General features: G+C 37.7%; 1 long non-coding RNA gene across 1 annotated transcript; it reads left to right on the top strand.

The window, feature by feature from the left end:
* The first annotated feature begins 8,198 nt into the window (after positions 1–8,198).
* Positions 8,199–87,067, top strand: LOC139078292 (uncharacterized). The gene is made up of 3 exons (XR_011531220.1): positions 8,199–8,497; positions 82,850–83,154; positions 84,019–87,067. It is a non-coding gene; the product is annotated as an uncharacterized lncRNA (long non-coding RNA).
* The last annotated feature ends 57,112 nt before the right edge of the window (positions 87,068–144,179 follow it).

The following is a 144,179-nucleotide window of genomic DNA, read 5'->3' on the forward strand; positions in this document are numbered from 1 at the left end:
GTTCTTTATATATTTTGGATATTAGCTCCTTATCAGATCACCCTTGATTGTTTAGTAAATTATCATTCAGTAAAAACTCAAGAGGATTTACACAAAGAATTAGAGAAAAACAATATCAACTGCTAACATCTCTTCTTTGGAACTTTTTTCTCCAGTGACATAAAGTATAAGGATAAGAAAGTCATTTTATTAGGCCTTTCAATCCCTCCATGTTAGATGTGGCTAAGGATGATTCTTCCACAGTGTCCCTTCCTCTCAATCTCATTCTCTGCCTTTTCTCTGTTCGGCTTATTATATTTCCATCACTGTTACGGGCACTTATTTTCATTTGTCATTTTTGTTTTGGAAACTGTAAAAGTTAATCACAAGTTCAGATTATTGAGGAAAGGGAGCTTGTATTTTTAATAATTTCTATTGTTTGAGGAAATTAATTAACTAGATAAATTATAGTTAAATTGCAGTATTTGTGACTTTTTCAATTCACCAGAGAAATATGTGTGTGGTTCCTAGACAGGACTGGAACTGCTAAAACTGCAGTAAGAGATAATCCTTCACACTAGAAGTGCTGGACCACAATATTCGTTACATCCCATATTAAGCTGTTTCTAAATGATCAGTGACCACTTTTGACAGAAGTGAGCAGATTAGGTATAAATGTCTACGATCCTGTCATGGGTAAGCATAATGATGTTATAATCAAATGTCACCCATGTCAGTGTACATGATTTGCAACAGTGTTCTTTCTTGACATGAACATACCTCAGGTCAGTTAAGAAAACAGATGTTGACTTCCGACGTCAATTATATCTTTGCCATATACTTGATGCCTGTGATCTTGGACAATTTATTTGTCTGTGCCTTAGTATGCCAGTCATTAGCATCAGGATAATTATTCCTTCTTCTTAAGATAGCTATGGCTATTAATGTAAGACACGTTTTAGCATAGGTATACAACCATTATATATATCGAAGAATAGTTTATTGAACAAATGCTAAATTTCAGGTTTTAATCTCACAATATTTTATTGTTTGTGTGCATTTTCTAATATATATTTTAATCTACATATTTTCTTAATAAACCTTGGATAATCTCAAAATATACGCTAAGTTAAATTATATATAATATTTTTTCCTATTGTTTAAATGAAATGCTTATCAGTGAATTTCAAATTCAAGAGCCTGAACAATTAAGCAAATTAGCAGTTGGAAAGATAGAAATTGAGCAAAAGAGTGAACTTCATGAAAACGGAAAGCCTGAAAAAATTGTCTTCCTAGAGAGCCAATCAGAGAATGCCAGAAGAAGCCACAGGCCTTCCTCCGAAGACTTCACAAATTTGCTTAAAAGCTATGGCTACCCTTTAAGAGAGTTGACACTTGACATTTTCCCAGGTTAAAAGTAATTTGGGTAATAAAGCTGTAGGGAAATTGAACTTGCCAGCATGTTAAATGCATTTGTCTCTCTGAATATAATAAACTATGCTGGTGGAATGGATGATAATCACAGGCACATTTTTCTAATTTATCAGTAAGGTATTTAAACTTTTTTTTTAACTTTTATTTACTTCCTCTATTTGTTACCAAGTGTCAGATTTAAAACTTTATATGAAATAAGATAAATATCTCTATAATATCTTTTGCTAGAGATCCAGGATTATGGAGTGACAGTATTTTGTAGCCATTTCAATTTAAAATGTGACGTTTTAAATTTAAATGTTTTGCTGCCATAGATTTATTCAAAATCTTCCACCACTTATGATTAGATATAATGTGATATATTTTGTTAAATAACACCTTTTGTCTAAGTCATAGTTTTAATTCACATGTGGAGGTCAGGCACTTAAAGGTCAGATATATGAAGTAAGGTTACCATTTTGGAAAGCGCATCTATTTTGTCTTAACAGTAAGGAAAATGTATGTACTATGGGCTTCATGGGAGGAATAAGAAGTGTGCTCATTGAGTACCACACATACTCAAAGTGTTTTACATGTATGAATTCATTTAATCCTCACAATAATCCTACGTGGAAAGTACTATTATTATGATTATCCCCATTTTAATGAATGAGCAAACTGAGGCACAGAGGGGTTAAGTAACTTGCCTAAGTTCATACAGCCAGTGAGTTGCAGATTTGGGATTCAAATCCAGGATGTTGGCACCAGAATAAGACCCTTTACCCTTAAGCTGTATTCCCTTACAATTTGCACATCTCCCATATACAGCATGAAGGGACTTGAGCTCTATCTTTAGTATATTATTTTTAAAAATGGAAGCAAACATTGTAAACGGTTGAGACATTAATCTGAGTGGAGGATAAATGGGTGCTTGATATGCTATTTTCTTCCATGATCTACTGTTGGAAATCTTCCATAAAAAAATGTTGAGAAACAGAATCAAATTTCCTGTGCTGTGAGGCAGATGTGGACTTGTCCACCAGCAAGGCAGGACCTGAGCATGGCCAGCTTCCTGGCTTTATCAGCTCAATAGGACAGCATTGCTTCCTGTTATCAGCTCACACGCATTCGTCATTAATAAGGTGTCATAGTTTGCAATTATTGTGCTTAGAGAGGAAGTCAAATGCAACACGGAATAAAAGAGACTCGAGAAGCCTTAGAAGCATATCCTTTGAGATGCCCAGGGTCTCTACATTTCGCGAATACCCCAGAGATGGATTGCTGAGTACACATTTCTATAAGTTCCACTCTAGTTGTTAATGAGATGACACCTTTTGCAAATCTACTCCTTCATGTTGGCTCCATATTCCACATCTTGGCATAGATAGGTAATAACCCTTCTCATGCTTAATATCTTAATAAAAGAGAAATAAAATAAACCCAGAAGATTTTCCAGGAAAATCATGACAAAAATCAGATCTTTAGATGCTGTATCCTCCCTCTGAATAGCTAACATAAAAGTAGTTTTGAAATAAAAGTGAAGCTGATATTTAGCATACAAAACATGAAAATTTGACTTTTGGCATGAAGAAGAGTTTTGTTTCTGATAGCATTTTTCTGTTTAATGTAAGATAAATACTGTATGAACATGAATTATCTGCTATATAAATTTATGTGTATATGATATTAAACTGGATTTGTTATGACCTTAGCTGACAAAACAAACAATTCTGTTGTGAATAAGCCTTAACTAAATGGAAACTGAAAACCCATTAAAGTGAATGTTTTAGAAGAATTACAAATTCAAGCTTCTGAAGAGTACTTAACATTCAGGGTTTTAAAACAGCATTTCTCAAATGTGTTCAACAAATAACTCTCCAGATCGCACCATCTTTGTAACACCTCTCTCCAGTCTGTTTTCCCTTTTACTCTGCCATTTACAAATTAAGAAAATGTTAGGCTTTTTCATTTAGTGACCCAATTTTGCCACTGACTTATTTGATTGACTTTAAGCCAGTTTTTAACATCTTTGTTCTTTAATTTCTTAATCTCTCAGATGATGGTACTGTACTCTAAAGTCTAAAGGCTCATTCAGTGCTACACCCCTACGATTCTGGATATTTTTGGACCAGGAGAGCTTTTCTTGCAGCCACCTATGCTGTAGTTATCACAAAGTTAGCCATAGTCACTTGTTCTGTCTCTAAGGAGAAATCATGTTCGCTGTGGAGTGGATATCTGTGTTTTTATTATTATTATTTTATTTATTTTTTATCTGCCCAGCATCCATTTCCCCTTTAATAACAGCATCCCAATTGATTTTCCACTGAGAAACAACCTCTCTCCAACTTAATCTGTGTGATTTGATGGGTGGAGGTGGGCACAGGAATGAGCTTTGGAATACAAGCCTTGGTTTATCATTGCATGCCATTTACAGCCGGGACCCACCCCCCAGACAACGAAACTTGAATCGAGAATGTTTGTTGCAAATCTAGGGAAAGATAAACACTTTTTCCACTGATGGTATTAAGGGGTTACATATGTTTGGAGTTGTTAGGAGGGCAGAGTTGAGAGCTGGTAAAATCATCTGTACTCTTCCATCAACCTATGTCTGAAGTCAGACCTCCTCTTGAAAGGTTTAGTTATAAGGATCAATGCATTCCCTTTTCTTGTTTATCCTCGTCTGAGCTGTTTCTGTAACTCAAAACTCTAAGAATTGAGACCAGTACACCTGGATGGTTGAAAATGATCCAGTCACAGAAGAGACGTGAGGACCATGTGTGACCCTCCGCCTCTCACACCTCCAGTTTCTGAGCAGGAATCTCCTTCTGTAAGGAAACTGGGAAAACTTCCTGCTGACTCTACTTCAGGCCAAGCGTTCATTCTTTTTCAAAGTCCGGACTTAAGAGTGAAACATTTTTGGAAAATGTGAATGTATTACAGTTCTCCAGAGACACAGAACCAATAGAGGATATATATATGTATATATCTGTTGTTTGTTTGTTTTAAGGAATTGGTTCATATGATCGTAGAGGCTGGCCAGGTCCCAAAGCTGCAGGGTCGGCTGGCAGGCTGGAGACCCAGCAAAGAGTTGATACAGCTTGAGTCCAGAAACAATGTGTTGGCAGAATTCCCTCTTCCTTGTGGGAGCTTAGTCTTTTTTTTAGACCTTCAACTGATTGAATGAGGCCCACTCACATTATGCAGGATAATCTGCTTTGTTCAAAGTCTACTGATTTAAACGTTAATCTCATCTAAAAATACCCTCCCACAAGCAGCTAATATAGTGTTTGACCAGATATTTGGGTACTGCGGCCTAGTGAAGTTGACACATAAAATTAACCATCACAGTGAATATATTTTAAAATTTGGTATTTGATACCTGGAAGAGTATATACATATATATGTATGCCATCATTTATAAGTTTAAAAGAATAATAGTGAAACAAAACCTGTGACTTCACTGCCCCGACTAGGCACTGCGACACAGTGGATGTGGGTCAACGCACCAGCTCTCCATCCCGGTCCTGTTCTCCCGTCTCTGAGTTGTAAATTGATTGCTCTCGTATATTTAAAAAACCATTTCTACCACATATGCATGTGTCCTCAAATAACTTTTGTTTGTTTTTGAGCTTTAAAAACAGTTTTGTTCAATATGTCGTCCTCTGTGACTTGCTGTTTCTAAGATTCTTCTATTCTGCTGTGTGGAGCCGCAGTTCATTCATTTTCCTGGTGTGTGAAAGTCCATTGGGTGATTAAAGCACTATATTATTTTTGTCCAGTGTCTTTTCAATAGATAGTAGAGTTGTTTATGCCCTTTTGTTTTATGGGAACTGCTGTTGCAAATATGCTTAGGCAGGTAAGTTTCAGAGATTCTCTAGGGCAGTGGGTCTCAAAGTGAGGTCTCTGGACCAGCAGCGACAGCATTAGCATCACCTGAAAATTTAGTAGAAATGCAGATTCTCAAGCTCCAAAACAAGCCTATTGATTTAGAAACTTTGGGGTGAATCCCAGGAATCTGGGTTTTTAGTTGATTCTGATGTTCTCACAAGTATAAGAACCACGGTTCTACGTATATACTAGGAGTTCGCTTGTTCATCCTTGACTCAGTTTACCTTACTTGTTAAATCTTTTTTCTTAGAATATCTCAATTTTACATCTCTTCATTCCATGGTTTCATTTTTTATCTTGTTAGCTCGGAGTCTCTTAAAATACTCTTCTAAATAATTAATTTGTTCTATCTTGCTCTCTAAATCGTAATCACAATCACAGACTTGAGGATTTCTATGGCCAGGATTAATATTACTTTCTTCTGTTGTTCTTACCCTTTTACATCTCTTGGTTTAAATATTTCAGGTTTTATCTCATATTTATTTTAATTTCTAATTTTCAGGATGCTGCTGTCATCTTCTTAAGCACCTATTATATCTGTATTTTTCATCTTATCCCAAATTTTTCCCATGTTCTTACCTTTTAATGAATTTCAGCTTTATCCTTGGCAGCAAGTGTCTAGAAATTTGTGAACAGAAGAGCTCACATTGCAATTGCAAACCAGTTGAGATTTTCTTGCCCTAAGTTTCCTTAGCACTCACTTCTTACCTCCTCAAAAAGGATTCATACTCCAACTGGGCAATTCATTGCAAAATCATGGTCAGGGAGCTGTTGCAAGATCAGATTCTTCTCTCCTGTGGACCACATGACAGACTGTCTGGTTGGCAACTTTGACTTGCTGGAACAATGTTGCTTGTTAATAACTCACATTAATTTCCTTTGGATGGGATTCTCTGTTCAGCTCAGCTGACTTGACCCAGAAAAATGGTAGAACACACAAGAGACAAAGTAAGGGGCCCTTGGTCCCCGGGAGTTCACTCAGGCCATGTATCAAATATCCTGTGATATCAGAGAGTGTCCCCAGTGGGTGAAAAGGTGCCTAGAGGAACCAACAGACAGCACAGTTTTAGAATCTGTAGATATCAAAAGTTCTAGAATTTAGGGTTCCAAAATGAAAAATGAAATATGGAAGTGCTCAATCAGTTTTTGCATGCAAGAACTCTGTTGGTCTTTGTTGATACAAGGGATAAGAAAGGACTAGAGAGGGTAACGATGCTTAGGGAGTGGCTACTTAAAAAAAAAAAGAGTTGTGCTAAGTCCTAGAGCCAGTACACTATAGGGATTGAAAGCATGAACTCTGGAGCCAGAATCTACCAACTGCCTGATCTTGGACAGGGGTCTGCTGGCTGTGCATCCTGCTAGCCGGCAGGCTTTGGGCAAGTTGCTTAACTTCTGTGTGCCTCAGTTTAGTCATGGATAAAATGGGGGTAATAATGTAATTCTTCTAAAGATAAAACGATTTATTATAGGTGAAGTGCTTAACACAATGCTAATAAGTACATAGTAGGTATGATAAATATGCTATTATTATTACTACTGTAGTTATATAATTTACCTTTTTGTAGATGCATCATAGTATCTCCTGGCAATTTAAGAGCCATGACCTAGTCTTTGAAGAATCCTTATTTGTAGCCAACACTTTAATTTATTTTAATATTTTCTTTCATATTTAATGGGAAGAGATGATTTCTCTGGAAAAAAGCTTTTTAATAATCCATTAAATATTAACTTAGCTGTTTATTTATTTGAATACATTATGAAGAACTGCAGATCTCTAGAAGTTATAGCTTAGAGTTTACTGCTAAACGAAGAGTGCGCACGCGCGCGCTCGCGCGCACACACACACACACACACACACACACACACATCTGGACTATGATTAGATGTGCTTTCTTTACAGTTAAAGTACTAACACAAAAGAAACGCATGAAGTCAGAGTCCTGACTTAATTTTTCTATGGATTTCCAGTTAATGGCCTTGAAATCCTTTAATGAAGGATGCGTGCCGAGCTGAGTTATACACATTTGTGTTAGGGGATAATTAGGTTCATGAATAAGTAATTCAGCATAATGAAGACATGAACTGATGCACATCAGAAACAAGCTGAGATTGTGGTTGCCCTCCTGGAATTGAAAATTAAGCGATGAACCATCCCTTTAAGACCTGGCTTTCCCGTGTTCAACAAAAATATGAGAATTACTTTCTAAAATAATTCTTTGAGGAAAATGTTGTCTATCTTTCTTAAAATTCTCAAGAAACACTCAAAAGAATCAACCAATAGACTGAGGGAATCCAGTGAATATACTGACAATCCAGTGAAGCGGGTATTTGGGCATGCTTAGGAATGGGGCAGAGTGGGGTCTGAGTGACTTGGCTGCAGTGTGCTGCCATAAACGGTTCGTTCTAAGGGGATGTGCCAACCCGAACCTCAGAGGCAGGAGGAGGATGACATTTCACTTGAAGCAACTGTCAGTTCTCACCATGGCTATTTTCCATGGATGTTAAGGACTAGAAATAGAGATGGAAAAACACGGTCCATTTTTCATGCCAACTGTGATCAGTTGGTGGTGGCTGCCTGGACTGTGTTGAAAAGGAATCAGAAGTTAATTCCCAGCTTGAAGAATGCTGTAATCAATTAATTAGGTCTGGCATTGGGAGCAGGGAGGAGAATTGGTACACTCCTGCCCTGCAGGGTATTGGCCATCTCAGGCTAGAGGCACATGTGGGAAAGAAAAAATTCTCCTATGTTCAGCTCTGAAATCATACTCACAGGCTTAGATTAATTTTCTCTGCCTTGTGTATTGGTTCACAAAAGTGAAATGCCAGGCTTCTCAGTAGCTTTTTAAACCAGATAGCCTAAAACAAATAGTAATATGATCTTCATCAACTATTTCTGGAGTACCTACTACGTCTCAGGCACTATCTTTAGACTTGAGAGTGAGCAAAACAGAGATGTCAGGTGCCTTAATGGGGCTTATACTTTAGTGAGAGGGATGGAGATCAAACAAATTAATACCAAAATTTTGGAAAGCACTGCTAGGTCAAGACACTGGGCTCTGAGAGAGAGAATAATTGTGGCACCTGCCTGAGGATGAGGGTTTGAGGAAGAAATTTTAAGTTGAAACCGAAGGATGGGTAAGAATTTTCCAGCTTAAGATTGTGGTTTTGTTCAGAAGAGCATTCCAAACAAGAGGAACAGCATGTACAAAATCTAGAGGTAGGAAAGAGTTTCATCTTTTTTATTTATTTATTTTTATTTTAATTTTTATAGCAGTGGCATTGGATTATAACATTATATAACTTTCAGATGTACATCACAATATATTTCTAATTCTGTATAGATTACATCATGTTCAACACCCAAAGACTAATTATAATCCATCACCACACGTGTGCCTAATTACTCCTTTCGCACTCCTTCCTCCCCCCTTCCCCTGTGGTAACCACCAATCCAGTTTCTGTTGTTATGTGTTTGTTTGTCATTGTTTTTATCTTCTACTTATGAGTGAGATCATATGGTATTTGATTTTATCCCTCTGACTTATTTTACTTAGCATAATACCTTCAAGGTCTATCCATGTTGTCACAAATGGCCGGATTTCATCATTTCTTATTGCTGAGTAGTATTCTATTGTGTATATATACCACATCTTGTTTATCCATTCGTCCCTTAATGGGCACCTAAGTTGCTTCCAAGCCTTGGTGAATGTGAATAATGCTGCGATGAACATAGGGGTGCATGTACCCTTATGCCTTTGTGTTTTCAAGTTCTTTGGATAAATACCCAGAAGTGGAATAGCTGGATCGTAGGGTAAATCTACTCTTAATTTTCTGAGGATACTCCATACTGTTTTCCTTGGTGACTGCACCAGTTTACACTCCCACCAGCAGTGTATGAGCATTCCCTTCTCCCCACATCCTCTCCAATATTTGTTGTTTCCTGTCTTGTTAGTTATAGCCATTCTGACCGGAGTGAGGTGATATCTCATTGTAGTTTTGATTTACCTTTCCGTGATAGTTAATGATGTTGACCATGTTTTCATGTACCTGTTGGTCGTCTGTATATCTTCTTTGGAGAAATCTCTGTTCACATCTTTTGCCCATTTTTTAATTGGGTTGTTGGTTTTTTTGTTGTTGAGATGTATGAGTTCTTTGTATATTTTGGAAATTAACCCCTTATCCGATATATGGTTTGCAAATATCTTCTACCAATTGTTAAGTTGTCTTTTTGTTTTGTTGATAGTTTCCTTTGCTGTGCAGAGCTTTTTAGTTTGATGTTGTCCCATTTGTCTATTTTATTTTTTCTTTTGTTTCTCTTGCTTGGTCAGACATTGTACTTGAAAATATGCTTCTAAGACCAATGTCAAAGAGCTTACTACCTATGTTTTCTTCTAGAAGTTTCATGGTTTCAGGTCTTACCTTCAAGTCTTTAATCTATTTTGAGTTAATTTTTGTGCATGGTGTAAGATAATAGTCTACTTTCATTCTTCTACATGTGGCTGTCCAGTTTTCCCAACACCATTTATTGAAGAGACTCTCCTTTGGTGGTAGGAAAGAGTTTGACGCAGGATGAAAGACTGGCTTGGCTGAAGTATAGTGAGGGAGGGGAGAGTACCTGAGGATGGAGTTAGAGAGCTAGGCAAGGCCAAGCTCTGCTGAATTTGAATGTCATACTACAGAGTATGAAATTTCCTTTAGGAACAATGGGGAACCAATACAATTCTGGAAGTGAGGTGGGTTGTGGAGACTTTGATTGACATTCTAAAAAGTCACCCTGGCTGCTGGGAGAAGAATAGGTTATCTTCTCTGGGGGAACTTTCTCAAAACCCAAGGGGCAGAGCCGGATGGACAGTCTCGTGCCAGAAGCTGTGTGTGTGTGACTACTCTGTAACGGATAGCAACAGACATACAGTGGCTGCCCCTTTTGACAAGGCATGAGCTCTCCAGCTTGCCAGAGTAACCACCACTCCCTTGGGGCTAGGATGGTGACGGTGGAAATAGAGAGAAGTGGACTAGTAACTTTACACTTTCCCCATTCACTCACAAAAATTACCTGACATCACCCGGTCACTATCCTCATTTGAATAACCCCTGCTGACACTTTCTCTAAACTCCTTTTTCTAAACTGACAAAGTTCAAAACAGGAGGAAGTGTCATTCTCTACCATTCAGGGAGAGATGCACTAAAGATGAGATAGAGAAAATTTCCTTGACCATTTTAATTTATGGACTTGATCTAATACCTAGGGATGATAATTGCCATGTAAATTCTTAAAGGGGTTGCTCCAAGTCAAGTGTAGCTTATGCAGTGGATGGTCCCCAGAGGTGAGGGAATCTTTGAGTGGGATTTCATTGTCTACTTCAGCATGAATCTCCTACTACAGGCTGGCCTACACCCTTTCATCTTCCCGCAGGAGTTTCCCCAATTAGTAAAATAGTGAGAATCCTAGAGCTCCCATTTGGGCTGTTGTTGTGCAAGAGACAGCATGAAATGGGAAAATATTTTCCAAGCCTGAGTCCTTTGGCAGCCTTTCTGTGAGGGTTTGGCCTGCATTTCATCAATGCAGCTTAATAATGTTGTTTCATTTTGTTAACGGAACATTATGTTAATTAAATCAGCACGAAGATACTGAGTGGCTAAATTGCAATCATTTGGTCTTTGATCAAGACACAGGCTTTCCCAAGTAAGATGGTTAGTGAACAGGACTTTCGTTGTTCACACCGCCAGCAGGAAGGAAAATTCATTTTTCCCCAACCCAGAGATATTTAAATACATCTTAATTGTCCTGACTGCTCTGAGGGTTTTATTCTCAAATCTTGGCTCCACTTAAATGGCTGAGTACTTCTTGAGAGTGGTAAGGACTTTGAGAGTAGGAAGGAAAGCAGTCCAGCTGAGTAAGGCCAGCTAAGATCAACACTTATTTTTGGTTTTTATTAACTAGCTGTTTTCTTTCATTTTTCAACTAAGAAATAATGCATATATTTTATAAAACATTCTGAAAATACAAAAGATTATATTCTGGAAAATAAGTCTACTCCTACCTTTGAACCTCTAGTTCCCCAGACTCCATCATCAGGGTCAATGATGGGTACGATTTCTCGTATCTCCTTCCAGAATTAATCTATAATGTCCATACATTATGTATGTCCATATGTAATGTATGTCCATATGTAATGTAATGTCCATACAAGCATGTGTATAGACTATGTATTCAGATGTATGAAGACTACGTTTAGACAGATGTATAGCACAACTGTCATGTTTTCCTCAAATGAGGGTGTTCTATTCTCCTGTTGTGCACTTTCTTTCTTCACTCCGTTAGTTTAGTTGTTACTTCATTATTCTGGGTAATTTCAATATTCATGTAAATAAACCATCCACCACCCTGAACTCTCAATGCCACGGACTCTCCTTGGAAGGTCTTCAGCCTCCTGTTTCCTGATCATATTTTACTCTAGACTTTGTCATTACCAGTAAACAGAGTACCACTCTACTCTCAGTTGCCACTCTCCAATCGCCACCTCTACATTTCCGTGTCACTCCCCTTTATTCCCTGTTTTCAACAACTCTTCCACCCCACCAGGACCTACACACAATTGAGCTCATTACTACTGACAGTCCTTTAACGTCTCCAATCTTTACTTCCTTTCTTAGCTGGCTGAGATCCCGAAGTCCACTGTTATAATCTTCCTTCACATGTGTCCTCAACTTTCTTGGCCTTCATCATCCTCATCAGAGAAAAGCCCATCACAGGTTAAATCCAATGTTGCCTATTTTATACCTAAACACAGTCCACTAACTGGTCTGACCTAAAATACATAATTAGTAACCTCAAGTGGGCCTGCCGAGTTGCTGACCAACAACTTTTCCTTAGCTCAGTTACTCCTTGTTCTCCTTGGACCTTCTCCATTTTTCTCAAACCTGTAACCACCGCCCCCCACCCCCCCACCGACTTAGCTGATGATGTTGCTTTTTTTTTTAAAGACTTTATTTTTTTCCTTTTTTTCCCTAAAGCCCCCCTGGTACATAGTTGTATATTCTTCGTTGTGGGTCCCTCTAGTTGTGGTATGTGGGACGCTGCCTCAGCATGGTTTGATGAGCAGTGCCATGTCTGCATCCAGGATTTGAACCAACGAAACACTGGGCTGCCTGCAGCGGAGCACGTGAACTTAACCACTCAGCCACAGGACCAGCCCCCGTGATGTTGTTTTTTTTATTTTATTGATAAAATAGCAATCATAAGAGAATTTTCACACGCCACTATCAGTCAGCTACCAACAGACAGACTGTGCAATCCTATACTCTACCTTTCATCCACATACTGCAGATGAATATTCTGGCAATCCTGCAGCTAACATTTGCAAGTCTTGCAGAAAAATAACTTGGAGGTCCTAGCTCAGATCCAGACCCCTTCTTTTTCAAGTTTCATTCTCCTCTCCCAAGCAAAGAGCAGCCTGCAGAAGACTGGTCCACTTCAGGAAAGCTGGCTTAGAAAGAGGATCTTTTAGGTTCTGGAAGTGGATGCAGCCCCTTAGAGCAGAGAAGTCCAGGATCGGGCTTACATGTAATGCATTATGGAAGTGGGGCACTGGTTCCTGGTGGGGAGGCATCTGTGGAGGAGCAGGACCTGACGAGGGACAGCAGGAAACTGTCTCAAAGCATGAGGCCCAGGCTAGGGACACCTGGTGCCCAGATGAGCAATGTGGTTGCCTGGTCTGCTGTCTCAGAACACACCCCACCAAGTATACAGACCACTTTATCCCTGCTCTTTGGTGATCTCTGTCCAGCAAGTGTCCCTACTTCCTCCTACGTCAGTGTTTCTTCTCCCTTCTTTGGACAGTTGTCAGCATACACACACGCTGGCATTCCTTCCAGCTTATAAAACAGAAACACGAAACTACTGACTTTTGGGGCAGTTTGTTATACAGCAATAGATCACCGGAAACTAATATAGAATCAGTTCTTAAACTTATTTGTCGAATGAATGAAGAAATATATTTACCATTGGTATGCTATTTTTTACTTTATAAAAATTTTGTTTTATTATATTTTCTATATATAAACACGCCAGAAAAAAATAAGTAAATAAGTGTATATAATAACAAAATAACTATAAAAAGGGAAAACAGTCACATAGTAATTGCTTTTAATTATGTCAACACATTTTTTAAAAGGGGGAAATCTGTGCCTACATATTTGTCTTTCGCAGTAACAAATAATAACATTATGGCTTCTGTTTATTAAGCAAGCTTAAAAATTTTAGGCACAAAAACTCCAAGCAGTCACATAAAAGGATCGACGTGAAGTAGTCTATAGTTTGTTTTTCTTTATTATAATCCCTGGGCGATCTGTGTTTATTTCACTTCTACTGTTCAAATACAAAACTGGGTAGTTCCACAGCAGGTGAGGATACAAGCCTTGCCTGAGGCAGTCTTGAAGGGTTCCAAACTTTTAAGAGTTTATTCTTGAAATAGATGCATATGGCTGAGTCCGCCTGTGTCTAAGGCCAACTTATAACGGGAAGTTCTCCAAATAAACTGCCATATACAAAACAGTGTTTACTAAAAGAAAAGTGAAGGTGGTGTGCTAATCTGAAGCTACTATACATTATTAAAACTCAATGGTAATCAGAGCAATTGATGAGAACTAAGATAAACAAAATATGTTTTTGGGGAAAGGTTATTTTTATTACTATAATTGTTTAGAATTATTGGCATGGTGATAGGAAGCTGGCCAACTTTTAATCATTTATTATCATTTAAAAATTCTCTGTTTACAATGTGTGTCCTTGTTACCTGCACCCGGGACAGACCTCTCCCACCATCCTGCCCGTGGTTGTCCACTCACCGGGACACAGAGGCAAATGGCTTCTGCCTTCAATGGTTCTTCAGTGTTTATCTGCAGTGTCTATACTCTGAACAAAGTTTACAAAATAGTGGCCTAAAAACCAGATCAACTCTCACATATGTTTTATTTTGACTACACTGTGTTTTTAAGTTAGTGACCATCATTTGCCAATGCAGAGTTCACATAAAAATCTGTGTTACTGGATGCTCTTAAAATACTGATAGCTACTACAGTATAGATGAACTTCAAGCATCTTATGCTAAGTGAAAGAGGTCAGTCTCATAAAAATACATAATATATAATTCCATTTACATAAAAGGTCCAGATAGGCAAATCTATAGAGACAGAAAATCGATCAGTGGTGAGGGGACGTGAAAGTGACTGCTAATGGGAATGGGGTTTCTTTTTAGGGATGGTGAGAATGTTCTAAATGTAGATGATGGTGATAGTTGCCTAACTCCCTATGTATTCTAAAAACCATTGATTTGTATACTTTACACAGTGAATTTTATGCTATGTGAGTTAAGTCTTAGTAATGCTGTTAAAAAAGAAAAGAAAAAGAATTGGAAATCAGATAATTCTGATGCTACATTTCCCAAAGGCAAAAATTGCCGGTACGTCATTAGGACTTTTCCTGGTTAAATGGATTATATCCTTGCCTGACCACCACAGTTTCCACCACTTCCTCAGTCACTCCCAACACTGAGGCCAAGTTCCAGCTGCTATTTGTCACTGTTCCTGCAATGTTGTTTTCTGCACATTAAAGGGAAGAGGAAATTTTAATTTTTTTGGTACCAATGTCTCTGGCAAACATAAGAAATTGAAAGATACAACTAAAGGAAAATCATATGTTCTCAGATTAATGGGAAACAGCCTGATTTCTCCATGGTATCCAGTCTACTTCACTGATTTTGCGTCGCATGCCTTGTGCCTAAAGATGGCAATCTGGGTCTTAGAGTTTTCTCTGAGGAGGATGAGAGAGAAGGAACACGTGATATTCCACAGGAATGTCCTGATTCCACCGCACCTGGTATGCATAGCCAGCATGCAGCCTGGGCAGTCGGAGGTCAGACCGGTCAGTGTGCCATCTGGCTTGCTCCATGCTCCATGTTCCACATGGTGCAGTTCTCCTCTGTCGTGTGCCTCACTCATGGTAATGTAAGGGCAGATCAGAAGGACCCCAGGACTTGGGTCATGTAGATAGATGCCAGTGCTCCAGCACCCTCCCAGACTGCCCTTACCTTCCCATGCGAGGTTACATCTGAGATGACCATTTGTTTCAGCTGCTTTCCCCCTCATTATTATGATGTAAAATCAAACACTGGGATGATAAAGCAATATTCTTTCTCTCTCTTTTATCTATCTATCTATGATATATACATCGTATGTATGTATACATAGGAATGTGTGTATACCACTTTGAAAATTGCTTTTATTAATTAAAAAAAATCTCATCACTAATTATAGAGGGTAGTACAGCAGGGGTGACAGGATGTACACACAGAAACAGTGCAAATCACAGGCATGGGCTTCAGGATTCAGGATTTTCTCTTGGTGACCACAGGTATAATAACTGAAGCAGGCACTAGATCCAGGCCACGTGACCCTGGCTCTGTCTGCCACTCACGTCTGCTTCCCTCTGCTCTCTGGCCAAGGCTCTGCTCTGCAGCTGCTGCCTGTCTATAGGGCAGAACAGGGAGGGCTGCCTCAGATGTCATGAACGTTATACCTTCTCTGTTCAAGAAAGCACATTTTAGTCTGAGTACGGAATCTTGGTCCTAAATCCAAATTCTTGGAGAAGTGGCACAGATACATCTAGCTTGGCCCAAGTGTCCACTGGAGGTCAATGACCTACACCAAGGGAACAGAACTCTATAGCAAATGTGGTGGCTGGCCATCTACCCCAATAATGTTGTGAATTGGCGGGAAGAGGGATGACAATGGTTGCTGGGGTGGAGGCAGGGGGAAAGATGAATAGGAAGAGGATAGAGGATTTTTGGGGCAGTGAAAATTCTCTGTATGGTATTATAATGAGGGATACCTGTCATAAATTGGTCCATACTCATGGAATGTCCAATACCAAGAGTGAACCCTAAGGTAAACTACGGACTTTGGGGGATTATGTTGTGTCAATGTAGGTGTATCCCTGGTAAAAATGTACTACTCTGGTGAGTGATGTTGTGTGGGGCAGGGTGTATAAGGGAAATCTCTGTACTTCCCTCTCAATTTGTTGTAAACCTAAAATTTCTCTAAAAAATAGTCTTAAAAACTGTGAAATGACACCCAAACCCTTTTAAAAAGTCTAGAAAGGAGACTTCTTAAGAACTTAAATATGATTGATATTTGTTATTTATTTCATTTTGAAAATGGATCTGGTCAATAAAATCAAATTGTTCTCCACCTAAATATATCAATTCTTACCTTGTAAGTCTTAACATGTTACTGCCATCTTTCTTTTTCTTTTTTTAATCTATGTCATATGATGGTCAGCAGTTAGCTGGTGGTTTCTGTCTTTGCTCATTCCATTGCCTAAAACTCCAATAAACCCTTGCCCTATAGAGAATTCACCATAGAGAAGTTAAAATTCATCTCTCATTTTTCTTTGGGTTTTCTCCTCTAAGTAGACATTTCTTTAAGTCTGCATAGTAGTTGTGGGACTTATGGTCTTTCCAGGACTTTGCATTAGGTCAATGAGAAATAGAAGATGAGCAGACAGTTTGAAATTACCCACAATTCCAAAATGCTCCCATTCTGCTTACCCCCTTCTCAATACATAACGTTGAAATGGGAAATAAAATGGAGAAATATACAAATGAAAAGAAATCTACCCTATGACACAGTAATTCCATTTCAATGAGTTTATCATAAAATAGTAAAGAATGATGTTCTCAATTATTATATACCAATGCATTTATTACATTATTTGCAATAAGAAACTTTGAAACAATTTTAATGTTTAAAACATAAAGGCTTAGTTAAAATAATTATGGCACATCTATTCAATGAACTATCTGTATTTTTAAAAGCACATTGACAAACTGCATATGAGTGTGATCATAATTTTATGAATTGAATTTTATAATAGACACACATACACACATAGATACACGTATATGCAATAAATATGTGCATCATGTGGTGTATGTGTTTGTATATGATAGACAAGTATACACTAAAATTTAAGGGTGATAGAGTGATAGTGTGGATTCATATTTCCCTTCCTTATAGTGGCGTTTAGTATTTTCCAGGTTTTCTGCAATGAACATGTATTATTTTTATAATCAGATAAACAGTGAAAATCAGATTAGTTAAAACTTAACAAAAAGAAGCCTAGTGTCCTTTTGGGATATTGTGGTCATATAATTTCCTTCTTACAATGCAAGGAATAAAGGCAGTGTCCATTTTATTCCTTAAAAACAAAACAAAACAGAATGCTGGAACAAACTGAATAAATATATATCATGACATGTACAATCAGTATCATGAGCTGCATTAGTTTGTACATGGAGCTCAGAAAAGACCTCAAGATTGTGCAGCTTCATTTGTAACTTGTCATTCTTATGAACCTGTCATCGCTTTTCTCAAAGGAATTCCCACTTCTGTAATGTTACCTTTCCCATGATGCTTTATCTCCACCAAAAATAGTAAAAGCACATATGGTCAATCTCCTTTGCTTTGTATTCTCTCCTTACCTGAATGAAAAACTAATTACATATGCTTTCCTTTGGCTGACATTTTTCTTAGGCGTCGTAGAAAGCAATCACAGAGATAGTTTACTGGGATAGCAACTTCTCCACATAAGGACTTTCTCCAAACCTACCTAAAATGATCAAAGATTTATCTATATTAAAAAAAATCAAGAAGATGTCAGGGCATTTTTTTCCTTTATCTTTTGTATTTAGTTACTGAATTACTGGAATGCTATTAACAGAATGTGAAAGTGGGTGACACAATAAGAAAATAGAAGTGGTTAGAGAAGCAGGGAAAATACACATTTTCTTATTCATTTTTTGTTTAAAATCATGTATGACCTCTTCCACAGACTCTCATAATACTCAGAAAAACACCCACAGACTCTTTCTCTCTCTTTCTCCCTCTCTCTCTCCACACTCCCTGGTGAAAATGCTTTCAATGTCCAAATTTCCGGTGAAAAGGCAGTCTCTGTGCAGTCAGGAGCCTGGTGCATTTTGCGCGTCTTTGGGACAGGGAGAGGCGCATAGGACACGGTCCATTAACATCTGCTATATGAGAGGCTGATTTTTAAGATAAAAGGAGAAATAGCTGGTCAATTAAGAAGCTTCCTGCTCCCCATGTTGAAACAATCCTACGTTACTTGAATTTGTCTTGATTTTTATTAATCAATATACTGGCTGTATTGTTCACAGAATGTAGGGCAGTAGCAATAAACTGACTTTTTATTTAGAAATAATTTTGAACTTACGGAAAAGCCTTATTCAAAGAACTTTTCTTCCTCTAAATCATTTGAAAGTAAGTTGCTGTCATGATGCCCCATCACCACCTAATATTTTAGTGTGTGTTCCTACAAATGAGGACATTATTCTGCATAACCACAATACAGCCATCAAATTCAGGTCATTAATGTTGACATATTACTGCTATCTAATCCAGGCATCCCATTCAGATTTCTTCAGTTGTTCCAATAATGTTATTTATAGCAAAAGAATCCACTCCAGGATCATATATCGCATTGAGTTGTCATGTCTCTTTAGTCTCCTTCAATTTGAAATATCTCCTTCGTCTTCCCTTGACTTTCTTGACATTGATTTGACAATTTGGAACTTTACAGAGGAATCATTTTTTAGAATGTCTTTTGATTTAGGTTTGTCTGGTATTTCCTCATAATTTGATTGAGGTTGTGACTATTGGGCAAGAATGTCACAATATGGTGACACAGATGTGACGGCTGTACTTCTCACTATATCCTGTCAAGTGTCACCTGATTGAAATTTGTCCCATTGCTCTTGGTGGTCTCTTTAATCACTTCCAGGTTTTTCCAATAGAAAGTTACCCTTTTCCCTTTGTAATTAATGTGTATTTTGTAGGGAGGTACTTTGAGACTATATGAATATCCATTCTCATCAAACCTTTACAGATGATTTCTATATCCATTGATAGCCCTTGGCTAAATTATTAGTGATGGTTGCCAAATGGTGACTGTCTAATTTCATCATTCTCTCTACATTTACTAGTTGACATCTTTGCAAGAAGAAGATTTCTGTTTTCCCGTTTGTTTGTATCAATGTAATCTCATAGGTTCCTATTTTATTCAATGGGTATACTCTGTCATTATGATTATCCAATTTGATAATTAAATTGTACCAGACGTGACCAGTGGGAATCCTTTCAAGCTGACTCCAGTTTCTTTTTTCATGTCTGAGCACTTTCTGCTTTCTGGCACAAGGTGATCTAGGCTCATCTAGCTCACCTGCTGCCCCAACTCTTGAATCAGGCTGTACTTCAGGAAACTTAGCTTCCTTTTAGTAGAGATGGATATTTAGAAATTAATACTTGGGCACTAGTTGTGCTGATTGCTTTTGAGTGCCGATACTTCCCGGTCTTTCAGACGACAGAGCTAGGGAATATACACTATATTTATGTGTGATTCGATCTACTTTTCTTCCTTTTCATGTGTGTGACCCCTTTCTCCAACAGTAAAATAACTGCTTGGTGTTATCCTTAATATCTTTATTCATTGGCTTAATAGCCTCTCTATGTAACTGAGCTTCCAACACCGCCCTCCCTGTTTGGATGTCCATCTTTACCTCACTTGGTCTCTGAGGCTTTGTGCCAGGCCACCAGTGCCACCCTCACTCCTGGTCACCCTCTTCATCCATTTCAAACTCTTGTTCATCAGACATTTGTGAACCACATTCTATGAGGCCCTCACTGTTCCAAGGACACGAGTGAACAAAATGAATCTGGTTCCTACCTTCTAGTTGGAAAGCACCAATAAATTTTTTAAATTACTTAAATTTTTTAACCTTTTCACCCCCTTCACCCATTTCTCCCACCCCTCAATCTTTTCTCTGTATGTATGAACTTTTTTTTTTAGATTTCACATATAAAAGGTATTTATCATGTGGTATTTGTCTTACTCTGTTCCATTGATCTATGTTTCTGTTTTTGTCCTAATACTATGCAGTTTTAATTACTATAGATTTGTAATATATAAATTTTTTAGTTTTTAATTTTTTTCTCGTGGGCACAAAACTTCATCAGACAGTCATAAACCGTAGTAAAGCTCAAGACAAACATGCGTAGAAACATTACAAACAGATTCAAACTGAAGTCAATGTGAGTAGGGATTTTCCAAGCGTAAAGCATTTTTGGAAAAGATGTAGAAAAGATACAGGTCAATTTGAATAATCATGATGTCTAAGTGTTATTCATCATCGCCTAGAATATTTATCACAATTATTGAAGCACTAACGTGTTTTAATAATTTTCCTTTCTGTCAATTAAATCTTCATTGTCAAACTTAATTTAGATGCAAATCCTTTAAGTAAAATCTTGCCTACAAGCCTAAGTTGTAAAAGGCATATGAGAGGAGTTTCTCTGTTTGAGGTACCAGTGAGGTCTAGGAAGCTTTGCCTGTTCTCTTCCCCTTTAGATGCGACCCACGAGCACCTCTCAGAACACGATCTGAAACCCTGGTCTACATAAGTGCCATACTTTTCCCTCAGTGAGTCTTCTGAAATACTTCATTCTTTTATGTGTTCAACTCATAGCTACTGAGCATCTTTTCTGTGCCTAGTACTACATTAGGTGCTAGAGAAAAGACAAAACTAGAAAGGCCACTGTCATCTCACCAAGCTTGTGGGCTACTAGGGAATAGAGACAGTGTACAAGCCAACAAACACACAGGCACTAACATATTTCCAGACTATTGTAAGAAATACGAAGGAAACACATGAGCCTGCTAGAGAGCACTGCGGCAAAAGGTGGGCATTTTATAATGGCGTGGTCTGGAAAGACCTCCATAAAGTGGTGATACTGAAACTGAGTCCTTAGTAATGTGGATCCAGGCATCAGAATGGTGGGCAGGAGTGGTAAGATAATTTCAGGCAGCGAGAAAGGCATTCACACAGGCCCTGAGCTGGGATGGAGCTGGTGCACCTTCGAGGACCTGACAAGGCCGTTTCTTGCAGGCCTTTGGTTAGGAGTTTGGATTTTATTCTTAAAGACATGGAAAGTCACGGAAAGATTGTATGTAGCAAAGAGATTTAATAGATATTTGTCATATTTTGGCTGTCTGGCATCTCATCTACCTTCCTGTATTTGGGGGAATTCTCCATTGTGTGGATCTTGGTGATCAGTGCAATGAGTCTTGTGGCTCAACTTTCCTTGTTTCTTCTCCGTTTCTCCAGTCTGGCTCCCCAACCTTTCTATCAATCTGGTGAGCTCCTCAACATCCTTCTAATCATTTTTCTTTTGCTTAAGTTAGTATGTTGCTTGCAACTAAGAACTGTGGCTGATGCATGTTTGAAGAAGATCTCTCTGGTTGCTGGAGGTAGGGAAGGCTAGGACATGGGAGAAGGTGGCTTTGATTTGGGTAACTAGGGTGACAGTAACAGAAAATCCAGTGCAGAGATGAATACCCAGGAGTAGGTAAAGACATCTTTTTGAATGGAGAGGGAAACAACCGTTACCAAGGCCACACACTTTCCTTGACATGAGAATTCCAAAGCCAGTCTTTGCCTGCAACCCAAAGCATATTCAATTAAGATTTTGGTGGGCTGGCCCCATGGCAGAGTGCTTAAGTTTGCAAGCTCTGCTACAGGTGGCGCAGCGTTTCGTTAGTTCGAATCCTGGGCGCAGACATGGCACTGCTCATCAAACCACGCTGAGGTGGCGTACAACATGCCACAACTAGAAGGACCCACGACTAAGAGTATACAACTATGTACCGGGGGGCTTTGGGGAGAAAAAGGAAAAAAAATAAAATCTTTAAAAAAAAGATTTTGGTAAAAATAAGGCCACTGTTTCACAAGCTCCCTTACTTACTTTTCTGTTTACAACAGATATTGAGAAGCATATAAGAAATAGGAGTGAAGTAGAAAGAACTTGGGCTGTTAGAAGCAATTAGTCCTTCGTACCTTTGCATCCCTTTGAAAACAATCCTGTAATTCAACTCAGTGCAAAGACGCATGTTCAGAATGATAAGCCTCAGCAGCAGCTGTAAATACTCTGAAAGATAGGCTTTATTTGGCTTGTGCTGCATTAAAAAGTGAGTTCGTTGTCAACGTCAACAAATCGGAAGACCGGATTTTATTGTGAAAATTCTTAGCCTTTCTGTAAAAGAATTTTGAGCAACACCCTTTAAAAAGGAAATGAACACTCTGCATTTTTGGAACAGTCCCCACCGCTCCCTCTCGCCTTCTTCACCCAGCATATATTTATGTTACCTTCTTAATCCCATGGGCATTTAATTTTGAGATTCCCCAGAGACATCAACAGAAGTTCAAATTCTGTTCCATGGATGTTCAAACAGATAAGAAGATGAATGAAAATATTATAAATATTTCCATTAATTTTACTAAAATATTAATGTGGTAGGAATTAAGCTTCAATCTCTTAATCCTTAATAGTATAGAGGAAATAAAATGTTGCTCTATTCCCTGAATAATTATTTATGAGAAAGTACTTTTTACAGTCTAAAAAGGCAAGGAAATGAAAATGCCATCACATAGAGCTGATTTTGGGGCAGGTAAACATTCTTGTTTTTGCAATTTGGAAAGAAAATTATTATTATTTTTTTTAAATAATCCAAGAATTGTTCTGCTTTTTTCTTCTCTCACCAATATTTGGCTTCTTTTTGCCTGGCATCTTCTTTTGATTTTTAATATCTTTTTACACTTTTCTGCATTGTTAGAAGCGTTCAAAATCATATATGAGTTTTGTAGATATAAGACAGCTCTTTAAAACATCGAACACCGTGGGAAGGATGACTTTGCTGATAGATGTTGTGTGCAACTATAGAGGTTTAAGGTGGAAAATGAACGAGAGAACTTTTGGGTCAACTTCTTCACTAGGCACTGGAGAAACTGAAACACTAATTTTTGAATGGCTTTTGCTAAGAACAGAGATTACTTTAAAGTCAGAGTCATATTGGGTGCCATTGTGGGTGGTGGGCCAGGACAAAAAGGACCAGCCCCTACTTTCCAATCTTAGGATAAAATCTCTATTTCCACTCTTACCTAAAAACACCTACATGGTCTAACTATTGCCCCCTCTCTGACTCTTCTATATTTCCTGACATGGCTCACTAAACACAACTTAGACATTTTTCTTCTGTTTCTAGAACATATTAATGTGTGGGGCTAGGATCAAAATGGAGCAAATGAAGCACTACCTTACATTTTTTTCCCTCCCCTCCCACCCATCCTCCAACCCCGTCTTAAATTTTGTGCTCCAGTAAGGCAATTTCCTCAAGCACAAAATTTAAAGGGGCCACAACAACTCAATAATGAAGAGAAATAATATTATAATGCAATATTTAAAAAAATAAAAATTAATGCAAAAATATCAATGATACACACAACATCAAAATTTTAAATGAAGACCAATGCTCTGCCAAGCCATACTGGAGCCTGAGGCAAAAGGAAAAATAAGCAGCCATACGCACAATTTTATGCATTGTGTGATACTTATTTTTTCCAAACATTAAAGTGGTTGAAAATATATTGAATAACTTAAAATTATGTGTATTAAAACTCATAACATTAACATAATTTTAGATGCATTACTTATGCTAACAACAGAATTTATTATATTGACTTTAATGGCAGTGAAATCATTGATACTATTCTCAAAATCTACTCCTTTATTTATCTCATTTTCAATTGAGAGAATTGCCATGTTAGATTATTTCTCTTTTCCAAGTAGCTATCTTAAATAATTTTTAGTGAAGTGAATTAAAGGTTAATACGGCCTCTGAGGGGGCAAGAGAGAGCATATGCTTGCCCATCCAGGTTCTGAAGAAATTGTGAACAAAATGGCGAAATGATGCAGTGGTAGATAGAGGTCAAAATATCCCCTTGGGTTTGGCAGAGTTCAGGTTGCAGGACTTGGCTTGAGTCCATTAGTCAAGAAGTTTTATTGATTCTGAATTCCAGAGTTGGGTGGACTAAACCCAGCCAGCCACAGGTAACACTCTATCAGGGCAGGATTCCCTCTGCTCCCACCCTCAACAGGACAAAGCTCACTCTGCAGAAGCAGGGCAGAAGACTGCTCCCCGAGGGCAAGCAGCCTGCGACTAAGAGGAAGGGTGGAATGAGTTGAACATGAGCAAATATTCTGCCTAAATTTACCACTCAGATGTCGCTGCACTTACTCTGGGGCAAGGAGAATTGAGGATGAAGAGATGCCAGAAATTACACCAGCTGAGCTGCCTTTAAAGGAAGGAACCTCAGAAATGGAGAGGAAGAATTCCCCGCTAACACAGACAAAGCATAGTCTACCTCAGGACATTTTCATCTGTTGTCCCCTCTGCCTGAAATAATCTTCCTCTATGTCTTCACATTGCTGGAGGCTTCTCAGCATTTTAGTCAAAGCTCAGACGTGGCTCCTCAACGGAGGCCTTCCTCTGACCACTCTACCTAAAACTGCTCACCTGTTCCCAGGCATACCCTGTTTGTTCCCATACATGAACGTGCATCTAAAATTGTTATCAATAGAAGGTGAGTTCTGTAACTCAGTGACCTTTCTTGTCTGTGAGCACCTCAGACTGACCCTGACGTGTAGTCAGCAGGTGTCTTAGGGTGGGTTTTGTAGATGCAGAGCCCGGGGTGATTTTCCTTGTGTAAGTGTTTCCTTAAGATGGTGCTCTTCAGAGAAGTGAGAGACAGGACAGAGCAGAGGAAGAAGCTAATAAGTAAGATACGGCTTCAGTTCTAGAGTGATCAACCATCCCAATTTGCTTGCTACTGAGGCGTTTGCCAGGACTTTCAGTACTAAAACCAAGGTCCCAGGGAAAGCAGAACTGTTGGTCATTTAGCCCCAGCCTAATCCTATGGGGAGCTCTGCAGCATGAATTGCAGCAAGCAGTTATCCCACTTTGAAGCCAGTGGACTAGGTTCTCATCCTACTTCCCTAGCATGAGTCAGTCATTGATGGGAGAGGTGGGTCCCATCAGCTGAGGCCATTTCTCAGGGGAGGGTGAGCTGTGAGCTATTAGCAGCCAATACCCATAGCACATGCAGGACTGGTGCATCTCCTGGAAAAGAGAATTTAGGTGAGGCACAACAGAGTAATGCATGCATATTATAGCAAGAAATAAATATTTGTTGAACAAGTAAATAAATATAAAATTCACAATCCCATCCCATGTTAATCAAAGTGGCCCAACCTTCGCCTGTTTTGCATTTTGGACTTCTGTGTAACTTAGATGACATAATTCCTTAAGCTCTTTTATCATACATCTTGGTAATATCTTACTTCTTATAACCAGAACTCACTGTGCCTCCAATCCTTTTCTCTTACTTGTGTATATACAAAGTTTATGACTTGCTGACTCAGATTCCCTCAGTCTGTTAACACACGCTGGGGGTAAGTTAGGGACTTTTGAGAGAATGCACTAACTTCTTAATGATTCCAGAATGTCTTGTAGGAAATGTTGGTTCTATTCCAATGTGACAAATGGTATCCTGGTGGGGTAATAGAGACATTCTTTCCACAATTCCAAAACAACAGTGGAAAAATTGCAAAAAGGCAGGTAATCAATTGCTCTTTTTTGTTTTATTCCAAATAACTTATTTTGGGTTCCTTCCACCTGCTAGTTACATTCAAATTCCTTTTAAATACCCAAGTAATTTTAAATACACACATCTGCAGATAGATATACATATGTGTGCTATTTATACGTATATATGTACATGTGAGTCTGTGTATACATAAATATGCATGTGTATGTATAAAATCTCCCTCCTTTCTTTACATAATATTAATGGCAGTTTAGAAGGATATATATAAACCAACAGGGGGATAAAAGGAATAGGAGAAGAAAGATGAAACAGCAGCAGTCACAATCATCAACACAAAAGAAATGGAGCCAGTAATGAGTTTAATACAAAAATGCATAGCTAGGGTGAAGCCCAAATTTCTCTATAGCCATCGAATGTAAAAAGGGAAATTACAGAGTTTACATTGCTAAGATAAAGACAAATCAATTCTTGTGAAAAGTACTAGCGTTCTTGAATTGAAGAAAAGGCAAAAGTCTCACAAGAGTCTTCCCGTGATCTAAATGCGATACATATTGTTCATAGATGCGGTTCCATTGTGATACAGGTGTTCCTGAAAGACCTCACCGCATTACTTAGTAAAAATAATGGGGCTTATGGGGAAAATACGGTTATGCAAACCACTCAAACCAAGCAAGTATGTAATCAGAGCAATAATAAAAACAATAGGAATCCTAAAAAATACGAGCACAAAGATGTTACGTCTTAATAAAGAAATACCACGGTAAGTATGGGACTTTCTATCTTTGGTAAAAAGTGAAGAGAATTTGTTAGAAGAGGCTGTAAGGAAGGATTAAAGCTGCAAAGTTAGATTAGTAGATAAAGAAACACATGGAGCAGGAAGAATTATGCAGCAATCGTTTCCAAGACAGACCCCAAGGTCCATCAAGTATAGTGAACTTAGAATGAATGGGTGTCATCTGGCACCCCTCTGCAGCTTGCTCTGTACAGTTGCGTTAGTATAAGTCACACCCACGCCGTAAATATTATGATGACATTATCCCTTTATTTACTATTCACATGTGAGCTAATTTACATCACAGAAGCAGGTGTTGCAGAAGAACAAGGCTGTACTTTTTAATAAGTCATATGTGTGGGTGCTTTAGGGCACCGAATCAAGCACTTTTCCAAAAAATTTTAGAAACTTTGAATAAACAAAGATTTTCTTTTTTTTTACACATATAACTTATAGTTTAAATTACCTTGTTTGTGTTTCATTGTGTGGTTCTTAATTTGCCATTTACAAATCTACATAATAGATTCTACTAAATGACAAGTTCACTGATGTCTGGCAATTAGCAAGCTGAGGGTGCTTTTCATAATGGAAAGTACTGTGTTCTCTGGTTTTAAAAAAAGTTCACTGATATGATTTGGCTGTTCCAATATGAATTGGTGAACTAGGTCAGGAATGGATTGCTGTTTTTCTTAATATCTGCTCTATTTAGAGTGGGATTTTCTGCATATTTCACACTGCCATACTTATATCACAACATTGTTAAGATAAATAACAGGAAATAAAACAATTCCAACTTGTGTGGATTTATCGTGGGATCTTAGATAATAATTTAGAATGCAGTAGGTTTTGGCAAGTTTCTCCCTAATAAGCAAAGATTGATCGTCAGGAAAAATCAAAGTTACTATATTATATGGGCAGTTCCGTTAGCAGCACCTGAAGAAAAATGAAAACGGGCACCTAGTCTAAATGTAAACGGCATATCCAATTTGGAAATAAATGGCCAAAGGATTGAAGAGCTATCGAAATATATGCCTGCCTTGCGTTTGGCCATTCAATCCGATATCATGAAGTCAGCGCTAGGATTTACTAGTGGCACTTATCATTTTATGACTAATATAGGAGTTCTATGATATTACTTTTGTGTCCTTTTTCCTTAGAGAAAATGCACAAAACTCACAGAAATACAAATAAAGAGAAGTTACCAAAATTAAAAGGAGGATAGGATCATCAAGCAGAGGCAAATAACTTGGAATGTAGCATTTTCCTCTTGGAATCAAATTAGTTCTGTGCTGCCATGCAGCAAATTTGCAAATCTGTGTAAGTTTAAGTTTCAGCAAGACTTTTGTTGTTGTCGTTTTCGCTCTCCCTTGAACGAATTTCTCCTGAGAATTTATTTCTAAGATTGTAGAGAAACAGGAATCTGACGATTCCTGCTGACTTTATCAGCACAGACAGGTGAAGCAGCAGGAGGTGCTTAATCCTATCCTGGTGGGGCAATTGGGAGTTTGGGAATTGGGGCGTGGAGTTGAGTAAATCTCACTTACTGTATTTTTTTTTATTATCACATGTCAATTAGGAAAATAATCCTGGAGTGTGATTTTTCCTGTCCATTGAGGGATAGTCCGGGACAAAATGATGACTGAAATCCTGGGTTCTGAAATCCAACTGCTTGAGTTCTAATCCTGGCTTCATCTCATTTTAGGTATGTCATCTTAGGGATGTTACTAAGTTTATTCCAGTCTCAGCTTCCTCTGTAGAATAGGGATGATCCTTATATGAACTTCAGAAGATTGTTGTGAGGATTGGGTGAGACAAGGCACATAATGCCCCTGACAGAGTACCTGGTCCATAGCAAGTACTCCATATAGGTTAGCTTTCATCATTACCACTTTATCATTACACCATCTGTAGGACCAGGCTGTGGCAAGAGAGTTTATCTTCCAGGGCAGTGGATGTACTCTTTAGAATGTGGATACTAAAGATAACAAACTATCATTCATCTAAAACTTAGACTTTCTTCACCACTTGTGTGTATCTGACTGGGTTAGCATTACTCTACAATCAAGCTGTGAGGGGGAACAATTTGCATGTTAGTGAGTTCCTATTGTGGAAAACCATTTTGGCAGCAAATTATACATGAAATATTCATCATAATAATAGCTCGAACAGAAACAGACTCACAGGCTATTAAAGAGCAGCTCAGAGCTGCTTAGATGACGCCATTGTTGTGCATGGCACAGGTAAGGATCTGCCTGTTTGTGGATGCTTTCAAATGATTCATTCAGTGAAGACATTCAAGTACCATTCTCTTTTTTAAATTAAACACTTTACTTGTCTCCTGGTAGTACTGGTTTAGTCTAGATGGAGTTCAGAATTTCCTTGTTCTTTGGTGTACAAAAATCCAGCCTAGTCACAGAAGCAGGCCAGGTCACCAAAAGGAAAGTGGCAATTTGGAGAGAGATCACTACCATATTCTATTTTGATTAATTACAAGAAATCATAGCATGGTGCCATATGTTTTAATGTTTCAGAATGAATGGATTTAAAAAATAGCCTACCTCTGTAATTGGCTGGATTGAGCATCGTTTTCTTTTAGAAAGAAAGATATGTTCTGGGGGGTTTATTGTTGCTTAAAAACAAGCAAATATTAGAAATTGCGTATGCAAGGAAGTATATTTTTTTCCAAAGTAGAGGCATTAACTAAAAACTTTAGATTCTTCTTTGCAAATTGCTCTCAGCCCCCAAAACACATTTTCTTTTTATTTTTAATACCCTCAGTGGTGGCCAATTTTATCCTTTTAGTGAAGAGAATCACTCTCTTGCAGGGATCATTAATCCTTTCTCCCTTTCTTCCTCTATTAAATTATCCTAGTATAGACCTAAGTACGTGGTTGAACTCAAACATCCACCATCTTCTTGTGTGGCAGGCTTGACTCTTTGTTTAACACATATTCATTTTCCCATCTTCTTTGCTAACGGAACCATAGTTTCATTCAGGGCAACAGCATGCATCCAGATACTCACTTTTCCTGGTTCCCTTGCAGCTAGGGGTGGCCATGTGCCACAGGTCTAGCCACCGACATGTGAGTAGAAGTCTGATGGCTATTTCCCGGAAATGCTATATTATTTTTTGTGAGGAAGATTGGCCCTGAGCTAACATCTGTGCCAATCTTCCTCTATGTGGGATGCCGCCATAGCGTGGCTTGACGAGCAGTGCTAGGTCCACATCCAGGATAGGAACCTGTGAACCCTGGGCCACCAAAGTGGAGTACATGGGCTTAACCACTATGCAACAGGGATGGCCCCTCAGAAAGCCTTTCTTTCCTAAAAGAAAATTACAGAGGCTGATGAAGCTGCTTCCTTCTTTTTCTTGCTATGAATGCTGATGTAATGTGGGTGAAAGCAACATGCTGGGCATGGAACTGAAGAAAGATGGAAAACCCTGCATCCCTGATGACATTATTTAGTAGTTGCTGAATCAATACCAGCAACTACACTATTTCTAGACTTATTGTGTAAGAGAAAAAGAAATCCCTGTTTGTTTAACCCACCATGTGTCAGTTATTCTGTTCCTTACAGCTAACTTAGCTAATTATATTCCTATAAGCACACTGATAACCGAACATTGCTAGAGAAAATCAACCTTTGTGATTGTCTCTATTTTAACGCACACTTTGTAATACATAGAGTTGCAGATTTCAATCCTATTATGCTTTTCTGGTAAGGGTAAGTTTTTCTTTTATTTCCTTTTTCTGAGACTCTATAGTCACTGTCTCCTCTTCACCACCTGAAAGACTCACTCAAATTTCATTCAGAAAATGGAAGACCCCGGGAACATTCTCCCCTATCCTCCACCATCTCCGTTCTCTTCCTGCATCGCTACTCATCACCTCACCAGGCCATAGGAAAAGATGCGCCCCTGCTTCTCTCAAAGGCAATCCGTCCACTTTTGCTCTGGACTTGCATCATCTTTGCTCTTCACCAAGGCATTTCTCCTTTCTTTTCTCCTCTTTCTTCTGCGTTTCAATTTATCCCTCACTACTGGATCTTTGCATCAGAAGACAAAAAAATTCTATTACTTTTCATCTTTATAGAAACCTCCCTTGACATTTCTCCTTCCTTTAGCTTCTCATCCATTTCTCCGCTCCCTTTTCCAGTCAAACAACTTGAAAACGTTTTCGCATGTTGTCTCTGTTTTCTAAAGTCCATTTTCAGCCCATTACAATCCTGCTTAGCTTCCTACCAGCATGCTAAAACCAATCTTCTTCAAAACACCAATCTCTGTATAGACAAATCTATTGGACGGTATATATATTTTTAACCTATTGGCAGTATTTGGTACAGCTTGCAAATCTCTCCCTGAAATTCTTTCTCATTTTTTAACACTATATTTTCAGTTTTTCTTCCTTCCTTCCTAGTTGTTTCTTTCTGTCTTTCCACTTTACACAAGATCTCTACAATGTTAGGATTCCTCAACGCTAAGTCTTGGACCGACATTCTTATTTATCTATATTTTTCCACAAATATCATTGCCCAAATGGTAAAAATGTATATCTCCTGTTGCCCTCTCCACTGAAATCCAGACCTGTATGTTGAAATACTCATTTAACCTCACGGATGGACTTCCAAAATTATGTTGACATTGGGTCAATAATACTTGGCAAAAGAAGCAGACACAAATTGATACAAAGAAGAATTTCATTTATTTAAAGTTTAGAAAGCTGGAAAGCTAAGTCATAGTGTTTATCAATTCATACTGAGGTGGGAAAAGTATAAAGAAAAGCAAGAAAATTAGTATCATAAAAGTCAAAAAGCAGTTACCCATGGATGGAAGGGAAGGTAGTTTTGAGTGACAAGGGACAGGGAGGGGGGTCTGGGGGTTGGCAAGGTTCTATTTCTTGCCTTGCATTTGTTTTTGCAACTGCATACCTTATAATTAATTAATCTATACATTTATGTTCCTGTGTTTTTCTGTATATGCATTATATTTTACAATAAAATATATAAATATTAGCTATATCAATATCTTCCCTGAACGAAACCACTGTATTTAGAGTGACAGCCGAACGCCTTCTCGTGTCTGACAAGACTGCCGGAGCTGGTGGGACGCCTTTGCAACCTCCTCTCACAGCCCTTTGCTGCTTGTTAACCACGTGGAATCTCACCTGCTTTCTGCTGGTTCCTTGAACACACCAAGCTCTCAGCGATCTCATGGCTTCTTTACTTACTGTTCCCTCTTAAAGAAAGCCCTCCGCTGGCTCTTTGTCTGGTGAGCTTTGTCTCATCCTAAGCCTGAGGTTAAAACGCCATCTCTTTACAAAAGAGATCCTATGTAGAGGTTCTACCTTTTATCCTCTGGCGTACTTCCCTATCTGTTTTCTTCTTTGTACTTAGCACAATTTGCTGTCCCTTTGGTGCTACTTAACTAATTTGCTGACTCTATTCCTAACTATATTGGAGGTGCTAGGAAGGCAGAGATCTCTTGTTTTGTTGTTTTTTTTTTAAACATCTGAATTTCCTTGTCCTTTTTTTTAAATTGAGGTCCTAATAGTTTACAACGTTGCGAAATTTCAGTTTTACATTATTATTTGTTTGTCACCATGTAAGTGCTCCCCTTCACCCTTTATGCCCATCCCCCAGCTCCCTTACCCTGGTAACCACTGAACAGTTCTCTTTGTCCATGTGCTTGTTTATCTTCCACATATGAGTGAAATCGTAAGTGTTTATCTTTCTCTGTCTGACTTATTTCACTTAACATAATACCTTCAAGGTCCATCAGTGTTGTTGAAAATGGGATAATTTTGTCTTTTTATGGTTGAGTAGTATTCCTTTGTATACATATACCACATCTTCTTTATCCAATCATCAGTCAAGGGGCACTTGGGTTGCTTCCATGTCTTGGCTCGTGGTTGTGAATAATACTGCAATGAACACAGGGGTGCATAAGTCTCTTTGAATTGTTGATTCCACGTTCTTTGGATAAATACCCAGTAGTGGGATAGCTAGGTTGTATGGTATTTCTAGTTTTAGTTTTTTGAGAAACAGAGGTCTCTTCTTGTTTTGTGTATCATTGTGACCCGAGTGCTTGGCACACAGTATGCTTGGCCAGATATCACAGCAGGAAGAAATCAATAGATTGGACTTTAAGAAGATATCCTATTTGATGACTTATTTGAGTAACATTAACTATTAAATAATTAGACATTTTCTTCTCTGATTCATGAAGTGACTCTGAGTAATTAAAAAATTTGTTTTTTCCATATCCTCTTTCCACACACACAATAATACCATATTGACAAGTGACTTCATTTTAGTAACAAGTGTGTTGTCTCTCACAATGATTGTGTAGAAAAGATAATGCTTCAGTGATCATTGTCTTGTTTGGAATGAGAGATGCTTAGAGCTAGAAGATGCTTCAGAGACCACGTGGCAGATGAGGAAACTGAGGAACAGAGGTGATCTTATTTCTTCAAGTTGGAAGGTTTATGGGGTGAAGAAGAAGAGGAAGGGAGGAGGTAGAGGAAAGAAGAGAGAAGGATATAGGAGGTAAACCGGAAGCACATTTTTTGCAGTTACCATGTATATATGAAGTGAAGGTGGGGGCTGAAATTTGGCCCAGCCAGTGTCAAGTAGTGAGTGACAGAAAGCTAGACTGCGTAAGGGCTGCCAACAAACTTTTTCAATGTGTGTGTGTGTTTGTGTTTCCTATGGATAACATCTAATTATATGTGAGATGAGTTCAGTCATTTCTTTCCAGGTCAGCCTTTTAAGAAGTATTAACCAAAATTCCTATCACTTCTTCACCACAAAGCACCGTTAATGTTTTTTATTTTCCTTAAGAAAAGGCCACCATCTGTCCTCATGACCATTTTCAGGTGACTGACCTGTGTCTGAGGTGTGAGATGCTCAGCACCCAGGAGTTATAGATCCCTGAGACCCTCAAAATCTTGCACTTTCAGACACGGTCCTGGCCTTTTGACAGGGTGGTATCTAAATCCCCAATCTTTCTGCAGATTACAAAATCACAAGAGCTTTGTCAATCTGCATAAAATATCTGAATGCTAATGAAATGGTCCAGCACGCTAATTAGACGATCAATAGATCATGCAGTCTTAAAAGCTCAGTTTCTCTTCACTCCATTTATTTTCAAACAATTCAGCAGCAGCAGCATATTAGTAACAGAAACAGAATACTAATTAATTCCAATTCAGTAAATTTCTAAACACGTTTTTCATATCCGTATACCAGAAATATTTAAAAAATAATTTCATAATCTTAAAATTTACCTCTTTTTCTATTAATCATAATGAAAGAAAAAACACAGTGATGCTGTTTACACATATCCTCTAAAGACATTTCAATAGAAATCTATTAACACAACTAAGCCAATAAAATATGGGTCTCTAAGAGAAAAAAATCATTTTTTCATGTTAATTAGTCATCAGAATTGATATCTGTTATGAAATATCTGTAAATTTAAATGGAAGAGTTGCCAATTTTATTACAAAACAAAATTATAATGTTCAACTCTCAAATTTTATAGGACTTATTTCAGGCTGAATCATGTAGTCTAAAATTTGTTAAGAAAATGTATTTTTTTTTGCAAAAGAAAGTTTCATTTGAAATATCAGAGTGTTAAGTTATTTATCCATTCCAAAAAATAACTGGGGAGTCTTTGGGAGAAAAAAAATCACTGACATTATTTTTTCTATTTAAATCAACTTGCAATTAACTGATTATTATTAAAAGAGAGTGTGAAGAATCAAAAGCAACTAAACAAAAAGCAACTTGTAAGTCAAGATTTGGAGACAGTTTGGAGATTGCTATTTGGTTTTACGGCTTTGCTGCTGTTGATGGCAGGATAGTATTTCCAGGGCTTAAGACGCATTCTCAACGAAGCTTATGTACTGAAACACCTCAAAAACAAAATTACTGAAAATTGTTGGCTGTTTTCTAAACCACACATGTGTGATCGTTTAATTCCTACCAAGGATGAGAACACGTTTTTCTTCATAGTATTATGATGCTGTCTTATATTGTTGGTAGACAATTTGAAAACTACAAAAAAAAAAGAAAGCACAGAGAAAAATAAACGTTACCTGTAAATCTATCACCAAACATCTTATTATGTTTCCTGTAGTCTGTTTGTCCATGTCAACTTAATGTATATAATCTTATTTAATGTGTACATATCTGATATTATTATAGATTTTATAAATATTAGATCATATCATACTTTAAAAAATAATCAGCTTTATTGAGCTGTAATTTACATGCAATAAAATTCACTTATTTTTAATGTTAAACCATTCTTGATTTCTTGAAGTACCCGTGTTTGGTGATAGTTTATTATCTTCTAATATACCACCAAATATAATCTGCCAAGTTTTTATTAGAGTTTTTGCATCTGTATTTATGGGTGAGTTGGATCTGTACTTCTCTTATTTTATCTTTGTCAGGTTTTATATAGATATTATGTTTAATATGACTAGAGAATCTTTTTTAAAAATTCTGAAATATCATATATAAGGGGGATCAATATTCTCGGGAATGACAAATGAAAGAAAAAAAAATTAAGATCACGTGGGTCCAGAATTACCGTGTGTGTATATAAGTACAAATGGTGTGTGTGTGTGTGTCTAAAAACTTAATGGGCAGTCACTGAGGGAAAATGTTTTTTAAATTTCTAAAAATAAGTTTTAATAAATCTGTTTGAATTTTGGTAATTTGTATTATCTTATTAATGAATGAAACCATTATGTTCAAACTTATTAGCACGGAGTTGTATACTTTTCTATAACATTTATAAACTCTTGTGTATTTGATTTCACCTCCAATTTAACTTCCTTCGATTTCTCCATTTCTCTTTTTTGACCAGAAAGAGAACTTCTTTAATGGTTGTTTTGAAATCATTTCTTAAATTTATTCATCATGTATTCCTTTATCTAATGCATTAATCAGCCATTATTTTAATTATTTTTTCTTGTTTTCTTTAGATAGCTCATTCTTTTAAAATTATTTCTCCATTTATAATAAAACAATTTAAAGCCATAATATGCCTCTGAATATCCAGTTCATAACATGTACAAAATGTTTTTTCTGTTTTATTTTAAAAATTAGTTCAATGAATGATCCATACCCTTCACCTAGATTCACCAATTATTAACATTTTGCCACCCCTCTCTCCATCTCTCCCTCTCAGTCTGTCTCCGTCTTTCTCTCTTGCTGCCTCCTGTGCTCTTTCTCTCCCTATTCATTCTTTGTGAGTAATTTACAGACATCATGATCCTTCTAGACCTGTGGCATCAGCTTGTATTTTCTAAGTAAAAGGACATTCTCTTGCATAAATCTGGGTATATTTATCAAATTCAGAAAATTTAACATTGTTTGAATTACATTATCTAACATACACTTCCTATTCAAATATTTAAGATAATGTCACAAAGCACAATGTTGTGTATTATATTTTTCTATAACTTTCTACCAGCAATATTTTTTCTAGCTCCAAGATCTAAGCCAGGGTCATGTATTTCCTTTAGCTGTTGTGTCTCTTCAGTTTCCTTTAATTGAAAATTCCTCAACCTTTCTTTGTTTTTCTTGATATTGGCAATGTTGAGGAGTATAGGTCAGTTGTTTTGTATAATTTCCTTAATTTAAGTTTTTCTGATTCTTTCTTGTGATTGGATCCAGGCAGTGCATTTTTAGCAGGGATACTGCATAAGTGATGTCATGTCCTTCTCAGTGTACTACATCAGGAGGTATGTGATATCAATTTGAGTCATTTTGATTAGATTACATTTGCTCACTTCTAGGTAGTGTCTGCAAGATTTCTGCACTGTGAAGTTGCCTGCCACCTCCATTTGTAATTACTGAGTAATCGATGGGAAGCTACTTTAAATTGTATGAATAGCCTGTCCACAGCAAGGACTTTAAGTTCCACTGCTGGTTTTTGCCTGAAAAATCAAATATTGTTATAGTCCTTACAAAATAGTGAATTTATAACTATCATTATTTCAACAGTGATTAGTTAATAGGATGAGTATTCTACTGGAAAACAAGTAAATACACAAAAAACCCAAAGTTAAAAAACCTTTTCTGCTGCATGAATGTGCATATATATGTATTTGTATCAGTTTAGATGCATGGGTTCATTTTTAATTAGTATGTTAAAATCAGCTGCTGTCATTATATATTACAACGTTCAAAACTTTCCAGATTTGGCATCAAGCTGTTTCTTATGTCCTTTTGGCATGTTCTCATCAGTTTTTTAACCCTTCCTTACATCTTGGCACAGAAATATGTTCAAAAATATTCTTATATTTCTCTGTCCTGGCCATGGAATCAACCACTTTTGTGTGTACTGATATACAGTAAACATGATATTGGCACTAGCTGTCCATATATATATATATATATATATATATACATACACATGTATATGTGAAGTCATCCGTTCATGCTATCACTTCTAATCCCAATTCAGAACCTCACGAATCTTGCATGATACATGAATAGAGACAAGAGCAAGACAAAATGAGAGCTGTCTTTTTGTTTAGGAAAGGATGCCATTCATAGGAGCTTCTGGCTACATTTCATTGGAAAAAACTGTGATGCATGGACACAGGGAAAGATTAGATATTTTTGAGGGTGAAAACAATGCCTGCTTAAACAAAACGGGGGTTCTGTTAGTTAAAAATAAGGCTAGAAATGAACATTAGGCTCGCAGCTAGCAATGGTTGCACAATACGATGTATCAGCTAGGAGAAAAACATGCAGGTGGTTATGCTCTCTTGATTCTGGGATAACTACAATCCTTCACCCCTCGTGTTTGAAGAAGAGCACAGGATCCTTCTTTAGTTCTAACAGAGAGTACCGTAAAACTCATTTTTTACTTTAAATAAATACAAATACAGTGAAAACATTGAAAAGTCTCAACTGAATATTGCAGTGTTTATAAAATAGCTGACAAGACAATTATTTATTCCAGCATATTCCTTTTCTTATACTAAGGATGAGGTCTAAAACTGATGTACATATTAAGTCCAACAGGTGTTTTGCATAATGTCAATATGACTTCTGATTCCTAGATTATGTTAACCATTGCCCTTATCTATATCCCGATTCTCATTTTCACGTCTGGTTATGCCTAGTTGGTTTGTTATGACTCTTCTCTGCTTTTTCAAGCCTTAATTCATCATCCTCTGAATAAGACAATTATGCTGAAAAGACACCTCTACTTTTCAGGAAGAATAGTTTAATTCCTGAAGATCACAGAGAAGATTTCAATCCGACCCATATAAAACCACAAGCAGAAGAAGTAATTTATTTCTATGAATAGAAGGAAGTATTTCCTGCTTTCCCCTCATGAAATGTCTTACAATATGGCCTCTGAGGGTCTACCATTGAGTCTTTGAGTTATGGTTTGGAGAATAAAGTTAAAAAAAAATGATGGAATAATGAGGATACCTGCTAGAGAGCCACTCTTCAATCTTTGTGAGTGTTGACTTACAAACTGGTCCTTGGTGGAGCTCCATTTTTCTCTTAGCGAAAAATCGCAACAGATTTTCTGAGTCTGGAGGGAGAAGGAGCCAAGAGGAACTTCTCATATTATTGGAAATAGACCGATCAATCATGTTCAGTCCCAAGTCACAATTTGTCCAATACCCTCCCTAAATGTGTGTGTATTATAAGGAAAGAAATAGTGTAAAATAATTTGAAATGGATGGAAAAGCATTGCTCTGTTTTCTTTTCATGAGAAAAATAATTCTCTTTTGAGATTATTTTTGTTTTAGGAAAACTGAACACTCCATTGTTCAGTCTCAATTACTGTATATTCAGCTGTCAGGGAGGCTGGGACTCCATCACCACTTATGGTCATGACCTTCCAAAGATTGACACCACCAGGTTCAAACACTGGCATTTGCCGTATATCTAATGGCAAGCTAGTAGAGATGACTAGAGATGACTAGCCATTAGAGAGCCTAGAGATGACTTCATTAAAGACAGAAATTTAGAACGACTACTCCATTACAACATTAAAATAATCGTGACTTGGGAGTGGTCTGAAATTTTCTTGGTTTTGCTTGCCCAAAGACTCAGGATAAAATAATATTTTCTAAATGCTTAAATTCTATATAATTTTCATATTCATTGTCACACATGTAGGTGACAATATTCTGGAAAAGTGTTTCTCAAAGTATATTCTGTGGAACACCAGTTACGAGAGTCTCTCTGTGGAAGGCAAGGATTCCAGAGACAAATAAATTTGGGAAATGTTGCAGACCATGTCCCTCACTTGGATATTCATATTTGCTAAATTCTAGGGAACTCTTTATGTTTGAATTAATCTAGTATTTGACCCCAGAGATCTATGATCATAAAATATTTATTCACATGCTTTGAAAGTAGTATTTTGCAGAACAGCCTTTGGAAAACATTGCTAGAATTTAGGCGAAGCACTGAAATTAATCCCTTTACAATGTTTTTAAGGCTTGGCATTCCTACCTTGGCTCAAATAGAGACCAAGCACATTTCTATAGCTAAGTAGCCATCTAAAACATTTAGATATTTAAAAATTATCACAGAGTCATGGAAAAGTCTCAACAGAATTTTTAATAATAATTTGTAAGAGCCTCATAAGGGTTTGGAATAGATGTTCCATATCATCTCCTGCCTTCTCAAATGATGACAACAAAACCTTAAATACTCAGCAAGTTCCATAAACAGATGGAAAGAATGAAGGTGATTAGAGAGGAAAGCAATGCCATTCTTGGCCTCGGTTAAAGCGAAACTTCTCTTCTGTGTGTTTTTGGACCACTGATATGCAAATGGCCCGAGGGAACTGTCTGGATTTTGAGACTGTTGTGGAGAGTGGTGGTAATGTTCAGATGGACATTTGGGGAGCCCCAGGGTTCCAGATCCCACACGGGATATGTTTCAGCACCAAATCTGGCCAAGTCTCCTTTATGCCAATTACCACCCCCCTGTCTTTGTCACGTGCCCTCCTGCCAGCCTTTTAAAATTTCTTCAGCCATCATCTACGCACACAAGCTTCACTATAATAATCTCCTCACTGCTGGGGACTCTTTTCAAACACACCCTCAGTTTTCAACCCTGCCTCCCTCTTCCATCTGAAACCATCGCTAAAACATATAGATGCTCCCTAAGGCTGATTGTGTTAGATCCAGACTGCGCAACCTCACTTTTATGTCCTGACACTAATTAGTTCTCCCTCTTGCTCTACAGCTAATCAACCTAATTTCTCATTATTTTCCCAAACAGACTATTTTTCTCTGCTCTGGTCACCTCTTGCATATATACTGCTAATTCCTGACCCCATGTTTATAATTGTGCTTTCTATCTTAAATGTGCTGCTTAGCACTGTCATGCCCTCGGCCTGCTCAGAGCTTTCGCCTTCATTTCAGCAGCCATTTTGTAGTGCATCCTGCCCAGAATTTGTCCTCTTTCTTCCGATCATAGCAGTCCAATTTTCTTTTGAGGCAGCCTCTCTTTCATATTCTTTGTCCGTCTGTTTTGAGAGAGCAATCTGTCCTGGATTCAAGGAGTGGTCCTGCGACGATAGTTGGTCAATTAGAGTGACAATGCTTGATTTGGTTTAGCATGTGATGCTTCTGATCCCATGAGAATTATTCTCCAGACTTTTTCCTGGAATTATAGAGAGGGATAAGGTTCCCAACTACTTTCACTAACCCCGTAAGATATAAGGCTGCAGCTGCTAGCGAGCCACTTAACACCACATTCAGAGACTCTGTTTAAGGATGAAGCCCCCATAAAGAAAAAGCAGAGTCAGGAGATGGAGCAATAGCTGGAATCCTGTATCCAGCTGTGCCTGAAGTTACCCATGTACTTTTCAGTAACTTGAATCATGTTTGTAGCTGAAGGAATACAAATTAACCCAAACACCTACTTTGTAACAAGATCTATGCTAGTTACTTTCATATCAATAACTCACCCAAATACTGGGTTTTGAGGTTTGACAACAATCCTATGTGGTAAGCGTGATGACACCTCATTAGAGACTCGACATTTCAAAGCCTACCTATGCCATTCTTCTCCCTGAACCTAGTTTTTCTATTCTTTTCACTGATACATTCTTATGTCTTGATTCTACAATCCATTTCCCGATTTTTTTGTGTGCCCTCCTATTTATCAGTAACATATTCCAACACAGATGTGGGAAGGATCAACATGTGTTGTGTCATGCAGGCCATTCTGCATGGAGAAGCTCGCGTTTGTGCACTGGCTAACGCATTTCGCCATCCAAATACACACACCAGAACCTGATAACACTGTTATCCTTGAGACGTTGTAAGCCTGAAGCTAACCAGGTTGGAACGTATTGGGGACATCACGAAGAGAAAACCTACTATACAAATGATTTTGGTCATTTTCAGCCCAGTGGAGGGAGCTGGCTCTACATTAGAGACACAGCTAGTGCCTGTAGGACGAGCACGGAAAATAGCATTTCTCCTCCTTCACGCCTTATGCAAACCAAGGAAACTGGTTTTATTTCCAATTTGGTAACAAAAAGGAACAAGGTGCTAATCTTTCAAATGAAGATGGAAATATTTTTCCTACTGACTGACTTTGCAGCACTATTTCTAAGTGAACTGGCCTCAGGGAAGTGGCCCAGAATATAATTTTACTGTCACATAAAACATTGCATTGTATTTTAGTCAAATACATTTTATGCTTTGACAGTTTTCTCTCTCTCTCTCTCTCAGCAATTTAAATGGAAGGGATTTCTTGGGGTGAAACTTTTAATCTCGATGCATGATGCCTGAACTTGCTCTAATTGATGAGCAGATGCAACTTAACAGATACCAAATGCTAACGGACATTTGGCATTCTCACCTCCACCAGGCAAAGAAAACCGCCGTGTGTTGTAAAGAAGAAGAAGAAAAAAGAAGAGTAAAGACAAATATAATAATAAAGAAAAGATCCTGCTTTTCTCCTCCTCAAGGAGGTAAAGAAAAGTACCTTATGATGAATACTAGCTTACATAAAATAGAGGTAGAGAGAGCAAAAATAAGAAAATAACTGTCTTCTTTGAAGTCATTTTTATATTTCATAATACAGGAAAATGATTCATTTGGGTTATTTTTAAATGAAATGAGGAGGAGAAGGGAACTTTGATGCAATATATATTAAATACGATTTTCTTAATTTTTGAAGCTTTCAGGTAATTTTTTCTTTCCTACAGGAGAAAAACTTGATATGAGATAAAAGGCCCAAATTGCTTTCTTTTCAAGCTCACCTCTAATTTATGTCAACTTTTATTGGAACTGAACTATTAGGAATGATGAAATTTGCATTTCCTCTCATCATCCCCATATCTAACTGCATAATAATTATTATATTATGTTGTCCTACAAATCTGGGTTCCTAGAAGTGATTACTGGATTACTGTCATCTTAAAAGTATAATTCTAACTACGATGCCTTATTTTTAGAGAAGGAAAATCACTTCTCTGCGAAGCTATAATATGGGTAGAGGTGTGGATGGTGAAATAATATTAAAAGCATTGTGGATAGGCCGGGCTGTAATAAAGCCGGGGAGGCTTCTTATTCTGAAAAACAGTGGGACGTCCAGCATAGATCAAAGCCTGGGTAATAGCAAACCCATTAAAAGAGAAACCCACAGGGACCATAGTGTAAGTTAAGCTAATACAAGGATGCCACTCAAAGACCCAGTCCCTGTTTCCTGCTGTCTCCATCAGGAAAAAGTCAAAGTGAGCTCTTTTTCCTTCATTACCAGATCTGACATCTGGACGAAGCTCAAGAATTCTTCCATTTTTAACAAACGTAGCATGCACAGTTTATCCCCATTTTCACCTTCATGAGGAATCGGAACTGTGGGCCAGGGAGAAGGTGTTAACCCCATTTTGAGTTAGACATTGAACATGATGCTTTTTGTCAATGACTGCCACCTGCTGACGCCACCAAGGGCAGATGACTGATCTTCTGGTTTCTTGAGAAGAGTTTGGAGACCTTGTTTTCTAAAATTTTAAAGCTTTGTGATGCAGAGCCTAACAAAATAAGCACAGATTACTGAAAAGAATTATCGAAAGTGATTACTTAGGAATTGACCTGCTGAGAAAATTTTCTCTTTTCTTCTACGCCATGTTGATTGTAGGAAAGCAGAGAAAATACCTTCTAAGACATGTAGCTTAGCAATCACTGCAAAAAGACTCAGAATCACCACTTCCTCAATGTCCAGGTGGCAAATATTAATACATTTTACTTGTGTGATGGTAACTGTAGTTTACCTGGCAAATAACAGTATTAATGATAATAGTAATAACGACAACAAATAAGCCACACGTAGATAGGCTGCATCTGTCCCAGTTCCTCTCATATGGGGTCACATTTGCCCATCTGCAAATGATTCCATTTTTGCATCCGAATATGAACTCCTTGGGATTCTGTTTCACTGTTGTTAACTGTTATGTTTTTAGGCCTTAGAAAGATCCAGCACATAAAAGGCACTCAGATATCTCTTGAATGAATACGTTGTGAGATCTCAAATAATGAAAAGTGGTTAAAAAACAAAAGCCATCTTTTTGTAAGGAATGCTCAAGGGTTGGAAAGTTCTATCACCAGGAATTTATGTTAAGTGCGTGTGTGGCCTCTTCCGCTCACTCGCATCAACCTCACTGCTGTGGAGGGCATTTGAAAGGGGATCTAAAACCCTGCAGCAGACAACTAAACAAAGCTTACGGCGCTGACTCTTTCTCTCTCTTTTCTTTGTCAATTAAACGCTCTTGAGCATGCACCACAAAACAGGTTTCTATGTTTTAATCACTTTCAGTATTTGATACTTAAAATCTATTCACTTCAATGCCCATATATGCTGAGCACTTCGAAGGTCAGGGAATATAGCAGTTAACAAAGGGCAAAAAAAACCCCTGACCTCAAGGGGTTTATATCCTGACGCAGAAATGAAACCATTTATAGACTGCAAACATGGCCCACATATCTGTGAAGAAAGGGACAAAACTTATTTTAAAGCTTTACGTAAAAAAAAAAAAAATCCATTAAAATGTGTCTTATTTCAAAATAAAGGCAATTAAAGAAATAAAATGCATTTATTTCCTTCCGCATGTCCCTCAGGCCTTGGCATTTGCTCTTTCCTTAAAATGATTTTCCGAACCTTCTCTTGGTTGGCTCCTTTCCTCCATTCTAGTCATCTCTTCCGAGAGACTGTCACTCTTCATGGATCCTGCATTAGCCATCTCTCCCTGCCATCACCCACAGCCACGCAGCCTACCTCTCTTTCACAGTAACCTGTGTGTTTTTCTCGGAGCACTTAGCACTATCTGAAATTATTAGGATATTCATTTGGTGATTTGTTTATCCTGAGTCTTTGTCTTATAAATTGCTAGGACTTCAGTGCTCTGTGCATAGTACATTACAAATAATGATTGCTACACGTCAGTATGGATTTAAAAGTTGAAAAAGATCAAGTATATTAACATTTTTGAAGTGAACTTTTTGCATGTAATTATTTTATAAAACTGTCACTTTTAGTCTGAATCACTCTTTTCCCTAAACATGGACAGGGCCATCTGTTAATTTGCAGTTGTAATTGTTTCCACAGATGGGTGTTAAATTATAGACATGACCAAGAAGACGTGGCAGCACTTGTTATCGTCCTTTGCCAACGGCCTTTTTAGTGTTCATTTTAGAGACCCAACCAATTCTTCAGCTTAGAAACCCCCACATAAATCAAACAAATTGTCTACAAGGGCAGTTTCCAAGCAGTTTTGTCATGCCATGGAGGTTTGGTTTCAGAATGTGAATGGCCTTTGAGTTCTGAGGAAACCTGGATGTCCCCTGTGCTATCAGGCCCAGGTATCTTGAAGCCAAGCACTAGAGATTATAAAAGAGTATTTCTGGAACCGGAATTGATGTGTTCACTATAGACACCACGGCTGTGTTCTAGCCGCATAGCTGCAGTTTTGGAAAATTCATTTGACTCTTTTTTTCACAGAATGGTTCCCCATGCACATCACAGATTTCCGTCAAATTGTTTTTCACTGCCAATCAGATGGGTGATAAGAATCAGTTGAAGTGATTGGGCCAGTTTTTGGCATTATGTATGTTGGCAATAAAAATCATGCCAGGCTACACTGAGAATAGAATTTGCCATCTGTGATAATGTCTACCAATTATTATTTTTTTTAATTTGGAGTTTGTCATCACTTTTGATAAAAGGAAGGGCATCGCAAAATTTTCAAACCTAATGAGTTTAAAATACACTTTGGCCTTATTTAAAAAAATGCATACTGCTTAACAGAAGTTTTGGTCGGTGGGCAGTGAGGTGGACATCTGTTGCTTTTTCCTGCTCAGATTTTATTTCCTGTTCTAGAATATCCCTTCAGTTTTTCCTTGTAGACCCATCTATCCCCAATCCCACTGCATGCGATCCAGGTGTGACTGACTTTACTATTCTCACCTCAATCTCAGTGGGTGGGCACATGACTAAGCCTGGCCAATGAGCATGTTCTAATCCAGGCCAACACCATTTGGTTCAGGGATGGGCAAGTAACCCAAGCTGGTTCAGTGAGCCTAAATTTCATGGTGTTTGCAGAAGCTGCCAGGAAGGAGGCATGCTTATTTTACTAGACTGAGGTATGAGGGTGTAAGTCTTGGGAATCAGTAGCTATAGGATAGAAAGAAACTGCCTGGAATCGAATGCAACAGAGCACAATGGAGAGGTGAAAGGCAGAGGGAGAGAGCGGGAGAGAGAAGAGGATGTGAGATAAACTCTGGTAAGAAGATTTGAATCCTAGAGCTAGTTATGCTGAAGGGGAGGCCCATCCTCCTAGATGTTGTGTGTGTGTGTGTGTGAGGAAGATTAGCCCTGAGCTAACATCTGTGTCAGTCTTCCTCTATTTTATGTGGGATGCTGCCACAGCGTGGCTTGATGGGCAGCATGTAGTTCCACGCCCGGGATCTGAACCGGTGAACCCTGGGCCGCCGAAACAGAGTACGCCATCTTAACCACTACACCACAGAGTGGGCACCCTTCTAGATTTTTTCAATTATTTAATTCTATTTTTGTTTAATCTGGTTGGGCTTATGTTTCAGTCATTTGAACCCCCCAAATTGCTAACAGCTAGAGTTGGACTTACTAAATCCAAAGATAGCTCTCTTATTCTTTAGAAGTTGGACATGCATTAGTCCTGGAATTCATATGTCCCAAAGACCCAAAGTTTTTAGCTTAATTATAAATTTTATATGAGCGATTTATGAATTTAAGTTCTCATAGCTAAGCATGTTTATTCTTTCTAAAGAAGACTGTTGGAGCCACATTTGCCAGTAGCTTGGTGACATTTCTTGTTCAAAGATGGGGTGAAACCAATATTAGGGAAGCTCAAACCAAAAAGGAGTTTGTATTTTCACATGGATTTGCAATTTATTTCCGGCTGAACTCAGAAGGAGAGAAGAGGCAGATCACCAAATAATCTATTCAATTTCAATTTCAAAAGATGCCGCTGCTGATCAAAAGGATACTTCTGAGTAGCACATTTCCGTAAAATGAATTTTGACAACTTCCCCCCAAATGTGTGTTTTTCTTTAGCTTTTGATTTTGGAAGGAAAAATGGAGGGTGGCAGGAAAGATAAATGAAAGTGATACTGACAGTGTTTGGGGATGCCACATGGTCTGTATCTTAGAATTTCTGTTGTTTCTAAGGCAAGCTTTAACCCAGTGTTTTTAATCTACCACGTGCACCACTACTTCTCAACTCATGGTTTCTCTAAAAGAGCCTCTGTATTTCCCCAGAGTAATGGATGTCTGAAAGGAATGTCCCCCTCCCCCATCCTCAGTTTAATCTCAGAGAGGTCAGGCTTGCTGATCTCACTGTCTGGGAATCCTGTATATATCTACAAAACTATATAAAATGCTCTTAGATGCAATTACCTAGAATCCCACATGACTATATGCTTCAGATAACAGTCTTGAGGGGAACTGGATCGAGCAATCCACCGGATCAATACTTTTATACAGGCACCAAGGTTTGCCTTCTTTTTTTTAAGATAACCCTCCAAATAGTAGCATATTAATATCTGATTCTTCTAAAAATACATCTTCATTATCTTCTTGACATCACCTGAAAGACATTCTTGGCTAGCTGCTCGTTTGCCACTTTCTCTCAGAAGTTCACAGCAAACTTGTCCTGATTATGTGAAGTCTGACTCATTTGGGATCCAGCTCATAGAGACACTGCAATTGCAGAGCAGAATGGGACCACAATCATAAATTTTAAAAAATAATAAATGTACAGTGAATCAAATATCATTTTAATTTTTGAATAGTTTACTTCTGGCCTGGTACTGAGCAAATAGTAAATTATTTATGGTAAATTTGCTCAATAAATAAGTGTTAGTTATATAACATAGAATCTATCTTGCAGTAGTTCAAATCAATTTACTAGCTCTAAATTTCCTGCATTTTCACATCTCCTCTCCAAATGCAGAACTTCTAGACTCTGAAGCTAAGTTCTACCAACATGTAGAATTGATTAAAGTGACTGAGCCCAAATCTTGACCCCTGCAGAGGTGTAAGAATTCTAAGAGAAAATTAGTGAACCCAAATGAGTACACAATATTCATTCATTCATTTGGTTATTGGGCATTTTGGTCATTTAAAGCTGGGCTTGCTCCAGAAAGGATTTGATATGGAGCTTGCAAAAGAAAGGATGGACACCTTCTAGAATACACTGCCTGTCCCAACTCTATCCTTAGCCCACATGCACCACATGAAGTGTAGCAGCCTAACACAAAGGTTTATTATTTCACAGTTTCTCTTGGTCAGGAAGCCAGGCACAGCTTAGCTGGGTGTCTCTACTTCAGAGTGTCTCACAAGGCAGTAATCAAGGTGTTGGTTGGGCTTACAGATTCTCACGGCTTGGCTGGGGAAGGATGTGCCTCTAAGTTCACTCACTTAGAAAATTCATCACCAAGCTGACCCTGGGGGCTTTTGGCAGGTCTCAGGTTCTCTTTGTTAGCCAGAGTCATCAGTTCCAGCCAAGCGAGCCTCTCCATGGGACTACTCACAACGTGGAAACTTGCTCCCTCCAAAATGGGGGCTGGGGAGAGGGAGAGAGAGAGAGAAAGAAGACAGCTTCTTTTAGTAAGCCAGTCTCTGCACTGACATCCCTTAACTTTTGCCATATTCCGTTCCTTAGAAGTGAATCAGCAAGCCCAGTCCACACTCAAGATGAAAGGATTACACGCAGGTATGAATACCTGGATACGGGGGTCAGTGGGGTTCATTTCAGAGGCTGCATGCCCAGCACACTAGTGAGAGATGATCGTTGGAATCAGACAGACAGAGTCTTTCTTCCACATCAATTACTGATTAGCTCTATGATTTGGTCAAGTTTCTTAACATTTCTCAACCTCAGTTTGCTCATGGATTAAACATGGATACAATAATTCCTGCCCCCCAAGCTTGTAATAGTAATTTTGTGCAGTAACAACATCACCTCAGCAGCCCCTTGCACAATGCCTGGCACATAGGAAGTGCTTGGTAAAAGTATTTTTGTCCTGCTTCTCCCTTCTCCTGAAAGTCACATAGCATCCACCAATCTTCCAGCCTTGCCAGGTCTTCGGCCTTCCGTTAGGAAGAGCATGATAATCCTGTCTGAGTTTGAATCTAGACTTTCCCACCTCCCTGCTTCATGAACAAGGGCAAATTCATGTTTCTAAGATGTAGTTTCCCCAATCATTAAGTGGGGAAAGTATGGATCATAGACTGTTTGTGAGAATTAAATAAAATGTGTAATGGGTTCAGCACATGCCTGGCAGTGATATTTGATTGATATGTGGCAACTATATTTCTAATAAAATTATTATCCAATGGAAATTATTTAAAGAATCAGGCATTATGATGATAAGTGTGGGCCTTAGTAAAAAAATATTGAAAACCTACTTGGAGGTACTCACTCACACCAAGGATTTCTTCTGTTCTTCTCTATTCCTCCCCAGAGTGCTAGCTTGGAAAGTGCTCTCTATAGAGCAGAGGGCCAGCTCTTTTTAAGAAAGTGATAATTTGATTAATTTGGGAAGAAAATCAGAGTTGGACCACAAACATAAGCGTATTTGATAAGCCAAGAGGCAGAGGGAAGTAGAGAGAAATAGTGATTGTTCCCTGGGGAAATAGAAAGAGAACAGAGGAAGGAAATAACGTAGACACAAAAGCGCTGTGGAGACTCCTGTGGGCTGGCTGGAGAGAGGGTGCATTGAAAAGCCATCAGCACTCCTTGGTAATTAATCCCAAGTTCTGTTTGAATTTATGTCTACTGAGGCTGGGGTGGGGGGGCGGAACACCTCTGCAATGAGGACACTATTCAATTCATATCATTTGAGGCAAACAATGTGAAATGATCTGAAAACAAAATTATAGATTATGTTCCTGGTTTGTTTATTCTTTTCCTCTCCACTTTCTGAACCCTCAGCCTTTTGCCCACCCCACCTCATCTGCTACCTATGAGAACATGTTGTCCTAGAAAACATATTGATAAATTCACGTGTGTTTTTGAAAATGGTTTTCCCACTTGCAGTACCCCGTCAGGCTTGCTCAAGGTCAAGCATAGACTTAGTGGTGCTCTGAAAATGAACTCAGTTAAGCTGCACTGTTTCAGCACCCCGTCCTGTAACAATCACCTGGAAGCCAGGGTGACTGGGTATGGTCTGGAATTTTAAGGAAGACGCTTCCTAGCCTGTGTCTGTCTTTGCCCAGGCTCGGTGACCAGGATGGGGTCACCTTTTGATTATCTGTGTTTACTATCCCCTTATACACAGCAGGGGCTGAGCTATTGAAAATGGGGCTCAGGAAGAAAGAGAGAGAGACAAAGTGGATTTCCGTCAATCACACTAAGGAATCACACTGAATGCAGAGAAATGAGGGTTCATGTAGACACTCAGGAGAGTCTGTAAATGACTCGCACGTCTGTCCTGCATCACACAACGCTGGGCACAGTGGTAGGCGCGAGCAGGCACGCAATTTATTTATTACTGTACCTTAGTGAGCTGGCTTCTCTGAGTTTCTTTTTTCATGTGGAGCTTCTGAATTGAATCCAGGAGGGTAATTTCTGATTCCATCCCACCATCCTCCCCTGTGTGCATGGGCTGGCTTTGAACTTTCAGCAACAGTTTAAAATAAAACTGGAGGTAGGAGAGTGGAGGTGGTTCACACACAGGCTCTGGAGTCAGACTGGAGCTTTAAAACTGGCTTCTCCACTCCCTGGAAGTGGAGGCGTGGGTAAGTTTCTGGATTGTTCTGTGTCTAAATTGTCTCATCTGTAATATGGGCATGCTAGACAAAGAGCTGTGAGATTGACGTTTTAATTAAGCAGAAGGAAGAAGGCCCATTCCTTAAAAGAGGTCTAATTGAGGTTAGTTTCCGCTGTTGTTTAGAGCTTGAACCATTATTTTCATTCCGTGCCATCAATTCACACTTAAAAAGAATTTCTCCTCAGATGCCATGAGCCCTTGTCAGAACTGCATTTTAATAATAGCTTTATTGTGGTTTTTTTGGCATTTACAACTATTTCCTGTACATTCTGATAAGCCTTAATATATTTGGACTTGTTTCTGTCATAGCGATTTTTTGTATTGGGTTCCAATTTTTATAAGCTTCTTCTTTTTCCTTACTCCTACCTTTACCAAAATGTTTCATTATTCTTTTATGTTATTATTCCAATGTTTTTTGTGTCATCCATTTCGGAAGTTTTATATTTTATTTTTATTCTAAATTTAATATCATAGTCCCTCCCAAATAATGAAAGAAATTTACAATATTTAAACTCTAATTACTTTCTCACAACAATAGGCCTTTGGTCAGTATATTATTTTCATCATTTAACCCACTAAATTAGACCTTATTATTTTATATTGACAATATTTGTTTAGATATACATGCCTTTATCAATTTTTCTGTTAATTCTTCTTATACCTCAGATCTTCCTTCTGGGAGATAATTTAAAGCATAGTATAGTATTTTAAAGTATACTTTCAAAAATTTAATAGAAGCCTGCTTGTAAAAATTCCTTGTTTTTGTTGACATAAAAATGACTTTATGTCAACTTCTGTTCTTGAAATATAATTTCAATGGGGTATGAGCTATCTCAGTTGAGAGTTAGTTTCTTTCAGTTCTTTGTAAGATTCTTGTTGCTGTAGAGAAGCTGTCAGAATAATTCTTTCCTTGATTTGAATCTGTCTTTTTACTCACTGCTAATAAGAGCTTCTCCCCATTTTCAGTCTTCTCCATACTCCCTACACTGTCCAGGTGGGGTTTCTTTTCATTTATTTGCTTTGATATCTTTCATTGGCTTGAGAATATAGTCATTATCTCTCAAAATATTTTTACATAACTTCTCTCTGTTCTGTCCTATTGGGACTTTAATGAAATGTATAGTAGACTCTTACTCTCTCCACATCTCTTAACCTCTATCTCATAATTTTCACCTCGGGCCTGCATTTTTTCTATTCACTGATCCTTCTTTTCAGTTATGCCTAATGTGCTGTGCAACCACTCTTTTTTTTTCTCAATTGCAATGACTAAAAAAATTTTTTAAAAGCCCTATTTTCTTCCTTTCTATTCTGATTCTGCTACGCTATATTTGATTCTCTTACTAAATGCCCCTTTTCTTTCTATTATTCCATATCTTTAAGTTTTTTGCAAAATTGTTTTTATGATATATTTCATAATTCTATTATGTGAAATTCTTAGAGCCTGATTCCGCTGTTTATTGCTTGACTGGCATTTACTCTTGTGGTTTATTTCTTTTCATATTTTGTGATCTTTGATTCTAAACTCATACATATTTGATCTTAAATTGTGGGAAACTTAGGGCTTAAATCGAGGATTTAATTTTCCAGAGAGAATTTGCATTCATTCTTAACAGAAAACAGGAGGCTTTACCCAGGTGGAACTTTAAAAACAAACAAACAAAACAAAAACTATTTCAGGATCCCCAGCTTAATCTTGACGTCTTGTGTATGGTTCTGTTGCTTTGCTGTTCATCAAATGCTCAGTGTCCTAATTACAGCATTTAGGTTCACATTTTTCGCATGCCACCATGCTCTTGGCATGTCTTTATTGGTGACTTTTTGGTTTCACCTTATGTTTTTGTTCTGTGAGCATATACAGCCCACCATGCTCCTGAGAGAAGCTTCCATCATCTTCCCAGCCGGTCCTTCTCCAGCTCATCTCTGTGTTTTCTCTCTCTACTTTCAATTTCAAAACCTGAAAATGGAAGGGATTCAAAGAAAACATTGGACTTAATTTATGCTAAAGTGAATATGGCTTATAACTTAACTATTTGCTATTCATCCATCATTCTTTCATCCATGCTGTCTGTAAATATTTACTGAGTATCCCCATGTAGCAGGCACTAGAGCTGGTGCAGGATACACAGTGGCAAAGGGAACAGATGCGGCCTGTTGTACAGGAAGATGGATCACAAGCCGTAAGATAAAAGAGTGTTCCTTCAGGGAATGGAGAAGGTTTAATTTTCAATTTCATTATGTAAAGAATTCCCACTGTGCCTATAAGTAATAATCTGCACTGTTGGTGCAGAATTTTATGGCATAGAGACAAGGTCCCATAATGTTATTTTGAAGAGAGGTCAGAAGTGATAGGATAGAATTAGAAAGTCTGGCTTGCATCCCACATCTACCTCTTCTAGCTCTGATCTTTAGTCCATCCCTTAATCTCTCTGGTACTATTGTCATATCTAAACGATGAAGATAACAATACCTATCTTACAGAGTTGCTGCTAGGATAGAATTAGATGAGTAATGTGGTTTTAGGTGATGGCATGCAAAGGTAGATGATATTCCTCTGCTTTTTCCCCAGAGTTATTCACTTGCATATGAATTTCACACGTAAGTAGCTGGATCCAACCCACCTCTCCAGCAAACCATAGCAAGAATATCATACGCTTTCACTGTAATAGTTACTGTGACTTAGAAATCTCATCCTCCTTTCAGAGCAATCTGGTCCACTTGAAATCACAAATGGAGGAGGGAAAGGAGAGGGGGCTTTAAAGATAAGTGGACAAATTTTAGATAATTTATGATGAAGAAATAATTATTGATATCTAATTTTTACCATCTCCATTTCTTCCTGCCACCAAAACAGTAACAAGAACCACAAAACAAAAGAATTAGTTCAACATAAGAAACAACGTGGGACAGCACGTTGCTTAAATGAGACAAGTAAGCAGCATAGAAGGAAAAAATATAAATAAGACACAGGTTGTTGTTTGTTTTCTTTTTAAGTTTCCAATACCTAGCTTGGTATCTGAAATGTCATGGGCACACAAAATATGTTTATTGAGCAGAGTATAAATGAAACAAATGGAAAACATTTCTAGTGAACATCTTTTATTTTATTTTAATTTATTTTTTATTGTTTTCTGCATTCTAAGCTGTCAGGATAACATACAATTTTGTTAAGAGCCTGGGCTTTCGACTGGGGCACGCCATAGCTAAAACACTGGCTGCGAGAATGAGTACGAGTGATTTCATCAATCCAAGCCTTTGTTTCCTCCTCAGTAGGTAAAGCGACGGTACCTACTCCTACACTTATCGTGAAGTTTAAGAGAGATGATGCTATGTCATGTAGAGCTTAGTTTTCTTGCCTTTTTTCTTTATTTACAACCGCCACCACCACAATCATCATCACCATTGTTACTAACACCACATTTTCTGGAATTAATTACTCTTCTCACTTTGCATGTAGGTAGTCAAGTATTCGATTATGAGTGGGAATCATTTTTTTTAATATTCAAATTTTTGTGAACAAAGGAAAAGACACCTAGGGTGGATTTTCCCCAAGAGGAAAGAGTAAAGATAAAGGCCTGTGAGATCTACACCTTAGGATAGTTAGAAAGACAGCAGTGCCCAGTGTTGTTACTGTGATTGGAGCCCAAAATCATTATACTTGAGGAAAAACAGATAATGTGCTTTTAGCCAGTTATCAAACTTTGTTTTGCTAATTGGGGAACTGAAGAGGTAAGATTAAGTGGTGGATTTTTTCTTTTTTATGCCATGTTAGGATGGGAAAGGAGAGAGGTGAAGCTGTTAATGAGAGGAAAACCTTTGGGGAAAAAGATACCTTTTTGTGAGGAATTCAATAACTTTTGCCTTGTAGAATGTATTATAATTCTTTTCCCTGCCTTCCCACAAACTCTTTGGTAAACTACTCATTTCTGGCACCTTATAGATTCTTATATACCTTGAACCCATTAATTTCTTTGTCTTTCCTATAATACTTCAGGAAGGAGTCTGAGAATCTGGCAATATTTTAAAATGAAGGCAATTTAAAATAATATTAAAATTGAGAACATAATGAACTTGCAAGAGAGGGAACAGCGAGGGGAACTAGTACCCTTGCGAATTCAGGGAATCCTCATGCTCAAGGGAAATTAAACTTTGATGCCAGAATCCTAATAGAGTCTAGTCTCCCAACTCTCAGTCTGAAGTTTTAGTGTTAAAAGGCTATGTTTGCATCATATCATCCCTCTGTCCTCCCATGTCCCAAACGAAAATGGATTTCAAGACATTGAGTAAAATTTGATTAAAATAATTATGATCGTAGCCAACATTTCTTACCAGATGCCAGGAGATGTGCTATTTTACGTGTATTACTTCATTGTATTTAAAAACTATTATTATCCGCATAAGGTGAGAAAGGAAACTGAGACTCAGAGAAGGTAAGTGATTTTCCAAAATGTAAAGCTGGGATTCAAGCCAGGCCAGTCTATTAGAAACCCCTTAAATACCATACTTTAGTGCTCCTTCGTTTCTTCATTCAAAAACAAGGGGAAAAGGATGAATTTTAAAGCAAACAGAAGAGAGACATTTTTAATGTTGAAGGTAGAGGAGTAGGCATGAAGTTCTGCCGGGTTTATAGTATGACTTTGTGGAAATAGATGTAATTTGAAATGCAATTAAAGGAATCCGTGAATGAAATGAGAAGAGAAATGGAAATGATGCCTTCTGTAGAGCACCAGTTATGCATGACAATGTCATGGGTAAATGCCCATCTGATAAAGAGGTTTTAATTAAACTAAATAATTTATTATCCATTACACTTCAAGGAATTAAAAAGGACATAATCTAAGATGCTTTATTTCTCTGAAACAGGACTGTATACCATAAACTCAGCACATCATGTGTTCTCAAGCGAGAAAATGTCCAGATTAATAAAATGTAGGGGAGATAATAATTAATGTCCATTATACTTTAACCCTTGGCACGTTCATCCACATACTTGCCTCCATGCAGGGCTAGACATTGCTTTTTCCTGGAAGGAGACTGCATGAAAACCAGTTCCTTGGAGGGAAGTTTCAAAAATTAAACCTAAACTGGTGACATAATTAATTCAATGAGTATTTCATATATATGCGCATGCACACACCCTTATATATATGTGATTACCAGTATATAATTTTCATATATCTATACCCGCACACGTAGTATTCACATATTATGTAGATAAGTGAATATATATTCATATAGACTCATCAAAGTCACATATACTTCCTCAGTTTTATACACTTTTGTTTTTAAATGCTTAAATATTTGTAGTTGTTAGATATTAAATGACAGGCATATACAAAAAAAGACATAAGTAAAATATAAAGTGTTAATTAAAATAAAACAAATACTGAAATTTCTCTTCCTAATTTCTTTCCTTGCTATTCCTTTCCATAAAGAAAACCACTATTAATAATTTCTTGCAATTCATCTCCAAAAAAAGAAATGTTCAAACAAGAATATACTGTTATATATATTTTTATCTCTGTATATTCTATTTCTTTTAAATGTTCATAAATGAGATCATGTTACATACTTTATTTTGAGCCTTGCTTTTTTCACTTACAACTTTGCCACGTTAACACTCATAAATACAGCTTGCTCTTTTTAACAACTTATTATTTTTCAGGAATATAAACTCCAGTTTATGCACGTCTGTCTTATATATGTATTCTGTCGAGTGTTTTATTTCAAATAGTTTCCAGAAACTTGCTATTAAACACAATGCTATAACACACATCCTTGTGAGATTTATTCACAATAATTTCAAGCAGGAGAATTGTTAAAGATAAGACGTAGGCATTGAAATTATCATCATTATTGCCACCTTGCCATCCAGAAAGAGTTTACCAATTTGCACACACTGATAATATTTATTTACACCTTAACAAACACTGGGTATGCCATCACTGGTTTAACAGACAATTATTTAATCAAGTTGAGTATTGCAAAATTTTACAAGAATATTCACAAGTGTTTTCTTAAAAATGAAAGCTACTTTTGAGTACTTGAGAGAAATAAAATTCTGAGAAATTGATTTTCATACTGTTTTTCAGGAGTACTGGGTTCTTGTGAGTAGAAACATGCACACAAAGTGTGATTAATTAGTATCCTAGCTAGAAAAATGGCTAATGAGAGAAAAGCTGATTTTAAAGGTATTTAAAGCACTTTTTATGATTATAAAAACCACTCTACATCATTATTAAAATGTGAAAATACAAAAAAACACAACAAAAGTGAAAAATGCCCATAATTTTACTTTTGAGGGGTATATATTTTAAAAAGAATGAAAGAATATCCTTTTCTTGGGTAATCATTTGTTCATAATTTTGTGTATTTCTTCCTGGTTCTTCTTTCCTGTATCAGACTCTGTGTATCTATCTATGTAGCTAGCCAAACAACAGAAACTTCTATACGTATATATATATATATAACATTCATTTCCAATTACAAAGATGAAAGGTTAAGACTGTAAGATCTGATTTCATCCTGCATCAACGTTTCTAAGTGCAATCCTTTTAGCTTATCTTCCTCTGAAAGATATAAACCCCAAATCTTCCAGATGCGTCTTAGAATTTTAAATCCCATTCAAGTGAAATATAGAATGACAAGATTGCTTCTGAGAAGTTCTCTGTGGACTTGCGTCCCTTCTTTCTCAGGCTTTATTTTAGAAACACGCTCTTCTCCAGGTTTTGCTAACTGTTCATCGGAGTGCTAGGGCATCTGCATGAAAGCAAAGACGATCTGCTCACGTGAGAATCCCAGAAAGCATGGCTACTCGTGTCTGTTAATATGGTTACTAGCTTGTAAGCATGTAAAATAATGTTCCTTAAATGGCAGCCCTTGCCTTTCAACTCCAATTCTTCCTTCTTTCCTTAAATGATAGTAGATACATCAAAAAGAAGGATCTTGAAACTCCTTATCTTCATTTCTTCACTTTTCTCCACAATTTGAAGATTTTCCTGTTCATTTCACAATTGCATGCATATCTTTGTAATGGAACCAGTTTAACCTCTGTTCTAAACTTTCGTTTAGCTTGGTTCAAAATGTTCTGGTCTGGGGAGGCAGTCTCCATCAGAATATTCTCAAGACTATTTCCTAGATAACCCACTGGTTCGACTTGTCACATCTGTTGTAAATTTATTGTAGATCTACCCTTCCCTACTGAGAGGGAACTAGAGGAATGGTAACTATTTTATATGTCTTTATGGAAAGTTGCCTCCTAAATTTGTGAGTTTGAACAATGCATAGGTAGGAACAGAGGACCCGCAGGTGAGTAGTATAAACACGTTGTGCGTGAACAGGAACCATTATTTCTGAAGACTGAATGAGAACTCATGTCCAGAGAGATGTAATAGTGCAGAAGGAAACTTTCCTATTGGAGAATCTGAGTCACATGATTTCCATGCTTATGTGCCCTGTTTTTTTCTAATTCATAGATGTAAGGAAAGCGGTGAGCAAAGAGGAGCTGTATGCTGTCTTGTTTACTTCAGCCCTTGGTAGCTCAAAAAGTCAGAGTTTATTTAGTTCAAAGACTGAAGACATAAACACTGAAGTGATCTAAATGCCATGTTTAGAGGAACAGATTGCACGATCAAAGTGCAATCTATTCAGATCTTTGCAAAACGTGGATTAAGGTTTAGAGGATAAGACGTGGAAAAACTACCAAAATTTAACTTAGATTTGTTTTGCCTTAATTTTTATCTTAATTTTTTAAGAAATAAGTAATATATGAATGCAATTTTGTCATTAAAGATTCAAATATTGCTGTATATGGACATAGACAAACATGTGATCTAACATCCAAACAACCATGCTTCTGAAGCTCTCCCTCCACCTCAGGTAACCACTGTCCATGGCTCTGAAGTGACTGTCACTCTTCTTTTATGCACATACATGGAGTAGGGAGACTAAGATATCAACGTACACACATAAGTCATAAATGCGATCATATTATAAACGTTTTTCTGCAACCTATTTTGTCTTGGAAATCTGTTCAAGTCAGTACATATAGGTCAAGCTCATGAACTGTAAAAGCTTTGTAGAATTCTAGAGTAGAGACATACTACAATTTGTTTAACCACTTCTCTGTAAGCAGACATTTAGGCTGTTTTCGGCATTTCATTGTTTTAAATGGTGTGTAGTAATAACTATAACCTTGAGACAAGTCACTTAGTCTCTCTATGCCTCAGTTTCCTTGTCTAAACAATGAAGAAATCACAGTGCCTACCTAAAGTGTAACATGTATAATGACATGCTACAGTTAGTGTTCACAAGTGTTGCTTTTTATTTCTATGATGCTGATGATGGTGATCCCTCTTTGCATACCTGTGCTGTATGACTTAGGAGAGATTTTTTAGAAGCAGTATTTGCTGTGTAAAGAATTTGCATAAAAATTTTGTTAGTGACTGCCTTACACAGATCTATCCAGTATCAGATATTTCAAGCTACCAAAATGGACTTGGGTTGAGACGCCCAATTAGCTCTCGGGATGCAACCTGGGCCAGCTCCGGCACACCACTGCATTTATGGTAATCACCTCCTTTCAATTATTCATGCTTTTACTACTTAAGTGTACATCCCTAAAAACCGAAAGTTGGGTTGAGTCCTCTTTGCTTTATATAATTGCAAGGATATTGAGTTTCCTTTGTTCAATATTATGTACCGTTCATCAGCACTGTCGAAAGTATAGTGTGGTCTTTTTCATGACTGTGTAGAGTACTAGTGTGCAATTATATCTCAGTTCTCTTGGATATTTGGATTGTTTCCAGTTTAAAAATAATAATGAATATTACGTTGGGTCTACAGTTCCAATCGGTATTTCTGGGTAGTAGAATAAGTGTATCTTCAACTTTCATGGATTATGCAAAAGTTTTCTGAAACAATTTACCAAATTATGTTCCCTCCCTCTGTATATGACGTTTTGTTTTGCTCCATGTTGTCAGTTGTTATTGTCAGTCTATTTTTTTTTTTGAGTGAAAAGCTGACATTTATTTCATTATCAAATGGATTTGTACACAATTTATATCTTTAATTTTTGCATTCCTTTTATTTTAATATTGCTTTTCAATAAAGTAACATTTTTTAAAAATCAAGAAACAGAACAAGAAGAAGGAAATTTATATCTATTGAACACCAGCTGTATGATGGCATTTTTTTTTTTACAGCAACTCTATCAGTCAGCTTTTAGTAAACCACTTTTTAAAGATATAACAGACACACAAAAAGCTGTACGTATTTAATGTATACAACTTGACAAGTTTAGAGATAAGTGTACACCCATGAAACCGTCACTACAGTCAATGCCAAAAACACATCTGTCACCTCCAAAAGTTTTCTTCCTCTCTCTTTATATTTTGTGATAAGAATACTTAACATAAGATCTAATCTCTTAGAAAAATGTTAAGTATGTAATACAGCATTACTAACTATAGGCCCTATGCTGTACAGTAGATCTTTAAGGCTTATTCATTTTGCTTAATTGAAACTTTGTACTCTTTCTCAGTCTATTTCATATTAGTCTTTATAGAGAGTGGATCCTGATACTTCATTGTGTTTTAAAGTCTTTTTCCTGATTCCTAATTAGCATATTTTCCTCTTTTTTTGGCCATTTGGATTTCCTTTTTTTTGAACTGCTTTTTCTTCTCCTCCATGTTTCTGCTGGGCGGTCATTTTACGTACTGGTTTGTAAGAGGTCTATTTACATAGCCCGGATATGAACCCTTTGCCAATTATATGAATTGCTTGACTTTTAAATGCTGTGTCTTTTCATGGATATACATTCTTAACTTTCCTTTTATGGTTGATGATTTTTGTGTTTCTTTTAAGAAATCTATTCCCAGTCAAAACAGGAAAACTCAGAGTAGAACTGGAAATCACTATTGGAAACTAGAGAAAAGATGACCTGTCTTGTGTAGTGGGACATTTGGCAAAAATGTAGAAGCTGAAAAATGCACCTAATCAACTTGTAGATCCTGCTAATGAAACTCCTAGAAAAATGCTGAAAAAGTGCCAATTGGCTTCTTTTAGCTGTGTGTCATAAAGTAGAAAGCGAGAAATGAAGTAAAGAAGGGATTATTTCATTTTCAAGCAGAGTTAGAGAAAATATAGAGGGCCTTGGGAAGTCTCTCTGGCTGGCAAAACATCCTCAAAGTATGAAAAAGACACAGGGTAAAATCAAATCAAGAGTTTAGCTTTAAGACCCTTTTTTTAAGATCTCAGAAAGATTTAAAGTGGTGCATAGTTGACCCTCCCAATTAGACAAAATAGCTCTAAAAAACCTCAAGGCATTTATCCCATAGAAGCCTGATACACACAAAGCAGACTCACTTTATAAAATAGCTGTGGTTTGGGGCATTAAGTGGACCTTGATAAGATTCCTAAAAAACAGTCTCACAATGTTTTTAAGAGAATTTCATTGGCAAAGCACCACCAGTTTAAACTAAAAGGAATAAAAGGTGTTTCAAAATGAAGAGAGGCCTCCACCTTTTCACAGGTAGCAAGGAGCTTAGAAGAAGGAGCCAAAAGCTGTGGTTAAAAAAAAAGGAGTTCAGGAAGCTCTCCTAGGGAGCAGAATTAGGCCCCAATCAAAGAGTATTTCCTGACCCTGGAGTATGGGAAATTAGTGGGATGTTCTTAATGATTTCAAAATTGTTATAGATTAGCTACTATTATTTATTTCCCAATATTCCCCATTTTGAATGGGGATGTATATTTTTGTTTTATCCCATGTCATCGTTGTATTTTGTATGTGCAAGACACTGATAACTTTTAAATTAACAGATCTCTGGATCAATAGGCTCTGCCCCTATGGAAATTCACTTCTATCTGGACTTAATTTAGAGACATCCTGGACTTCAAGACTGAGGCTGAGCCTGATTCTGTAACAGAGATGAGGCTATTGAAAGTCCTTGGTATTAGCATACTTTGCATGTGGGAGGGATGTGAATAATTTTTGGCCAAAGGGACCACTGTGTTAGACTGTTTAATGTCCATAAATTCCTCCTATCTGAGTATCCATGCTCTTTTGCAGTGTCACCTTGCTATTCTTCTTTCCAGAAGTTGTCTCTTTGTCCACCTCCTTAATTTTGAGTTTGGTCATTGGCATGCTTTATCCAATGAGCTATCAATAAGTTTGACACAGATATGATATTTTGTGCGTTAGGGCTTGTCTACTTGTAAGCCAGATGGTATATAACAAAGTTTATGCTGTCTTGCCAGTGAGGACATGTGGGTAAGTGGTACTGGGGAAGGAAGGAGCTCCAAGAGGAGGACTAGAGTCTTTAGCTGATAGTCATCATTAAATGGCATACATGGGAGGGATGCCAAGCTTCCTGATGAACACAGGCTGTGAGAAACTGAAGAAGATACTATGTGGAGTAAAATAATCACATAGCTGTACTCATCCAACCCATAGAGTCATAAGAAATAACGTATTGTTAATATTGCTGTAAGTCTCTAATTTTGGGTTGATCTGTTACACAGCGATAGCTACTGATACACATACCATTTGTGAAGTTAAGAAGACTCAAGGTCATCGACTAATCATTCTCGTTAATCAATTTACAAATTGATTTCAATTCAAAACAACCTTTCAAAGGAGTGTTTGGCACTCAAGAAAATTGTTCTAAAGTTCATCTAAAAGAACAGATATGTGAGAATATCCACATGTGCAAATAAACCTAAAAGTATATTGCATAGTGTTGGGCTGATGTTCTTTCCAATCATATTTATAAATCTGTATTTATGTACTAAAACATATAAAACATGAAAAACTTTTCAGTTTCAAAAATGCACCATAAATAATATTCAACATTAAACAACTCATTCAACAAATATCTATTGAACGTCTAATACTGTAATATAATTAAAATTCTATTAAAAAATTTTAGATGCATTCTTGACCCAGTTTGGAGGCCCGGGCTAGAGACTGTTTGATTCCCTTTCTTGAGCAGCTAATTAAGGACACACTGCACCCCTTGTCTTCTCAGCCTCCCACACTCCTCAGTACTAGCCCTCGTTTCTCCAGGGCAACAACCAGGGACAGTCTCTATGACCCAGAGCCCTCAGATTTATTCAAATTAGCCAGTCCACAGGGAAACACAAAATCTGGTTAACCTCTCACCCTGCATGCCATAAACAAGCTGCCCTTACAGCTCCAGCTAGCCATTACCCAGTCCCCAGGTGCAACCTGCTGGGGGCCCTGCCTGGCAGCCTTCTTTCCTTCAGAGCTGTAAGTAACCAAGAGATCTGCTTTCCATCTATCCAAGCATTCACGTCCCTCCATCAAAAAAGTCTTCAATATTTATAAAAGAATTACTAGCCAGGGATTTTACCAAGTGCTGGAAATACAATGTGGATTAAGCAAACAAACCACCCTTCCTTCAAGTAGCTTTTCTTCTCATGGGTTTTGAGATAGACAAAACCCAGGGGAATATTTGTATCACATATTAGAGGTATATATACATATATATATGTACTATTGTATATATACTATTGTATATATGCTATTACAAATTGGTTAGAAAAATATAAACATTATAAAAGAAAGTTGAAAATGGCAACGACACGGTAATTGATGAAGTAAAATTTAAAGATTCAAAAATCCCAGGGAAAATGTTAATAAAAATAGTGCAAATGGAAATCATCATGTACAATTGTTTTCTATTAAATTGACCATTATTCATAAAGAATAATGCAAACCATATGCAAATTTTTTAGTTAAAAAATTTTAAAGTATAACACAAGGGCACATTTTACATCAACCACATTCTTTTTACCCAAAGTGGAAGAATGATAAAAATTAGATAAAGGAGAATTGGGACTTGCAGCTCGTAAAAACTAAGATATGAAGGGCCGAGAAGGTAAAATGTTCTGTCTGCATTTTCTCTGACAGGTGAATAGACGTAGCTCTGAGCTGCGCTATGAAACTTAACTTGAATCATGTGCACCAACTGCTATACATTTTTTTACAGTTCATTACCCTGGTAATTACAGTATTGACTGAAAGCTTAGTTTAATTTGTATCAATTATCCAAAAACCATTTCAATACACTTTTTTTGCCTTCGTGATCAAAGCCTGTCTGAAAACATTTTAAGTGTGTATCTGCCCTTGAACTTCATCTGTTAAACTGATTGAAGTCGTTGTGAACTGAGTATCAAGTGAATCTTGCTGATGTGATGGTGGTTCTTGGTTGTATGTGCAAACGATTTATTTCCCAAGCTTCTAATGATTTTTAACTTTTACTCAGGGTAACTTCTTTTTTCAGAACTTAATGGACACTGTGAAAACAAGCCACTGTCTTAGTAGATATATTTGGAACAATAAACTACATTTTTTTCCTATTAAAAACCGTGAATCTTCAAAAAAACTCCAGTTTGTTTAATTCTAGAAAGAAAAGAGTGTCATTAAAACTAACAATTTTGTTGATTATTTATTATCTATGACTCAATCTCATAATCCTTTCACTGACATTTCTTTTTTAGGCCTTAAAATAAACTCGTTGAAAGCAGCCCCATATTATGGATGTGGAAATTAAGGCTCAGGTTGGTTCAATGACTCAGTAAGTGATAGAGCAAGAATTGTATCTGATTCAAAAGCCAATATTCTTTTCAATTTTTCCTGTTGTTTAAGGTCTTTTACTTTGAGCGGTATTAGAACCACTCAAGTAACTAGTTAGGAGACAGGTAGTAGAACTCAAGGTTTCCAGACAGTGGGTGAAATTCTTAAGAACTAGGCAAGTCCTAGTCACAATCTGGCGTGATCAGCCCAAATGCATCTGGAGTGAAGCCACTGAATGGGAATGGGCATGAAGATGAAATCCAGTCTAGCAGAAGCAGATGGGCTAATGCTGTGAAGCACAGCTGGATCCAAGCCAGTTTAGCTATGTTTCTAAGAAGAAAAAACTGGCTGTGCTTGGCAGAAGAATCGTTTAGAAATAGAGATAGACTTTGATTAGAGATCCAGTCCTGGATCAGAGCCAATATGGTTGACAACGCAACTATATTGTATATGGGCCTATGGATATTGGGAACACAACTTATGCCTAAACCCAAATGGATGGTGTGTTAGTGTTTTTTTGTTGTTTGTTTGTTTGCAATATAACAAAGTACCACACATTTAGTGCTTTAAAGCAGCACCCATTAATCATCTCATCATTTCTGTGGGTCAAGAGTCCAGGCACAACTTAGGTGTGTTTTCTACGTTAGGTTTCACCAGGCTGCAGTCAAACTGTCAAATATGCTGTGTTCTCATCTGGAGCCTTGAAGGAGAAGTATCAACTTCCAAATCCACTCAAGTTGCCCCAGAATGAATTTCTTTGGCATTATAGGACTGAAAACCTCATATTTTTGCTGTCTGTTGGCCAGATGCCACCTTTTGCTCCTAGAGGAGACTCACAGTTCCTTGCCCTGTGGCCCTCACTATGGCAGTTCACAGCATGATAGCTTGCTTCTTCAAGGCCGGAAGGGGTGCAGGAGCAAGTTAGCCAGCAAGACAGAGTCTTATATAACTTAATGTAATCACAGGAGTGACATCCCATCACGTTTGCCATATTCTATTAGAAGCAAGTCATAGGCTCCATATACAGTCAAGGAGAGAGGATTACAGTATTGAAGGAAAGTGTGGGACAGGGATCATGGGAGCCATGTTAATCTGTCTACCATAGATGGTGGAATGGACTAATTCCCATCTGGTTGGTACTATGCTAGCAGAAAAGGCTAATCAGGTTTTCAATACATTTGATAGTACGTGTCAAATGGAAAGTGCTCACTCCCAACCTGTTGACACACTTTTAAAAGTTTGGGTTCAGAGACAGTAACTCTCCTCTTTTCTTTCCTTTTTCACTGGCCATATTTCACACGTGGGAGATCTCAAAGATTATTTAGCAGCTCGTACCCCAAAGTCACCACCCCTTTTTAATTTATTTTGACCACATTGCTCCTTGTTTCTTATATATTGTCTCAATGAACACTCATTCCCTAAATGATTTTATTTGATCTCTTGGCTTTAGGTACCATCAATATACTGAATACTACCAAATTTCTGTTCCAAATCAAACTTCTCCTCTGTATTTGAGCATCCGATAGCCTACTTAACATCTCCACTTAAGGCTCTCTAATTCCTCTAAAACTTAACAAATCCGAAGATGAACCCTTGATCTTCCCTCAAAATATGGGACGATCCTTCCCTATTTCAGTAAATAAGAAGTCAGTTCTTCTAGATGTTCAAACAAAATAAAACTAAACTGAACAAAAGCTTTGGTATTATCCTTGAATCTTTCTGTCACAACTTACATCCAATTTTAAAGCAAATATTTTGTTGGCTCTATCTTTAAAATATATCCAAAGTCTGACCACGTCTTATTATTTCTACTGCAGAAACACTAGCGCAAGCCTCACTCATCTCTTTTTTGGATTCTTACAGTAGCCTGTTAGGGATTTTTCTTGATTTTCTACCCTTAGCCTCCTACCATCTTTTCTCAATGCAGCAAGAGAATGATGTCTTGTACTGTACATCAGATCGGGCCAGTCCTCTGTTCAACACATTTTCAAGGCTTACAATGAAAGAGTAAGAATCAAAATCCCTGAAGTGGCCTACACACAGGCGCACATGAGTTCATTCACCACTGTTTATCTAATATCATCTCTTCCTCTTATTCTTCCCCTGGCTCATTCTACTGCAGCAAAACTGGATAGAGGCACACTTCCGCCTCAGAGATTTTGCACTCTCTGTTCTTTCTCCCTAGAACACACTTTCCCAAGATATCCTTATGACCTGCGTCCATATCTCTTTCAAGTCTTTGCTCATATATTGTCTTCCCTATGATGACTTTCCTGGCTACTCTGTCTAAATGAGCAACTACTCCCTTCATCCTCCATTCTTGCCATATTTATATCCACAGCATTTATCATTTGACATAGTGTGTATTTCTGTTGTTAATTTATTTCTGACTCCATTATGTTTTGACCACTGCAACGCATACATTTTTATAATTTTTTAACTGCTATATCTCCAAAGTCTACTCTAGTTTCAAGCATCTGTTAGATGTTCAGTAAATATTTCTAGATGAAATGAATGGAATAGGTGAATTACATTGATTGCTTCAAATGCTAAACTAAACTTGTATTTCCAGGATAAACTCCACTTGGACATGTTGTATTATCCTTTTTATGTATTTTTCGATATGATTCACTAACATTTTACTTAGAATTTTTGCGTCTAAATTCACAAGGAACTAAAACTCTCATCCCCTGTTGAAGAGAATGTAAAATGGTACAACAGCTTTGAAAAACATCGATCATAGGGCCCAGCCATTCCACTCCCATGTATTAACTGAGAGAAATGAAATCATATTATGGTACAAATACTCATACATAAATATCTGTAGCAGCTTTATTTTTAATTGTCAAGAATTGGAAACAAAGCAAATATCTATCAATAAGTAAATACCTAAACAAAGTTTTCTATATCTGCACAGTGGAATATTGCTCAAAAATAAAAAGGAATGGACTACTGTCATTGCTACAACAGGGTTGTATCTCAAATAATAATTCCAAGCAAAAGAAACTAGACAAAAAAGAATACATACAGACTGACTCCATTTATATCAAATATCAGAAAATATAAACTCATCTATAGTGATAGAAAGTAGATCAGTGGTTGTCTGTGGACAGAGTGGTAAGAGGCATAGGAGAGAGGGAGTACAAGGAGATGCCAAGTTAATTTTTAGATGTGATGGAAATGTTCATTTTCTGCACTTATAGTTGTGTACACATGTCAAAACTTATCAAATTACACACTTAAAATATGTGTATCTTATTGTATGTCAATTATACCTTAATAAAACTGTGTTTAAAAAAGAAAGAAAATAGGTAATTGATGCAGTTCAATTTTATCATGTTCTACATCATGAAAAATCACTATCTGCCCTAGAATTTATCAATTTAAAGATGTGTTCTAAATGCCATAATTTTGATATTTTATATGAATTATTTCATGCTTTTATGAGTTCAATTCAGTCAATAATGATAGTTGAAAATACATTTTAGCTAATAGAAACAGTCCATTATTTTCTTGAAAGGCCATTTTTTTAGTGATTAGAGTGAGTTAGAAGCTTACTTGTTACCTCACTATTGACTTTTTTCCAGTCCACATCAATGTAATATCAGAGAAGGAGCAGGTAGGATAATAAGAGCTTATTTATTACAACTTCCTTTCTCGCTACTTCTTTGTTAGCCCAAGGAAATTGGTAAGTAGAGGATGGTATTCGACCTGAATAGTCATAGAGAATACAGACCACTATTTAACAAAGGCCTTTCCTCACATTTATTGGTGATGGAAAATGCATACCTTTTGTAAAAGTGTAGACATATATACAGTGTGTGGAAGCACTTGCAATAAATTAATTATAGTTTGTGATTTATCCTTCTGTTGCTACATGGTCAAGATATTGTCAAAAAGCCCATCCAACAGGGCCAGCCCAGTGGCTGAGTCGGTGAGTTCGTGTGCTCTGCTTTTGTAGCACAGGGTTTTGCTGATTTGGATCCTGGGCGCCGACATGGCACCACTCATTAAGCCATGCTGAGGTGGCGTCCCACATAGCAGACTCAGAAGGACCTACAACTAGAATATACAATTATGTACTGGGGAAGCCCATTGAAAAGGATACCTCTTCTCCTGTCTCTCCTTCAGGAAGCACCTTGCGTGATACTTTCCAATTTGCGTGATGAGACCCAACTACCAATTCTTCCTTGTCTGTAACTTCCAATATTATTACTTGAGCACAAAATATATTTAAGGGACAAAGTGAAAATAGACATTGTAATAAGAAGTGAAGCTTTCAGAAAAAATATCAGTGAGAAAATAAATCTTTGAGTAGAATCCAACAGCAATTCATTTGCTTCAAATAATCTGGTCTCTAGCTGTCTTGTATCAAAATGTCTGCATGCAATTATGTTGGATACTTTCCTGATATACAAGGATATGAGGACAAGAAAAATAAAGATCTTTTTTTTACAAGGATATAGATTATTTTCTGACAACTTTTCATAACATTTAAGTTTTTTTAGTCATCATTTATGTTGTTTCTTTTCTTTGAAAAACTGTATAAATACCTCCAAATGATGCAGAAACTACCAAAAGGATTATTAAACCAGTAGCATCATAAAATAGAACACAAAGCCCAACCCTTATACAGTTATGGTTTGTGCAACTGTGACTAAAATGTTTTTAATTAGAAAAATATATTCAGAATGTGTGTGTTTGTTTTCTTTAGAAAACTAAGTGAAAGTTCAAGGAGCCTAAATGGGTATGTGCTCTCTCTTACTTAAGGCCCCTGTTGGATGTTTTCCATTTTTCTTTCCAAATTGACTCTCAACTTTACTCTGTCTTTAAAGAGAATGACATTTGGTTACCTAAAAGTCTGTCTTGGACTTCTGCTTCTAGAAAGATTGAGTCAACATACTTTTTCCTATTCATTCTGCTAAGCACAGCTAAAACCCCGGATATTATATGTAAAAGAAATGTAAGAAGAATCTAAAAGATGCAAAAAAGAGGACAGACTGGCTAACAACCTTGGATCAGGAGAAACAATGAGGTAGTAAGTTCCACGGGTTTCCTTTTGCCTCATATATCCCAGACTTACAGCCAATCTTTTTTTGGAAAAAAGTAGGAAAAAATCTTTCTCCTGTTTAAAATAAGAAGGAATAAGCAAAGAGTTTTAGTTGACACCAAAAGTATACTCCCAAAAAGGAAAAATTGATAAATTGGACTTTGTAAAACTTAAAAACATTTATTTTGTGAAATCTCCTGTTAAGATAATACAAGGCAAGCTACTGTGAGAAAATACTTATGGACTGTGAGAAGCTAGGTGTTGACGAAAGACTGGTATCTAGAATACATAAAAACCTCTCAAAACTCAAGAGTAAAAAACAACAAACCAATTAGAAAATGGACAAGAGACATGAATAGACTCTTCTCTGAAGAGAATATACAGATGACAAATAAGCACATGAAAACATGCTCAACTTTATTAGCCATTAGAGTAATGCAGACTATTATCCTAGTGAAATATCTCTAGATACATATCAGAATAAAATAAACAAATATATAAAATAAAACACCAAATGCTGGTGAGGATGTGGAGACATCAAGTTGTTCATTCGTTGCTAGTGGGATGTAATTGGTACAGCCAATTTAGAAAAAATTCTGGCAGTTGCTTAAAAAATACTAAGTATGAAACTATCATATAACCCAACAACTGCACTCTTGGCATTTATCCCAGGGAAATGAGCATTTATGTTCACACGAAAACTTGTACACAAATGTTCATAGTGGTTTTATTTACAATGGCCTAAAACTAGAAACAGTGCAGACATCCTTCAATGGATGAATGGTTAACCACACTGTGATACTTCTATAACATGGAATACGTAGCAGTAAAAAGAAAGAGACTGTTGTTACACACCCAGATGAGTCTCCCGAGAATTATGCTGAGTGAAAAATGCCAATCCCAAATGGTTTCATATTGTATGATTCCATTTATATATCATTCCTGAAATAGCAAAATTATAGAAATAGAGAATAGATTACTGGTTTCCAGAGGCTAATGCATTGACGTGGGTAGGAGAGAAATGGACATGACTATAAAAAAGTCATATTAGGTGCCTTTGTGGTGCTGGTGATGTTCTGAATCTTGATGCCATCAATGTAACATACCATTTGTGATATCGTACAAGATTTATGAGATTTTAACATTGGAGAAACTGGATGAAGGGCACATGGGATTTCTCTGTATTATTTCTTACAACTGTGTGTGAATCTACAATTATCTCAAAATTAAAAGTTAAAAGAATACATCTATCTTGTCCTCTGGCTTCTCTCTCTCTCTCTTTTATTTTTGAAGAAGATTAGCCCTGAGCTAACTACTGCCAGTCCTCCTCTTTTTGCTGAGGAAGACTGGCCCTGAGCTAACATCCATGCCCATCATCCTCTACTTTGTATGTGGGATGCCTACCACAGCATGATGTGCCAAGCGGTGCCATGTCCACACCTGGGATCCGAACCGGTGAACCCCAGACCACCAAGAAGTGGAATGTGTGAAGTTAACTGCTGTGCCACTGGGGCAGCCCCCTCTTATTTTTTTTTAATTTTATTTTGGGGGTGAGTGAGAGGAAGATTCACCCTTAGCTAACATCTGTGCCAATCTTCCTCTATTTTGTATATGAGTCACTGCCACAGCCTGGCTGATGAGTGGAGTAGGTCCGTGCTGAGGATCTGAACCTATGAATCCCGGGCACCCAAAGTGGAGCGTGTGGAACTTTAACCTGTCAGCCACAGGGCCAGCCCTCTCTGGCTTCTTTTTTAGTTCAGCTAATGGAGAGCCTGAAAAGATGGTAACAGAGAGGGAGAAGTAGGATATCGGAGTTCTTAATTCCCTTAGTTTCTCCCTGAACAGTCCCATCATCTTGTATCTGCTCCTATGAAGGCAGCCTTCTTTCCATGACTCTATCATGCCTTGTGTGCCTACTTCCTCCCTCCATCCGTTTAGGTTCACCTTGGGTGACACCTCTGTTTTAACTAGCCCCAGGATTTTCTTGTACTCTGCCCACAACTTAATAAATGTCATTTATTAAACTCTCCTCAAATTATCTTAATCTGAGAAGGCCATGTGTTTTCTGCTGATGTGCTGACCTATACTAACTCTTGAGTTGTAGAACATGGAGAGTTGTATGATGATTTAGTCCCTGCTTGTATGTGTATGTGTATCACGTGGCAGATAAGTCACTGCTGCCATGGACTTTACATTATAGCAGAAAGAGAAGGAAATCCACGCGTGAATGAATAAGGCAATTTCATATCGTGACATGAAGAAAATCCACATTGTGATGGAATAAGAAGCAATAGTAGACGTGGTCTGCATTAGAAATCATGGTTTGCGTACACTTCTCTGAGCAGGCGACATTTGAGCCAGGCCTTGACTTATGTAATGAATCCAGCCATGCCAGGATCTGGGGGAAGAATGGGGGGTGTTTGAGCAGAGGAAGGCCAAGATCACTTTAACGTATTACTAAGGAGAATGAAAGTAGAAACCGAGATCTAAGAGTTTAGCAGGGCCCGTGTGGGGTTTCGTAGCTATTTGTAATACAACTTGGATTTTATTCAATTTGAAATGGCAGTGATTAGAGTGTTTCCTTCACTATCCATTCATTTAGTCTATTATAAGCAAAGCTTTACAATGAAGAAGAGAGATTTTACTGAAGAAATATATGGCTCCAGGACTCCAGGAGCTCTCAGTCCATTGAAAGAGATAAGATGAATACACAAACAGCTACAATGGAAAGTTCTATCTAATTTACATAATGATCGATTTTGTTCTAAAAAGAGTAGACCTTTGGGATTATCCAATTTGTCTGTCACTTCCACATTCTAGCCTAGTAACTGCAACTTTGGTAAGGAGAAAAACAAAAAAAGAAGAAAAGATAAGTATTCTTTATAAATAGGCTTAGTTGTTTAAAAGTTTTTATGTTTTTAATGAAATGGAATCATTTTGGACACGAAATGAAAACTAAATTAATGGTGTTACTATTTCCCCTTTCTCTTTTGGACAGCTTCTCTTTTCCAGTATGATCAGGGTAAGAGAGATTCTGTGCTGCTGTAGAGATTGAGCCACGTTTATTGATATTTTAGACGGCATTTTCTCAAATTTCAGTCCATGAATTGGACACACCATAATCTTCCGAAGATTCTGAATTAAAAAAAAAAATTCTGGGGGGGCCCGGCCCTGTGGCCGAGTGATTGGGTTCGCGCACTCCGCTCCAGGCCGCCCAGTGTTTCCTCGGTTCGAATCCTGGGCGCGGACATGGCACTGCTTGTCTAGCCACGCTGGGGCGGCGTCCCACATGCCACAACTAGAGGGACCCACAGCTAAGAATATACAACTGTGTACCGGGGGGCTTTGGGGAGACATAAGGAAAAAAAAAAATTCTGAACAAACTCTATTCCTGCGAGTCTTACTCTGTGGTCAGTGTGAAGGTAATAGAAATGCAGCTTTTTAAAAGTTCCCTAGGTGATTCCAAAGTGCTCAGGTTTAGAAAACACCATTTTAGTGTATAAAACAACAAATAACAATTCAAGTATTCAAGATCAGCACATCTCCCTGAAGTTCCTCATGGCCTTCCTACATGCCGGTCTCTTGTCTGGAATGTCCTTTCTCCTCAAAGGGGAACAGCTTTGCAGAACTCAGGGAACACCATTCACATAGACAACAATGCTGTGTAGTAGGCACCCTTTCCATTGTCCTGGAGTCCTGCGAGCCTGGGGCCTTGACCTGCCTACCTATCACTGCTGTTTCCCCTGGTCTCTCCAACTCTTAGCTTAGATATTAATTCTTCGAGGAAGCCTGTCCAGACCCCTGCCCCTCACCCCAGGTTAGGTTAAATATCCCTATCAACCTCTTAGAAAACAGTAATTTTCCCTAACATTTATTAAAGTCATAATTAAAATAATAATGATTGTTTTTAAATTGCTACTTTAATAATTATCCTCTCCTGGGCATATAAGAAAAATTTAATCATTCAAGCCCTCATAATCCATATGTGAGAAGCTAGACTTTTCCTAAGGACAAGAGGAAGCTAATAAAAAAAAAAAAATTCGTGAGAGGCTGGCTCCACAGCCTAGTGGTCAAGTTCGGTGTGTTCCACTTTGGCCGTGCCGTTTTGGTTCCTGGGCCTGGACCTACACACCTTGTTGGCAGCCATGCTGTGGGGGTGACCCACATACAAAATAGAGGAAGACTGGCACAGATGTTAGCTCAGGGCAAATCTTCCTCAGCAAAAAGAGGAAGATTGGCAACAGATGTTAGTTCAGGGCGAATCTTCCTCAGCAAAAAGAGGAAGATTGGCAACAGATGTTAGTTCAGGGTGAATCTTCCTAAGACGGAAAAAACTATGCATGAAAGAGAAATGATCAAACTCATATTCTCAATATACAACTTAGCTTGAGTTTGGGGAATGGAAAGGAAAGGGAGCAGAGGGACATAATCAGAGGCAGGAAACTATATAAGAAGTCTGTGAATATGAGAGTATGATCATATCCTGGCATAGTAATGATGAAGATGGAAAGTAGTAGACAGACTAAGGTCATAAAATGGATGGACTTGGGGAAGAAGAAGGAAGAATCAGGATTTCTAATTGGAGACCGAAGTACTATCATATATTCAGAAATGGGATGCAAACAAAAGGGCTGGTTTCTGAGAAAACGATGCCCATTGGCAGGCAGATACATGGGTTTGAAATGAAGGTGAGCTGTCAAGGGTGGAGACATAGATTGGGCATTCTGGCAGAGACTGTTAGCAATCATTAAATGTATTTTTCCTCAGGTTCCATTGTGGCTAGACCAGGATCATGTAACTGGGCTCTGGCTAAAGGGGAAGAAATGGTGAAAGTCATTGGCAGGCCTGACTCTTACAAACGTACCTGCAGACTCTTCAGTCACTCTCCTCCATAGCAAACCTGGGGGCCACGTGCTCCTAATGATGTAGGTACAAGATGGAGGAAGGCAAGTGGACTGGCATCTGGCTTTGAGTGAACAACAAATAACCTCGCAGTAAGCCTGTAGTGGCGGTGAGTATTGCTTCCACTAACACAGTTGTCATCATCCGTGGGAAGAGATGAGATCATTCAGGGAAATTATGTATAGAAAGAAGGTAAGAAACTCCAATATGAGGAGAAAGCAACCATTCTATAGTCAAGACATACTGTACTTACCCTTCCTACTTTGAACCTCTTACCTTGTGCTGAATGAGACCTTGGGAACCACTTCCCTGAAGTCAAGAGATTATTCAAATTCGTTTTTGGTGTTTTTCATTCAAATAACCCATCCATCTCTATCCAGCCCTGTTTAGTCACTTTCAGACATCACCACTGTAAAAAACTCATCTCTTAAACAAGGAACCCAACATCCCACAAAGACATATCATTTGGACATAACACGTTCCAATGTGAACTTTCCTCGCCCTGTGACAAAATTTTTGTCCTCCTTTCTTCACAAGGCATTCCAACCTAGAATTTCTTTCACCATCTACTACCCTCCTGATTTTACAACCTGTTCTCGACTCTGAACAACCAGTACCATCCTATGTGTAGTGTATGTACTATAATTATTGTATTAATGTATGTCTTCTAAGTTTCATAAATACAGGCCCATATCTGTATTGCCAATCTCTTTTTATATCCCTTAGCACAATGTCTGAAATATAATAAGCACTCAGTGATTATTTGCTGAGTGAATAAATGAACGTAAAATGACTGTGAGTTAGTCTCAGTTTTTTCATTCATGCTTATAAACTCTGTTTCTTCTCAGAGTTGTCAAAATTATTCTGGATATTCAGCAGATGTCTCTGTGTCTATGGGCAACACTGTCTCCTTCTAAGCATTTGCTGATTTCTACCATATTTGCTGAGCATCCATTGGGTGTAATTGTACTGGACACTCTTGGAAGTTTCTGTCTCCTGCTGGGCGTCTCCTGCCTCTCTGCTGGCAGCCGCTGCTAATGTACCAGTGCTCCCGTAGGCACTGCCTTGAAGTCTCAAAACTGCAGAGTTGTCTCTGCGGAAGGGGGAGAACTGGGAGAGATCTCCCTTCCACTGTTATTCTCAACTCCAATTTAGAAGAACACCAAAGAAGAGATTCTTGGGGCCCAAGGAACTAGCTTGCTAATTTTCCTTGGAGCTTCCTACTTTCCATTGGGCATAGACATTAGTCCACTGGGGGCTGGGCCAGAAGACAGACCTGAGCAATATCCTCCTTCTTTGTAATCCATTCATTCTGGGGCCCATTGAGCATGTGTTTTTACTTCTGTGGGAATGAATTTCTCCTGGGAAGGTCTGCAGGTTCCCTAAAATATTTGAATTTTAGAAAGAATCTGTGACCCTTAATACACTTGAACTGAATTAAATATTTTAATCAAGGATACTATGGTGCAGTTTTTCTAAATATATGGAAACTTGACCAGCTGCATCAGCATCTCCTGGGAACTTACTAGAAATGCAAATTCTCAGGCTCCACCCAAGACATGCCGAATCTGAGTTCTCACAAGCCATCCAGGTGATTCTGAAACATGCTATAGTTTGAAAATGACTGCAGATGTGCTTACCTAATCTTTCTAAATATTCTTTTTCCTCCCATGAAAAATGAAGATTGCAAGGATTAAATTAAATTAGATAAAGCACATAGCATTGCAATTAGCACATAGTAGTAGTGCTTGATATTTTTGAGCAAGAAAAACACCATGTTATCTACACTGCAGCCTTTGTAGCAAATAGAACTGACCTCTTCGTGCTGTATGTCAGGAGGAGAAATCCATGCAGAGGAACCCTAATTCCTCCAGCAGGAAATGAGCCACGCATTTATTCTTGTGTGCTCCAATCATAGCACCAAAGACCAAAGTAACTTTTTGGTGAGGTAAAGGATTAGAAGAATGCGTAATTATTTCTCATAAAAGTACAGGAAAGTTGATATTAAAGAGCTTTAAAGGGACAAATCTCAGCATGTTGCACTTTTCTATATGAAAGTGATGGGGAGACAGGTACAGATCTGGGAAGGGCAGTGATCTATAAGGCTGGTACTTTGATTAGAGGATGGGCTCCTGGAATCCAGTTAAGCATCCATCTCTTTCTCTTTCAATTTCACCCTTAAAAGTTGCACAGATCAGGCCAGCCCTGTTCACCAGTTTCCAACTACAAAGAGTTGAGAGATGGTACCTTAAGACAGCCCATCTTTTTCAATCATTTTGAAGGAAACTTCAGTGATAAGAGCAGATCTGTGAGCAGGTACATTTTAATTCACAGTTCACAAAAGAAACCATCTTCACTATGCGTGGCCCAGCACCAGACCATTAAAAGAAATAGTATCAATGTGATAGCGCTGCATGTGTGAGTATAACTGACTGTAAAAATAAATTGAACACAAAAACACTAATGCTTTGCCAAAGTGGAACAAAAATGAGCAAAGAATACAAATTGCAAGAGATAATGGTTGCCATGGCGATTGTTGTCCAGAACTCAAACTGTGGTAACTCGGGTAAGAGTAATTGAAAATAAAAGCCCTGAGTAGGCCATCCCAACTATGATTTCATTCCTGCTGCAGCCTCGGTTTGTATGACTAAGTATCCCTTCCTGGTCCTGTGGAAGCCCCAACGCAATTATAATTTGCTAAACAAGGGGCAGAGAGATTTGCCTAAGTCCCGCTCAGAGCAGCAGACAGTTTCTCAAATCGTCCTTGTTTGCTAAACACACCCAACATTTCCAAATGGAGTGATGTGGGTTGGCACAGTTGTTCTCATACCCTACTCCCCACAATAACAAGCGGCTTTGTTTTATTGAAAGTGCATGGCGGTGGGATTTTTTTTAGCAGGGTTACAAAATGCTGGGTCAGAAGAGGCAGCAGTAGCTCGGTTTTCTTCCGTATGCACGGCTGTCCATAGCCATGTCTCTCACATAATTACCCATCTGTTTGAGAGGGAAGTGACGCTTACTACATCATTTAAAGGAAATGCACCTGTTTGTAGAAAGGCAAGAATAACTGACTTTGCAAGTATCCTGGGCTCTCAACCTTGCCTTTACTGACTCAGTGTTTTGAGCTTTTTTCATAATCACTTTACTCTGCCTCTAGACTTTGTGTGTGTGTCTGTGTGTATGTGTGTGTGTGAGGAAGATTGGCCCTCAGCTAACATCTGTAGCAATCTTCCTCTATGTTTTTGTATGTGGGACACCACCACAGCTTGGCTTGATGAGCTGTGCATAGGTCTGTGCCAGGGATCTGAACCTGCAAACCCTAGGACACTGAAGCAGAGCACATGAACTTAACCACTACGCCACCGGGCCAGCCCCCTGACTCTAGACTTTTGAAGTCCACCTTTTCACCTTTCATACATCATTCTTTGCATATGCTTCCAATATGAAAGGTATTTTTGGGGAAGAAAGCAAAAGGAAATAAAGGAATCATATGGGAAGAGAAAGAGATTTTGGAGGAAAGGTAAAGCAAGGAAAATAGTGTCACTCTCTCCTAAATTTTGTAACCATATTTTTGGATCTTTTCATCTTGCATGGTTGGTTGGTGAGAAATGTGATATTTGCATTTCAAGATAGACAAAGGCTTTTACTGATGGCCAGTAACCAGGGAAACTTAATGAGAAGTTACAGTGGTTGGATTTGTAACAACTTGTTTTCCGTGGTAGCCAGACAGCAGAAGGCTCTGTGCTCACAAACACAGAAAGATCACTGCTTGTTAGCTACCATGTCTAATTAGCTAGAACCCCAAAAACTTCTGCTAATGATATTTTTATGCCAGGAGAGTTTGAGAAATCGCACTTCAGTTTGGATGCTTTAAAACGGTAGGAATCACCAGAGGTTACATATAAAAATAAGACAGTTAACACGGTTTGATGCTCAGGGCTCTACATCGTTGAATTCTCACCACAACACTGTAAGGGGGGGTATCAGTTTTTATAGCTGGCATAACAAATTACCATGGTATTAGTTGCTTGAAAAATACCCATTTATTTATTACACAAGAGTTCTGTAGGTCTAAAGTCCACAGAGGTCTCACCCGGCTGAAATCAAAGTGTGTGCAGGGCTGTATTCCTTCCTGGATGCTCTGGAGAAGAAATCTGATTTCAGGCTCATTGAGGTTGTTGGCAGAATCCAGTTCTTGGTGGTTGTAGAATTGAGGTCCCTGTCTCCTTCCTGGCTGTCAGCTGGGGCTTCCTTAAACTTCCAGAAGCCCGTCTCCAGTGCTTGCACCTGCGCCCACCTCCATGTCTGAGTTAGTAACAGTGTGTCAGTCCTTCTGCTGCTTGAAATATCCCCAATGTCTTCTGCTACATCTCTCTGCCACCAGCTGGAGAAAGTTCTCTGCTTTTAAGGGCTCAGGAGCAGGCCCTGCCGGGTAATCTGGGGTAATCTCACTATCTTAAGGTTGTCGATCAGCAGCCTTAATTATATCTGCAACATCCATTTTGTCATGTGTCATAGCTTATTCACAGGCTCCAGGGTTTAGAGGGTGGACAACTCTGAAGGGCGATTACTGTGCCCACCACTATGTGACGTTATGGAAAAGGCAAAACTACGGAGACAATAAAAAGATCAGTGGTTGCTAGCAGGGGTTGGAGGGGGAGAGGGAGAAATAGGTGGAGCACAGAGGATTTTTAGGGCCATGAAAATATTATGTTTGATACTATAATGATGGACACATTTGTCTAAATCCACAGAATGTACAACACCCAGAGTGCACCCTAATGTAAACTAGGGACTTGGGATGATTATAAGGTGTCAGTATAGATTCATCACTTGTAATCAAGGTACCACTCCAGTGGGGGATATCGATAATGGGAAAACTATGTGTGTGTGGGAGTAAGGGGCGTAGGGAAATCTCTGTATCTCTCTGACAATTTTGTTGTAAACCCAAAACTGCTCTAAAAAATGTCTTAAAAGAAATCTGTGAAATGAAACCCGAAACTTTAAAAAAAAATCTAGGAAGGAGACTTCTTAAGAACTCAAATATGATTGATAAAGTCTTTATAAAAACCAACACCAAAATAATACTACGCCCTGGGTAGCTGCTAGAACCTGAGTAATGAAGACAGGCAGAGTTGACCAGAACCCAACCCACAGCCTAGAATCCTGCTCAGCCCAGTCCAGTGAAATGAACCAACTTCCATGACTTGCAAATCTATAAGTAAGAAAAGTAAATACTTGTCTTTACAAACCACTGAAATTTTGAGGTCTTTTTGATAGTGTAGCAATAGTATAGAAGAAAATTAAGTTACTCTTCCTGAAGAAAAACTTCCAGTAATAATCTCCATAACCTAAAAAGCCATGTGCTTTGGAAGAAAGCACCTGTGTTACCCTACTCGTATCTCAAAGGTGTCCAAGAGTCTTGTCATGATCAAAAATTGTCCATAGGGTGGATCCATAACCATTGGTGACTAAATAACCCAATCAGGTAATGGAGAAGTCAATGTTGGAAGGCAGGGAGAAAAGCAGAAGTCAGAGAGATGTCTTCTATAAATCTTTTGTAAGACATAAGTTTGAATCATAATCTGCCATTTACTTTGTAGTCTTGACCAAGTTAGTTAAACCCTCTAACGTGGGGAATATTAATACCTGGTTTCTTCAATTGTGATGAGGATTAAATGAGAAAATGCACCTAAAGAATGTAGCACGGTGTCTAATACATCATAAGAACTTAATACATGTTAGTTATTACACACTGGCACCTGGTAAGGAAAAGATGGTTGCATTTGTTAATTAATTAATTAATTAATTAAATTAATTAAAAGATGGTTACATTTGTTAATTCATTCATTGCCAAAGGTATCATAGATGTTTTGTTTTTTAAGAAAATTAACGTTTGAAAAATAAAATAATTTGTGGAGTAACCTCAGATGGATTGTTGGTTCTTACAGAACCTGAAAGGAAATGTTTTTAAGTAATGTGAAAACCTCAAAAAATACGGGAAAAGAAAATGTGAATAAGAGGCAAAATCATTCAGCATATGCTATTTTTAAAATAAGCATAAAGCATTATGTGGGTAAGTCAATTACCAGAAACTTGGACATACCTTGATTTGAAAAAAAAAAACCAAAACACATCAACTTAGAACTTAGAATTCAAGTGTAATGGGATTGTCACAACTTTAATCAACTTAACGAGATTCAGAGACATCTAGGTTTGTTCGCCAAACTAATGCTTTAGGCTCTCAGGACAGTATTTGCCTCAGCAAATGGAGACCTCCTAAGAGAAAACCTTTCCGAGGAAAGAACGACGTACCAGTTATCTATTGCTGCATAACAAAGCACTCCAGAACTCAGTGGCCAAAACCAACAAGCATTTAGTTCACAAGTCCCTGGGCTGACTGGAGATAGCTGGTCTAGGACAGCTTCACTCTTTGTCCTTTGGTTAGCTAGATGCTGGCCTTGCTCAGCATGGCTGGAGACTAGATTGGGAGGAATCAGCAGACTCAGCTTTGTTCCCCGTGGTCTCTCATTCTCAGCAGACTATACTGGATGTGTTCATATACTAGTCTTGGGGGTCCCAATAAAGGCAGAAGCATTCAAGACCTCTGGCAGCCCAGGTTCAAAACTAGCATATGATCAGTTCCACCACATTCCGTTGACCTAATCCAAGACAGAATCGTCTCAGATGCAAAGAGTGGGAAATACACTTCACCCTTGAAGGGAACACCTGCAAAGTCATACTGTACAGAGCATGGACACAGGGAAGGGTGAAGAATTGGGAACATTTTTATGATAAATTTATCGCCAAAGATCCAGTCAAACTTCTCAGGTATAAAATCTTGTTGACAGATGGAGGTGGAATGACCCATTGCTCATCCCCATCATGGACTGTCTCAGTTTTTGTTTTGGGGGAAGTTCACTAAGCTAAAAAATTGGTTTCTTAAGACATCTATATGATGTGGAGGTAGTATTTGGATACCTATATGAGCAAACTCAACTAAATAGGGGGCAGAATAGACCTCTCTATCAGTAGATAGAGCATCATGAGGCTCTGACTTATTGAGGATGGCAGAGGGCACTGGATGCAGGACTATTCCTCCATGGTGGTGATGCCACTGAGAGAAGGTGACAGCATGTACAGGCAGTGGCATAAGGAGGTTGTAGCTCGTCTGTGGGCTCTGGGAGCAGAGGCAGCAGAAAGCAAAAGTCATTAAAAGGAAGGTGCACAACCCAGCTAACGGGATGTTTTTATAAGTATATGTGAGAAATCCTCAGTGGAATCCCATAAATAATTTTAAGAAAACTATCAAAAGTTAAAGAAAAAATTTAAACAGTTGATGATGTTGTAAGAAATGTAAATAGTGGTAATATTAATAGCAACCAAAGACTGACTGACTGACTCCCTCCCTCCCTCCTTCCCTCCTTTTTTACTCCCTCCCTCTCTTATTTCCTCCTTCCTTTCTTTAACATCTAGGCACTGAAAAGTTACAATCTTTGAGAGGCACAGAGATAACTCATGGCTAGATAACTGGGTTAATGAACAATTGCAATTTTCGTTTTAAAAAGAGGAAGAATGGGACATGGGTCTTTCACAGATGAGGATAAACTTGCCTTTGGTTGAATGTTGATATACAGCTTCTTATCTCAATGAGAAAATGTGTTCAAGGTAATAAACGATGGCCGTCATCATACGATGGAGAGGCTAAAAGAAGAGGAGCCAATAGTTATGATTTCTTTATAGTCTGTAGTTCTTAACCTCAGTGTAGAGACTCCAAGGAGTTTAATGAATAGGCTTTAGGAATTCATTTCTTCTGATTTTGTATTCAAGTTTTACGTATGTGTATGTACGTTGTCTAGGAAGAAGATGTATTGAGTTTGTCAATTTTTCAATAATCTTAATCTAACTTTTAAGCTTTAGATGTTTTCTTAATATTAGCCAAAAAACAAACAAACAAAATGATTAAGACCACTATTCTAGTCTCTGCTGATAAGTAACTGTGGGACCTTCTACAGGTACTTGACCTTTGTGTGTCTCAGTTTCCATATCTGTGTAACGGGATTATTCCATAACTCAGACAATCGTGGGGAGATGATAACATGAGATATATGAAAAAAAGTGTAAAATCTAAACTATACAAAGAAAGGTCTCATGGGATCTCTGCTTTTCCATATCGTGACCAAGCTGTCTAATGTTAATTGCATGTCGATCTCTACTTCCACTAGTTAAATGCAGATAAGTTTCCAACTCAGAACATTCAGAGCACAGCAAGCCTGTGGTTTGTAGTGCCTGAAGTGTTCAATAATCACAGTATGATTTGATTTCTCCCCACTGGGTCCCTTTAAAGTTAGGAAGGTAAACATCCTGAGCTACTTTTTATCTCGGCTTAAGCCTAATGGGGCCAGGGCCATCTCATTTATGTATGAGATTGATGGCATGGTGATAATAAGTTTTTTCCTAGCAACTCAATTATTTTTTAATGATTTACACAAGATAATTACTGTTGATAGATATCCAGATTCTTAGAACGAGAAATATTCATTTCCATGTCCAGTCTTATGTCTTCCACTGATTGAAGCTTTTGCCAATGATCAGAGACTGAGAAGCGTCAAGGAGAGTGGGAGAGAATAGACAAACAGGGAGTAGAGATTTAAACACCAAGAAGAAAAAGAATCATTTATAAAAGAAATTCATACATAAAAGAGATAATCTAAATGTGTTGTCCAAGAATCTTGGCTGAAAGTCAAAGAAACTGAATTCATAATGACTTAAACAGAGAAAGGATTTACCAGCCCATGTGACCTAAAAGTCCAATGTGTCTAAACTTCAGGTGTGGCTGGTTCCAAGGGAGCTAAGGATTTTGAGAGTGTGTCTCTCTTTCCATCTGTTGGCTTTGTCTATCTGTTGGCCCCTTCATAGGTCATCTCTCTTTACATCGGGGTCCCTAGCAGCTACAGATATCTGTTATCTTGCAGTTTAAATCCTGGTAGAAAGTGAGCTCTCTTTCTGACTGTTTTCTCTGAAGTCTTAGAATTAAGTCTTGTTGGCCTGTCTTGGGTATTATGCCCACAAAAGACCCAACTAATATGCTTAGGAGATGGAACACTCTGAATTAAACAGATGTGGTCCACACACCCACAACCAGAGCTAGCGGGTAAGGTTAAACCACAGGAATCGCATGGTACCCCAGAGGAGAAATCAAGGTTGTATTCCTAGACAAACAGGCCAGCCAAAGACAAGAACTGTTGCATTGTGCTTAAAAATTAGCCTGTAAAATCATATTGAGTTTGTACTGAATCATCAAGTATTAAGAATAATATGGACTTTGGATCTTCTTTGTCAAATTTCTCTTTTCAGAGATGTGAATTCCGAAGCACAAAGGACTTCAGAAGCTTGTCTAGAATTACACAGTGAATGATGGAGCCAGGAAAGGAATCTGGGAGTTCAAATGTTTACCATATTGTCTAGAGATAATGTGCACATTTGTGGATAAAGACAGAGCTACTATATTTTATCTTGGAGCAAATCTTCCTTTCTTTTTCTTTCTGCCCTCCCTTTCTTCAATACATATTCATTGGAGACCTGCTATAATCCAAGCCTTCCACCCTTAACTCTTGATTGAGAATTTGCTTTGTGCTAAGCCTTGATTCAACATATATTTGGTAAGCAGCTTATATTCCAACGATGCTGCCAGGCACTGGAAAGAAAATTACGGATAGCTATCCTAGATGGGAAGAAAGAGAATTATTCAATAAAATAGTTGTAAACTGTGACAAGTGCTTTGACACAAATAACAAGGCAGATCTAGTTTAAGGAAAGATAGAGATAGTAAAGCCAAGCCTGAACGATGGGGAGAAACTAACCATGAGAAGAAACTAGAAACTAGAAGAAAAAGCTAAGGGGAAGAGTATTTCATGGGAAAAGATTCTCAGAAGGACAGACCTGAGATTTTCAAGAAACAAGTTTGGTTAGAACTTAGGGAAGGAGTTAGTTAATTTTGTAAATAATCATGGCCTTGTAGGTCAGATGGTCTCTGCAACTCAACTCTGCTCTTGTAACTTAAAAGTGGCCAAAGGCAGTGTGTAAACAAATGGGGGTAACTGTGATACAGTAAAAGTTTATTCACAGAAACATGTGGTAAGTGGAATTTCCCTGAGGCGGGGGGGGGGGGGGGGGAGGTTGGCGGGGGGGGGGTGGGATAGGGGGTTGAGGAGGCATAGAGATTGAGAGCAAAAGACAGGAGTTGACATTAGAAGATGAGTAGGAAACTTGAAGGCTGGAGGGGTCTGATGTCAGTGTCAAATTGGCTTCAGGTCTGGAAGCATCCAGGTTTTTGCTTAAGAATATCATGATTTTAAGAGTAGCTCTTTTTTCTTTTTAAAAATTATCATCAGCATTCAAATAGTAGATCAAATTGGAAGCTATCTCCATAGTATGGTTTACGCCTGACAAAAGATGTCCCCTCTCTGCCTCTAGCTATTTTCCCCAAATATCTTCCTTTTCCATGTTCTCTCACTTGGCTTTAGATTCCACCATTTCTTTGAGTTGGATAACAGAATGGAAAATTGTATCCAAATGAATAGGATGAAAGCAATGACAATAATGAAGATATTAATCATGAAAATATATGAGCACTCTCAGTATATCAGGCATGGAGACTCAGTATATCAGGAAAAGTCCCCATCCTTGGGATTTCCCTAAGGTGAAATGTTAAATAAATTCAAGACTATCTTCTGTTTTCCGGTTTGGAAGTCATCATTTGATTTATATTTCAGTTGTATGGTGGTATTCTGACCATGGTGGTATCACGTTGGAAATATCAATTGAATCCATCAATTTTTCTGAAATTTTGAGTTTGAGGGAGAATGATGTTCATACTTATTAATGGAACAGGGGAAGGACAAAATAAAAGGACCAGAAGAAACTTTGATGCACTGTAATCAAAAGAGAAAGTGGGTTTAAAACGATTAGGGGCACATAGTTCATTCAGGAGACTTCCCACAGGAAACAAATTGCCGGTCCACAGTTCCAAGATTCTTCAATCATGTCAAAATATATCCTGATTATCAGTAGTTGGGGTTGATTGGTACACTTTACCGCTCTCCTGTTTAGCAGTTTTAGGAGAAAATGAAAGCAATATCGATGTAAAAACCTAGAACATTCATCAGCTGAAAATTGCTCATCAGAAGCATTGTTGTGCTAATGATATTGTTGAAACGGATTTGCTTGTCAAACAGGAATATCTTCCTCTGATACAGGAAAGTCGAGTCCTTTGATGAGAAAGTTTAAGTGGGGAGATGCAATGGGGCTCTAGTTGTGCACCCCATTCCAAATATCTGTCATTTTAAAGCCCTTTCTGTCCCATCTGTTCAACCATGTTGTGTAAAGTTCAAGAGGAATTTTATTTCAGTTTTCTCTCATGCCTAAAATGTACGATGAAATTCATCATGAAATATCAGTGAGTATTTGAGTAATAGAAAATTGAACTCGTTGCTTTTGGTTGTGTGGGTTCTTACGTATTCCATACCTTAGTGATACTTTCAAGTAACTTTTCCCCACCATATGGTAGTAATCTATGTTTACTGATTTGGAGAATAAAATGGAAAAATTAGAAAACTGTAAAGCAGTCCATAGCATTTTCCTCAGTCAACTGCTGTAATATTTGATGTAGATTTGTGTAGTCTTTTTCTCCTTGTGTTCATGTGCTTTTATGAATATGTATACAAAGTTTTTCTCAAATTTGCATAATACAGGTTATGTTGTACCCGCACTTTTAAGAACTATATTTGAAGCTATATTTTCCATGAACATGTTATAATATTTCCACTTGTCAATTATGGTAGTATTCCGGTTGATTGATGCATCAATGTTTATTTTATTAGAATTGTTTATTGTTTCTAATGTTTCGCTATTATGAAAGCACTCCAGCAAACATAATGCCTAGCAATTTTTTTTGATTGATACTATCCTGTTTTTGTTTTTGTTTTTTTTGCAGAGGAAGATTTTCCCTGAGCTAACATCCATTGCCAATCTTCCTCTTTTTTCTTCTTATGTGAGCTGCCACCACAACATATCTGTTAACAGACAAGTGGTGGAGGTCCATACCCATGAACTGAGCCTGGACCGCTGAAGTGGAGCACACCAAACTTGACCACTAGGCCACTAGGGCTGGTCCTGATACTATCTTAATTGAGCCAAAAACATTCTCTCTCCTTAAAATCTTTTTTGTTTTTAAGATTGGCACCTGAGCTAACAACGGTTGTCAATCTTCTTCTTCTTCTTCTCTTTTTTCTGCTTTTTCTCCCCAAATCCCCCCAGTACATAGTTGTATATTTTAGTTGTGGGTCCTTCTAGTTGTGGCATGTGGGATGCCACCTCAGCATGGCCTGATAAGCAGTGCCATGTGCTCACCCAGGATCCGAACCAGCAAAACCCCGGGCCACCAAAGTGGAGCGTGCGAACCCAACCACTCGGCCATAGGGCAGGCCCCCTCTCCTTAAATCTTTAAAGAAAAATTTAAATGTAAATTTAAGATCTTTTTTTAAAAGAAAATACACAGTTGATTTGAAAAGCCATTTATAAAAGAGAAAAAGCTAAACAACAAAAGAAAATTAAATTGAAAACAAAGTTACAATTATTTCTCTCAGTTATGTTAATTCCTCAATTTAGGTATAATTCATCTTACAAAATTTTGTTTACTCCTTTTTCACTCAGTCACATAAGGAAAAGAGTCAGGAACTCACCAAAGCTAAAGTGGTTGGCATATTTTTAAAGTTTGTTTTTTATGTGCGGAAGGCGCTACATCTTGTTGGCAACTTTGGAGATGGAAAATGGGAAGTGTGCACTGCAGTAAGTTAGAATCATGAGTTAGAGCATCAGTTGTGCCCTCACTGACCTTGAGGAGGCCACTTAAATCTCCTGAGTTACAGTTTCCAAATCTGTTAAACGGGATAACTATACTGAATCCTAACTTGGAGAGGTATGGAGAGATTGTAATTTTGTCGTATTTTTGTAATTGGTGTCGTATTTTTAATTTTAATGTCTATGAATTCATTTCTAATATGTAGACATAATTTTTTTAATATGTATATTGTATTTGCAACGTTGCTGAGCTCACTGATTAATTCTAAGGTTTTTTGTAGATTCCATGGGATTTTCTATGCAATCATGTCATCTGCACATAGGGACAATTTTACCCCTTTCTTCCTGATCTGTATGCATTTTATTTCGTTTTCTTGTCTCATCATGGTAGCTGAAACTTCCAGAACTATGTTGAATAATAGTGGTGACAGTGGACATCCTTGCCTTGTCCTGATCTTAGGGGGAATGCTTTAAGTTTTTCACCATTAAGTATAATGTTATCTGTAGGTTTTTAAGATGCTTGTTATCAAGTTGAGGAAGTTTCCATCTATTTCTACTTTTATGAGCACTTTTATCAGAAACAGATGTTAAATTTTGTCAAATTCTTTCTCTGCGTTGATTGATATAATCATGTAGTTTTTCTTCTTCAACCTGTCAATGTGATGATTTGCATTGATTAACTTTTGAATATTAAACTAGGCCTGTATCCTTAAACCTCTCTCGTCATAGTTTGTTGTATATTTTATATATATTTATGTACTCTTTATAAGTATATATATCCTATATATTCAAGAATATATATATAGGATATATATATATATATATTCTTAAAAATACATGGGCATCTGACTTATTTACCAAAAAATAACAGTGAAAATTTGGGGGATGGGGTGGAGACCTTCAAAACCTTGCTCCTACCCTACCCTCTGCTAGGAATATCTTCTGGTCAGTGTAACTTTGAATAATCTCATGGTCTATAGCACTATTGATGCAGTCACAGTATCACCATCACCATTATTACTATCATCATCATCACCTCCATCACCATCAAAATCATCTACTATATGCATGAGTTTGAGTTCAAACGTCCAGCCAGCCATCATAGCACTCCATCAAGCAGGCAATCATTGACATTCACCAGTAACACTCCCCATGGTCATCTCTCTCTTCTCAAGTCCACAAATACAGAAGTGATTGTAGAGCGTCTTATGTGTGTCTCAAAATTTTCTGTGCATCAAACCTCACATTCTTCCATAACATGTCATCATTTCACAAGTTAATCATTTTTAAAACTTTTATTATAATTTTACATCTCACTAGAAGATAATTTTTCACAAGGAAACAAATTTTACAATTATTGTAATTACCACTTTAAAAACTTGTTGAGCAGAATAAAAGACCAACAAAGCTTCAATGTGATACTGACACTGGGAGGGAGTGTGTGCATCTATTTAAGTAGTAGGATCCTTCCCACCACGCCCATCTTCACCAACACACAACCTTTGCATCTTTGTAAAATTACATGGTACCTGGGCATGCGCATTCAGATCATTTATGAATGATTGAAATAGAAAACATTATAGTCTCTGCTACTTAATGTGTACTGAATATAATTAGAAAAAAATACTCAATTCCTTAATCACTCCAGAACTCAGTGTTTTGTGTACTAAATTATTTCAGAAAAATTCTGAAAGCAAGAGTGGGAATTTATATTGAAATTCTTTGTTCCCAGGGTTCTTGTATACTAAGACATGTTCATGGTTTTTTATTAAATGGGAAAAGGGCAAACTAGTGCAATCTTAGCAATCACTAACTTCTTTTGGAGAAAACTTTGGGACAAAATCGGTACTGGCTCTTAAAATGTTCATGGTGTATAAAGCATTTTCATTGCAATGAATAACTATCTGTTAGGGCCTTGAAACTTAATTAAATGTCCTGAATTATAACTGTCTTCACTGGCCATAAAGGTATTTTTCCTGGAGATCTGTGGCTATCTGTCTGCTATATTTTACCTTGTAAATTTGAATGCACATTTTTGTAAATCAGGGTAACATTTATATGGCATTTGCTAAACTTCAATTATTGGACACTGCCTACACTATATTAAGTACAGATGTATGTGAAACTGAGCATTTAAAAGCAGTCTAAAAAATGTCAGCTGATCCTTTTTGCTTTACTAGATATTACTACCACATACCATTTACTTAAATTACCTCATCAAAAACAGTTTCCGAAATGGAAAGTTTGAAAAATCCCCAGTTCTTTCGTAATGATCTTCAGATTTGGTGAAAGCGCTTCATGTAGCTTGTCTCTTTTTTATACCCTGAGTTGTTTCAGTCAACCTGCTGCCAACAGTTTTTCACCTGAGAACACAGATTGTTCTGGGCAGTTCTCATTGACATTAGTGTTAGTTTCAAAGCTGCCCCTTAGGTACTGCGTGGGAAATTTAGAGACTCTGTTCTCTGCTAGAGCAATATTTCTTCAAGATGAAATCGAAATCTGGTTTGATACTGAAAAGGACATTTCAGTTGAATGCCTGTGGAAAATTCAAGGGACAAGTCTCTAAGAGAATCTGCAGTTTATTTTCAGATCAGCTGGAGAAGAGGCATGGTGTGGCCACCCAAAGTTAACAGGGACTGAACGTTTGTGCGTGAATCACGCCATATTTGAAAGAAGCAGGAAAAATAGATGAACCCCTGAACTGTGACCTAGGGCCCAAACCCAGCTTACTACCTGTTTTTCTACAGCTCATAAGCTAAGAATAGGTTTCTCCGTTCAAAGATTGAAAGTTAAAAAAATGATATTAATGATGTGAAAATCATATGATGTTCAAATTTCAGGGTCCATAAATAAAGTTTACTATAGCATGAGCAGTCGACGGCTGCTTTTTGTTACGACAGCAGAGTTGAGCAGTTGCAAGAGGGATCATATGACCCATAAATCATAAAATATTTACCACCTGACCCTTTACAGAAAAAGCTCGACCCCTGCTATATATTACAAGTCAGACGTTCATGCTGTTTGCATCATATAAGCAACTTTGTATAATAAATTGGAAAGTATTTTGCAACTAGTTGCAATCATATATGTGAATAACTTTGTATGTGTTTATATATATTTTAATACTAATTTTGGCTATCCTCAGAGATTAGAGATAATTTTAATTGCTTTATATTTGCAGCATTTAAAGACATTTCTACAAATATGATATTGTCTTTTTATAGTGATAAAAATATGACAAATTATCACAAAATTGTTACAGTATTAAATTATGGAAAATACAGAGATTACAACAAGAAAAAAGAAGTCATTCATAGTCTCACAAACTTAAAGGTAACAATTTCAACATGCACCCAAATATACACACCTAGTGCCTAGAAAGGAATAAACAAATACATATATATTTTCTTTAAAAAATGGAATAACAACTTAGGTATTGTTTTGTAATCTTCCTTTTTTCTTAAAAATAGTTATGCTTTGCTACAAGTTTTACATGTCCATTTGAGAATATAAAAAAGAAGAAGATATAATTCATTGTATGGCCACTAGTTAGAGATAAGGAATGTTAAAATTTTAGTTTATTTTGCTCTTTATTCCATCCATAAGTTATATTTTTCTTGTAAATGCACATTTTTCCATTTCTGTTTTCACAAATATGCAGTCAGATTTACATGCTACTTGATAATTTTTTTCACTTACCATTCTGTTATAAGCACCTTTCTCCACCAATAAATGGTTTTTATGTCATTTTAATATTTGCATAAAGATATAAATATTCTTTAGCTTATAAAGCATGAACATCTTTGTATATCAATAATTGTAAATAAGAAAATTAGAACAACCTAAATGTTTACTAATGTGTATTATGATATCCATGTAATGGAATAGTATGCAGTTAGTATACTGTTTATACACGAATATTGATTGGCATGTTGTTGAAAGGTTAATGCCATCCTGCTCTCTTGCTAGCTGGCATTCTTTTCTCTCTGCTCTTTCAATGACTGTCTCCTCTTTATTATTCAGCTTTCAACTCAAATGTCACCTCCTTGAGACACTATCCCTTATCACCTAAGCCACAACCTCAACACCCAGTCACTGTCTATCCCATAACCCTGTTTTATTGCATATTAATCTTCCCTATTTGTGTCACATGATTTCTCTTCCCTTGTCAGAATATAATCGCCTTGAGGGTAGGAAGTCATTTATCTATTGCTTTTTCAGTATCTGGAATAATGCCTGACATACACTATGCTCACAAAAATGTTAGTTACATTAATAAATGGATGAAAAAGTATACTAAGTTTAAAAAGTTTATAAAACTGTATGAATAGTATGCTATCTTTAATATAAATACACATATACGTGTGTGTGCATTTGTGGGTATGTATTATATAGAGAGAGAATATGGATGGCTGGATAGGTGAATGGTCAAGTAAATAGAAAGATGAACAGAAAGATGGCTACCCAGCTTTCCATATAGCCAGGGTGCCTGATCGTCTGAAGAAAATTTACCGAGGACTGACAGTGAGTGTCCTTAGTTGGCAGGATTTGACAGGACATCTTTTCAATGTATTTTCCAATTTTTCCTCAACATATTTGAAAAAGGCTGGGAAACGTTGTTCTTAAAATGACCTATGTGAATTTCCTAGAGTTTGGGAGTTCATTTGTCTACGTGGTCAGCATCTGATAATAATACATGCTTGAGAAATCCATCCTTCTTCAGGAGGCAGTTTTAAATTGGATTTGTTAAAGCACAGCTATGCTCATGAGGCTGCTGTGCCAGGTCCAGTCTCTCTGGTCCCGTTTGTTTTCATCCGCATGTTACAGTGCTCTTTCCTTCTCGAGCACTCCTGTTGGGTGCTTTCCTATTGGGCACTAATATTTCCTCCTGGGCACTCTACCAGACCTTGTACACAATAGTGAATGGAAATATATGCCATTGCCCTCATTTGTGAAAGACTAAAAAATGGGTGAGATAAAGAATAGCAGGTTGAGGTACAAGCTTTAAGCTCCTTGGGGTAAGAATTTTTGAGAAAGTGACATTTGAGTTGAGAGTTGAGAGAAGAAAGGCAGTCAGCAAGGCTAAGCGATTCAGGCAGAGAAAGTAGTTTTTTGAAAAAGGAAAGAAGCAGTGTTTGAAGAACAGAGAACAGAGAGAAAACCAAACGTGGCAGGACCTTGGAGAGTGATGGAGAAGGTCGTGGGTGAGACTCCGGATCCTCTAAAACCATAAAAAAAGACGGACTCTTACTCTCAGTGGAGTGGGAAGTGCATGATTGTCATAAAGGGACTGTGATATGACACCAAGAGGCACAGACAGAGATCGCGAAGCTCCTTTACAAGCATTAGATATGAAAACCTTCAGAGTCCTATGAAGCAAGAATTACCACCAAATATCGCTCCTCAGGGAGGAATGGCTTATCAGGTCCCCAATTCTCCATGAGGCACAGAGCACCACACCAGACTGAAGAGTCTACAACTGTTTTAAGAGAGTGAGTTGCATCTTCGCAGCTCTCATCAGCTTGTCTGGAGGTTGATTTTCTTTCTAACAAATATGTCTCTTGAAATATCTCAGTGGGAGTCCTTTATTGTCCTGGCATGGAGGAAATATTCTGAGCTCAACAATTCTACAAGCATTTTCTGATTACAAATGTGATAAATATTTTCTGAATCAAATTTGAAATGGAGAAAAGCAAATGTCACCTGTATTCCCATCTCTGATATATAGCTAACTGTAAAATACCTATCCTTCGATTGTCCTTTTTCAGCTATTATTATTATTATTATTATTATTTTCAGGCTTCTGATATAACTACTACTCTAAAACCTGCTTTATTAACTTTACTATGTTACCTGAGTGCAGACAAACCATCTTCTGCTTATCTTTAAACTAGATTTAACATGTTATTGCATCTGCCACACAACTGTGCACAAGCTCGTAAACACAGACACATAACCGCACACAAATACATACAAATGCACCTGACTTCAAATACATTAAGCAGTGATGCAAATCTTTACTGCTGATTCTCAGAGAAATAAGAAATATTTTTTGTATTTATCACGAGACAGTGTTAAAAATTTTAAACCATTTCTTTCCCCCCTAAAAAGGGCAATGCTCCTGAACACTTTCTTATCGTTGATTCCTTCTTGCTTTAACTCTTCTATTTTGTCCTAACTCCTCTCCTCTCCTCCAGCTTCTTTCTATCTTATAAACAGAAAACAGAGGTTACAAACCTCAGGTTTGCCAAATCTTCAGAATTTTGAGAACAAAATGAAAGCATATATTATGTAAAATTGCTATATCTTTAAAATAGTGCAGCTCAAACAGACCATACCTGTGCACTCTACTCTAGATTTTTTGTTTTTATTGTTTTCTTCTAAGACTTCTTTAATTGTTGTTTTTCTTTTTGTGTGCTCTACTCTCTCCATGTTGAATTCCTAATATATGTTTTTCGAAAGTGTTGCTTCTAACCTTTACTATCATCACTTTCCTCATTTCAATATCTTTATTCTTCTCTGTATCATAGAATACCTTTTTGAGCTTACTTCCTCTGTTATGGAATTGAATTACTTTTGACATTTTATCTCCTATTTCTGATCTCATTTAGCCTTTTTACTGTCACTATAGTATTCCTTTTACAGAATGTCACATAAATGGAATCATACAGTTATGTAGCCTTTTGAGACTGGCGTCTTTCATTTATCAATATGCATTTAAGTTTAATGCATATGTTTGTGTGGTTTTTATTGCAAAATAGTAGTATATAGTGTGATATACCACAGTCTGTTTGTCCGTTCACCTAGAGAATGATCTTTGCCTTATTTATTTTTTTTTGGACAATTTGTTTTTTCTTTCATAGAATGTTTCCTGACTCCTGTTTCCATCTTATAAGTTCTGTCTTTAGTTTCATCAGTACAGTGTGTTCTTGAAACTTGTTTCAAATATGAATTATTAGTTATCTAAAATTTCTCTTGCTTATAAAGTAACTCTTACGTGAATGACCTTTTCTTTGAAGTTTCTTTTGAACTACCAGTAAGTTTTCATTTACCTAACAATGTTTTAAGTACGTAATTCAAAAATTTTTAGAAACTAGGACAGCTGTCTTCACAATTGAAATTTAGAAGATTTCCATCACCCCAAAAAGATCCTTCAGACTTGTTTGCAATCATTCCTGCCATGCATACCAAAACTCCAGCTCCACTCAGCCACAGATGTACATTGTGTCCATAGATTTGCCTTTCTTGGTCATTTCATATAATGGTATTCTATTATCAGCAATAGTTTTCTGCTGTATGGATATACCACATTTTGTTTATCCATTCATCCATTCGTAGACATTTGGATTGTTTCCACTTTAGGAATATTATGAATAATGCCACAATGAATATTCATATGTAAGTTTTTGTGTGATGGTTTTTCTGTTTCTTCATTTTTCCGTGGTGGAGGTTTATGCATTCCCAGCATTTGCTGTTGAGATGAAGTCTCTCAGCAATTATGTGAGCTTTATCTTATTTTTCTTTTAGGTTTTGGTAGAGGAAAATGGGAAAGTTTTTATTTATTTTTATTTTTGCCTTATTTTATTTTATATTATTTTAGAATTTCAAATAGCCTAGGAAGAGTTAGGGAAAAGGTGAGGGCGCAGCCAGCTGTGGCCTTTGAAGCTTTTACTGCCATTCAGAAAAGTTTCTTTTAACATTTAATGTGGTAGGCTATCCTCTCTACCCTCTTTACAAAACACGTCTGAGTCTAACCACTTCTCTCCATCTGTCATAGTGGTTCAAGCCAACATCATCTTTTGCCTAGACCATTGCAAAAGTCTCCTGCCTGGCTCCCTGTCTTTATTCACACAATAGGTGGACAGATCTCTTAAAAACACAAATGATTTTACTCACTAGCTTGAAATAGCCTAGTGGCATCCCAGTGTATTTGACATAAAATCCAGATTCCTTGCCACTGCTTTAAGGCTCTTCATGGTGTGGCCCTTAGTTATTTTAGTAGCCTCATTACTATTAATCTCTTTTTTTTCCTTTACTTAGGCCAGAGTGGTTCTCTTTCTTACCAGGCTTGTTCTTGCCTCCTTATTCTAGAAACGCCCTCTGCCTAAAACACCCTTCTTTCAGATACTCTTGCCCCTTTTCAGTGTACACTTCTCAACTCAAGTGTCTTCCTTTGGCCGTGTTTGTCCCCATCACTGTTAACTGCATCTCCATTTTTTAATTTCTCCATAGCACTCATCACAATCATTAATCACTTAGTTTATCCATTTTTTATTTATTGTTATTCTTAACCTGCACATTGTCATCTCTAGGAAAGAAGGGACCTCATGTATCTCACTCTTGATATCATTCCTGGTGCCTATAACCGTGTTTGGCATCCAATAAACATTTGTTGATTGAACAGCTGTTTGCTTGGGGCTGATCACCTCACGGGCACACAGTCACAGCTCAGTTGCCTCGCTATGTCTAATTGGATTTTCCTCATCAATACACACTGAGAGTCAGCACTGCCATAAGCTTCTTACTCAATTTAGGTGACTTCACCTGATTTACCCGACATCTCCAGAGGTGTGGCGATGACCATAATAGCACCCATAACCATGACCCCTCTCACTCCAGGTTTTACCCTTTGAGTTAGGGGGCGTTAGTAGGGTCTTCATTCTCTTAATTTGCTTTTCTGGGTCATTTCTCAATCCAGCTATGGCTGGAGATCCAGTAGATTAAGTCTTCTCATATGTGAACTGACGCTTCAATGGCGCCCACTGAGGATATAGGTTTTTCCCTATTTTTATATTTGTTGTTCTATATAATGGAAACCTGGAAGCATCAATATACGTGTGTCTGAATGTATGTGTGCTCACGCTTATGCATGTAGATATTAGATACTGTGGTGGGCAGAACTCTAGATGGCCCAAGTGACCTTTGCTCCCTGGTGTTAGTCCTGTGATTATCTTATGTTATATGATGGAAGGGATTTTGCAAATGCCATGACTAATCAGTTGAGTTTAAGTTAAGGAGATTATCAAGGCAGGCTCCATCTAATCACATAAACCCTATAAAAGCAGAGTATTTTCTCCAACTGGCAGCAGAAGAGAAAGTCAGAGAGATTCATAACATGAGATAGATTCAACATGGGAAGGAGATTTCTCCACTGTTGAGACGGAGGAGGTCAGGGGATAAGGACCTGAGAGTAGCCTCTGAGAGCTGAGAAGGGTCCCCAGCCAACAACCAGCAAGAAAATGGGAACCTTATTCCTGTAACCAAAGGAACTGAATTCTGCCAACACCCTGAACGACCTTGGAAGAAGCTGCTTCCCCGGAGCCTCCAGAAAAGCATACAACTATGCCAGTACCTTGATTTTGGCTTCGTGAGACCCATCAAGGCCACCTGGACTTCGGATCTACAGCGATGTGAGATAATAAGTGGATGTTGTTCCAAGACATAAAATCGATAGTGATTTTTTTACACAGCAAAGGAAAACTAATTCAGATATGCTGTTGAAGTCATCGCCTTACCTAGATAAACTTTATATCTTTACCATATTTCAGTCATGTTTATTCTTCTTTATTGTAATTGATGCTTTGTTTTTTAAAGTGTTTTTGAGCTAGCGAGTTCCCATTTCCCACACTAATTATTAGGTGTAACTGCCTGGTTTAACCTTCTGTCAGCTGTCCATTTTTTGAAACTATTTTTGCAATGGTGTTAATTATTTGCAGACTGAGGGCCGCTATTAAATGTCGTTGGAACGGTTTTAGGCGATGAGAGTTGACTGAGATGTGTTGCTTGTTTGTGAAATTCCCGTCTCCTGAAATTCAATCTTACATCCTGCTCATTCAACACAGTGGCTTTAAGTTTTACATTTGTTTCTCAATAATTGCACTTTCTTCGTTCATTCGAACCGTGAATTGTCCATTTCTGACAAGTATGTCTTTGGGATCTGTTTCTGGTCTTGTCAGTTATTACACAGAGGTGCCAGAATAAAGGGTCAAGAAATGCTTGCCCCTCGAGGTAACACCGCTTTGGTTTTCTTGAACCAAAGGTTGCTTAAAAAGTTTTATGGAAGGAAGGAAGTTCAGTAACTAGATTGCTACCACAAAGAGAGGAGAAAATTGGGGTCTATAATTTCCCTCACTATAAATAATCTAGTCTCAATTTGGTGTTCTGGGAATCTTAAAGCAAGCAAGGTGCATAGGATCAAAATAATAACTTTTGGTCATTGACTAGCTGTGCGTGATAGGCAAATTATTTATCCTCTCTGCGATTTACTTTTTACATCCGTAAAATGATGTAACTTCGTTAATTACCTAGAAATCTAGTGCTTTTTAAATTTTTCCTTAGAGTAATGGTCCTCAAAGTGTGATTTCTAGACCAGAAGCAGCAGCGTTACCTAGCAACTTGTTAGAAATGCAAATTCTCAGGTCCCGTCACAGACTTAACACATCAAGACACGGGGGGTGGAGCTCAGTAATCAGTGTCTTAACAAGACCTCAAGGTGATTCATGGGAAAGTTTGAGAACCTTTGCTACTATGGTAGTATATAATATAATCTTAGCATTGGGCCTGTCATATATTTAACTATGTTAGATGACTTAAGTAATGTGTATATGAATGAAAGGATTATATGAATGACAGAAATTAACCAGGAATGCTAGGACATACCACAAAGGAGTTTTATGAAGCATAAAGTTTGCTTTAAAATTCCGTGGAGAAATTATTTTGCATCTTTTTTTAATATAAAAATAATTCTAAGATTATCTTAAAAATGAAAAAGAAAGATTTTCTATTTCAAATTAGTAAGTAAAATGAAAGTTCCAGAAAGAAATGCCATGTTATTCCTCTAGCTTTGAAGACCTCTTGGCCCACCTCTGGTTACTCTCAGAGTAACCTGAGTTTGAGATGCGTGGCCCTGTGGCTAGTGGAAGCATTTCAGGCTGTGCAAATTTGTCTTCTCTTCTGAGTGCATTATGTTCTTTATTTCCTGTATGCTTAACTGGGTCTTGTTTCAAAGCCTTCATTGGTCATCACAGATAGTGATGGTCTTAATGTGAGGTTTTTAGGAATGGCTAGACATTTCTGCAACTCCCTCTCTCTGTTGGTGCGTGCACTCTTGTCAAGGGAAGGCCTGTGAAGCTGTTCTGCTGCACTGCTGGCTGCATTTTCTCTGTAGTCTCTCTTTCTCTCTCTCTCTATATATATGTAAGATAGATAGATAGATACATAGGTAGATAATGGAAACTAGAAACTGTCCATTTCATAGGATATTTTTCGTAAGTCATTTCAGTTGGTCCTCCATGTCTAGTGATCCACTGGAATCTTGTCAAAGAAATCTGCTTAGGTTAAACTTTCAAGGCAAGACCACCATCTGTTTTCCTTTGAACCAGAGTCCTGGACTTATAAAGGCTTAGTAGGAACTTTAAGGCAGAGCTTCCAGATTTTGTTGATGTTCTTTAGTTCCTTATAGTGTACATTTTCTCCCCTTACATGTCATGGACTTTGATATCAGAGAGATATGGATTTGAATCCTGGATTGATTGCTGATTAGCTATATAATCTTGATCAAGTTACAAAAGCTTTTTGAGCCCAAGTGTTTTCATCTGTAAAACGTGGATAAGGACACCTACACAACAAGGTAGCACATGAAGATACCTGCTACGTGGCAGATGGTCGGTAAATTTTAACTGATGCTCCATGCAACAGATAATGAAACTGGGACAAATGTTAGCCAGGTGACTTTGCTATTCACACACAGCAAGGCAAGGTCAATCTTGAGGGCTATTGGCTCCTTCCTAACCACTCCCATCCCATTCATTTCTCTCAAATCACACTACTCTTTGTGTTATTTATTACAAATGTCATTCCCATAATTGAATTGCTGTTTTTTGTGTCTGTCTGGCATCCTTTCCCCCTAAACTCTGCATTTTTTAGGTGCTTCAGTTAGGTCTTTGCTTAGATGCTACCTACCTGAAGGCGTCTCCCTGGCCAGCCCCTACACAATAGCCCTCCTGTCCAGCCTCTCTTTGACAATCACTCTGTCTTAGTTTTCCCTATAGGATTTATTCACATCCAAATTTATATGTGGATTTGTTTTCTTTCACTCACCTTTGCTATTGTCGTTGTTGCTTATTTTTGTTTCCCTTAGGACAAGATAATGTGTTCCATGACGGCAAGGGCTTGTTTGTCTTTTTTACTACGTTATTCCCAATCAGTCAAAACAGGACCTGTTGGAAAATAGGAATCTAATTCCATTTGTTAAGTGAATAAAGTATTTGATGGAATGAATGAATGAGATTTATTCAGTATGCCATGACACTTGGGGTAGGAGGGAGACAAATCATGTCAGGCACCTACCATAGCTCTCACTTCCTCCTAGGCTCTCAAAGCCCTTCAAAACATTCTGACCTGACTACAGATCATATTTAGTACATGAAAGTAACTACATTATAGTGTCTAAATGTGAGGATATTTATATAGACATAAATTTCTATATTTTTCTATTTAAATTTTCTATTTCTATTTTTTAGCAGATTATTAAATTATATTCTATAACTTGGAAGCTGAAATAATGTCTATATATCAGTCAAATGTGGCTTTTTGAAAAAGAATAAAGCAGAACTTCAATTTAAAAATCTATTGTGACTTTCAAGGAAAGAAAAAAATCTTTCAATGAAAAATACTCAGATATTGGTAATAGCAGCAGCAAGATGAACCTCCATACACATGTGCAGAATTCTCAAGCATTTAAGCAATTCATTAGTTGCAATTGGTGACCCAGGCAAGCAGCTTTGCTCCAGAAAGTTTGTGGGAGGTTGAATCTTCACTATAGATGACCTTGTTCCAAGGTTGATAATGGTCTCTTAATGACTCTAGGTCTTTTTCAAAGTCCTGGGAGCTGATTGGGTCATTATGCCAGGTGATTTTGTTAATTGGGAATCATCTGGAAGGATTGTTAATAGTACAAGCCATTACTGAATCTGTCAGATGACACACAGAGTGTTTCTTTTTTCTTTTTCTTTTTTTTTTTCCTGTTTGGTTTTGACCTTAACTGCAGGTTGGCTTGTTAATGTCTTGAGTTGCACTTTTAGAAGTGGTTTTTAATTGACAAGGATGAGTGGGGTGGTGGGATATGGTGCAAATAAGCTCTCCATTAGAGCCCAATCTGTACTTCATAATGTGCTAAGCAGGACGGCAATTCGTTAGTCGTCTGCTGGAATGCTGGAGTTGCTTACAGCCCCTTACAAGCGACCCAGGGCAAGGGAAACAGATAAAACAGGTTCTTCCTGAACAGCAAGAGTATAAAGATGATGGGCAGTTCCTCTAATGAAGATAGGTCTGCATAATTACATTTGGAAAGGCCCAAGTTTGAATCATCAAAGATGAGAAAGGCAGATTTCATAAGTTGCTGTATAACACTGGTTTTAAATTATGGCTCTAAAATTTAATATCTTTACAACTTTGGGAAAATCACTTATGATATTTCCGTGCCTCCATTTCTTCATCTGTAAAATGATAACAATAATAGTATCTATTTTAGAGAGCTGTTGTGAGGATTACATAAGTGACTATATGTAGGGTATTTAGAATAGCTTATCACTAAATTGAATTATCTATTGCTCTTAACAAATTACTCAAAACTCAGTGTCTTGAAATAATGATATATATGTTTTTTGATCTCACAGTACCTAAAGTTCAGGAGTTTAAATTCAGGATTTTTAGCTCAGGATCTCTCAAGAGGTTGCAGTCAAGATGCTAGCTGGGGCTGCCGTCATCCGAAGGATCGACTGGATCTGAAAGATCCACTTTCAATATGGGTCATAAATGGGGATGGCAAGTGGTGCTGGCTATTGGCAGGAGGCCTCAGTGCCCCATTAGATGGCTTTCTCCCCAGGGCTGCTTAAGCGCCCTTACATAATGGCAGATGGACTCCTTCAGAATGAAGGATGCAAGAAAGAAGTGACAGTGCCATTTATGACCTTGCCTCAGAATCACACCATTACTTCCATCACATGGTCAGACAGACCAAAGTTAATACAATGTGAGAGGGGACTCCACAAGGACACGAATACCAGGAGGCAAGCATCTTTGGCAGTCATCTTGGAGACTGACTACCTGCAAAGTCTTGACTACTGTAATAATATATTTTTTGTATGAACTAAAAATAATCAATTCAGTTTGGTTAGAGCACAGAATGTGAAGAAAGCAGGGATGAGGCTGGAGAGGTAGACACGGGCCACATCCCTGAGAATCTTGTGAGTTATGTCAAGGAGTTCCGCCTCAGGCTAAGGGCAATGGGAGAACATTTAGGAGTCTTTAGCTGGAGGATAAGGATTAAATTTGCTTTCTATAAAGGCTTCAGACTTGCACTCTGACTGCTAAGTAAGGAATGGACTAAAAACCATAGGCAATTCTGATAGTTTGGAATGGAGAGAAATGGAAAGTATTGAGAGAAATGTAGGTGGTCGATTGCAGTTGGACTTGAGTGATTGATCGGATGTAGGGCATAAATTGAAGACGATAATGGTTCTCAGAATTCTTCCTTGACGGTTGGGATATAAGAAGGCTGTGAATGAAGAATAAAAATAGGTGTGAAGGTGAAAGATGAATATTTTCTCTTAGATACTGTTAAGTTTGAGAAGAAATGGAGAGAAGTCTAAATGAGAAGATATTCTGTTGACACAAATAATCAGGTTTACAAAGACATCTCTTCGAGTTTCCTTACCAAGATTAGTCTCCAAGCCTAACTAATAAAATTTGATTTGTCAATGACACCAAAGTCTTTGCAATACTGAAATGTGACTCTTTTTCTCCCCGGTTTTGGAAAGTCTTTTGGATGTCTGCCTTTTTCATGGTTTCTGGTTCCAGTAAGGTAGGCATCCATTTAATCCTTAAGTCTCGAGGTGACTTCCCCAAGAGACCTACATTAAAAGAAGCATGCCTTGCCTCGAACCCTGTGACCACCAAGACAAGGTCAGGAACCCCACCACGAGGCATCAAGAAGGGTAGGACATAGCTGGTGACTTCTGTGCCAGGGAGGTCAAGGGGGTGTGTGAGTTGCCCCCACCATCTGGCTGGGCCTCAGCAGGTTAGAAATGAGGGATCTCACAGCTGGGGCAATGAGACAGCCAAGCAAATGATCTTGCTGCGTGGACAGAATGTGTGAAAGATTTCACTGGTGCATCTCTCTGACAGCTCCTGGCATGAAAAGACACAGTTTGCTATACTCAGCTGTTTTAAAAAAACATTTCAGTTGTTGGCATTCTTAGTTTTCCCCAATAGGACACCAATCCCCAGCTGTAAAGGTGAAGAGAAACTTCACCTCTCTGTTCTTGAGAGCTGAGAGAATTGCTTCCTGGGTGAAGATTTCAATGGTATAACTGGATGGCTTATCAGAGGGCATATAAAAATAGCCACACACCGTACATCCTTCCTGGATCTAAACAAATGGAATAGAAGAGAAGTAGTCTTCCCGGGTTTCTAGGAACGACCAACCAAGCGAGCAAGTATTCATTGACAGGCTATGTGCCTAGCAATGCTATATGGACTCTTGACAGTGGTCAGAGGAATGCATGAAAAATATAAGGAACGAGCTCTCCTCTTATCTGACTATTAGTACTATTTCTAATATCGCTAAATAGATGTCTGTTTGGCTCTTTCTGTTATTTCTGCTCTTACTACTACCACAGCTGCAGCTTCCTCAATAACTACTACCATTATCACCACCACAATTACTCACATTCCCCTTCTCATCAAATTTTCCTAAGGATTAACGAGTGTTCAATAAATAGTAACAATTGTATTTCTACTATGACCATGATAGTAATGACGAGTACTGCTACATTTATTTTACTAATTATTGCTACTACTTATTTAGTATTTTCTATATGACATCCATTGCACCCAGGCTTTTATATGCATTTAGTTCTCACTTGTACTCTGTGACTTTGGTTATATTAACATCCCTTCTTGTAGACGAGAAAATTCTAGCAGACAAAATTGAATATCTCGTCCCAGGGGTTAAGGCAAATAGTCCAGTCCCTGGAACGTTCAAGGTGTTCAATAAACATTTGCCCATTGACTGACTAACTTTAAAGTTTATACTTTATTATCTAGTCTTCTAGACAAAATGGTAGCCCTGCAGCCAGAATTGTTCTATGGACGTTTTATTTGGCCTTCAAAACCTTGTTTTTTAACGTAAATTAGAGGACGTCATTTTAAATGGGAGAATTCATAACGCACATACACACACAGTCTGAATTTATGACTTCTTTTGAAAAAAATGAAATGAATAGGAAGTGGCCCCCTGGTCCCATATTTTGGCCTGGAAATAACTGCCTGGGGCTGAGTAGCAGCCACCTCCAGGTGGCCACAGTATTTGCCCATCCTGCACCACCTGCTCAAGGCCTGGCATGCTTTCAGCTTGAGGCCACTGAAGAAATGCACTGAAGTTACACGTGTAGGGCATCACAAGTTTAATTAGGAGGTGATGACTCAGAAATGAAGCACCCAGAGAATATAGATCAGGGCAGGATGCAACAGTGTTAGACTATGGTGCAGACAATAAGTGATATAGAAACTTGAGAATGGAGGTAGATCGACATGCAAAGCAGTGTCGCCATAAGTTAGGGGCACAGCAACTTTTAGCAAAGCTGCTGAACTGAGACCTAGTGTTCACCAGAATTGTGTTGATTTTTTAAACTCCTGAAGTGGCCTGAAAGTAGCAAGGTGAAGCTCAGTAAGAACCACATCCCTGGAGATCCCCCAGGGTCTAATTAACACTGGAGAGATTCTGAGAGAATCCCTTGGTACCACTTCCAGCCTCGCAATTGATTGCACTCACTGAGCCACGGCCCCTTTCTCTCCTTTCTGGTTACTGATGTTCCCAGAGGGAGAGGCAGGCAGCAACATAAACATTGGGAGGTCCAAGGACCACACTGATTATAACCAGCTCCATATATGCCACGAGATGGGCACACCACCTCCCAGATCTCCCAGACAGCAGGTTCTCTGGGTTCTCAGTGTCAAGGGCAAAATGGTCCAGTCCCAACTTCCCAAGGTTACAGAAGCCCTACATTTGCCAACCTCACTAGCCTCATGGTTGTTGAGCTTAGAGGTACCAATGCTGAGTCTACTGTTTTAAGTTTTTCCTACCAGCCAGAGCATTTTCCTCCTCTGTTCTACACTAATGCAGTGTGACAAGTATAATGTGCTGAGTAAAATGTGTTCCGGCATCAAATAGATTTGTATTTGAGTCCTTTGCATGATATTGGGTTCATTTCCTTACCATCGAATTCTTGGTTTCCTCATCTGTGAAACGTGGAAAATAGTTGTTACGAGAGTTAAATTAGATCAGGCATGGAAAGCTTCCAGAACAGTGCCTAGCACATATTGAGCACTTAAAATTCATTATTTCGCTATTGTTGTTGTCATCATTGTCACAAGGATGCCACCCGAAGCAAAAGCAAAATAAGAAGGAACATGAGCATTCCATTAGAACTTGGCATAACAGTACATTGTGGTGGATAATTACAATTCAGAGGTCTGGATGAGCGTCCAAGGAGGAAGGAAAGGGAAATGTCGGAGGAAAGGGAAAAAGCTGTATCTGGGCCTCTTAGACAAAGGTGAGAGGTAACATTCCGTTCTGTGCTTCGGTGAGTCACAGGTAAAAGTGCGAGTGACAAGTGCAAATGGTTTGCTCAGCACCTGGAAAGCACAGGGTGTGAACTTGTTCCACAGCTAGGTGCCAGCTCCTAGGGGTGAGCAGAAGTGCGAATGAAACAAGGGACCGATTAATTCAGGGGCGGCAGGAGCAATGGAAGGCTAATTGCATTTCTAGGGGAGTCGAGTTCCGACCACCCTCTTTCTGCTTGTCCGCACTGATAGCATCAAGCTGCTTCACGTGCACCCCAGAGGCTCCTGGTGGTGGGCAGCACTCTGAGTCACCCAGCATCACGTGGCACTTGTATCAGCCCTGTAATCATTTCCAACACAGTGCCTTGTTAAATCAGCCCGGCAGAATTCGGATGCTTTGAATCATGGTAGATTCACAGAGACACTGAAATGCTTGGGGCTGTCCTTTAAAATAGGCTTCATTAGCAAATGGAAGGTGAGGCGATACAGAAAACAAGAGAATCCTTCCCAGGCTTTACTCCTTAACAGTCAGATGATGACTGAAGTCACCACAGATCCTTGAACGGTTTGCATGATTTACAATCCTGGCAAGTGTTTTATTTTGTATGATTGTTGGAGGAGTGAGAGAAAAAGGGAGAAGGGAGAAAAAAAGCTTCAGATTCTCTTTTCTTGATTTTATTTTACAAATTCAAACCACCCCGTCCCTGTTTTTGACAGTCTGCCGTAGCAGAATTCATCACAATGATGGTATCAAAAGTAAGTGGTTTTCCTAGTGCTATCACAATAACAGGTTTTGCCTGCATCATTGTAAATCATTAAACTTTCAAGATGGATAGGGACTTGGCAATCAAATAGTCTATCCTCTCATTTTCCTGGTGAAGAAACAGAAGCCCAGAAAGGCTAGGTGGGATTTATAAAGCCACAGAGCCCTGTTGACATATACTGTTTCCATCTCCTTCCTAATATAATAATAGCATCTCAGTTTTCCTTTTAGGAAATAGTCTTCCCAATTCTCAGTATGTACTTTTCAGGTAAGGCTGACCAGAACATCCCTGGCCCTGCCAACACACTGCAAGGTCCAATGGTTGGCATAGAACCCAGGTTTGGCCAATTACTCATTGAACCAGACATGTGCCAGTGACCCCAGCCAGGCTGATGACTTGTAGTTCCTGGAGTTGACCTAGAGCTATTAGAAAAGGCAAGCTGTCTTTCCCCTTGGGGCTACTGTCCTGGAACTGCCAGAGACTATTGGCTAACAAAAAGGTAGAAGCCACCTGCTAATGAAGCCAACACAGCAATCAACAGAGTGGAGAAATTAAGAAACGCTCATTTTTGGTCACATTGTTGAGATCCTGGATGGACTTCCTGGAATTTTCAGTAGCCTGAGACAGGACTATCTTTTTTTTTTTTTTTTTAATTTAAGCCATTTTGAGTTAGGTTTCTTCATTTGTGAACCAAAAAATCCTGACTGTATTAGAGTAGCTAGATAACAGGTCGTCCGAGGCCTGGTCCAGGGCTCTTTCTATTTTCTCATAAAGAATAGAGGAAAAGAATAAACAATGAGCGTTACCTAAGAGCATTAATGAGTTCAATATTTTAATTATGAGCAAGAGACTGAACTTGTAGCATCTTAATCAGAGTTGTCCCTAATTGACTTACAGGCATTAGGGAAGACCAGCTAACCGGGACGCTGTGCTTCACCGTAATCCCAACCAAGAGGGATCAGGTGCATAAGTGCAGCTTTTCTTTTCAGTTCGGCCTCTGCCTCATTAATGTGACCTTGAACGTGTTGTTTGTCTTCTCTTGTGTTCTGGATATCTCTTTCTGCAAAACAAGCCACCACGAAACAATGGCTTTAATAATCATTTACTTTGCTCTCGAATCCGGAGGGTTGACTGAGCTCGGGTGGGCTTAGGAACGATCTCTCCTGCGGATGCAGCAGATGTCGGTTGACTGGGTGGTCTGCGTGACTTAGTCTACTGATTGAAATGGTAATCTCACCCAGAAACACCCTCACAGACACGCCTAGAATAGTATTTGACTAAATATCTGGGCACCCTGTGGCCCCGTCAAGTTGACACATAAAATTAACCATCACATGAAGTAAAATGTAATGGCAGACAGGCACATTAAAATCAGCCACTATACTGGATTCACCGCTATGGACTTTGAGAGTTCCTAAAAGTCTAAATAGTTTGAACAACCGAACATCTGCTACCTGCATAAAGTTTTATTGTTGCTGTTTACTCTCCTCAAGTGTTAGTGAGCATAAGAATACTGAACAAAATTATGTGTGTGTGTGTGTGTGTGTATACTGTCCTTAATAGGCCACTTACTTTTTACATTCTGAGTATATAAAATTTCAAATATACACAAAGGTAGAGAGAATAGTATAATAAATACCTTTATATCCATTACCCAGCTTCAATCACTATCAATATTTTTACAATCTTGGTTTACCCACTACACTTTTAATTTTTGCTATATTACTTTAAATCAAATCCCAGGCCTCATGTCCTTTTGTGCATAAGCCTTCCAGGATGCATTTCTAACTGATAAAGGGATTTTTTTTTCTCCCTGCATAGCCACCATTCCCGTATCTCATCTAACATTTATAATAAATCCTTAGTATCATCTAATATTAAGAGGGTTTAAAAAGTGATTTTGATTATACATGACTTTTATCTCATCTTAACTAATCATCTTACCTAACACCCAGGTGTATATGAGATGATCAAAATTCAGTAAGGAAATAATATGGTAAAGAGAAATATGGATGAAAGCACTAGATAAGAAAATAATATGACCGTAGACAGTTACATGTTAGGCTGTGTGGTAGAGACTAGAAGCATTTGAAGCATTCAGAGAAGTGAGAAATCTGAGTGGGCTGTCTTGGTGGAAACAGAAGTGTCCTCTGTCCTGTCAACCTGTCACACACAGCTCTTGCTGCGCTCCCTGCCAGTGGGAGCAGCGATGATCGCACCCAGCACAGAATCCTAGAAAATGATGGCTCCTTTTTCATTGTGAGAGTGATGGTGCTTTATAGATGAAATAAAGTGGCTGCCAAAGAAAATAGGATTTTTGCCTCTAATTGAAACAGCTTAATAACATAAGGGATAGTGCACAAAACTTTTTAAAATTCTGGGCTCATGCAAACTTGCTGCTGGGCCTCCGCCAGCCCACCGCACCTGCAGCATTTCCCCACTAATATTTCAAAGTGTCAGCGTAAGTGGCCTGAGAGCCGCCTGCAGAACTATGGTAATTGCTGAGATATGCCTCGACCAGCTGAGATAATAGGACGCCAAGAAGTACGGGAAAATGTCAACAGCTGGGGTTCACGCTACTAATTTTGTTTTCTTTAAACTTCATGGAATGACAAATCCCACTAAGAGCTAATCTGGAATTATACAATTACCAGTCTTTAATTTATTTTTGAATTCACGTGTTCAGTCACTAAATAGATAGCAAATATGTATCAAAGATATGGACACTTTCTCCCCCTGCACCTGTGGTGGGCATCATGAGTGCTGTCTTCTCTCGGTGAGTCTGACCATGAACACTGCATCCTTCTCAACACCAAGCTCCAGGCAGCAGCAACTGAGCTGTGTTAGCCTGTGATACAAAATCCATTTCCTTTTTCTAGCATGTTCGACTCTCGTTTATTCTCTCTGGGAAAAGGAAACAAACAACATGCTGATCACTTTATGTGACTGTGCTGTCTCATTGTAAAGAGACTAACAACAGCACAAAGCTCTCATCCCGGCAGAGACCGTATCTGTCTCATTCACCACTATATTTTCAGAACCGAGCATAGTGCCAGAAATTAGGAAGCTGCTAAAAAAATATGTATTTAAAAATTCAATGAGTGAACGAACAAAAGAAGCAGCACTTCTACTACCTATTAGATATCCAATTTTATGTGCATGCAAAATAAGAATGACAATAGCAGTGATAATATACAATAGTTAATACGGCAGCCGACACTTATTGAATGATTTCTCTCTGCCAGGCACTGTGCTAAAGTGTTTTCATGGACAATCTCTCACTATGACTCGCAACAGCCTTCAGTGATAGATCTTGTTGATGGGCCCATGTTTCCAATGGGGAAACTGAGGCTTGGAGAAGTTAAGGAAGTTGCTCAAAGAGCAGCTAGGCAACTTGAGTTCACTGTCTGCATTCTTATCCTATCCAGCATGCTGACTCTTGTGCTTGGTATCTTTATAAAATACGTCTTACACGGTCATTTGTTTCCTGAGTTTAAGAACATTCAACGCGATTTCACTACTTACATTTTAAATTCAGGGGAAATGTAGAGGACTGCCACAAGGAAAGATAGCGGATACGTCCCAGGAAGAAGCTTCAGAGAAAGTGGGATCAGCCAGAGAAAGGAAGACTCTGGCAAGTGGTACCCTTAAGGGTGTGTTAGGTACCAAGGCATGAGTGGAGACTTCAGAAAGGGACAAAAGCGTATGACCAAAACTGGTGCAAAGGAGGACGGATTAGTGCTTTAAGGGAGAGAGTTCCAGAAGTAACTTGCTATACAACAGCAGAACTTCATTTTATGGCTATGTTTTCAAGGGCCCTCTGTGTTTTGCTTGAATTACTAACCACAGATGGAAATAGATTTCAAGGGTGGGATTCCTGAAAATTTAAACTCAGTAGGCTCCTGGGATTCCAGATTTTTTAATAAATTTAGTTGAACATTTTTAAGACGAGCAGTTTGTTTCTGTTTGTATTTGAAAACATATACACTGTATGTATGTATATAAATGTGTATATGCATATACATGTATAAACATATAGTGTGTACACCGTACAATACATATGCTATAAAAATAAAAATTAGGCACGTTTCCTTGCCAGGACCTGGCTACAACTATAAAAGGAGAAGTTTTTTTAATGCTCTCATTAGTATATTTGAATTTACGAGACTAGGGACATTAAATGACTTTTGTTATTGAAAAATACAGTAACAATCAAGACAGCTTTTTTTTTTTCAGTTGATTGCCATTGAATGATGATGTAATGGCATATCCTATCAGAGACTGTTAACTCTTGCCTACTTATCAATCTACCTACCTACCTTGCTTTTGGTAAGAAAATGGGCTAACTCCTTCCTACACGGTCATATATAAGTGGTGACATCGGAGAGATGGATCCGGTACAGTCTCTTTTAATTATACATACCTTACACAGATAAACCTTTCTTCCTATGGCAAATGTTTTATAAGGCTTTTAGTCTAATGAGGATTGCCAAAAGTTATCTCTCCTATTGATATTCAGAGCTGTACCGTAAGGATCCCACAGACCTTCTGGAGGGGAAGGGGTTTATACCTAAATGATGCTGCTTCCAATCTGGTTGTGCCAGGTGGCTTTGACCAAGCCCCAAGTGTAGTGAAAGATAATGAGATTGCTCAGATAAACTTACCTTAAGGAAGGGGAAATGTCTATGCCAGTGGAGTGGGCTAAACATAAGAACTTCATGTTTTGAGGGGAATGACTGGCTTGAGCACAGCATGTGACTAGTTCTGAAAAAAGCTAACTATAAAGCAGTAGTTGTGTACTGAGGAGCAATGGCTGGGCTTTGGGGTATAAACCAAAAGGAGCACCCAACATGGGACACAAACAAAGCCTGGGAATGAGCTAGGCCTAGCAATATAAGGGCTTACTCATTGAATAGGTAAATGGCACCCATTGAAAAGGTCAGTGTTTTAGTGATGCCTTGTCACAGAAAAGAGTGAGGTTATCCATTCTACTCTTCTCTTCATAACTATATGGGTTGTTTCTAGCTCTTGGCTATTACAAATATGCTAACATGAACATTAAATTATAAACAATGCCTTCACAAATATGTGCACCAAATGTTGGTCCACATATGTAGACTAGATATATACCCATGAGTATAATTACTTGGGCACTGCATTAGTTTTTTATTCCTTCATTAAAATGCCCACAGAAGTTAGTGGGTTAAAACAACAAAAATTGATTGTTGCTGTTTCTTTGGGTCGGGAGTCTGTGTGCACCTTAGCTGGGTAGTTCTGGCTCAGGTTACTCCCAAGATTGCAGTCAAGGTTTTGGCTGGAGGTGTGGTCTCATCTGAAGTCTGGATGGGAGAAGCATCTGCTTCCAAGCTTGCTCACTTGGTGATTGGCAGGTTGTTGGACTGAGATCCTCAGTTCTTCACTGGACGCAGGTTGGAGATCTCTCCCGGTTTCTTGACATATTGGCCTCCCTTTAAGGCAACTCGAAGAACAGCCCTGGCTTCCACCAAAGTGAACAAGGGAGAAGAGGCAAGAGAGAATAAGAAAGACGAGAGCCAGAGTCTCTAAAAAAGATTAAACTTTTAACTTTGACATAATTGTAAATTCACATGCGGTCGTAAGAGATATCTCCTGCAACTTTTACCCAGTTCCTCCCACTGGACATCTTGCAAGACTATATAGTACAATATCAAACCAGAATATTGACGCCGATACAGCCAAGATACAGAACATTTGCATCACCACAAAGATCCTTCAAGTTGCCCTTGATGTAGGCACATTCACTTTCTTCACACCCACCTCCCCTCCTTAATCCCTGGCAGCTACTGTTCTCTTTTCTATTTCTATGACTTTTTCATTTCAAGAAAGTTATATAAATAGGATTGTACAGTATACAGTATACAGTATATAGTATATAGAATTGTATAGTATATAGTATTTTGGTATTGGCTTTTTTCATTCAGCTTAATTCTCTAGATATTCATTCTTGTTGTTGCATGTATTACATTTGTCGCTTTTTATTGCTGAGTAGCATTCCATGGTATGAATGTATCACACTTTATTCTACTATTCATCTATTGAAGGGTGTTTGGCTTTGGGTAGGCTGAAGAATGGTCACTCAATGAAATCTGTGTGCTAATCTCTGGAATCTGTAAATACCTCGCCTTCCATGGCAAAAGGGACTTTGCAGATGTTACTAAGTTAAGGATTGGGAGGTGCGGAGATTATCCTGGATTTTTTTATTGGGACAAACGAAATCACAAGGATCTTTGTAAGAGAGCAGCAGGAAGGTCAGAATCAGCAAAAGAGGAGATGGAACAAAGAAAGCAGAGAACAAGAAGGAGGTATGATGATGGAAGCAGAGGTTGGAGCTATGTGGCCAAAAGTAAGAAATGGGGGCAGCAACAAAAACTGGAAAAAGTAAGGATTCTTCCCTAAAGTTTCCAGAAAGAACCCTGACCTGCTGATACCTTGATTTTAGGACTGCTGACCTCCAGAACTGTAAGATGATAAATTTGTGTTGTTTTAAGCCACTATATGTGAGATAATTAGTTACAGCAGCAATAAGGAACTGATGCTGTTCTCTTCCAGTTTGGGGCTATTGCAAATGAAGCTGCTATATTCATATTCAGGTTTTTGTGTGAACATGATTTTTTTATTTCTCTGGGATGAATGCCCAGAGGTGCAATTGCTAGTTTGTATGGTAGTTTCATGTGTAGTCTTTTTAAGAAACCGCTTGACTCTTTTCCAGAGTGGCAGTACTGTTTTACACCCCCCAGTGGTATATGAGTGGTTCAGTTTCTCAGCATATTTCCCAGTACTTGGTGCTTACTATTTTTTATTTTAGCTATTCTGATAGGTGTGTCATGATATCTGATTGTGGTTTTAATCTGCATTTCTCTGATGGATAATGATATTGAACATTTTTTCAAGTGTTTGTTATCTGCATAGCATCTATAATGAAATGTCTTTTTGTATCTTTTCCTCCTTTTCTTTTTGAATTGAGTTTTTTCTTCTTTTTGCTATTGTGTTTTGAGAGTTCTTTTTATGTACACATTGAAACAAGTAAAGAATCTTCTCTCTCTTATTGCTTTCAAGATGTTTTTCCTTTTCTCAAGTTTTCTGAAGTTTGCTTAGAATGTATCTTCATGTGGATTTCTTTATATTTATCCTGTTTTGGGTTTGCTCAGCTTCTCAGATTTCTAGGTTAATATCTTTTGCCCAATTTGGGAAATTTTCAGGCTGAAAACCCTCACTTCTTTGAGTCCTTTTTTCAGCCCTGCTCTTTCTCTTCTCCTTCTGTTACTCTGCTAACACAAATATAAGAACTTTTGTTGCAGCTCATGCTGCTTTGTTCAATTTTTTTCCCCTCAATGTATGTTCTTTCTTTTGTCAGGCTAGGTAAATTCTATTGTTCTATTTGCTGATTTTTAAAAAATTCATTATTGTATTTCTCCATTTAAAAATGTCCATTAGATTCTTCTTTATATCTTCTATTTCTTTCCTGGAATTTATCATTTTTTATTTGTTTAAGTCATATTTGTTACTGCCTTTTGAAGCATTTTTATGATGGCTGCTTTGAAGTCTTTGTTAGATAATTCAAACGTCACAGTCGTCTTGATGTTGGCGTCTATTGATTGTCTTTATTATTATTATTATTATTCACCTTGAGATCTTCCTGGCTTTTGGTCTGAGGAGTGATTTTGGATGGAAAGCTGGATGTTTTGTGTATTCTGTTGTGAGACTCTGGATCTTATTTAAACCTTCTGTTTTATCTGGTAACTTCTGATACTGCTCCACCGGGGGAAGGGGTGCTTTCTTACTGCTATATTGGGGCAGAAGTCCAGGTTCCCAACTTGGCCTCCACTGACATCTAAAGGAGAGCTCTTCATTACTACTGGGCAGCGAGGGCTCCCAATGAGGCCTCCACTGATACTTCCTTGGCTAGGAGATATAGAAGATGCTCATTATTACTCCCCACATGGCCTCCACTGACACCACAGAGGGCAGTGTGGCCTCATCACCTCTGGTCCATGGTGAAAACCCTGACTCTCTTCTAGGCTTAGTCTGACACCCCCCCTGCTGGGGAGAGGACAGGTGCCTCATTACTCCTGGTGGGAAAGGAAGTCCACACTCCCCAACATGGTCTCCTCTGACACTGCAGGATGGGGCTTTGTTGCCACCCAGTGGGAATGAAAGTCCTGGCCTTCTCTGCCACCCCGCTAATGGGGAGGATGGGTGACTTATTAGAGCATGCCAAAGGTAGGAGTCTAGCCTCCATACTCAGTATTTGCTGGTGGGGGTAAGGCCACCATTTTCCTGTGGTATTTGGCTGCAGCAGAGCAGTTGTTATCTAAAAGTTTCCTGTCTTGCTGGGCTGCCCTTATTCTTGTCTTCTGGCTGGAAAGATTGGGCGTCTTTGTCTGTGCCTGTGGCATTTCTTGGTTGCTGGCTCTTCAGCTTCAAGTCTGACATATGTGAGGCAAAAAGAAAACCCAGGGAATTCATGACCATGTTCCTCCTTAGGTCCTAAGGTCCCTAGCAGGTCTGCCTTATTTTCTTCATCTTTCAGAATCTTCTGGTGTTTATTTTACAAATAGTTTCCTGGATTTTTAATCACACTTAGTGGGACAAATATGGAAAAAGTACGTCTGTTCCATCTTCCCAGAAGGAGAAGTCTCAGACTTTTTTTGTCATCTAATATTGGAAGTGATATTCGATCCCTTTTGTCCTATATTATTACTTAGAAGCAAGTCATAATTTACAGCTCATACTCAAGGGGTAGTTTCACACAATTATACAAGGACAAGAATTCCAGAATGTGAGAATCATTGAGCACAGTCTCAGAGGTTGTCTATCACGGGTTTGCATGTGTTCAGCTGGGTGGATACTGTCCAGCAGTTTTCTCAAATTTTCTCCTAATTTATCTTTTCACTGCCAATATATGTGTTCTAATTGATCCATAGCCTCATCATTACTTGGCTATGTTTAATCTTTTGAAGATTTTAACTATTTTGATGGAAATATTTGATTATCATTGTTATTTTAACTTGCATTTCCTTGAAGTGTTGACAGTTTATTGTCTATTTGCTCATCTCTTCACTCTTTTGTGAACTTCCTATTCAAGCTTTTTGCTTATGTTCTTTTAGATTGTTTGTATAAACATGTATACACACATGTTCTACACACAACTATTTTGTCAGCTAATGCATTACAAATATTGTTTCTCACTCTGTGGAATCTCTTTTTAAAAAAATTAATTGATTTTATTTTTTAGAACAGTTTTAGATCCCCAGAAATATTGAAAAGATAATGCAGAGAGTTCCCATATAACCCCCTTTCTCACACACAATTTCCCCTATTATTAATATCTTGTATAAGCGTGGTGCAATTGTTACAATTAGTGAACAAATATTGATATATTTTATTTACTAAAGTCCATAGTGTACATTAGCATTCACTCTTTGTGTTAAGCATTGCTGTGAGTTTTGATGTGCACACAGTGTCAGGCATCCACCATTACAGTACCACACAGAAGGTTTCATTGGTTTAAATATTCTTTGTTCTCCACCTAATGTTTCTATAGTTTTGTCTTTCCTAGAACATTATATAGTTGAAATCATACAGTATGTAGCCTTTTAGCTTGACTTCTTCAATTAGTAATATACATTTAAGTGTCCTTCATGTCTATTCATGACCTGATGGCTTATTTCTTCTTAATCACTGAATAATAGTCCATTGTATGGATGTATGACAGCTTGTTTATTCATTCACCTATTGATGGACATCTTGGTCGCTTTGAGTTTTTGATAATAATGAATAAAGTTCCCGTAAAAATTTGCATGGAGATATTTGTGTGGACATAAGTTTTTAACTTGATTGAATAAATACCTAGGGGCATGATTGCTGGATGATATGATGAGGCTGTGTTTAGCTTTGTAAGTGACTCCAAAACTGGCTTCCAAAATGACTGGACCACTGGCGCTCCAACCAATAATGAATGGGAGTTCTTGTTGGGCTGGATCTTCATCAGCATTTGGGATTGTCAGGTTGTTTTTGTTTTTGGATTTTAGACATTCTAAGAGGTGGGTCATGATATCTCATTGTTGTCTTAATTTGCAATTCCATAATGACCTATTATGTTGAGCATCTTTTTATGTATTTGTTTGCCCTTTGAATATCTTTATGGAGTCCAGATATTTTCCCCATTTTTTAATTGTGGTATCTATTTTCTTATTGTTGAGTTTTAAGAGTTCTTTATATATTTTAGATACAAGTCCTTTATCAGACATATGTTTTGAAAATATTTTCTCCCATGCTGTTTCTTGTCTTTTCATTTTCTTAACAGTGTCTTTTGTAAAGAAAACCTTCTTAATTTTAATGGAGTTCAATTTAGTTTTTTCTTTCAGGGATCATACTTTTAGTGTTGTTTCTAAAAACTTATCACTAAACCCAAAATAACTTGGATTTTCTCCTATGCTATCTGGTAGAAATTTTATAGTTCTGTGTCTTGCATTTAGATCTATGATCCACTTTGAGTTATTTTTTGTGAAAGATCTGAGACTAGATTATTATTTATTATTATTTTTGCATGTGGATGTCCAATTGTTCTAGCACCTTTATTGATAAGACTATATTCTCCATTGAATTGCTTTTGCTCCTTTGTCAAAAATCAGTTGACTATATTTGTGTGAGTATATTTTTGGGGTTTCTGTTCTGTTCCTTTGATCTATTTTTCTATTCTTTTGCCAGTGTCATATTGCCTTATTACTGTAGCTTTATGGTAAGTCTTGAAACTGGGTAGCATTCTTCTTCAGAGTTATATTGGCTATTCTGAGTTTTTTGCCTTTTCATGTAAACATTAGAATCAGATTGTCAATATCCACAAAGTAACTAGCTGTTATTTTGCTTGGGTGTGCTTTGAATTATTTATCAACTTTGGAAGAATTGACATCTTAGCAATATTGAATTTTCCTGTCCAAAATCATGGAATATTTCTCCATTTGTTTAGATCTTTGATTTCTTTCATCAGATTGTGTAGTTTTCCTCATGTATATCCTATGCATATTTTTGTTAGATTTATACATAAGGGTTTTTTGGGTGCTAATATAAATGGTATTGTGTTGTGTATTAATTTCAAATTCTAATTATTCATTGGTGTTACATAGGAAAGCAATTGACTTTTGTATATTAACCTTGTATACTGCAGCCTTCCTGTAATTGCTCTTTAATTCCATGAACTATTTGGGTGGATTATTTGGGACTTTCTACATAGATAATGTCTCCCAGTTTCTAATTTTTTTCCTATCTTCTTGTTGCTGGATTTCTCTAAGAACTCTTTCTTAAGTTGAGTCTGTGTCTTCTAACTCTCTCACTTGTAACCCACTTTTATTGTACTGGAACCCTGTCATCGTGGTTGTAAAGTATTGGGAAGGGAGGTGTTCTGTAATCTTATGATTAAACCTCAGATATTTTTACTGGGCCTGAATCCTTGAGCTGTGACCTTCTGATGCATTTCTTAACCTTTTTAAAAAATCTCCCCTTCCATGGGATGGAGAGGCTAGAGGGGCCTGGATTTGCTTAATTGTCCTTCTTCTAACTCTGTTAAGGCTCTAGTAAAGTAGTTTCCCTTGACAGCAGGCCTTAAATTATGGAGCTCTGAGAGTGTTCAATAAAGTTACTTTTCCCCTCCTCTTGCCTGAATAAAGTATGAGGGGATTTTTCTGTGAACTTTGCCATTGTTAAAGGGACTCCTGGAGCTAAGACATGTGAAAAGTGGGAACCTTCCTAAGACTGGGCCCCCAGGAGTTATTAATTCTCAAGCCAGTCCACATTTGGCCTCCAGTAATTTCTCAATTACCTTTTAAATGTTCCTGGCAATTCCTGCATCTGTGGCTTCTGCTCCTCATAAACTGTGGTTCTCTGTATTTGCCCATCTCATCAAGTTTTTGGTTGGCAGTTTGTCCTGTGACCTCAATTATATGATGGATCTAAGAAAAGTTGTTGATTCCACTTTTTTCAGCTCTTTTTCTTGTAATGAGGATAGGAGTGATGATTTCCAAGCTCTTAACATGACAGAGCTGAAACTGTGGTTTAACTTTTCATTCTTTTCTTTATGTCTTTGATAAACAGATGTTGCTAATTTTAATGTAATCCAGTTTATTGAACTTTTCCTTCATGGCTACTACTTTTTATGTTCTATTTAACTTCATGAAGACATTTGCCCCTGGCTATTTTCTAGCAAACTTCTTGATTTTATCTTTCATATTTGTATCTATAATCCTCTTGGAATAATATATGCTGGAATGAGAAAAGGATGCAAGATACACTTTTATTTCCATGTAAATACCCAACTTTCCCATATTGAGTTATTGGGGAAAAAAAACCCCAGTCTTCTTCATATTACTCTGAATTGCTACTTTTATCCATATATGCATGTGTCTCTTTCTACTCTCTACTCCATTGTTCTATTTGTCCATTCTTAAGCTGATACCACACTTTCTTAATAACTGTGGCTTTAAGGTAAGTCCATTCATGTGGTAGCATAAATTCTCTCTATCTTTGCTGTACCTTTCCAAGATTACATTGAATAGTTTTGACCCTTTGAAATTCTCTATAAATGGTACAATCAGATTGTAACTTTCTCCAAAAAAGACTTGCTGGAATTTTTATTGGGATTGCAGGAGAAAATTATTCATAAATTCTAATCTACATTTGTAAGGATTAACAAGGACATTGCACTGGGTGAAGATGAAACTCAAGATTGGTAAACTTAAACTAGCAATGAACACACGAAATTCTAGGTTATGTGTTATAAAACATCAAATCAATGAAGTGGAAAATAAACTTAAGAAGCCAAAAGACAAAATAAAAAATAAACGCTTAATGAAAGGAAAAGTGAGAGTTACAGACTACGTTGAAATTTCTGATCAAAATCAGAGCTGATGGAGAGGAATTATAGAATAAAAGAAGTGGAGAAAGAAAGGCTTTCTTAAACCATTTGAAAGACTTAGTAGACAACAAATGAGTCTGTAAGTAATTTGAAAAAAAGATAATAAAGATATTTTTGTTAAATAATACCAAATGTCTACCCCATTCTTTTCAAGAATTCTTGGGTATTAAAAAAAAATTCATATTATAGATTCAAAGAAACATCAATAGATCTAAAAAAAGAAGCATTCTATAGGCCACCTTTACTAATCATAATGCAATGTAACTTAAGTAAAGAATGAATATGGAAATAAACTATCCAACCATAAAGAAAAAAATCCCATTCTTTTCTGCAATCTTTGGGTTCATGAGTAAATCACTAACGTAATAATCAGCTATTAGGAAAACAACGATAATGAGAACAATATATATATTAAAATGTTGAGTGCAATAAAACTTGTAGTCTTAGGAAAATTTATAATCTTATACACTTGTATTGGTATACAAGTAACAATTACAATAAATAGACTAGCAATAAAAATGTCAAGAAAAGCAGAAAGAAATAATGATGAAATTTGAAATTAGAAAGTAATGATGAGGTACATATGTTACAAAAATATTCAAGATGCCAGCCCGGTGGCACAGCGGTTAAGTTCATGCACTCTGCTTTGGAGGCCCAGGGTTCACTGGTTCAGATCCCAGGTGTGAACCTATGCACTACTTATCAAGCCATGCTGTGGCAGGCGTCCCACATATGAAGTAGAGGAAGATGGACACGGATGTTAGCTCAGGGCCAGTCTTCCTTAGCAAAAAGAGGAAGATTGCTGGCACATGTTAGCTCAGGCTTAATCTTCCTCAAAAAAAAAAATTCAATACATCAGAAAAAGATATAAAAGTGAAAAAAATGGTTAGGTATACTAAGATGAATACGATATTTTTAAAATATGTGATAAAGCAATTTAGTTCCGTATAAAGTTATGGTTAAATATCTGTAAATCTTTCTATAAAGAAATGTAAAAATATCCGTGAAAAGGTTATTTTTCTTAAATGACTTATTCCTGGAACTAAAAGAAATAACTCAAGATATTGAAAAACTTAATGGACATTTATGGATGATATTTAAATTATCAAACTTCAATTATTCTCCAGGACCAGATGATTTTATAGTTGCATTTTAAAATCTTTCAAGATCACATAATTCACATAAAATTCTCTAAAACATAGATAAAAGAAGAAATATTTTTGTGGGATTAATCAAGTTAAGTCACTCAAATTTAAAGTCCCAAATAAAATATAATAAATAAAACATTAAAATTTTTCAGTAACAAATTTGCAAGGTAGGGTTTACAAGATGCTACGGAATTTGAAATAGTAAGATCATTAGCAAAACTTTGTGACTTTTAGCAAAACTGGCTACATATATTGTGTGAAATGAATAAATTGAAGAGAGTGGTGATACCCAGTTACCTCTATTCCTCTGGTATCGAACTGCTGTTACCCCGGCTCATTTCTGGATTTGACTTTCTATAATCCAAGAGTTCCTTGCTTTCTTCTTGAGCATGGTTAGTTAAGTAATTAGCCAAATAATCATTCAGGCAACTTAATGCCTTAAAAAAAATACGTGCGACTCCACTTAGTAAATTAAGAGACATCAATAATATTGATTTTGATCAGCAACTTCCAAGAACGGTTTGCCTGGCTCTGCTAATGGGGAGAGAAAACTTGTCCCTTTGTATCAGTGGCTCTGAAAGGACTGATTTTTCACCTTCTCCTTGGCTCTTGGTTCAGTGCCCTTCAGCTAAAATCTGCATGGATAACACCCCAGTCCCATTCTACTTGACGCAGGGCAGGCGGGCTTTGTGGGACCTGAACCTTGTAGAATTTTGGTATCCCTCTTTAAGAAAAAGAGTACAAAAGTATAAACAGGCACAAGAGTAAACATTTATTTGTGGTTGTAAAAAGTTGATAAATACTACAAACATCCCAAATAGCTTTGGGTTGTATTAGATCGGGTTCCCCAGAAATAGCCCTCAAGATGAGGTTTTTCCTATAAGTGATTTAAATAAGGAATTCCCCTAGGGAAGAGGAGAAAACCAAGGATGTGTGGGATTTCAGCCAAAGTCCCCAGAGGATAGCTGCTCTGCTCTCAGAGGTATCTCGGCCTCGCACAGAGGGAACTGGGTTTCCACAACCAGGCCAGTGAATTTCCAGCCCAGGCACTTCTAGCTCTGAACACTAAATGGAAGCAGTGCACAAAATGGTCAAATGGGGTCTGAAGAGATCAGGGGGAAAGTTGTCATGATATGCTACTTGATTCTCTATATCATAAGCTTCATTTCTCTTCCATTACCCAAATGTTTTTTGTCGGGTATCATTGTATTGCAAAAATGTTTTCATCTCCGTAGCAGATAAGATGGCGCAGTTGCAGAGGAGGATGTTCCTCAAAGCCACTCATATACTTAGATGACTTAGCAATGCTTTAACCACATGTGGAAGTGGCTACAAACCAAATAAATATATCCCCCTAAAACCAAACTAAGTGCACCCCCAACTACACTTCCACTTAAGCAAGGGTCCCAAAGATAAGGAACTTCAAATCTACCCTATGCAAGTAGAAAGGCGAGGGAGAGAAGTCAGAATGTAAAACAGTGGGAATCTTCATAGATTTTAGTTAAAAGAGCTCACTTCCACAAATTTTACAAAAGCAAATGACCATGCAAATGCTTTTCTAGGACCCCTCCCAGATTCTTGGAAGGAGCCCATGAAAGTAAGAGGTCCTGAAGCTTAAGCTTCACTAGCTTCATCATCAATCCACCCGAGATTTCATGCCACTTCTTATGGACCACCTGTGAAATTTTTTCTAATTTATAAAGGAGAATAAATAGTTTTATCTGTTGGTGTGAGATTAATGAGAAAGCAAAGTGTTGAGAAAGATCACACCTCAACTCTAGACGCTTGGTTCTCCCCACTCCCAAGGATTATTTCGTGAGAATCCTTTTGTTCCTTATTGCTAGGACCAAAATTCAAGGGATTTTGCTTTACCTATTGGCTTCTGTCAACTCAACTTTACAACTGATATATCCTAAGGTCAATTTTTTTTCTGACTTTATGTTTAAGGCACATGTTTAGTTTAATTGTTTGTATTATTGTATTATATTCTGTTATGTGACAACCTCAGCTCTATTGTGATGAAGATATGATTCAAGCCCCAAATTATAAAACATTCTCACACATCCCTTCTGCCTAAGAGACAGTGTTGAGATTATCGGGATGACGGGAACTGGACAATGTTTTCATTACACTCCATGAGCACAATCTAATGTCTGGACCTCTCACCACCCACCCACCCACTAGCTCCTAAAATGGTTTTATACAATTTCCCAACCTGGCTGAATATTACTTATTCTTCAGAACTCAATTCATTTGCATTTTCCCTCTAGGAAACTTCCTCTGATTCTTTAGGTGAAGTAAACACAGTGTATACTAACACTTTGCTCATTCTTTGATGGTCTGTTCATGTCTAGAAGTTGAACAACTGGAAGGCAAGGCTGCATTCTATTTGGTTCTATCTTCTGCACTCAGCACAATGCCAGACACAAAGCAAGATCTCAAAATATTTAGGAACTGACTGACGGATTAATTCAGGGGTTCTTAACTGGTAGTGATTTTACCCCCCAGGGGGCATTTGGTAACATCCAAAGAGCTCTTTGGTTGTTAGAACTGGGAGGCTACCGGCATCTAGTGGATAGATGCCAGAGATGATGCTAGATAACTTACAATGCACAGAACAGCCCCCAACAAAATAGCAATAGTGTGAAGGCTGAGAAACCTTGGGCTAACTGAATGAATGAATGTTCTTCACACTTTGATCATAAATCTAATGTGTTTTTATGTCATAAGGAAAAATGTGAAACGTAGCTTTAACACACAAAACTCAAGAATACAATTTGTCTTACTTTGTTTTGTTCTTAACTTTTCATTTATTCTTTAAGAAAAAAAACTCAGTGCGATTCCATGATTTTGAAATTTTGGAATATTCAGCATCATAGAAGTCTTCATATTATTTCAAGTAAACCAAAGCAGAGGAGAAACAGTGGCAGTATTTGCAGAAATCCTTTCTATCAACATTGTCTAATGTATTAGAATTGAGGACACCAGTATTTATTGAACACGACTATGGTGTCTTATTTTAATAGATACGCAAGTAATGCTATCTACATTCATTTTTTACAGCCAAATACTGGTTCAAATTCTAACCAGTTACTCAGAAAAAGAAGTGTGCATTTCACATAGACTTTGCATTTAAATCTGTTGCATTGGCCGTGTAAGCCTGGAAAGTCTCTTCAGTTTAGCTCACACTGTTCCTTTCCTTTGGACTCATTTAATATGTGCCCTTCATTAATTAGTCTTCTAGTGTCTTTAGTTAGTCATTTCAACCGGTAGGAAGGAAATGCAAAGCTTTTATTCTTGAATTAATGAAAATTCAATGTCTCCCAACAAAGTTTTCTGGTTAAAATTGCAAATACAGAAAGAAAATTTGACATAAGGTACATTGATGTAGTTAAAATTAGCTACCAATTTCAAGTCACATTACAGAATAAATTAGTTAGAGTCCAGCGCTTGCCTGTGTACATGTTATTATTAATTACCCAGTAGCACTTCCACAACTGTTTGTGTTTTAGAAATAATTGAATTTTTTAACGTTCTTGGAACACAAACTGGTTTCCTTTCAAAGAACATGAAAAAAAAAGTCAAGAGATTTTACTTAGAGAGGATCATAAATAAATACATACCAATTTGGTAACCAAGGAGAAAAATGGCCCTGAATATGGTTTCTAGAATGACAAACAAATGTGTATACGTGTTCGTGTGTTCATCTTCTGCAACTAACAGATAGATAGAGAGAGAGAGAGAGAGAGAGAGAGAGAGATAGTAGGTATGGATAGATGATGAGCATAAATAAAATATATGTATATACAAATAAATATTCTGGATAACACACACTTATCCCATAAGCACACACACACACAACATAAACAGTTTATTTTCCTGGCCGTTAAGCTAATACATGCTCATTGTCAAAATTTTAAAGTACAAGGGAATACAATACAAAAGATAATACAAAAAAGCACGTAACACAAGAAATTAATCTAACTACTGGGCAAAAAATATTGTTGGCCACTTGTTATATTTCCTGAATATTTGTTCTATGTGCTTATTTTTGCAGTAAAATACATATGTATATGTATGTATGCACATGTATATTTTGTCTTATGAAAACTATTCTCTAATACAATTTATAATCCTGCCTTTTTCCACTTAGTATATTATTATCAGTTTGTCAATTCATTAAATTTTCTTTTAAAATGATTTTTAGCGAATACGTAATGTTACATACTGTGGCCGTGTTATAGTGTAATACTTTCTTTGGAAATCTAGAAGGTTTTTTTTTCACTTTTTATCATTACAAATAGCAGTATAATTACAGTTGGACATGAAATTTCTTTACATGTGGATTCATTTTGAAACTGAGATCATAGTAAAGTTTTTTGTCTTGATTTTTATCTGAATGCATGATATTATATTCATTATACCAAGTCAAAAAATATTATTTAAAAGTTGGCATTTACTGACCACAAAATATTTCATCATATGTATGTGCAAAAGTTACATTGAATCTTCATATATTTAAATTTTTATATTATTTCTAATTTATTAATAACATGAATAAGTCAAACATGGAAATATTCTACATGAACATTTGCATAATTCTTTGATTATTCTCTTAGGACAGAGTTCAAAAATGGATGTTACTGTGGTTGGCCTGGTGGTGTGGTGGTTGAATTCGCACTCTGCTTTGGAGGCCTGTGGTTCACAGGTTGGGACTCTGGGCACAGACCTACACACTGTTCATCAAGCCATGCTGTGGCGGTGTCCCACATACAAAATAGAGGAAGATTGCCACAGATGTTAGCTCAGTGGCAATCTTCCTCACCAAAAAAAGAAAATGATAGTACTGGCCAAAGGTACAATCATTTATAAGCCTCTCTGTGTATGTTAGATAATTTCCTACTAGCTAGGATTCTTTTCAACTTTCTCCATTAATAAACACTTATGTGTACTGTTGGAAACACTGCATTTAAGTCCAAAAATAAATTGACAGTCTGAAAGACAAAATATGTTATTGTGCTTACATTCATTTGTTTGATTACAAATGAGATTCGACCTCTTTTGAACTTTAGAAACCATTTCTGGTTTTTGTTGATTGACCTAATCATGTCCTAAACTACTTTTATCAGTGGAGAATCCATGCTTAAATATTTCTGAAAATCTTGGATTTTGTTTCTTTTAATATATAAAGGTTTTCTTCCCAGAGTGGTCAGAGTGATATTTATTGACTATATTTTACCTTTTCCTTTTGTCTACTCACCTATGGAAGAGGAAAACTTTGTCCAGACTCAAAGTTTATCAACAGATGAGGTGGCTGGATTGCCCTTGACTCCATTCACTCTCTACTGTACAAGATTACAAAACAGTTTCAAAGAACTTTTCGGCAGTATAATTTCTGCTGCAGTATCCAAGCAACAGATGGGCAGAGTAGCAACTAGTACTTATCCACCGTGAGTAATAGCAGTATTGTTTCAGGTCTTACTCTTCTCTTCTTATCAAAAATTTCAAATATTGGGCTGTCTGAGAAGCTGCTAAGCAACAACATTCAAAAAGTGGCATGGGATTTCTTTGTCTCTGCAATCATGGTGATGTGCCCACTTGGGAAATAACTGATAACATCTTCCAAAGGTGCATCTAGAGCCATTCTGTTGGATTGATGTAAAATTTACACCAAATTCCATCAACTCTCTTAACATTTTAAAGCAGTGCAACTGGGTCCCTATCACACAAGAATTCATAATTCCAGTCACCATAGCAGTTGCAGAGGAAGATGAAAAGTCATGACGGAATGAAAATGTTTCCTAATGCACTGCTTCTCAAAAGTGGGCCATAAGTCTATATTAGTCCATGAAATGTTTGTCACCAGCCTGAGACGAGTAAAGCACAGAAATTAAGAAGCAGCATTTAGAAACTTTTATAACTATTTGAATTTGCAACCACGTTATTATATTCTACCAAAGTGTTAAGTCTCAATGGACTCGGGAAAGAAAAACTAGGCCTTCACCTGAAAGAGCTTAAGAAGCACTCCACTAAAACTGACTTCTTCTAGACCCGAGGTCTCTACTCAACAAACCAACACACATGATCCTTAAAGTTGATCCCCACTCATTGTGTATCCCTGCTGCAGGTATTCCTTTGTTGGGTCATGTCATAATTTTTTTGGTTTTTTGGGGCTTTTGGATGTGGAAATTCCCAAAATGTAATACACATGGGGACCAAACTGTTTGGAAAATGACATTTAAAATCTTGTTAAAGATGCAGAATTTTATAAAGTGGGTAAAAATCATGCTATAGAACAGCTATTGCATAAAAGAAATTATAGAAAATTAGGAACTGGCGTATTAGCCAAGTTAATTTAAAAAGAAGAAAAATCACAAACATGGTTAACAAGATAGAAAATAGAAGTGTTTAAATACAAAAAATTGAGAGAGGATTTTTGGAAAACTGATAAAATAACTCTGTTGGCAAAAATGAGTCCCATGATTCATGGATTGGAAGACTAAACAAAGGAAAGATGTCGATTCCCCTCAAATTATCCTGTAGGTTTATGTATTTCCTATCAAAATCCCAGTACGTTTTTTTTTGTACACAGAGACAAGTTTATTCTAGAGTTTACATGTAAAGTTTCAGGTGCTAGAATAAAACAATTTTGAAAAGAAGAGAATAAAGTGGGAAGAATCTGTCTCCTCGATATTACTATGCCTATCAGAATGGCTAAAAATAAGTAAATAATGACCACAAGTGTTGGTGAGAATGCACAGAAACCAGATCACTCACACATTGAGGGTGGGATGTAAAATGCGACAGCTACTCTGTAAACAATTTGGTAGTTTCTTATAAAACTAAATATGTAATTATCATACGAACCAGCAGTTGTACATTTGGACGTTTGCCCCATAGAAAGGAAAACTCACAATCACACAAATACTGTATACAAATGTCCATAGCAGGTTTATCTGAAATAGCCAAAAAGTAGAAACAACCCAGATCTCCTTCAACAAACTGTGGTACGTTTATATCGGAAAACTACTCAGAAATGAAAAGGAGAAACCAGTAATACAAATAACTGTATGGTTACATTTATATAAAATTCTCGAAACAAAAAAAGATAATTAATAGAGAAGATATTAGTGGTTGCCAGGGATCAAGTGGATTGAGAATGGGTGGGGAAAGATGGGTGAGGTTATCAAAGGGTGACATCTAAGGAGACTCCATGATCACAGAACTGCTCTTTATCTTGACTGTGGTGGTGGGCACATGCATGTTACACATGAGATACGATTGTATAGAACTAAATACACACGCACAAATGGATGTAGGTAAAACTGGGGACATCTGAATAAGTGGATTGCATCTAAGCCAACATCCTGGTGGTGATATAGTTTTGTAAGACATTACCTTTGAGGAAACTGGTGGTAAAGATTACATGGGATCTCTCTGTATCATTTCCACAACTATATGTGAATTGATAGTTATCTCAAAATTAGAAATTTAATTAAAGAAATAGCCCTACCATAAGATCCTACTGTGAATTTCAAATGTAAACTTAAAGCTGTAATTACCATATAATTTTGTCTGAAAATTAAACTATTACCAAAACATTCTATTTTTTCTATTATAATAATTATTTATGCAATATCTTGATAAATTTTAGTCATATTTCACAATGTAAAGTCCATATCAAATTGTTCTATTATTATACACGATAAAATTAGGTTATTATTATCCCCAGACTTATTTTCAACGGTGACTTTTTCTGATAACAATTACCATAGGGCAATGAGGAACTCCTTACATAGAAATATAATAAGTCCTCAGTAGCACTACTTCAGAATTTCCTGGAATACAGAGGCCGTGGACAGTTGTATCTCTTTAATCTCCTGTGGTTCTCTAGAAGGTGGTGTCATTGGAGTGGGCTTGGTGGGGGGCCCAGGGGACCAGGGTGGAGGGCAATGCCTGGAGTCCTGATTGGTGCCAACTTTGGATTTCCGAGTAAACGGCAGGTACAGGGGAGGTGAAAAGCATCTGCTTACTATCTTTTGGACTGACAAATCTGTTCCTTTTCAAAGAACAAAGGTTGTTTCAGGGTCAGCTGCCAGCTCTTTTGTCATTTCAGCTCCACAATTTAAATAAACTAATAAAATTTCTCCAGGATTCTGGTACTATGTTACCTGTCTTGCTTTTTGGTGTTATTTTCTGTGGCTTCGAAGGTTGTGTAAGGGGAAATTGGGAGAACCTGGCTGATAGGCTGCTGGCCCAAGACTATCAGAAGGCAGAAAGCTGCTCACTGTCTTTCAAATTGTACATGATATTTTTTGATTAGAGATTTTATTTTTGGTGCAATAGATTATACTGATCTTTCCTTGTGATTCTTCATGTTGTTTCTGTGAAAATCAGAATAATTTTGCTTTATAGTTTCTAAAATAGTAAGACCACTTACTTTGATATTTAATATATCTGTTTCAAATATCCATTTTGTCTTCATTTGGTTAAGAATTGACATGAAACTCTATTTCAGCATTTTTTCCAAAATTTATTTAACTTCTCTGCAATATATGGAATAAGCTTTTATTACTAACTAATCTGTGATGCTAAATTTATTATTTATTAAACTCTTGCATCTGTTTCTGGGTGTAAGTTCCTATGAGCTGTTAGTATTTTATTCATACCACACTGTTGTCATTATTATACTTTATAACACGTTACTAACTTAGAGAACTTTGCCTGATCTGAGTATCATTCTTCTTTTTAAAATTGTGAACATGTGTAATTACCATATTGGCTAACATGCCATTTTTTTCCATTAATTTTGTTGATATCATAATGGTTTATAACATTGTGTAATTTGGGGTGCACATTGTTATTTATCAATTTCTGAATAGACTTCATCATGCTCACAGCCACTAGTCTAAGTTTCGTCCATCATTGTACATATGTGCCCTTTACCCCTTTTGCCCACCCCCAAACCTCCTCCCCGTCTGGTAACCACTAATCTGTTCTCTTTATCCATGTATTCAACTTCCCCATATCATGCAGTATTTGTCTTTCTCTGTCTGGCTTATTTCACTTAACATCATACCCCCAAAGTCCATCCAGGTTGCTGCAAATTAGATATTTTCTCCCTTTTTCTGGCTGAGTAGTATGCCAACGCGTATATATACCACATCTTCTTTATCCATTCATCTGTAGATGGGCGCTTGGCTTGCTTCCACTTCTTGGCTATTGTGAATAATGCAACGAACATAGGGGTGCATAAAGCTCTTTGGATCATTGATTTCAAGTCCTCTGGATAAATACCCAGTAGTGGGCTATCCAGAGAAACTTTCCCTCAGATACGATGGAGAAATAAAAGCTTTCCCAGATAAACAAAAGCTGAGGGAGTTCATGGCCACAAGACCTCTCCTATAAGAAATAAAGATACTCTCACACCAGAAAAATAAGGCAAAGGTCTACAAAGCTTTGAGCAAGGAGATAAACAGACAGAAATAATCAGAAAACTGCGGCTCTCTATCAGAACAGGGAGGCAAATACTCAATTATAACTTAGACAAAGGGAAAGAAAGCATCAACACTAACTGCAAACACGTCAACTGAGTCACAAATTCACAACATTAAAAACAGAATAATTTGTAACAGCAATAACTTAGAAAGGGAAGAGGAAAGGGATGGAACCTGCTTAGGTTAATGGAGATAAGAGGCTATGAGTAAATGGACTGTTTCATCTGTGAGATCTTTTATACAAACCTTGTGGTAAGCACTAAACAAAAAATCAGAGCAGAGCCACAATTCACAGAAAAGAGAGAAAACTGAGAAAACCACCACAATGAAATAGCAGTCAGAAATACAAAGGAAGTGAAACAATGAAAACATAGAACATTCAGAAAACAAGAGATAAAATGGGCCTCATATATCAGTAATCACCGAGTATCATTCTTTTGCACAATTCCTTGAATGTTCTTGTTCATTTATCCTGATAAACTTATGAGTTACCTTAACAAGTTAAAAGAATATTCTGTTCTATTTTTAATTGGATCACATTAACCCCACACATTGATTTAGAAAGAAGCATTATTTTTGCAACATTTAGTCTTCATAGTCAGGACTATGATGTATTCCTCCATTTATTGAAATTTTCTTTTATGACCTTCAGTAAAGTTTTATTATTTCTTCAGAGAAATATGGCAATTACTTGTTATAGTTATTCCTAGGAAATTGTTGTATTTTTTTTCTATTTTAAATAGAGTCCAACTATATTCTCCAAAATGTTATTGATTTAAATATGTGATATATCTAAGAATGCATTTATTTCTCCATTGACACTGATGATGAGAGACAGGCCTACATGGCATTGAGAATATTGCAGTTTGGACAGTTGGAAGAAGCTCCTGATGATAGTGTTGATTAAGCAGCACCCAAACAATAGAAGCCTTCAGTCAATTCATTGAGTAAAAACTGTTTTCTTGAGTGCAGCACATGGAAAATTTCTCATTAGTATATATTGTCATTTAAAATGTATTTCCAGTTAAATGCTTTTGACTTCATTTATGTTTTTGTGCAGACAGTGTCCAATAGGGAGTATATTTATACTCTTATTGTTGAATCTACATATTATAAAGAAAAAGGATCAAAATTTCCTGGAATCAGGGAAATTCAGAACATAATTGTTTAAGGATGCCACATTGCAGTTTCTGAATTTATCCCAAGTTTGTTTCTTCCTAGCTCATGTTGAGTAACTGAACCACTGACTCCAGGGCTTATGATGTCAAAAAGGAATCTTTGTAGACCAGGCTTTTCAATGCATTGTTTTTTTATCCTGGAAATCTCAAAGCAACAGCACTATGTGCCAGGTGTTACCTATGAGGATGTTAATTATAGATGACTCCCAAGGAAATAAATTATCAATTGTATCTGAGTATCTCAGTGTTTCCTCTAAAATGATAATAATGCACCTTAAGTTTCAGTATAATCTGATAGGATGCTATAAATTCAGCTAACACTTGTCAAGAGGCTTGTGGCATCTTTAAAATCGCAGATCTTAATGAAGGCTTTGTCAGGACCCAAGCTAAGCAAATTTATTTCAACTATCAAAGAGAATTACATTTCTTTTTGTCCCTGTATAGTCAGGCTAAAAACAAAGGAAGAATTTACATGGGAAGTTAATTACTTGATACTGAGTTTGAATAAAAATCCTAGCGGTGTTGGCCTAAATACTTATTTGGTAACCATTTTAGCCCATTAGGCTAATTATAAGCAAAATGAATAATCAAATTTAAAATTAGTATTAAAATGAATTATTGCATCAAGGAATTGAATTCTTTGTGTTCAAAACAGATTCATAAACTAAAAGCTGTACTATTTTAATATAACATGAGAAATTTTACTTTAGAAACACCATCCTGAAGATAAAATTCTAGTGCTTTTTATGGTTATACTTTCCTTCTCCTCCAAGAGCAGACCAGATTGTCTTAAAGAAGGGACATGGTATAATCTATTCTTTTTTCACCTTCCTATAATACTGCTTTTAGATGCTGTTATGTTGTGTTGTGACAAAGGGGAAGGAGAGAGGAAATGACAAAAGCTTCTTCCATCTCTCCCCTGGGTGGGTTGTTGTAGCTTCTTGGCCTTGCAAGGACCAGTCCACGTGGTTCTCTGGGCTTTATCCATCTGTTATGGGTTGAATTGTGTCCCCCCACAAAATGTATGTCAAAATCCTAACCTTCATTATCTCAGAATGTGGCCTTATTTAGAAAGAGGGTCTTTAAAGAGATAATCAAGCTAAAATAAGATCTTTAGGGTAGTACCTAATACGACATGATTGGCGTCCTTATAAATAGGGGACATTTGGCCACAGAGACAGCTGCACACAGACGGAAGATGATATGAAGACACAGGGAGAATGCTACATGAAGGTGAAGGCAGAGAATGGAGTGATGCGTTCATAAACCAAGCACACCACCAGAAGTTAGGCTAGGGGCATAGAACAGGCATACAGTGAGACCAAGAAAGACCCTGTTCTTTCCAGACTCTGAAGTATTGTAGTCATTTGTTACCATGGTATAAACTGGCCTATGCTAACTAGTACAGTTGCAGTCTCTTAGACTAGAGACCTTCTCTGTTTTCTATTTACACTCACTGCCTGAGTCATTTCATCCAGGCCAATGATTTTAAATACAATTCATATACCTAGACTTCTCCTTTGTATCCTGGAACACATAACCAGCCATCTACTCACTTAAATACAAATAGTGTCACAATTTAACATATCCAAAACCAAATTATTGATTATGTACTCTCCAGCTTGCTATCCCCAACAATCTCCATTTATTGACTGTTACTACCATCTACACGCTGATCCATTCACTCTATCAACAAATATTGTTGAGTCTATTTTCAAAAACATATGCAGTTCCCCCAGACTTTTCACTAACTCCATCACTGCTATCCTAGTCTAAAGCACTGTTACCTCATTACTGGACTTCCATAACTGCCTCCTAAATAGCCTCTTATCCAAGTCTACGACCTATTTGCCAATCAGCAACTAATTCAACCAATTATTTGTTTAAAATATAAATCAGATCATGTCACTTTCTCCAAATAATCTTCCAATGGATTCCATGAAACTAAGAATAAAATCCTAAATCCTTTCAGTGATGTACAAAGACTTACAGAATATGACCCCATCTCCTGCCACTCTTTCCTTTCTTCTCTGTGTTAGAAGTACACGGACTCATACTCTTCTCCTAACACGTAATTACATTCCTGCCTCAGGGTCTTTTCATTTCTTGTTCCCTGAGCCTGAAACATTCTTTCTCAGACGTTCTTATGTTTTAGTGCCTCACTTTTCTTTGATCCCCACTCAAAAGCCAACTATCGAAGGACCTTCTCTGGTTACCCAATATCAATTATCATGCCCTTAAACTATCTATCATTTTAGCCTGATGTATTCATTGCACAACAATCACCTGACATTATATATTAATTAAAATTTTTTTCTGATGTTCCACTTCCAAGTAAGCTTTATAAGGTCATGATCTCTGTCTGCATTATTTAACTTCATATCTCCAGTGCCAAGAATGGTACCAACTCAATAAATAAACATTCAATAAATATCTGAGTATTGACCTAATAATGAATAAATGGGTCACTAGATGGTGAAGAAGATAAATGTAACTGCTTTCCCTCACCAGAACTCACAATATATTAAAGAATATAGGCAAATAATTGTAATCAACTATATAACTAGACTATATTTTTAGATATGAAATTAGCACATATTTTGTGTTCTATATAATCTCTGTTATCCCAAAGATCACTCTCAATGAAATGATGGCATTAGTCATTTCAGCCTAAAACTAAACAGTGGGTGTACTTGCTCGGCTTTGAGCACCAAATTGTTATTATCATGAACAGTATCACAATATGAGAGAACAACATAGAACAGTGAATTATTGAAAAACAAGCACTCTTGTAACTACAACCTAAGTCATGAAATAGAAAAAAACAGTACTGTCATTTTCCCCCAATATATAATTACTAAAAACAATTTCAGATTTGATTCTTTAGTGGCATGTTTTCTATAGGTGCAGCCCACTATGGATATATAGACAGCTTACTCAGTTTTACAGTCAATTGAACGAAGAACAGAGTCTACAGCAACGGGAAGGTGAGGAGGGAATCTCAAAAAGGAAAGAGCCAGAGAGGACAGACCTCAAACTCTGTGTGTAATTCTTCCCAGACCTCTGACTGACCCCTGAAATAGACATGCATCAGAAGAACACGTAAAGATAAAAGAATTAAGCTAAAATTTAAGCTACTTCCTCAGAGACAGAGTCTGAAATATGGGTCCTACCAAGTCAAGCTTCTGCTAAAAAAGACATCAATACCCTTTCAAGAAAAATAGCAAACTCCAGAGTCTCATAATGTGATAAATGCAATTCAAAATTGCTTGACAAACAGAGAACTAGGAAAATAAAAGTAAAGGCATTTCACTGACATCAACCCTAAGCTGACTCAGGTGTGTGTTTTTTTGAAAACAGTAATTAAAGCTATTATGGCTTCATTAAATAGAAGAAAGTGAAATATGCTGGTGATGATGGAAAAGATAAGAAATATTAGCAGAGAAACAAGAGCAATGAAAAACAACCATATAAATTCTAAAACAAAATTACGGTATCTGAAATAAAAAAATAACTGGATTGGCTTAACAGTAGAATGGAGATGAAAAAGGAGAGAGACATTGAATTTAAAATAGTGTGCCATTGGATATGAATTTGAAAATAGCTAAAATTTTCCAGATTCTCAATAGGATTTAATATTGCTTTATTTATTTATTTTTATTTTAACTATTCTTGTAGGTAAGTGACAGTATCTCATTGTGACTTTCATTTGTGTTTCCCTAATGGCTAATTATTTTGAAAAGAAATTTTCCTGTGCTTATTTTCCATACATATATTCTCTTTGATGAAGTGTTTATTCCAGTCTTCTGCTCATTTGCTAATTGTAGTGTTTGCTCTGGCTTTTGATTTAGAGTTTAGATGCTGGATTTAAGTCTTTTGTTGTGTTCGTTATTATCACCTTCATTAGCAAAGCTGGTCTGAATTAGTGAAAGTACAAGTGGTAGAAGTAAAAGTATGCATCTTTCTCTTTAAGGGGTGTTTTTCTTGTGGAATAGCTAGGTTGACAGTTTTTTTCTTCCCACACTTTAAAGATATTATACCAAACAGCATAAAGCTCTAGATTACGATGTCATCAACTGCAACAAACCGGTATCTTCATCATATATATATATACAAAACTCTCCATATAATTTTTTTGCTAAAGGAGTTCATGGCTTTTGCACTAAGCAGCAGAATCCAGAAAAATGACATTCCATGTGGTTTATTCATCCCCTCCTAGATTTATCACCAGCCCCTTCACCTACTGCACGACTCGAATTTCTCAGGAAAGGCTTCCTTACCCTAAACTAGTCGCTGCTTACTAAATATTCTATTTGTAACTCTCAAAGAGTGGGAGGATGAAAATTTTAAAACTATGGCAAGACTTTCTAAAAAGCTACAGTACTCCTTAACTTCTTCATCTGATCCATTTTGCTTGACTTCTGCATCTGATGCATTTTGCTCTTAAAAACCCACTTGCCCATTTTGTGTTTGATTTCTCTCCCTTTCTGCCTTTCTTCTTTCCAACCTCCCTTGTTCCTTTAAGATCACGCCTCCAGCAAATCTTTAGCATGAAAATGTTGATTCAGACGATTTTTCTACGGAACCGGGCTAATACAATTGGCAAGTGGATTTTTGATGAACACTATTGTTTTGCTGCAGTTGATAATGGCATAACCAAAAGCTACGTGCTATTTGGCATTGAACTGCTGCTGTGCTGACTTGTGTGTCCTTCTCACCTTCTCGTGCCTTCTCACTTAAGACCCTTTGGTGCTCAAGTAATGTAGAGAATTCTACATTCAAAGTAAGTCTTGAAAGGAGCACTTGAGAAAAGAGAGGTCTAGGAAACCATCTGAAGGTCCTTGCAGCACTTTGTCCTTGGACCCTCACAGACTAGGCGCCCTCCATACATATGCACGAGGTGGATGCTCTCCCCACTGCTCCTTGTTGTCTGTGCATTATTTACTATTGATGAGAACTCTGCACTTACCCTTTACGGAGCATATCAGGTCATTGCTTTTGATTCCCTTTTGCTCTCAAAGGGCATTTAAAACAAAGCTCAATATTCAAGCTGAATGTTGCATGCCCGGGAGAGGAGAGCAATGTGCCCAATACAGCCTGCTTTTCATTAAATGAGAGTTCATTGTAAGGGAACGAAGCAATCTTATTTTATAGGCCTTTTATTCTGTTTCTTTTAGAGTACCTTATTAGTTTATCACATTATTGGAGATCTAACATGTATTTAAGATTGCGTTTTTAGAGCTACAGTTCATTTCAACAAGTATTGATCAATCACCTTTATATGCCCCATATCACTATACATTTAAACTGAGGAGGATACAAATGTAATCTGTGATGGAAAACCTATACACCCATTCTCAATGGCTTCTGGTGTAAGACCTGGTGACAAACAATCAGGTAACATAAGATTGAGCATGGAAAAATCATGCAAAAGGAAATATACCCTATTTTTTAAATGAATGCAGCATATTGTGAGTGCTGCAGTCACAATGGGACGGGATTTTGAGGGCTGTGAGTCAATGGTCAGCCTCCTAGAGGAGTAAAAAAATTACGTAAACTATTACCTATAAGGGGAAAGATGCAGGATGAATCTTGGAAAATAAATTAGAATAATGGAAAATATATTCATTTTTTTGTTATTATACATGTATTTTTGGCAAATGACAATGTTAATATATCAGAGTTATGTATACAGTCATGGGCCACATAATGACGTTTTTGTCAACAACAGACCACGTATACAACGGTGCTGCCATAAGATTAGTAACGTATAGCCTAGGTCTGTAGTAGGCTATCCCACCTAGATTTGTATGGGTATACTCTATGATTTTCGCACAATGATGAAATCACCTAATGATGCATTTCTCAGAATGTAGCCCCATCATTAAAGGATGCATAGGAGTATACTGGTTTAAGCAAATAGGAAGTTATTTTTATGACATAAGAAGGAGTCTAGAGAAAGTCAGTCCAGGGTTGGGGAATTGACTCCACAGTATTATCAATGTCCTAAGATCCTTCTGTCTTGCTGCTCAGTCATGCTTAGCATATGGTTTTCCTCCTCTTGTCTTTGTCTTATCCTCTCAAGATGGCTGCTACACCTCCAGCCTCATATTTCAGTTGTTGTGAATGTGGAGAGGTGCTGCTTAGTTGCCCCTTCAGGAATGGAGGACTAGAGTGCAGCAGGTGCTCAGCCCTCAGCTGACAGCCCCCTTCAGGAACCTCCTCAAATCAAAGTCATGCCCACTTTCTGAGGCAGTGGTCATCCAATAACCAATTGATAAAGAGCTCAGTCCTTTTGTGCAACATGGAACGATTCGGCAGTGTCGTCTTGTCTTCAGAGCCCCTGTAGCTTTGTCTGAGTCTTCTGTTGACATTACCTTGTAGCTACTCTTCCTTCTCTACCCAATCCTGCTTCCTTCCCTTCCTTCTATAAGTTTTGGTTTTATGAGAACTCCCAATAATATTCCTGCATACTGGTCTCTGTCTCAGAGTCTGCTGCCTGAGCAACCCAAGTTTTGACACATTTTGCATAGAGATAAGCTTGATATAACAGGAAAAAGGGGGTGCCCATATTAGGAAGGCCAAATTTATCTCAAATACCCAGGAGAAATGTGACGTATCCTAATTGACAGAACTGTATTTCATGGCCACCCTTAGCTGTAAGTGAGACTGATAGCACGCACCTTTGGCTAGATACATTGCTTTCCCAAACAAAATAGAAGATTATCTTACTTTTCTAAAAATCTTCGGGACACATCTGCACTAGAGAGAACTGAATCACAATGGCCAACGTTAACAGCAGGAAGGCTGGAAAATGTCCTCCTTTTTATCTGGGCATGCTGTATCCTTAAACAAAAATTAAGATTCTCTTATTGAGAAAGAAGACATGAATGAAGATCGGATAGGCAAGTGTCAGTGTCTGCCACACGTAAAAATAATGACATTGATAACTAATACTTATGGAGTTCTTAGTATATATCAGGTATGGTGCCATGCAGATTTATGTATACCAGAGCATTCAGTTTTCTCAATAACTCTATTATTAAACCCATGAAATCTGTGAGACTCACAAATCATTTGGTTTCACGTGGATATGGATGCACTGGTTGTAATTATTCTTTCTTTGATAAGACTATATAGAGAGCTGCAAATGCTTTGCCTCATATTATTCACAGTCAATTTATCAGATACAAGTTTTATAATTAACCTTATTTAACAGGTAAGTAAACTGAGGCTTAGAGGGTTTATCTTACTTCCTTGAGGCCACACAGCTGCCAAGATGAAAAACTGGGATCTGACCCACATCTCTGTGACCCTTTAGCATACTCTTCAGCACTTTGCTCTTCAGATCTGCTCTGGTTAAGAGATTTCAGCTTTAGACCTGCTAGTATTCCGTAGGTGACTCAGCATTTTGTGCACTTAATATATGCTAGGTGTTATGCTTGATGGTGGGCATGGAAGTAAAAATTAACCTGTTATCCTTACAGAGTGCATCCAAGTGGGAATAAACAGAAATGTAAATACCAAGTAAGATACAAAATGATTGGTGCCATAATAGCAGTATATAAAAGTTTATGGGAAAGGGAGAAACAATTAAGTCTACCTAAGACCATTGATAACTTAGAGACCAAAATCCGGTAATGTTAGGGAATTAATAAGAGGATGTCTTGAGAGCCCTTTAACTATATGTATTCTGATGAATATTCACTTTGAGTAAAGTGAGGGAATGCTAGTATGAGCAGAATTCCTATGTTATTATGGCTACATACTAAATGAACACATTTATTTTGGTCATGGGTCTCTAATTTTGGTAGGACTCAGCACTGAGATTGTCTCTCCTCCATTCAGCATCAGCTGGGGTAAATCAAAGGCTGGGGACTAGAATCATCTGAAAGAATGCTCATTCACACATCTGGTGGTGATGCTGGCTCTTGGCTGAAAGTTTAGCTGGGATGGTCAGTATCTAGGTCCAGGGCTTCCACATAACACAGTGGCTGGTGTCCAAAGGAGGATGTCAGGGAGAGAGAGTGAGAGACAGAAATAGAAAATGTGAGAGAGAGAGACAGAATCTCTACCCTTTCTATGACCTAGCCACAGAAGTCACATGCTGTCACATCCTCCATACTCTATTGGTCAGAGCAGTCACAAGACCTTGATTCAAAGAGAGGAAAGTTTGACCCCACCTCGTAGTGGGAGAAACTGCCAAGCACAGTGTAGGAAGAGCATGTAGAATGCAATACAACTATCTTTGAAAACCACAATCTGCCACATTCTGCCTTCTGGCCACAACACTTCACATCTCTCATCCGTGCAAAATGCACTTATCATCTCCTCCAGTACTCTCAAGACTCTTCCCTTTTGGTATCAGGCTCAAGCTCAAAGTCCAAGATAGCGTTATCTAAATCAGGTTCAGTTGTGGAAGAGGCTCCTTAGGTGTGATTTGGCACAACTATTTGAGCACAGTTACCTTGTTCTCTATACTTATGAACTAAAGAGAGAATTTACCACTTGTCCTATGTGCCCAATATAAAATGGTGGGACGTACATGGGATGACAGCTTTGGATCCTCCCATTCAAAAAGGAGGAAAATTGAAGGAACACACGAGTGGTCCATAGTAATTCTGAAATCTAGCTAGGACATATTGGTAGTTCTGTGATTAACAATCCTATAGCCTAGAAGTAATTTAACATGGCTCTTGGTCCTCCTTGAAGGCTCTTGATTTCTCACAATGAGTGCCCTTTCCTTTCTGTAAGCTATGTCTGACACTTGAAGGATTAGCAATTTTCTTAGACTGCTTCCTGCCTGTAGTAGTTTGATTGTTCATAATCATCTTTTCATTTTACATTGTCTCTGTCACTTTTACTCCTGCCTGCCGGTGTTTTTGCAAGTACAACTCTCATTAAAAATATCTGAACCTCCTATGAATTGCATTAGATACCCTCCATTAGTAAAAAGCCACCCCTACAAAGCTCATCAAGATGAGGCCTTCTCTAACTTGAGCTTCCTCTGAGACTGCTGAGTGAAGATACCTTTCTAATCCTTAGACGTCCTATTGCTTAACGGAGGGGATCTGCAGGGCATGCTTTCAAGGTTCCTGTCTGTTTTAGGCACCTTCTTAAATTCTTCTGATGTCTTAATAAAGGGTTTTATAATTAAATTCTCAGCTTCATCTTTAGACCTTGTTTTTCTGTCATTATCTGGGATTTATCTTTGCCCAGAAGCCACTTCTTAGTTTTAGCATTATTTGCCATCTAAGGAGGCTGCAAATGAGAAATAGTTTTATTATTTGTAAACTCAAAAGTTCCTGGTTTCTTTACATTAACAGTTTTTTATTTAGCTTCTCTCTGCCCTCTTTCATTTTGCTATAGGCAATGGAAAGAAACCAGGTGGCACTTGCAAAAGTGTGCCTGGAAATCTTGTTACCTGGACCATCCAGCTTATTAGGTACATTTTCCATGTTCTCCATTACTTTGGGAAATGCAAAATGTTTGCCACTAACAAGGGTCCCCTTTTCTCTAGCTTCCAATAATATTTCCTCATTTTTTTGAATGTCTCACTTTCTCCCAAGCCCTCACTGACAGCCAACTTAAGGGTGGCCTTACTTCTGCTAACAGCCTTTTCATGACCCCTCAACCCTCCCCTCACTACTCTGTCCTGAAGCCATCTCCACATTTTTCATTTGTTATGGCAACACCCACTTCCAGCTACCAGATCTGTTCTAGTGTCTAGGGCTTAATAACACGTTACCTCAAAACTCAGTGGCTTAAAACAGTGATGTTTATTTTGTTAAAGAATCCGTCATTTAGCCATGGTTCAGTGGGCATGGCTCATCTTTGCTCCACTCAGCATCAGCTGAGGGCTCACTCTCACGTCTGGTGGTCTATGCTGCACTCAAGTGAAACGCTCACACATGACCTCTCCATGTGTCCTTGATTCCTCTTGATATTGCGGTGGCTGGGTTGTGAGGGCAAGCACACTGAGAAAGAGAGAGGGAGGGAGAGAGAGAAGGGGAAGGAGAGAGAGAGAGAGAGAGAGAAGCCTGGGGGAAAGAGAGACAGAGATAGAGAGTGAGATAGATGGAAAGACAGAGAGAGAGAAAGACAGGTAGAGAGATAGAGACAGAGAGAGGGGTGCACACAGAAGCTGTCTCTGCAATATGACCTAGCCTCAGAAGTCACATAGCATCATTTCTACTACACTTTATTGGTCAGAGCAGTAACAAACTCCTGGGCAAATTCAAGGGAAGGGAACACATACCCTGACTCTTGGTTGGAAGAGTGTCAATCACATTGTAGGAAGAGCATGTGGGATGAAACACACATATGCACATGCACACAAACACACACACACACACACACACAAAAGCCGTCTTTGGAAAATACAAGCTGACACAAAATAATGTGGATGCAGCCAGTATTATGGAAAAGGCTATATGTTTAAGGATTAAGTACAATTACTTTAAAAATCAGACAGAGGCGAATTTAATTCTTATCGAAGCTACCTAGAAACTGTGTGATGTTGACCAAATGAAATAATGTCTATGTCTGAGTTTCTTCACCTGAGACATATCTTATTTTGGTGTGGTAGTCATGTCTTTCTGTAGTTCCCTTCCCCACATTTTCTCCCTTTCCTTTGGGAAATTGTTTTTGGGGAATATTTACTACTATAAGAGGTCTTGCAAAGGCTGTTAACTACTCTAGTTATTCCAAAGTAGGCGTGGCATCCAGACAATCCCACTAAGACTGATCCTCTGGGGAATTTGAGACTTAAGCCCAGAAATACAGACAAGAAAAATGGATTGAACTGAGTCGTTTCGGTGACAGGAAGGATGGAGAAGAGACTGTCAGTGAATCCTTGACTAATGAATTAGCCTTCCAAAGACCTGTTCACCCAACTTTACCTTCAATTCTGTTGAGTTAATAGGTAATATTTCAATAAGCGCCTTTTTAGGCTGAAATTAGCTAACATTACTAAACTAATGTGATAAAAGGAGATACAAACCCTACCTCATGGCGTAGTTGTAAGCACGAAGTGAATCAATGTAGATAAAGTGTCTGACACACTGAAAGAATCAATAAAAGGTAGCTTATTTTTAATAGCAATATTATCAAAAGAGAGTATGACATTTTCCTTCCAAACTTTCCGGCTTCCCTTTTTAGCAGCTGATTCAGCTATGCTTGATGGGAGGCAACCCAGCAGGCCCTAGCAAGTTGTTTTCCAGGCATCGTGGGCTAGATTTCCTCTCTCCATGTGGTCATCATTCAGGATCCCACTCTCATTAAGCAGGACTTGGTGGGTCTGTAGGACGTGGACTTTTGTTCCTGGCACACATCACTTTAATCCCTGGTCTTTGTCACGCAATCCAGCTGCTGTCTCTAGATATGACTTTTTCTGTAGGAAATTGTTCTATTTTTGAAGGTAGCCTTGGTTACAGTTGTGAAGCTTCCTTAACAGGTGTGGTACGTGTGTCTTGTCTCCTCCTGCATTCTCCACAAAATAAACAATTAGCCATCTCCTTCTCAACGAAATGTTACAATCCTGTTGAGTTCAAGCAAGGAAGACACCGTGTCACTGGGCTTTCTCACAGCAACCTCAGTATTTTGATCACCTCTGACACAGTGGAGGTGGTTTTTGACAATCCAGTCATCATTTTACCCATTAGAAGATTCTAGGAAGGTGGTTCATATCTCATTGGATAGGATGGCATGTGAGCATGGTGAATTATAATTCTGATGACTTTGTAGCACTTTTTATTAGGAAAATAGGCAGAGGGCTGTCATTATCAAGGGATGCTGCCAAGGGATCAGTTATAAAAGAGAAAATAAAATTTCTTTGGGAAGTGGTAGAGTTTATGCTAACTCCAGGTTAAGAGGACACAGTGTGTCTTACTAAATAAAATGTAGTGTTTTTAGTGTAAATGTGAAATATTGTACAAGTTATTTAACCTCTCTCTATATACCTAGGTTTACACAAATGTTATGGGAGGTAATAACAATATCTACCTTGTAGTATTCAAAGATATCATGCATATAGAGTGATTAGCACATTGTTTCAATATAGTAGACTATTCATTAAGTGTTATTGATTACTTTATTATTATTTTCACTTCTTACAAAGGAGGAAGGAAGGCATTTTAAAATGGGTACTGGAAGAAAATAAAGAGAAAGAAGAAGTTTTGATGCTACTGGTTTTGAACCCTGGTTTCAGACGTGTACTATTGAGAAAGTAATTTATCTGAGTATCAGTTTCCTTGACAGTCAAATGGGGATAATAATGTCTTTCTTGCTGAGCTATAATTAAGATTAAGCAGAAATCTGCACATTTCCAGTTCGGATCACATAGTAGATATTTAATAAGAAGTTTGTAGCTATTCAATTGTTGCCATCCAAGAGCTCAATCCTATTTATTTGTGAAGGCTTGGGTAAATCCCTCCTCTGGCTACACATTGTTCACCCACAGAATGAGGCACTTGGACTGTTTTATCTGTATTATTCCTTCCAGCCTGATATTGTAAAACTATGTTCAGAAGCAACATTGAAGTCCAGAATAGTTCATTTGACAATATTCATTGAGCAGCACTATATGCCAAACACTGTTCTAGGTTCTTGGGGATAAGAAAAAATTGAAAAAAAAAATACATGGCCCTTGTCCTCAAAGATCTCAGACTATTTGGGATACACACACACACACACAAATTAGAAAATAACCTAGGAGGGAGGGAACAGAAATGTGTTTACAGTAGTATGAAAACACAGAAAGAACGAACACTTAACCCTTCCCAGGGGAGATGATCCTTCCTGAAAAATACGAACCCTAAAGGTCATGTAAACTTTAGGCAAAAATAGTTGGGTGTTGGGTGTAGGAAGGGGCAATGAGGCTCTCCTACCACAACCAAAAACATGAAGGTGAGAAATAGCATCACTTGTAGGAAAGTAACCGCTCATCTGTAGACATGGACAGGAGCAAGCTGTGGCTGCAAATCTTGGCAGGATCAGATCTGGGTGAACCTTCCTTACCCTAGGAGGGACTCATTACCTCCTTTGGTGCTGAGTGAGGTTATATGCAGGCAAAATGGCATTTAATGGATAACATGTTGTTGTGCTTAAGACCACAGGCTCTATTGCTTTAATCACTAGGAATCAGCATTGTGGGGGAAGGCAGGTGACAGTCGTGGGCATCTGTCATTTGTGGGTGCTACTATCTTTGAACATTCTACATTTTAATATTTCCCCACAGTGTGATTCTTGCCTTCACAACATAGAATATGCATATACCCATACACCCTTCTTGTTGCTAGGGCATATACAGTAGTCTCCCTTTATCCCTAGAGGTAACATTCCAAGACCAGTGGATGCCTGAAACTGTGGATAGTACTGAACCCAATATATTCTCCATTTTTTCATATACATACCTATGATAAAGTTTAATTTATAAGTTAGTCACAGTAAGAGGTTAACAGCAATAACTAATCATGGGATGGCTTAAGATTTCTTTATGCTACTCAGAATAGGGTGCAATTTAAAACTTATGAATTGTTTATTTCTGGAATTTTCCATTTAATATCTTCAGACCACAGTTGACCACGGGTAACTGAAACTGCGGAAAGCAAAACCGTGGATAAGAGGAGACTACTGTGTTTGTGACTTAGACTCTGCCATTCAGACTCAACCCCAAGAGATTATATTTTGGACATTAAATTCATGAGAATATAGGCAGGAGACACCATATTCACTTTGCTGTCCTGGGAGATGGCCGAGGCAGTGACGTTCTGTGGTTAATTGTGGGAGAAGCAGCTTCTGATCACAGCACAGGTAGTGTGCTGGGTAATTCTGAAAGCTGGTCTTGGAAGTTTAGCTAAGAGCCTATTCCTCAAGGTCTTGCAACATTTTGATAAGTCATCGAGTCCATGTGTTAGATTTCTTCCTTCATAACTATCTTGAACGAATTCTGTTGTTTCCAACCAAGGACGCTGGCAGATGGACATGCTTAACCCTGCACCTTGGTTTTCTCATATATAAATTGGGAGTAAGGGTACCTATTCAGGAATAATTGAAGAAATGAACAAAATAATCATTAGTTGCAAAGTTACGAAATTCTATTACACTACAACTTAGATGTGCAGGGGTAATGATTTATTTTATTTATAACTGATTTGATATTTGCTTCAAATTCCCAACTCTAAACGTATGAGCTCATATGAATATTGAAATGGTCCATTTAGGAAATAGACATTTTTGCTTGGCTCAGATAACTCCATCTTTTCATTAACCTCACCCTCCTCCAGTTTCCTCCCATAAGATGTTATGTAGGTTCAGAGGGTGGGAACTTGTGTACACTTGACACACTGCGGGAAGAAGCACCTGGTCAGACTCTTCTTGTTTGTGTTCCAACCAACATCTGATAGTCCCTAAACTGATGATCTCTAACTACTATATATTCTTCTGGATCCAATGCTGAAGTCTTATGTGAATGACTTCCTGAACTCGGCTTGGACAATGTTCCCAGTGGCATCCTATGGATATCTTGACTTACTTTGTCCCTTACTGGCTCAGACCCCTCAGCTTTCTGCCTTGTTCTCTAGCCTGACAGCTGGATTGACAGTCCACTTCATACTTTTTGCTGGGGTTTTCCTGATCTGCCATTCAATAATCTTACTCTAAGAGA

This window comes from Equus przewalskii, chromosome 21 (genome assembly GCF_037783145.1).
Source record: "Equus przewalskii isolate Varuska chromosome 21, EquPr2, whole genome shotgun sequence".
In the NCBI taxonomy this organism is placed as follows: Eukaryota; Metazoa; Chordata; class Mammalia; order Perissodactyla; family Equidae; genus Equus; species Equus przewalskii.